Below are 122,209 nucleotides of genomic sequence, written 5' to 3'. Positions count from 1 at the left end.
GGCCCTGTGTTGTAAGCCTGTGTAAAAATCCAGTTTTAATATATTTTTTCAGCAGATTTTCTGCTGATGTGGTGCATTTTCCAAGAGGAATTTATGTGTAATTAAATTAATTAAATTACCACAAACAAACACTTCAGACCTGTGGCAGGATAATAGTCCATCAGAGGAATTCTGAGTTAAGTTCATTCTTGACCTTGGAACAGTTGACAAAACAATCACACCACATGGTCCATTTAGTAGCTGTTCTGGAGCTTGCTTCCGGTTGTGTTACACAATCTTCCTCTTTGTCATTGAATTTAATATTTTAAACTTCCAACGTGGACGAGGAGTCCTTAAAGTACAATTACATGACAACTGGGCGAACTCCATCTGCTGAGGAAGATCATGTAATGTGATGGAAAGCTCCAGAACAGCTACTACATGGACCTTGTGATGAGAATGTTTTGTCAGCTGAGTTCTGAGTTGGTTCATGGGGCTCTGGACAAAATATAATGACATCGCCATTTGTAGTCTGCCATATTCACTGTACCTGATGGATACTTAAAGATCACCTCCAGTCCTTTTTAAAAAAAAAAAAAAAAAAAAAAAATATTCTGCTTTGAATAATTTGTCTGATAATGTTTTTCTTCCTAACAAAAGTTCAATTAGCTCGTTAAAATTTCTTAAAATTGCATCTAATTCTTCTTCTCCTCATTGAAAAATCCAGAATGTAAGAATATGCAAATGTTGTTTTTGAAAAACTCCAGTATCTCTAGGGAAACGAGCTGTTGTTGACCTTATAACTACAAGCAGGCTAAACTTAACGTTGGTGGTTACATACATTTCAACAGAATAAGTTTTGTAATGGTATCAGTTTTTGGTTCACTATTTTATTTCAGTATTGTAAAATTTCCACAATAGCAGCAGGTATCGGAGGTGTTTTTATGTTACCAGGGTAACGCACAGAGGAAGTGATGTCTGCGTTGGTGACGTTGCAGGGTGTTCTGAATTTTTTATTTTTTTTTGTCTTCAGTCAACTTTTATTGACCCTGATTATCTTTTTGCAGTTTCAGAGGAAACGACTCATTGTGGGGTTTATACTGTAGTAGTCTGTTACTGCACACATCCCAATAAATCTGTCATTTCAAATATGCAAGATGTCATGACCTAGGTTTTCCAGTTCCAAAGATGTGCCAATATTCTATGATTTCTTCTTTAATTTTTTCTATTATATAGTATTACCAGCCTTTCTTAATTACACATTAGTCCACATTTCACTACCACTGCTAAAGTATTCAGAATAGAGGAAACAAAGTGGTGTGACAGACCCATAGTGGCCCATATGTGATGACTTAATTTCACAACTGATTTCTCAACAGCATCATGTAAAAAAGTGTTACTTTCATATGCAGCAGGATGACAATTATGTGATTTAAGACATTGCCGGTGGAAATGCAGGGTGTTCCGAATGTAGGAATTTTGTCGAGGGAACCGAAGTTCCCAAAACAGGAAGCAGGGATTACTGTTTATCTAGCACTGGAGGCTTCAAGTTCCCACATCACATGTTCACGTCTTAAACTCAGATTTAAGGGTGAACACAGAGAACCTTTCCCCCTTCAGCAGATGAATGTGAAAACAGTCTTCTAGTGTCAAACTCTGCACACACACATCATTCTGTACAGTGAAGCTCAAACATCCAAGTGAAGTAACAACAAGCAAAAGTCATTTATAAGTGGAATTTCTCCAGGCTCAAGTCAAGGTACCTGGGTGGTGACACTTTTTTAGTATTTTTCTCAGAGTCCACCAAGGCCACAGAACATAAATCTCTATGACAACTGAGCATACACCATCATCTGCTGAGGAAGAACACGAGACGTGGCAGAAAGGTCTGGAAAAAGCTAGTGGTGTAGACCTTGAGTAAAGATGCATATTTTTTGGGGTCAAACCAGTGTTTTCATTGACTGTGTACTAAACTGATCTTTAGGTGCATAATCAGTGAAATTGCCCTTTAACAGCTGGACTGGAATCAGCGTCATCTCTGGAGTCCAACCTCCGTCTGCAATCGATTGTATTGGTCTTTTAATCACGTGACTTTAATTTTCTCCTCACTTCCGCAAATAAGCGTCAGAGCAGCTGAGTGTGGCAACTTCAGCAGAAAGTGGAAACACACACAGAGAGACAGACAGCCCGCCACCTACTGACCGAGTGGCATGAAACCGTCAGCCAGAACCGTTAACGACACCAGAAACAGACCTAATTGACAGGTGGGTTTAACGGAAATGTTAATATTATTCTTCTGTCGCTTTGAAAGCTGTTTTCGTCCAGGCTAAATAGCTAACCGTAGCCAGTTGGAAAACAAGTTAGCTCCGATTAGAGTGACTTTCCAAACGGATCCGTCTAGTAGCAGCTCCGCTCACTTTGCTGTGTTGTGTCAGCTGCACAGTTTGCTGAATAATGCGTTTGTAACAATGGCCAACATTAGCCAGCTAGCTAGCTATCTGTTTTCATTTAACAGTGAAGTGGTCCAAGTTTGCTGGGTGTTTAATATAACACATTACACAGGTGGAGAGGGTATTACGAGTTGCTCTGGATTTAGCAACGTTGTTACAACACATAAAACCTCTTTGACCCAGACTTCAAGTCAATTTCATAAGAAATTCTTAAGCCATCTGCGTTCATACGCTGTTTTCACCAATTACAGTGTCAGTGAGACAGGCAAAACAGCATGGTTTGAACAAGAAGTAGAAAATCCACCCTAAAGCAGATGTTACATTGTTTACATCTGACTGTAAAGTAAGACAGTTATGCTACAAAGACAACTGTCGGCCTAAGCTGGGAGTCAGAGCATCAAGATTTAAACTGATTAAGTTATCAGGTGACACTTTTCAGAGCTGACAATGTGACTTCCTCACATTTAAAACTCCTAGTTTGTGTTTGGGAAATGACATCAAGTGAGTTTTATTTGACTGTTGGGAAGAGCAATGACCTACATATTTGGTAGTTAAAAAATGTTGATAACTACTGTATATATTGGCCAATATTTGTTATTATATATGAACTATGATGAACATTTAAGGCAGACAAATAATCAATATAACAATATATTGTGAAAAGTTTCTCTTCCAGTACATTATTAGTACTAGCATCAACATTAGTATCACAATTTACTCTCATGTAATACTAGGCCATAGTTGTACCCTTTCTTTAACACAGACCACTACAGGTATTGTTTAAAAATGATTCAATGTAGGCTACGTTTCCCATTATTAGTGTAAACAGTTGAGGTTGAAGTATTCAGATCCTTTTAAAAAGGGAAAGTAGCAATACCACAATGTTAAAATATACAACAAGTAAAAGTCCTACATTCACAATCTTAAGTAAAAAACAACTCAAAAGTATTATCAGCAAAATGTACTTGAGTATCAGTGTAAAAGTCTTTATGCAGTAGTATAGCCCCTGTCAGTGTTGTATTATTTTATATTATTTGATTATTATTACTTTTTTAGCATTTATACTGTATCTAAGCAGCATTTTAACATCATAGCTGGTCAAGAGGGACCTAATTTCTACTAATTGATATACTGTTGGGTAGTTTACTCTATAACTTTTTATCATATTTTTGTGTGTAAGATCTTTATTAACAAAGCATGTATTAAATATAGCTTTTTTTATAGTGGAGTAAAAAGTACAATATTTTCCTCTTTAAATGTATGGATGTAGAAATATAAAGTAGCATAAAATGGACATTATGCTGTCAAAGTGTGTGCACCATCTTTGGAGCCATTCCAGGATTAAATTTGCAAACTACTACTGAGTTGCGCAATATTATATAGATATAAACTATTTTAAGGACCCTTTTTTTCTTGAAAGTCCAGATAGGAGGAGAGTCCTGCTGGTCTCACTGCTTCGACATGGTCTTATGAATGGTCCTAAACATTGTACTATGATTTAAAAACTTTTCCTCTGCCTCTGTACATGTAACTCAGCCATCTGCTGGTGCCTCCTAACTGGGTTAGGAAACCTCTAGAGCGCTCTTAAATAATTTGGGAGCTGGGACCAAGTGTCACTGTAACTCTTAGGAATGTTAATGAATGGCACATATTGTTAATTATAAGACTGAGAAAAAAAATAATAGAATTTTGACGCACTTATTACTAAACTTGTACTCTAAAGAGCTTTATACATACCGGCCCTGATCTGTTTGAGCTAATATTACACCACATGACCCAACTGCTCTCTAATCTCCTCGGTGAGATCGAGTGTGGGTTCAGCATTATTTCTTATAATAAACATCACTGTATGTATGTGAAGTCTGTTTGTCCCAAAGTATTTAAACATTAAACAGTTTTAAAAAGACAGAATGCTTTGACTTTGCTGTAAAATGCTTTTTTTGTCAGTGTGTAAATATTAAGTTCTTCTTTTTCCAACTCAGATTAGTGTGTTTTAAGTTCATTGAGTTAAAGAATGTTTAAATAGGTTGACAAATGTCTTTGATGCTCCCTGACTGTATATTTTTCATACCCACTCACAACAGCGAGTGCAGCACTGGCAACTTTGCCTACCCCCACCCTCCCCCCGCCACCCTCCCCTGCCCTGCCTTTGGTTTGAGGTTCATCCCTTCAACCCGCCGCCCCCACCACAGACCCACAGTGAGTGCATCATGGTGGATGTAACCAAATGGCCCCTTTTCAGCCTGATGGGGCCCCAGGAGCTCTCCACAATACGGAAAGCATGCGTGTTTGGACCGTCTGCTAATGAGGCCATCTACATCACCAATGACGATGAGGTGAGAGGTCAGAGGGAAAACAGGGTTGTGGAGTTATTCTTGCAAGGGAAGTTAACTGGTGCGTAACTAATAGTTAGAGGACCTGTTGGTTTTGCATGTTTTATCCAATAAACTACAAATCATGTGTACTTTACATTATGTTTTCAGATTGTCTGTCAGTCCCATTGTTGTGAATGAGATATCTCAGGAACCCCTTGACGGAATTTCTTCAAATTTGGCACAAATGTCCACTTGGATTCAAGGATGAACTGATTAGAATTTGGTTGTCAAAGGTCAAGGTCACTGTGACCTCACAAAACACGTTTTAAAAATGCCAGGAGAAAACAAAAGCACCACATTTTGTGTAGCTACACTCAATAAGAATCCGTCTTTACATAGTAATCACTACATGTGTATATGTATATGTGCCAATACATCTATGATAATCCTTCATTAATCAGTTCATCAATGACAAATTCACTGAAATCATACAAAAGTGTCGTCGTAGTGACAAACCTAAAGAGATTTATCACACAACCCTGCAGTTCCCCTTAACTCCACTGAGCTCAATGTTTTGGTTTTACCACCCACAACTTTACTGTTTTGCTTCACTCTCACTGCTTTCATCAACCTTGTTTTTAGCCACAGCAGGTAACTTTTTTCAGCAAAAAAGCTCTTATAAACCCTCTGTACACTACCAGCCCAGAACCAAACAGCAGACAGACAAAGTTAGCAACACACTGGTGAACATAGTGGAGCATATTGCAGCTAAAGAGCCAGATATTTCCCTCAGGAGTTGGTGGAGACATAACAGAGCTAAAAGGAAGTGAATATTGAACATACATGCATCAGGTAGCCAGGAACATGGCTGCTCTGTGTCTGCTGCATGTATTAATTGGCAACCCACATTCTGATTGCTTACACCTTGTCATAACAACTTTACAAGGCAAAAATAAGTCAATGTTATGTTTACAGCTTGTACATTTTGAAAAGCATAATGTAAATTCAAAAGTTTCTTGCTTTAAAAAGGTTGCCGTTTAGCAGCCATATGTTTAATCTTGAATGTAAAGCTTGCCTTGAATAATGGTCATGATCAGCAGCTATGTGTATGCAACTTGTAGTTAGTTGGCTGAAACATGCAAAACCTTTGGTTTGGTTCTTTAATAACTAATGTTAAAATAAATATCAAAAAAACAGTAGGCCAGTGCCCATGTCCTTGCTTGTCCCCTCTCTGTATCAGTGCTGTTGTTCTATACTGAGTTGTGTGTGAAGGGAGGGAAAGTTGGCGGCACCAGACCTACACCTGCAGCTTTTATCAGCGCTGCCTACTGGTGTTGATATTTGTGTGCCTGGAATGTGACCAGTTACCTACTCAGCCGACTGGGGCTGTCTCTGCTTAGCCCTGCTTTTCACTGATCCACATTACATGTTCTCTCTTTTGTCCCTTCTCTCTCCACACTCAGGTGTATGTGTTTGGGTTGAACTGCAGTAACTGCCTGGGAACAGGGGACAGCCAGAGCACCATTATACCCAAGAAGCTGGACTTCCTGAGTGGGAGGAAGGTGGTCAGCCTGAGCTACGGCAGTGGACCCCACATCCTGCTGGCCACAGAGGGTAGCTGCACAAAACGTTTAATCCTCCTCTTCACAGTTGGATTAAAAAGTGCTGCAGAATGACTAATCTTTTGGTGTTTCAGATGGAGCGCTATTTGCCTGGGGCCATAATGGTTACAGCCAACTTGGAAATGGGACAACCAACCAAGGAGTAGCTCCAGTGCTCATGTCTGCCAACCTGCTCAATAAGAAGGTCACAGAGGTGGCCTGTGGCTCTCACCACTCAATGGCTCTGACTGACTCAGGAGAAGTGAGTGTCTGGTGAAAGAAATGTTGCTTTTACAGCAGAATTACACTTGCAGCAGAATGGAAACCAGTTGAAAGCCTTTCTAATGGCACAGGTGATTCAGCTTTGGTCAAAGGCAGTGCTTAGTCATACAGACCATCTCAGGGCCTAAGTCTAGTCACAGCAGTAGTTGATCCCCTGAGCTGAAAACTTAGAAAACTAAACTCAGCCTTAAGGAAACTATCGTGCTTCATACTGTAGCACATTGTGTTTTCCTGCTGGTTCCCAGATACAACAATATTTTGTATTTACTGTGGTTAAAATTCACAAAAGAGGATCTTGAATAGTTTAATTGAGATGTGTTAGTTCGACATTCTGGGAAATACACCTTTCCGCGAGTTAGAGGAGAAGATTGATACCACTTGTACACCACATACATGTCTGTATGGTAAATATGAAGCCACCACCAGCAGCCGGCTAACTTAGCTAACCGTCCCACTGACTGTTTCTCGGCCGGGACCTGTAATTTCTTGGAGTCTCCACTGGTTGCCTGGCAATCGATGCTGGCTTAATCTAATGAGATACTGGTAGATGGATTTTATTACCTTCAGACAGAGCCAGGCTAGCTTTTTCCTCCTGTTTTCAGTCTTTATGCTAAGCTAAGTTAGCCTGCTGCTGGCAGTAGCTTCATATTTAGCGCACAGACATGAGTAGTATCAATCTCCTCATCTAACTCTTGGCAAGACTGCTAATAAGTGTGTTTCCCAAAATGTCGAATTTTTCCTTTAAGCTGCAGTGTATTATGATCAACACGATAAACTACAATACACCATACTGTCCTCTAGTTAATTTGTCTAGGACTATCAGTACAGCTGATACTATAATTACAGTTAGAATATAATAAAAATGTCCTTATTAAGAACTACATATATTAGTGTCACATTGCATCTGGCTGCTGTACACATGAAGGAATGTTTGTAGCAGTGCAGCTTCATCTAAGGGGACCTAAAAGCTGGAATGCAGAGCATAGGGTTGGGATAGATAATATTTTTTGTTACGTCATAACAACAGTCTTCTCTTAAATTAATAGAAGAGACAGGGGTTATGTAAGTCTTCATCATTTAGAAAAATCCGGAGACGTTATAAAATGCCCTGCTTTAAAAGAGCTCTCTCGCCATCATTTGAACGTGTTGTCTCACTTCTCACCTTTAACTTCCTGTCTGCGAGGTGTATGCATGGGGCTACAACAACTGTGGTCAGGTGGGTTCAGGCTCCACATCGAACCAGCCTACACCCCGCAGAGTGTCCAGCTGCCTGCAGAACAAAGTGGCTGTTAGTATCGTCTGTGGTCAGACCTCATCTCTGGCTGTAGTGGACAATGGAGAGGTGACTGTTTCATTTATACTGGAGCTATAAACACTGTGTTATCCATCTTGGTCCACCACAATACTAATGTTCTCTTCATGTCTCTGCAGGTGTACGGTTGGGGCTACAATGGGAATGGACAACTTGGACTTGGAAATAATGGGAACCAGCTCACTCCTTGTCGCCTTGTAGCTTTGCAGGGTTTATGTGTGCAACAGGTGTGAGATTACACACTCACAAAAACATATACTTGGATGAAACTTTCAGTAAACATGTGCACTAAGGGTATGCATCTCACCTAGTGAGATTTGATATCATTAAATTATATAAATATGCAATCAACAATACAGTACACTAAAGTCTGGTTCGGCCCTGTGAACGTTTCCATGTAGTTCTGTGAGTGGTTGCAAGAAGAAATCCTGATATTCACCAATTAATGTCATTGTGTGTATGCGTGTATGTATGTATGTATGTATGTATAATTATTATTATTTTATTTATTTTCACATTTGTGAATCTGCCATGAAGCTGAAGAAGGGTGACATTGTGATTTACTTGAGATATTTGTTAGACTGTCACCTTTTTCCGACTGAGCCCTCTCCCCTTAAAACAAGTGAGAAGAGCACAGACAATAATCTCTTATGAGAAAAAACCGAAACTGTTCTAACTTAAGCAGAAAATTGTGTGATATTGTAGGACTGCATCTCTCATAGTAAGAAGCAGATTGAGAAAGCAGGTTTTCAGGGCCTTTAAACAGGAAGATGGGCACATTGGTTTGTAATCTGTGCTGAAGCAGAGTTTGTTTCTAGGTCCACTTTGTTTACATTGCAAACCATTTGAGATTACTGTCAATTTTACTGTATTAGTGCAGTGTGAACCCAAGTCTACCTTGTTCACTTTTTGTTCACTCCTTTCTTGGTTGTAAATCTTTGCTTAAAATACTTGCTCTTATCGTAGCATTCTTCGAGACTGGGGCGAAAACAGAATTTTCAAATTTTACCTCCTCCAGCATATTAGTAATAGACTAATATTCAAAAAGGAACCGAAAGAGCCGTACTAAATTTACAATACGAAACAGAGCAAGTCCCCACATTTGAGAAGCTATACCCAGCAAATCTGTGGCACATTTATCTACCAATCAGTATTGGGACTTTAAAGGAACCAAAATTGATGATTCTTTATTATTTTTATTCAGGTAGACTTTGCTTGTTTTGCTTAAAAAATGTGAAAACTTTTTATGTGTATTAGATTTGGCATGTTAAAATTACTTGCATGTCTTACATCTAAAGTTTTGTTTTGTTTTTTTCCTCTCCAGATTGTCTCAGGCTATGCCCACTCCCTGGCACTAACAGACGAAGGGTTGCTTTACGCTTGGGGTGCCAACACGTATGGACAACTGGGCACCGGCAACAAGAGCAACCAACTGAGCCCAGTTCAGATCATGACTGAGAAAGAGAGGTGAGCGAGACTATCACCACAGATATGATAAACCCTCTTCTCGGTGTCTTATGCGCTACTCAATTTTTTCCTATGGGTTCTTTGACAGAATTGTGGAGATTGCTGCCTGTCACTCCACACATACATCGGCTGCTAAGACTCAGAGTGGTCAGGTGTACATGTGGGGTCAGTGCAGGGGCCAGTCTATAGTACTGCCTCACCTCACGCACTTTACCTGCACCGACGATGTCTTCGCATGCTTCGCCACTCCGTCAGTTATGTGGAGGCTTCTTTCCATGGGTAAGACAAGTGGCTCATGTGCCCAATGGTGTTGTAGTAATTAAAAGGACTGCACTAGTAGTTTCACATGTTTGATTCCATTCCATGAAGCTTATTCTCCAGGAAGTGATTAGGTTTTAGTTCATGCATGTACGTTTGCTATATACTTATGTACTAATGCAGTTGCAAACATAAACTGTTTACGTTGTGTACACCAACATTTCAGATGTTCGAATTTTCAAAACAGTTTTGTGTTCATAACGGAAGTTATGTAGGTAACTATGGTTGTGTGAATTCCTGCATTCCTGGATGACTGCCAGCGGCAGTAAACAAAGCGGACATGTGTCCTTGGTTGAGATCTCATGAACAAAGTTTATATGAGACGTGTAGGCTACCTGCACATCCCAGCTACTGTATAAATATCATGTGGTAGCTGACATTCGACCTCTCAAAATCTTCTCGCCCAGCTCATGAAATAATGCCAATGATATAATTGGAATCATTAAATGGCAGTGAGCAATTTGATCAATTTGACCTATAATTTGTGCCAAATTATGTAGTTCTTTTCAGGAAACTGGCATGGAAATTATTAGGAACATGTAAATAAGGCCTCATCAAAAAGACCTAAGAAAACTGTGGTCTTTCCTGTTTCAGTTGTAAAAGAAAAGTGATTCAAATCACTGTGTTTTCTCCCTCCAGAGCATGATGACTTCTTAACCGTGGCTCAGTCTCTGAAGAAAGAGTTTGACAACCCAGAGACAGCTGACCTAAAGTTCTGCATTGACGGCAAATACATCTATGTCCACAAAGCAGTTCTCAAAATCAGGTCAGGGATTTCACCTCACAGCTGTCAGTTCAAGTCATGATACTGCAAAATATAAATAATTCAAAAATAAACAACATCTGTATCTATTCTGAAACAAACTGTTGTGCAGGTGTGAACACTTCAGATCCATGTTCCAGTCCCACTGGAATGAAGACATGAAGGAGGTGATTGAAATAGACCAGTTCTCCTACCCAGTGTACCGCTCCTTCCTAGAGTTCCTTTACACAGACAATGTGGAGTTGCCTCCTGAGGATGCTATTGGTCAGAACCACACACACACACACACACACACACACACACGTCACAGCCTGATCTTTACTGACATTTGTCTGTTAGTTGTTAATACTTAGTGTTACTGTCTATGTCAGGGCTGCTGGACCTGGCCACATCGTATTGTGAGAACCGCCTGAAACGTCTGTGTCAACATATTATAAAGAGGGGAATCAGCATTGAAAACGCCTTCTCCCTGCTGGCTGCTGCTGTACGCTATGATGCAGAGGTCAGTCTTCACCGTCAGCCTACCAGCTGTCATCTGTTTGTATGTATTTCAATAAAGAGAGATCAATTGGAAGTGTCTTAAAACAATAGTCCGGTGCTCATATGTACATTGAAAGCCCCTTGAGGCAAATTTTGATTTGTGATATTGGGCTATATAAATAAAATTAACTTGACATTGAAACAGGTTAAACAGACAAAATCCAGTCTGTGTTCACTGCAAAAATCTATTCCAAAGTTTATCTGACACTAATATATCAAGTAGTCTTGAATTAGCTTGTAGTCTGAGCTAAATCAAGTGGATATCTTCCAAAGTCTACAGTCTTTTAAGTACCAAATTCCCTTCTTGTTACTTTCCTTCCACAACGCAGCTCAACAAAAAAAACGCTGGCGTGGAATTTTAAAATAAAAAAAGACTAACTTTGAATGATATCCACTTCATTTGTCTAACTTGACTAATTTGACTACTGCAGCCTCATATTATCCTCAGATAAACTTTGGAATACATTTTTGCACAGAACAAGGACTCTGGATTTTGTCCCCTATCACTTACATTGGAAGCACATTAGAAAGGGATTTCTTAATGGCCAGTATGAACAGGAGGAATGATTAAAGTAAGCAGAACTAGTTTCAATGTACATATGGGCAGCTGACTATTGTTTTAATACAGAAAAACTGTGCAAAACCTATATGAAAATAGGACAGAATCCCCCAGAGTCTAGATGCTTGTGGTGGTGGAGTAAAGCCAGCCGGTGGTTGATAAAAACTTTCAGCCAAATCTTCCTGAACATCCTTGAGGTCATGGTAGTGATGGGGAGGTGGTGAATTACACAATAGTAGGTCTGAGCAACATAAAAAAATGGCATCTAGGGACTGATTGGTTCAAGGACTGCGGGCAGAAAGGTGATTGGCCAGATACGATGAGTTGTGACTGTAGCATTCTGAACACTGACAGCGCTCGAAAGTGGAACTGACGGAGAAGTTTAGAGCAGGAAGCAATAACAAAGAAAGAAAAGGCAAAACATGAAAAAAAAAGATCTTCCTTATTGAAATTTATTACTTTCTTGAAGAAAATCTGACCAAAATAAAAAGCCATTTACTAATTTGTGCTCTTACCTTTTGTCATTCAGGACCTAGAAGAGTTCTGCTTTAAGTTCTGTGTGAATCACCTGACCGAGGTGACCCAGACCGCTGCTTTCTGGCAGATTGACGGCAACCTGCTTAAAGATTTCATATGTCGAGCCAGCCGCTGTGGAGCCTTCAAAAACTGACCTCAGCCCAAAATGATTATAGACACACATGCAGAGGATGCTGTGGTGACTCCGGGAGTGACTTCTCAAAAGGACTTCTTCACTCCCAGTCTCCTCCACGTGCCTTCATTGACCGGTGGTTACACATTGGAAATCTTGAGATTATCACCATCGCTGGCAAATGTAATTGTCGCTGTAATTCATCTCATTCCAGACTAAAACCAGTGTGTCCATTACGTGAGCTGTACATCCTGAATTTACAAGGCTGAGCTGACAGGCAGCAGCATCATTACACAGCAGTTGTTTGCCATGGTGCCTGACTGCCTATTCATTTACACATATTGTGTAAAAGCAGGAGCTGAAATGCATTGAGAGGCATACTATCGCTTGATCAAGTTGTTTCCATTTAACTTGAAAGATTCTTGCCAGTCGCCTGATATCACATTACTTTTTCTATTATTCTGTTTAACTGACCAAGTTACTTCTTCAGTGTTTGCACTTGTTTGAAACATTTTAAATATGATTTTGTTCCTCTTTACTAGAAGACTGCATCATAGTTTGGATGTGCTATCTGGAATCATGGTTTTCAGGTTGAAGTATGAGGCTGTTTGCACTTGTAGATGTCAGCATAGAACAAGTATTTTGAAGACTGGATACTGACATAGCAAGAATACAGATTCAAGCCTTTATTAAGTCTGTTTAGGTCGAACTCCAGTCAGCGATTATTAGTCCTAGAGGCATCCACCGGCACAACGCTGAGGTGTGATCTTCTGTCTAGGTTGTAAGGCGACCCAAAAAGGGGAACTCAGGTCACAAGTGAGATTCAGTCTTAAACTGTTACGTTTGTGAAAATGATCCTTTGTGCGCTACACTTGTGGATTCCATAAGTTGGAAAATATTTTGTGCAGCTACAATTCCATAACATTGAGAAAAAAAAAAAAGAGCTTCTTTAGTTTGTGTATTTTTATTGCACAAAACAATTTGGCTGGTGTGAACTGGCAGTTAAACTTGCCTGGTTGCCAGCTGAAACAAAAGAATGGAGCCATTAAAAATCAGTTTACAGTAAGGCATGCGGCCTTACAGAAGCTTAAGTCCTTAAATTTTTAAGGACAATTTTTCATCCACTTGACATATCTACTGAAAACAATATTTTACAGTATTAACATTTATAAAAAGTTGTTTAGTGACATATGCACTACTGCTGTGAGTATTTTGAAGAGCATATTTGCTCATTTCTATGCAGGACATTTCTACTTCAATAATTACAGCTATTGATTGATACTAAGTATTATGAAGTGCCAGTTACATTTTGTGACCACTGCAAACAAATTAATATTAAAAAAAAAAAAAAAGGACTCTTGACTCTTGTGTTTTCTGTAAACAAGCATTTGAGTATTCAAAAACATATCTCAATTAACCTAATTGAAAAAACATGGGGGTTTTCATGTATCAGTAATATTAGAGGAAGTACAATAGTTGAGTTTGACAGGTGATTAACACAATAGACAGATCTGTCTCTTTTGTGCATATAAATCATCAATAAACCATGAGATGCAAATCTTTGTACAGAATATATACTGAGTCCACCTAGGGGTGGGTGATATGGCCCTAAAATAATCATTTCTGGGATAATGTTACTTGTGTACTTGATATGACAAAATACTGAAAAATATTTTTGGTTTAGTACTCACAATAGTTGTTGAGTTCTCTTCTCCGCAGGATTTTTGTCTCTCCTCGGGTGCTTCTGCTTGAAGTGGTGAAATAAGTTTGTTGTACTGCCCCCTTTTGTTGTTGCAACCTTCTTGCACTTCTTACATATTATTGTGGTTTGTTGTACATCTGATCTTTTGTAACCAAACCACTTCCACACTACTGACGTTGCGCCCCTTTTTGGAGTTAACTCCCCCACTGTGGAGCCATGCTTGTTGTTGCTGTGCGTAACGGTATGATGTCATGTCAACAAGTTGAAATATCACCATTATCACGATATGATTTTTTTTTTTTTTTTTTTTTTTTTTAATATGAATACAAAATAAGACGGTGTAGTCCCTCATTCATCCAGGAGTATTCCATCATAGAAAAGGTTTCAGTCGTAGTCATCTGGACACTGTTTTCAGAATCTAGACGTTTTGGCTCCCATCACAATTGAGAATGACTTCCGGATGGGAGCCGAAACGTCTTGATTCTGAAAACAGTGTCCAGATGACCACGACTGAAACCTTTTCTACAATATGGATACAGATGTAATTCTGTATTGTTAAGAAGTTCAGTTGAGATACTGGTCTTGAGATGGTGTGGTCACTTTATAGAAATGCTTCTCTAAAGCTTGAAATTTTCATTAAATTTAAAGCATTACTGATAATGCATAGAAGGCCATATTTCATCAATAACTGGTATTAATAGTTCAAAGATTGGAGCAATTCACTGTGTATTAGGGGCATGTGTTATTTGAATGAGAGATATGTGACAACTTGAGCAAACCTTTATATATTTAAAAAAAAAAAAAAAAAGGTTCAACAACAAGAAACATTCACCAACATATTTAAGCTTCATATGATTATTTATCAGTCGTACTCTGTAACAGGTATAAAAATGTATTTCTGACAAAAGGCTGGAGGTATGTAAATACTCAGTTTGAAGAAGGATCTTGCAAGACATTCATGAATACACATTTTAAAACATAGTAGCAAAGTGTTTTCTACTGTAGGTCTACAATAAAATATCTTCTATTTTAAAGTAACTGAAGAAAGTCCTAATGGTGTACAACAGCTCAGCATGATTACAATACTTTTCAGTACAAAAATAAATTAACAATTTCAACATCTAAAAAAAAAATAAAATAAAAAAATTGGCAAACTTGGTTCAGTTCGTAGGGTTGGATATGGAACATTTTCAAAACAAATACATATTCTTTCTAATTCTTCATGTTCAGTACAGGTTTTGAAATGAAACCCCTTTTTTCATTCAATGAAAATGTATTTCATAATATGACATTCCTATGTGGCATTTTTTCTAAATGGAACGGCACCATTTACAACTAATCTCTAAAAGCATCACGATCAGAGGCTGAAATTTGAGACGATGTTGTAATAATTTGACATTTTAAAGTATTTTGGAATTATCAATGCCAAATATTGGTACAGTGTTGTATTTCCACATCCAGCCCTTTCCACTGTCTTAAATATTAAGGCATAATCAATTTAAAAATAAAAAATGAAATATACTGTTTGTATGAAATGTTAAAAATGTCAGTGTAAGCAATTTGACAAAAAAAAGAAGAAACAGTTAACAGATATCCATGTTCTTACAGTAGCTGCTGATGGACTCATCTCAGTGCTGAGACGACGTCCTTCATAGCTGCTGCTGCCTTTCGCAGCTCCGTTTGTTTCCTTTGTAACTCTGTGAACACAATACATTATCGTTTTAAAAAAATCATTAAAATTTAATTATGATGAAAATGGCAATGTTGAATTTGCACATCTTAAAACAAGGTTAAGTATATTAAAAACTGAAGTTGTACTTTATGGAGCTCCAAAGTGTTCAATATTAAATGAATAAAGAAGTAATTCTGGAATAAATAATCACATGAATAAATTGTGGAAAATATATAAATGAAACAATAATTTGAGAAATAATTTAAGATTAAAACTCAAATTATAACATCCTTACTTTCATAACAACTGAATTTTACAGGGCTTTATTTTTATTTCAAAAGTCTGCTTTTATTTCATAATGGCATTTTCCCCAATAGCACTTATTTCATGCTACTTTTTATTTCATGATGGTAGTGATGACAGTGATTTTGTCACGTCCTCTCAGCTTTCAGCCAATCACATAACCCCTGCCTCTCTTAAGCTAGCAAGCTCAACAACAGTTAGCTAATTCTGAATCAACTATCTGGCTGCTGATGTAAATAATGAAATGAATATTCTATCCAATAATACTATTGTTATTATAAAAACAAATGATAAAATAAAATTTCATAATAAAAAGAATTAGTTTTAAAAGAGTAGAGTTTTAGTAATTTCTTACTTAATAAATTGGTTCATTTATATATTTTACACAATTTATTCATATAATTCATATTTTTATATATTTAATATTGAACATTTTGGGGTTCCATAGTACTTGGGCCATTCAATTACTTAGATAGGTAAATGTCAGTTTCAAAAAGATCAGTGATTAGATTAAAATGTTTTTAACTCCTTTGACTAAATTAGATTCAATAATCAATGCTCGGTGGCCATTTCTACATAATTGATAGGAATTTGCTTTGATGAGCTCACACAAAACAAAACAGAAACTTTACAACATCACATAACCACAGTGAAGACATTAAACAAGTGGCAAAAACATAAAATAACCATAGTCAAACAATAAAACGTAAAAGTAAGGAAAAATACTGTAGATATTCGAGCAGGGGGTTCGAAAAGCAGAAAGGTAAAATATCTGTTTCTTGCATTGCTGTTCTTTTTTCCTCCGGTAAAGCTCCTGTAAAGTGACTTCATATACATCTTTTATTTTGCTGCATATCTTTCCTGCTGTTAAGTGTTTTAATTGTCTGAACTACCACTGAAGATGGACCAAAGCTGTATAACTGTTTCTCCCTCTTTCAACCCCGACTCTCTCTCGCTGTGTGTTTTTCCAATGAAACAGTGGTGCAGATTTTATGGCTTCTTTTCACATTGTACATTAGATTTCAAATGCAATTTCCTCTGTCGCAGTGGTCAGTCAGCAATGATAACCATATTTCCTCTAAAAAGGGAAGGCTTAAAATACGTATTGCATGACCCCAAACAACAAATATTTTCAGCCGTGCCGCTTTTCTTTTAATTTGCCAGCACAAAACCTCTGTGCAATCCATTAGTAAATAGGGACAAACTTAATTTGACAGTTTGAGCTTAAAGAAGAGCCACATACCTCAGTAAATATCCCCCTAAAAGTATATAGCCACACTAGCAGCACTATGAGATTGTAACGAAAATGACCTACCAAACAAGATCCTTGTTGGAAGGATGAAAAAAACCCAACACGTGGCACTGTTAAATTACTCTAGTCAAAAAAGTGTAACCAAGGGAACAACCAACATTGCCATCCCTGGAGCCACACCCTTAAGAGTTTACTTCACCTTTTTGCTGTTTGGTCACAAGCTCTGCCAGTTTCCCAGAAGCCAACATCACTGTTAGTGCACAATCATAATCTGGGGAAAGAAGAGAGAGAGCTTTATATTCCAGTGTTTAAAAATAAATAAGGGCGAAACAGAGATGCTGTCAGAGTAACTTGTGAGTATCTTGTATCCTCCCTCACCCTCCTGGCTGGCCTGGTCTGACTGAATTCTGCTGGAGATACCGTTCATCTCAGTAATGAAATCAGTGAAGATGGCCTGTGTGCATCTTGCCGCATTGCAGCTTTTCCAGAAGCTGGTGGAGTCGATGCTGGGCTCTGGGTCTGAGGGACATAGGAGAGGAGGAGAGCAGGGATACACAGATGGTTTCAGGTGGAGCTGGGGAAATGGCCGAGATGGCGCACCGAGGTGAGCCAGTATCACCGCAGGGTTTGGAGTAGTCAGTAGAGGGAGGGGGCCCAGTGCATTTTCTTAGCTTGACGTGAAACTTGACTTGTGTGAAAATGGAAGAAGTCAAAAATGTTTTTGCTAATCTGAAACATGTTAACACCAACATATAGACCTATCTGGGAACCGATACGACGACGAAAAAACAATTTCAGTCGTCAGGAGAGCAAGAGCTCGTCAAATGGGCTGCTGTAATGTCAGCTACAGCAGTGGTTCTCAAACTTTTTCTTTCACACCCCCATTCAGAAGCCGAAAAAAGTTCATGCCCCCCCAGCAAAAGGGCAATCGAAATTAACAAAAGACTCAGGTAAGCAAAAAAGCCTTGCAAGCATCAGAGCACTTTTGTTTATTTATGTCACCACATGAACCATATTCATGTAACTTTAGGTCTGCTCAACATCCACACCCCCAGCAGTAGTTTTATGCCCCCAACAGGGGGGCCTGCCCCCAGTTTGAGAACCACTGAGCAACAGGCAGGTACTGTCCATGTCTATTACAGACATCCTGTAATTTCACCATGGTTAAAATGATGAACATTAAATTACAGACGAGCACAGTAAATATTTTATTCCCCACCTCCCCCTGTAATGTTAATCCTGTCCGAATGGGGCTAGACAGGGATAGAGAGGCAGGATCACACGATTAAGAATATGATACAATACGAGCATGAGGAATGAGGCCCTAACTGGCCCCTAAGGCCTATGGCTCCAACACAAGCAGCTGTTGGGCTCACAGCACTGCGTGGTTCCTTTTTTTCACCCATCTTTTCTCAGCATAGAAGCTTTTGTTTCAGCATAAAAAAGGAGGCATGTGCTCATGATTTGGCCTCGCTGCTCGTTAACATGCAGTAAGTTGCGCTGATGCTCGTGTTGCACCATAAGTAAAAAGTGGTGATTAAAATCCATTCTATACTGGGGCAAAAATTTCTGCCAAATCTATATCATGGTGCATGTCTCTGACAATGTGACATTTATTCCAGCTATACTGCCCAATGCTAGGTAGCCTGTAGCACAAAGGAAGAACCTGGTTTCAAGCCAGTGTGTCAAGAAACAGTGATTCTGAGCAAAAAAAAACGAAGCAGAGGTGCTCTGTAGTTGACGATGTTCAATTGTTGCATATGTAGTATTGTTGCTAAAAATTAAGAAGCCTAAGATTTCTTTCTAGCTTATACATGCACTGTATAACCACGATAAAGACGTAGTATGTAAAGTCTTGATCATGGTTATATTTATATATTACATTTGGATTTACTTTTTCCAATTTCCTTTACCTTTTCTCTGTACCACCTCTACTGACTCCACTCTGGGATCTGCAGTTGATACAGTCAGAGTTGAGTCTGTAGCACTTGTCGCTGAAAGTGACTGAGACAAGCAGATCTCCACAGGAAGCAGCAGACTCTCTGATTCAGCATCCTGAGAGGAAGTAAATATGTCAGATGAGTTAATACTGTTCTGTCAGTGGTGATGATATACCATATATGAATCACATAAAAAGGTATATAGATTCTGGGATTAAGTATCCTTCTGAAGTAGAAAGAATCTACTCCAGGACTAAAGGAGAAATTACTGCTCAAATGTTCAATAGAGGATCATGAAAAGATGATAATTTATAGCTGTTAAGCACAAACAGACATACACAATGAAGGTAAGACATATGTTCAACAATAATGATGCAATATGGAATAACTCACTGAATCTATGATTGTTTCATCATTATCTTTATTTCCATCTCTGCTCTCATCCTCCAGTTGATTTCCTGTGGGAGACAGCAGGAGTTTGCAAACCATTTGTATATTATGTCTTGGCTACATAGTCTTTATACACTGAATCTGCTGTGACAGCCTACCTGAGGTGGACGCAGTGGGACTATCAGTGTCTTTTCTGAGAGTGGAGAACAAAACAATTATCCTCTACTGTTATTTTTACACTGAGTGACCACACAAAAGCGAAACTGTACATCTTAATGCAATCCAATACAACAGTCCTGTTATAAAAACTAACATTTAATTTTAATATTTCAGAGGTGATAATTAAACTCTGTGCTCATGTTTGAGGATGTAGTTTGTGGTGGTGTTCGCATTTTAATGTAACATGTAGGACTGCAACGATGATAATTTGCATTGCCAATTACTAAGTTAAATTATTAAGTTTTTTGATCAGTAGATTAGTCTGTGTTTTAAAAAAAGAAAAGAAAAATACCCATCAGAAGTTCTGAGAGTCTAAGATGAGTCTTTAGATTGCTTGTTTTGTCCAACCAAGAGTATAAATCCCAAAGAAACAAACAAACAAAAAAAAACAAACAAAAAAAACCCCACAGCAAATGCTGAAAAACAGCAAAGAACTGTCATTTTTACATTAAATGACTTAAACAATTAAACCATTGTCAAAAAATTTGCCAATTAATTTTGGACAATTGACTAATCAATAAATCAACTAACTGTCACTAGTGAGGTGTTTGATATTTTTGTTCTTTGTAATATGTACAGTTACTTACAGAAAGTTTTTTGTGTAAACAAAAAATTAGCAACATCTTTCAATATAATGCAATACAACACAACCACCACAAACTACTAAAGTAGTAGCTTCAACAAAACCTGAAGATTTTCAGTATTGTACTGGAACTATTTTATTGCATTGGATTACACAGGTGTTTCTTTTTTTAAAGGTCAGACAGTGTATAATGCAAAAAACTAAAAACACATGGTAAATATGCTAAAAATGAATTTATTCCACTATTATCTCACCTGATCAACTGACGCACAGTCGAGGGAGGCGGGAGAGGAAACAACGAAAGAGAAGAAAAATTAAGATTATTGAACATCACTGATGATGTTACTGAGGAATAATGAAAGATTAGACTTACTTGAGACTCTGGATCAGAGTTTGCACTGTCATCTAAATCCATCTCTAAAGGGGCGAATACTGCCATTTCATCAATAGGTTCATTCTCATCTGTAGAAGAACAGAAATCAAATAAATCTGCGTGTTAACTGCTTCATACTGTGCTAAACCCACATAAGTTACATTTTCTCATGTACTGTAAGTGGGTTAACCTGAATTTGAAGAATTATCTGATATTTTCTTTTTCCAGCTTTCAGATTTACGTTTAGAGGGGGTCTCTTCCTGTCTGTGACAGAGGAGAGAGATGAGGCATTATAACAATTGTCACTGTTACACTTTATAAAAAGTTTATGGAAAGCAAAGTGATGGGCCAAGTGATAGGCCTGCATGAAACAAAAGCAAGGTTGTAATTGTAAAGAGAGAGAGAGAGAGAAAAAAAAAAGAAGGTACTGTATGCGACATTTACTGCCACTAAATGTCACACTAGAGCACCAGCATCTCAGACCAAAACAAACAAACAGACAGACAGACACTAAGGCCCACCAGACTCCATTGAGTAAAACAGTAATTTTACCTCACAGATTGTCATAAAACACACTTCATTCAAACTGGACAGAAACAAAATAAAACTCACCAAAACCGTCTTTGTTAAATCAGTTAGAAATATTCTGGCTCTACGCCTCAACCAGCAGTCGCAAAACGGGCTGCCATGGCTGCAAGTAATCCTTGGGGACAAATGCGTCCCAGCTCTCCTTAAAACCAACAGTTTCACTGGGAGGAACTCACATGCACTAACATGCACTCGCGGCCAGACCGGCTGTATAAACAAAAGCACAGAGTTGCTCTGATAACACACAGTGTTGGAGTATTGTGATTATTAGGCTTTTTTTCCATTTTAGATTGCCTTTAGTGTCTTTTACACTTATCTAATGTCCCTAGAGGGCCTTATTATGTGATGAGAACCTACTTTCTATAAAATTGGTAAATTTAATATGTTTACAATTGGCAGTGCTCAGTACCATGTTTTTTTTATTTGAAGGGCTCTTTGACCTGAATTTGTATGCATACCGAAAGGTGTTTCTGGCGTCCTCTGATTGGCGGATTTTAACCGGGGAAAGAGCCTATAGCCTATATATCTACTGTATGTATGGAGCCGTTTGTCTATATACTGTAAATGTTGCCTGATGAAGGTCTGGAGGACCGAAAGTGAATACAAGCGATGGACAGTGTGCAGATTTTGTTTTCTTTCAAAGTCAAAAGTTTTTAATCCTACGCACCTGTCGGTAAGACTTTATGGTGTGCAAGAACTTTTTTGAAATTGCGACCTGAATGTGTAAAGGTGCCAGAAGTGCAATATAATACATTTGTAATATACATGCATCATCAGATGCTAATAACATTGAAGGAAACATTGCTAAAACTTAAACAACAGCCTAGTCTAGCATGCAAATTACACTTACTTGTCGTTGAAACTCAACGGTCTCTGTTTCAAAAGCAAAAGCAGAATGATTAAAATCACTGAATCACTTTGAAAAGAAATGAAATAGTATGAATGAATGAAAAAGCTTCATTTAAAGTGACTATGAATAATATGTGTACCTTGGATAAACGTGTCGCACTGCTGGATGAGTTTGAGTCACTGCTGTACACAGGCGGTCCTCCAGCTGTAGAATCACCTGTCAAGAAGAAAGACATTTAATATGTAATACTAAGAAGAAAAACAACTTAAAACGGCACACGTGAGACACACACGCTCTGAGCAGGACTTACCAGTGGTGTTCCTCTTATGTGATGGAAGAGCATGTTTGTCACAATATAGCCTAAAAACACACATGCCTGGTTGTTACAGCGTGATCAGATATTGATGTTAAGAGCAGATTAGAAACATAGAAATATTTAGTTATAGACTTATAAAGAAAGATGTTTGTGAAATGTGAACGTACTTACATAATAATGCTATTAGTCAAACTTTTCAAGCTGATTGTCTTCTCACAGGCAAGGCAATATACCTCATGAAGATAAAACATGGATATTTAAACTTTAAAAATTTGGGCTACAGAAAAATTTAATTACATTTACTTACAGAAATAAATACAAAAATAAAATAAAAATACATCCTAAGAAAAAAAACAAAAAAAAAAAAAACAACCAATAATTAATTGCTCCTATTAACAAATATTGTGTATCCAAACCCTGATATAAATTATTCATCTGTGCCATAGGCCTCCATTGTTGTCCAAAAATTTTTTTTAAAGCCCCCCCTACATAAATTTGAGTCCCACATAAATTGTCATGCTGCCATAAAGACTCACTAGGGCACAAAATGTGTATTAATCCGCACCTGAAAATAGTCCCAACAAATGCACTATTTCTTCCTGCTTGAGTGACGTTTGCTGAAAACTACAGTGCCCAACTGTTTTAGGAAATTACTGAGCCTTTTTTTTTTATTTTATTTTATTATTTTTTTTTAAGATTTTCAGTTTTCAGTGATTTGCCTTAAGTCTAAGTAGTAGATTGTTCCAGCAGTCAAACCTCAGATGATCCAGCTTCATTGGGAATTCCAGAAGTTCCGGGCTTCGTGAAGGAAGAGACACGTCCATTTACAGAACCGTTATCTGAAAATGAAAAGGAAAAATTCATAATATGTTATACATTGAAAAAATTGTTTACAGGAAGACAGGTAGAAGGGCAAACATTCAGAGACACCCCCTCCCCCCACTTACTTTGTAATTGTTGATGGTGTTTGAAGCAGTACAGCCTGAAGCATGAAAACACAAGAGATAAGACAAGATAGTTTTACAATCAAACCAAAATAAATGAAACTAAATCAAATATTTCGATGAATTCATTTTCAACTGCAATTGAATATAGATGTTTCTTCCAACAAATAAACATTCTGCAGTACAGGATGTTGTAGTAGAATGCAAGACTATTCTCTAGACATACAGGCTAACTAAGACTAACCCATAATTCCCCTTGTCTTCATCCTCAACGATCTCAGCTCCATCTTGAACAGCACAGGGGTAGTGGTAGGACTTCTGGCAGCGTTTGACTTCACACCCAGCAGTGGCACCCTTTTTCTGACATTTTTTACATATCTAATGAAAACAAATGAGTAACAACTAAAAACAGCATCCAGCACACAATTAATGGATTAGGCCTATTCATATCTGAAAACCACTTTACCAGTTTGCTTCCTCGTTTCACCTCAGTCATCACATCCTCCACAGAGAAACCAAACAGATCGTCAAACTCTGGAGAATTCCGGCAATAAATACCTGAGGAAAATAACTGTAAAACAGAAACAACATGAGTGAGGACAAAATGTCTTGGACAATAACACTGTAATTCAAAAGATAAACATTCAAGTGTTTCACTGTAGAAACAGGAATAAACATCAGTTGTAAGTGAAGGCCTGATTGGACTTATATACATTAAAAGTGTCACACCAGCCTGATTCTTGTGCCACATTTATTATCTGCTCTCTGTTTCCACTTCCTCATAGCCTTGCAGTATACTGTATATACCGTCCACTCCCATTCATTCTGTCAGGTCGTCTTATATGCTTGTTACTTAGTGGTCCAGCCTTTCCCCCTGCCTGTCTGATTCCTGCCTGTTTTGACCCCTGCCTGCCTTTTGGCCTCTATGTTTGCTCCCTATCTGGATAAGTTTACCCTTTCTTTCAAGTCTGCCTGGTTTTGATCCTTGCCTGTTTCTGACAACAAGTAAAGCATCTGAACATTTCACTTTACCTGCTTGGTCTCCGAGTTGTGCTTTTGGGTCCAAACTTGGTTTTACCGAGTCATTACAAAAAGCATAAATGAAGGGCAGTACCATTTTAATTCAATATGACATAGAAATCTAGCAAATTTGAAAACATGAGCTTTGTCCTTGACCAAGTAAACAAAGATGTGTAATGTTATCCAGATATGAAATCTCAAGCTGCCGTAATATAGGCCGATAAATGGGCCAGGCCGATATATAGGCTGAATATCAGTATCAGCGAATGTAGCTGATACTAACAAGAAACTGCAGCACAGAAATGCTAAAAATATATCTGAGGTCATTTAGAAACCGTGTATTCATTAGGGCTGCAAATAATGATTATCATCATTATTGATTAATCTGCTGATTATTTTCTTGATTAATTAGTTAGGTCTATAAAATATCAGCAAAAAGCAAAGTATGCACATCAAAAGTTCCCAGGGTGACGTCTACAGTTAGCCAAACAGTCCAAATCTGTTTTCTTATCGGCCGCCATCTTTTCAAATGAAGATGTCAAACATGTCAATAAAATAAAAATGGTTTTATCATTCACTTTCTGCCTCTGTCTCCTTTTAGCACGAGGAGGGTCTCCTCATAAGTCGAGCGCCAATCATCAACCATAACAGCTGAGTTAACCTAGCTTGCTGACTTTAGCTCACTAGCTACTCGTCCGAAACGAATAAAAAATAAAAGGACAAAAAATGCTAATATATACCAAACAGTTCTGATGAGCCGTGACTTCATCTTTAGTCGATAACGCTCCGGTCAACTTCGTCTCTTCGGACCGCTGACAAAGTACGCAGGATACTTTGTGGCCATGACGCATTTCTATCAACTACTAGCAGATTTGTCTAAAAGAAAGACAACTAAAAGCCCAGTTTTACTCTGCTTCTTTTCTAACTACTTCCGCATCTGTTTGCCGCTCATTCCTTTGGGCGACGGTTGCCAGATTTTATCCGAAATATCCCCCGTCGACCTCCCAAAAGCCCAAAGGTGAGTTTAATCTCATGAGAGCTAAGTTATTTGAGGAAGCTAAAGTCGTGCCCTAACCATGCATAACTATATTATGTTTTCCTCACAAGATAATCAGGACTGTAGGCAGAGTTTTAGAAATACTGAGGTTATAAATGTAACGTTAATTCCCCTGGCAGAACTCCACCCACTAAACACATTTCTGGCTAGCCACCAACCAAAATCCATAGTATTTAAAAGAAACATTTTAAAATTTAATTTAACTGTTCAATTATATTCTCTGTAATATGTATCGAGGATCTGGTGCCAGTGGTGAAATACAAAGTTGCTTTTATTTTATTTTAATTTATTTCGTTTTTTGCCCCAAAACAGTCTAAATGCACATCTTGTTTTTATTCTAATATCATTGATTATCATTTTTCATTGCCACATAAGATTCTTTATATGTTAATTTATATTCATTAATTTCTAACACAAATGTTTGTATTAATTTCATAGTAATTTTCTTCCACAGAAGAGAGTTGCTGTAGTCAACTTTGTTCTGTTGCTGAGATTTTTGGCTTTATAAACACATTTTCTGGATAATAATAATCTAATGATATAATATACAATAGTATAACAGGGGCCACTTTTCTGCATTGAGTACTTTTACATTTTACTTACATAATTTTACTTAAGTAACATTTTCAAAGCAAGACTTTTACTTGTAACAGTATTTTTACAATGTGGTATTAGTACTTTTACTTAAGTAAAGGATCTGAATACTTCCTCCACCACTGCTTATTTCACTCTGTCTACAAATGAAAAGAAAAAGAATGCGAAAGTATTTAGTCTGCAAATTGTAGATAGAGGTATAAATGGTGGGTTTTAACAAACTTGACAACCCAGTTGGACAGTTTCACTTTCATTTCTGGTACCAGGGATTTTTCCCTTCTAAACTATCTGAGGCCATGTCTGCCTTTGTGCCCGATATCTGCACCCACAAATGCTCCAGATGTTTCAGAAATGCATAATTGACTTTAGCCACAGAAAAACGGATCAGTATTGAGCAATAAAGAGACAAGACATAAGAGTACCTCGAAGTGCAATCAGGTATCAAGCCATCATTTATAGACACACCCAAGACAAAGGAAGAGACAGTGACTGAATTATCACAAGTCGTTTATGTAAAAAAAATTAGACAATCACCATACTTAATGTACAATATAGCATCTCAAATAAACATTTGATGAGAGAGATATTAATGAACAATATCTACATTCAGAACATGATCCCTCCACAGGGAATAAGTTAGCGCTATACAGTGATCTCTGATTATTCATATGGAGAAACATTTTTAAACTGCAGCGTACATGAAAGCCCACAGAGTTTGACCATGAGGCCGTCAGAGACCGGAAAAGACATTAGCTCATACACATAAGTCTGGGCAGCTGGTGGCAGAACAGGTTTCTATTGATGGGCTAACAACACAGACACAAATGACAGACAGGAAGAGAATAAAAAGACAGTAAGAAATGAAGAGATGAGAAGCAAATTAAAAAGTGACTACATATGTGTGAGCTTTTTGTTTCTTACAAATAAATAAACACATTTAAAGGGGGAAAAAAAGCAGAGGACAAAGGGTGATTAGGCTCTGAGAAAACATTCATTAAGGTTAACAAGCCATACGTATTTATTTCGCTCCCTCTTTTTTATTTACAGTAACAGTGGAATTATAAACTCCCGGGTGAATTAGTGCAGATGAACACAACCGTCATCCACATATGATCACAAATCTTTATCCGCTTTCAATGTGAACACAAATAGATGCATTGATTGAGATCAGTCCCGCTGGCCCATTCATACATCTGTTACATTATAATCACAGGGATTCCTCTGTTCTTCATAAAAAAATATACAGATAAGTGTATGGCTAGAGGAAGATCACTTTACTATACTGTGAAATTACTGTCTGATGTATTTATTTTCACCGCACAATTGCACCACAATGAAATCTATAACATGTGCACATGTATAACATTATCGTAATAACTGGTGCATGTGAATGATTTTAAAAACTGAAAAATACAGCTTTCTGTGGAAACCTGACAAAATTCTTATGAGTACCGATGTTGGCAATACAGCACAGATAGCCACATGATGCTAGCATTTGTGAGGGCAGTTTGGTGATGGAAGAAGTGCTGAAGAGTTCAGGGTTTGATGTCAGAGAAGCTTGTGTAGGTCTCACTGCAGCTGGACGATGTGCTGAGGTTTCCAGAGCCACTGCCTTCTGTTAGAAACACACACACACACACACACACACACACATATAGGAAGGTTAATGTCAGATGTAGTACTCTTCCTTAACAGCTATTGTTTATGTGTCAAACACTTTATTTGGGATTGTTTGTTTGATTACCTGAGCTGGTGAGAGACTGGCAAGACTTGGACTTTCCAATGAGCATGATAAGGTTAGCAGCTGTGATCCAGCCCTCGACAGAAGTGCTCAGGTTACGTACAAGCCTGCATGACCACACACACACACACACACACACAAAAGTACTATTATAGAAGTGCTGCTATAATATATAATATTTTTATTTGTCATTAGCATCAATAAGGCTGTATTCCCACCACTGTCCATCATCCTCCTCCTTGACCAGCTGCACCATTTCTCCGCTCTTCACTGAGAGCTCTTGAGCGCCGCCCTTCTCATAGTCAGCCATCACTGTATATTTGCCGGCACACTGTTCAAAGTCGAGATAAGGAAACGGAAAAGGATACATACTAAAATTAGAAAATGAGCACTTTGCCAGAATTTACACGAGTCAACACAAATCAAGAGTTACAGTAACATGTTTTGTGCTATGGATGGACAAACCAAACACGTGTCATCTTTAAAGATGCATGAATCAATATTTTTCTATTTAAAACGGGTCAAATAACTATATGTAATGTGAAAGGGGTTGCCCAGCACCAAACAAAAGACAGACAAAGTTAGCGACTAGCTGGAGAACACATTTTTATAAACACACATTTAGCAGCTAAAGAGCCAGATATTTCCCTCAGGAGTTGGTGGAGACCAAACCTGACAAATGTCATGTGGCCAGAAACATGACTCCTAATGAATGCTAATGTGTCTGCTCGAAGTGTAAATAAAAAACAGTTTTTTTTGTGACATGAAACAACAACTTAATAAGGTGACAATATGTTATTAAACATTTATTAAAACTGGAAAGTTAGCTGTGTAGAATGTCATATGTGGTACATGACATGTGGTTTACTCTTATCTACCATGATGGAAAGAAATACATACTTGAAAAATTAGAAATGTTAATAAAAAAAGAAACATACAGTAATTGCTTTAGGAGGGTAGTTTCAAATCCCCCAGTATGATGCATGTGTAATCTAGACAGTGTTTTATATTTGATTAAATGTTAAAATCTACAGAACAAAGGCATGCCACAGTAGTTACTTAACATTAACCTTAATTACAGTATATTATATGGGCAAAAAGGACAAATCAGTAAAATGGATCATTATATCATCATTTTACTAATCCAGCTGCTAATAATTACATGTGTAATAATATACATGTAGCAACAGACCTTTCAGTTTCATGTCTTGTTAAGGTCTTTAAAGTAAAAATCTGTGCATACACTTATGCACTACTTATGCACACACAAACAGACTTGTTTTTGTCCCATTGGGGGACATATTTAATCCCTACTTTAACCTTAATCATAAGCACTGCATGTCTAAGCCCAAGCCTACCCTAAATTTAACAAAAAAGCACAACATTTACCTTGTGGGATCCACCTCCCATTTAGGGAAAATAGTAGGTGAGTAGGTGAATTTGATCGTGTAAATATATTTAGTCTCCACAATGTGATTAATACAAGAACAGACAGGTTGACACATGTTTGTCACAAACGGTGACTCACCAGCTTCTTGCTGTTGTCGTCCTCTGGGTCAGAGTTAAGAGGATCCTCGGCACTGGAATAGCCGTCATGCTCCTCTGAGGCATCCAGTGACAGGGAGGCCTTTTTCCAGCCTGAGGGGAAGAGGAAGAACACAGGTGTTTAGTTTACAGCAACATTCAGCTTCAGCTGCTGTCTAACATGTGTGTGACCTGCAGTGAGAGATCTACAAGTGTGAAAGAGTGAGAGGAAGAACCACAAAAAGCTCTTTTGAACAGAGAAGGAAAAACAGCTAATCCCAGGAACCCACAACTATTTCCAAAAAACTAAGAATGGGGAGACGGGCATGCACCTTCATATTTTAAACTGACTCAACACAAAGGAATAGTAGCAGGCAGAAATCCCTCCATATCAGTGTGTATTTCTATGATTTTCACTGAGCCTGAAAGGAACGTGGAGATGTGGGGCAGCAAAGCAAAAACTAGAGAGATAGACGGTCTATAAAAGGCTTTATAGTAGTGAAACAGTGGGCCCGACACACAGCCAGCGTGAGCCGGCTGGTGCCAGTGTACCTCTCCACTTTGTCTGTAAGAGACTAGAGGTGCTGAACCACCTGGCCCTGCTCAGGTAGAGGGGGGGAGGACCTGCATCTGAGGGACAGGAGGCAATAGAAACACAGCTAGTCACTCACCCTGCAGCAGTTACAGCCGATTAAACTAATCATTGTTAGAGACCAAGGCTGTGCTCAGGCATCATGGATGAACAACTAACCAGACAGGGAGGAGTATGCAGTTGTTGTTGAATAGACTAACTACCTTTGAAGCCGAATGGTGTGGGATCGCTCTGGCGTTTCGTCTTGTGATCAGGGCTTGAGGGGGATCCTATGATCAAGCAAGAAAAAAGAGGGACAAGCATGGTTGTTGAGGCAAGAAAGAAATCACGACCAAAATATTGACATTCAAAAGGCAAATTTTGATGAGACAAGGTCACATGGTAAACAGTTCATTTTCAGCTTTGACTAAAATGAGACAGACGCATGGTGAACTAACAGCTGGATCAGAAAGGTTGAGGAAGGACAACTAATAGAGGTAGAAAACAAATTCTAACAAGCAATTAGTTTCACAAACAACCTGCAAAATGCAGCTCAATGTTATGATGCTTTTAGAATCGAAGAGTTATCAGCAACAGGGCTTTTTCAGAGAACACATTTTGACATGTCACAGTAGGAAAAGCCCAGGTGTAAATAAAATTAATGATGGCTGGATTACATTTAGCTGCTTCAGATAAAGGGTCCTGGTATAGTGCATGCTGTCTCATACTGTCATGGCTTACTGGGACACCTGAATGGAATGAAGCCTTAGTTAAATGTTATTAGTAACACCTTAGCTTTTCCTGCTATGAAAAGGGCATTGTGCTGGACTGAATAAAACCAGGGTCTAGAGCTGTGCGATACCTGGTGACGGGAGGATCATCATGGGTAATGTAAAACTTTTATCATCAGTAGTTGAGGGCTCTGTGAAGGGAAGCATGCAGTATTTGACATACTGACAAAACATCTTTAAAATATATTACTTCTACTACCAATAAATAGTTCAACATTTAGGGAATACACTCATTCACTTAACCTACTTGTCTAGAGTTAAATGAGAGGATCGACATCACTTTCTGTAAAGTAAAAATTAAGCTACTGCCAGCAGCTGGTTAGCTTAGCTTAGCTTAGCTTAGCATAAAGAATGGAAAGAGGGGGACACAGCTAGCCTGGCTCTGTCCAAAATGTTAATAAAATTATCTGTTTGTTTAATCTGTACAAAAACCAAAGTGTAAAAATGACAAATTGTGGTTTTATGGGGAGGTATGAGCCAGACTAATTCTTTAACTTTCGAGTCTTGTCGTCACTGTACAGACATGGTAGTGTTATCTAACTTCTCACCTAATTCTTGGCAAGAAAGCCAAAATGTCTATTCTTTAAATGACTCAACAAAATTCTTTGATTTTGACTAAATGGAAATACACTTTGTCATTTCACAAATGCAGAAGATGATGTGATATGTTGGATGTGAAATTGACAATGGCTTGCAGTTACCTTTCTGAACTTTGAGGTTACTGAATCCCTGTAAAGTAAAGCGCTTTTTAGCCACAGCAGCTCTGTCTGAGGTAGGGCTTGTCACAGCCTCATCTGACCCGGAGGAAAAGCAAGAAAACGGGTCAGACAAAAAGAACGAAGGAAGAAAGTAAGTTAAGCAAATGTTATATGTTATGTTATAAAGTTATATGATTCAGTGGAAAAGACAGAAGTTAAGACATGGGTTAATCACAAAGAGGTACACAATAAGTGTAGTTTGTGCAATACATGCACTACAAATGCTAAAGTTAGATTTGTTAAAAAAAAAAGGGCTTCATCTGTCTAACTGGATGTCTCTTAGTCTCTCTACTCACCTTTTCCTGTGGGCTTTGGTACAGAAGAGGAGTTGGCATCAGGGCTGCAGGGCTCAGCTTTCTTCTCCTCTCCCCTTTTAAAGCTCTTCTGACCGGACTTGAATGGACTGTGGGTAGACAAAAGTGGAGCATAAGAAGCTTCAACAGCCTCTGCAAAATTTGTTCCTGATTATCCACAGATTAATTTAAAGAGGCTGCCACAAATCTCACTGTTCATTTTAAAAGGTGGGGTATGCAATTCTGGAGAAATCAAATACCATAATACAGAGCGAACAACGACACAGCAGGTAATGTAACCAATAACGTTAGCTAGGTTGTGGTTCAAACTGTCTCTACAGTTGCTGCTGCGAAGCTAACAGCCAGAGAGGACGAGACGGTTTCCCAGAGCCAGCAAACCAGCTCCAGACAGCGATACTCACAACTCTCCTGCTGCTATAACAAACATCACAACAGCAGCACATCTTGGCAAACTAGAAAGTAAGCTGAATGTCTGCGGGCACGTAATTTAACTTTACCTGATACACAAATCATGGCTGGAATAGTGTTGTGTGGCTCGGCCTGAGCCACTTTGATTGTTTCCCATTTACAGAGCCAGGGCTGTGTACAAACATCAGATTTTTGTTCAGCGCACACGCAGAGCGGACTGTGAAGAGATATTCGTTGAATTTGACAAAGACGTGTATTGGATTGGAATCGCATACCCCACCTTTTTAAAGTGTGTGAGAGAATAAATGAGGTGGGGAATACAGACTTACCTGAGACTCACTGATCCACTGAGCACAGGAGGGAACTGGAAAACCTGGTCTGGTGCCCTCTGCTGGCTGGCTTTTGAAACACAGAGGGCGAACGACCACTTCAAAACACCCATGTTGGAACATTTGCAAAGATTTTTCTTTCATAATCAATACTGATCAAATATTAGTGTTTCAGTTTCTGGATAAACATGGATGTTAGTGTGAATATTACATTTAGAAATGGGTTTTAGAGTACATCCTCTCTCTGTACCTCTGCACGCTTCCAGCTGGGTTGTCAGAACCTTCCTGATCTCATTTACCCAAGTGGTTTTCACTTCAGCCGTTGGCGCCTGAAATAGAGACACAAATATAAAAAAGGCTCAGTGTAAACTGTACAACGCTTACCACTGTTACCTGGAGGTAGACATCCATATGCACACCCACATTGTAGTTTAAGGATAAGCCCTGTCGTTATTTTGTATTTTTCTTATTGTCAACAAATTCCATAGCCTCAGATTAATAAAAGCAAGTGAGAATGTACAGCACCAGGACGTAGATGAGGGATTGACTGAGCACAGAGGATTTAAAGACAATACTTATTAGTCAGATCAATTAATTGTTGATTTTGGTCATTTCATGGGATTTGCTGACAGTAAGAATAAATGTAAAAGATCAACAGACTAATGTACCTGAACAATATAGACCTCTTCTCTGGAGTTGCACCAGATTTCAAACTTCTTGTTGTCTCCCTTTGCATTCTCAGTAATGCCAACAGCACTCATCTGTTAAAAAAAGATAGCAAGATAAAATTATAAAACATTTTATGAATACAAATAGATGGAAGTATAAGAGACAAATGCAGCAACATTTACAACTGTAGAAGTGCTCACATTCAGAGATTGTTTGAAGCTGTATGAGGGAGCTTTCTCGTAGCCTTCCCCGTTCTCCTCCCTCCTCTTGCAGAAGAGCAGTGCCTTCTCATGGAGGAAGAGGTGCCTCTGCATGGGCTTGAAACGGGCCAGATCCTTAACCTTGGCATGACCTTTCTTGTGCTCTGTCCACACGCTGAATGACCCCTGCATCAGCAGCTTACCCAGCTCACTCAGATTACCCTGCGAAAGGAGAGAGTTAAAGATGCTGTTAGATAGAGCTGATCGACCGCATACTGCATATGTTCTAAAATACTGTATAGCGGCCATAATTTGATATTTAAACAACTCAATCTCTGCTCCATTTGATGTTTCTATTTTCTGTCTAGTTTGTGTTCTGTGCCAGTGTCCATCTGGAGTGTCTGTCCACTGAATAATGTGTCCATATTTTCATGGAAGCAGCTGCCCCAAGTATATGTGTTCCTCCTAATATAATATTAAGACTGTCTCATATAGACAGGCACTTCCTTTTGCCCAGCACAAAACCTGTCTAATTTGTCGCACTTTCATAGTCCTTACATCACTTCCCTCCTTTATCTTCATCCAACCTTCATGAAAGAAGTGACAGTGAAATTCCAAGGGAGTCACAGATTTCTGGATCTACATGTCTCAGTCTATTTAAACCGATACAGCAGATTAGGACTGCAACTAATGATTATTTTCATTATCGATTAGTCCGCCAATTATTTTCTCTATTATAATATTTTCTCTGCTATAAAATGTCAGAAAATAGAGAAAAATGGCCTGTATAATTTCCCACAGCCCAAGGTGACGTCTTCAAATGTGTTTTCTTTGTTGTACTTGATGGTAAACTGAATAGCTTTGGATTTTACAACTTTTGGTCAAAGAAAAGTACCACATTCTCACAAGAAGCTGGAATCAGTAAGTGTTTGCTTTAAAAAATGACTAAAACGATGATTCGATTATCAAAATACCAATCGACTAATCGATTAATCCACCAATACGGGCCACAATTATTTGCCTGATTTGCCAAAACATCTCTCTGTTGTCAGGTGTGGTAACCTCTTTATCATTCATGAAGTGACAAATTGAAAGAAGAAAGATGATATCAGATACTCTTTTATCCCTTTGGACTCATTCGGTACATAATGTGATCACAGAGTGAAATTCTGAATTTAACATAAAAACTACACACAGCCCTGTTCCAACAATTGCCTCTAGCTGCAAACTGCACCGACAAACATGCAGCTTTGTTTATTCATTCATTGTTTTTAACCACTTATGTAATATATCATTGTACTAATTATGCATGCTGAATCTATATAAATTCTTAGATTTAGGCAATAGAACAACTGCAGTGGTTAATGTGAAATAGACAATAGGCCAACTGGTGAGCCAGCAGATGTGCTTACTTGATTTCACCTGTAAACACCAAAGGAACTGTATTATTATTATTGTATTTAATTTGGTTTTGTATTTTTATATATTTTTTACTTTATTTGAATTCTTGGTTTATTAATGTGTGACCTGTTTATACTTTGTTTCTTCTTCCTTTTTACTGTAATAGTATTCCTGTCTCCCTTTTTGTATCCCCTCTTCTTTGTTGGTCTTTAAATGACTGAGACGACCATGCAAGAAATCCAATTTGCTTGGTGCTATCCCAGGACATCACACTACACCACAGATTAGTGTGGCTTTTGCACAATATCATATTCAAACGCTGTGACCTATATAAAGCATCTGTTCTGTGATTGATAGGCCTGCGTCCTGTTTAATGTCTCACCTCATATCCTGTAATAGCGATGAGGTGCATGGAGTCATTGACAGCCTTGAGGATGCCTAAGATGGACGTCAGTGCCTCCTGGAGGTCATTGGTCCCTGCACAGCTCTTACTGTACTTGAGCATTTCCTGTAGCCAGAAACACAATAAAGATGCAGCTCAATGACTGAACAGAAATCTCACTGAAAAGACAGTTTAATGGTCCAGTTGATTTGCGGCCAACAGATAGTATCATACCTTCAGTAGCAGCTGATATTTGGTAATCCTCTGAACAGGCTTCAGCAGATACGAATCTAAACCTAGTTTATGCTCCAGCTTTTTCTGACACTCCTGAAGGAAATAAAAAAGAAAAGAATTGTGTCAAATAAAACACAGTAAAGAACATTTAATTAAAAACTTGGAGGTGCAGACTGTTCACCTGGAAGAAGGCGCAGTCTGAGCACTGCCTCCAAAGGCTTTCAGAGCGAGGCTTGTTGTGACAGTACTTCTCATAGATCTGCAGGTCTGTCATCTAGAGGAAGACAGTGAAAACAGTTTGACAATTTGTATTTAAGAAACCTTTGTGCTGAAAATCTCATTAAAAAAAAATCTCACGTGGTAATTCACGCACCCTCTCTAAAAAACACCTTCCAACTAACTCTGGGCAGTCGGTGTACTGCTCCAACTCCCTCAGAAATGTCCTGGAAACAACGAAATTATGTTATTGATGAAAGAGTTAAAATGATGAAGAATGACAGAAAAGATTAAGATAAAAAGTTAAGTGTTGATTAGCTTTGATGGCCAACAACATGTCAAGCTACAGTGCATTGATATCATCAATGACAGACAGATGGCGCTCCTTCACCTCTTGTGGAAGTGGTAGATTTCTGGCATGTTGCCAAACAGAACCTCCTTTTTGTTCTGCAAAGGAGCGGGGATGAGGTGAACCATTGCTGGATTATCCATCTCAGAGGCATATCCCTGTAACGCACAAAAACACAACCTGAAATTCTAGCCACAAGTAAAAGACAGAAGAATAAACATTTTGTGGAGTGAATAAACACCTGTAATACACAGAGCAGCTCCTCCACATAGGCTCTCTCAGTTTCCAGCAGCTCGTTCATAACGTGCCTGCAGACAGAGAGAATAGAGAGGCAAAAAGAGAGACCAAATAAAGGATTTGGTGCAGGCACACACAGAAAAGATGCACAGCTCTATAGATAATGAGATAGCTGTTTTCACACAGTCCATCTGCCGTGTAATTTGATTACAGATGAAAGAGCGACGGCTGATCCCTCACCTCCTGAGCACTGCCAGGTTCTCCTCCTCCTCTGATAGAGAGGCATGTCTGCTGTTACTGTCTCCGTTCTGCAGTTGGCCGTTTCCCTGGGAAAAATCAACATCAGATCTCCATGATAAGCGACAGACAATAGAAACTTTAGAGAACAACTGGACAGACAGCGTATAGACACAAACAGAATCATGACAATACTCCACTCACTTTCTCACAGTTGTTCCCAGGGTCTGTCTCTGAGCAGTTTTTCTCCTGCTGGTCTCTGTGTGCTGAGGCAGGGGATGAGGAAAAAGAATCAGAATAATTAATAATAATACTTGAGGCATCACATGCTTGGTAGTATACATATGGTAGTATATTTTGGTTAAATCTCAAGTATTGTAATTTTAAATTAATTAAATTAAATACCCTAGAATTAGAACATACGAGTAAGGAAACAGGTATAAGTGAATTAAGAAATGATTGTACCTATATTTTTTTTTTTATTAGAAATTACCTAGATCTAGACCTTGATGACTCTAATTAGGCACCTGTACAACAACATAGTGTTTATTTATCTTTTTCCTGTTGTTGATTGATGCTGGCACGGTTTATGTATTTTTTTTTACCTTAAACAACACTGTAAATACACCTTGAGATTTAAGACCATTTGTTACTACTACACTAGTATTGTTTAATACTTTTAAAATATAATGGGTTTGGAGTTTTAATAGTCTGACATATGTCTGACATATACAATGTTTTCTATTAGAGGAAATTTTAATTTTAAAGAATATTTAAGAAAAACTATGAATGAAGAGTAGAATGTGCAAAATTAAGTATTGGCTAATAGAGAACTATTTAATCAAAATTTCAGAACTTAGGCTAATCACATCTCATTTTCATGTTGCAGCTACAAATTCCAGACATTAAAAGTAATTCTGCCCCCTTTTTAACCAGCAAGCACAACAGATCTAGACGAATTTTAGTATGTGGGATAAATGTATCTATAGAGAAAAGCGCGGAAAGAGTACCCCTTATTGGGTTATGGTCTTGAAGATAAAACATTTGTATATAATGCTGCCCTTACATTATCTGTAAATGCAAAGGGTGCTATGAAAAAAGTCTAATATGCAAAGAATTTCACAATGAAATAGAAATTAAAGGATTTTCATGTCTCATTCGAGGATTGCTAGTACTGGGTTTGTTGATACCAACTTTTCACTGAGGGTAATTTCACTGGGAGTTTATCTTCTCAGATACTGGAAAGAAAGACTATAATAAAAGTCATCATGAATGCTTTGTGTTCTCTTTTAAAACTATAAGACACAAACCGAAAGACATCCTTGAGTGTCTGCTTATGGACGCTAAGAAGTCACACTAACATTTCTAAATTAAATCCCTCACTTGCAATTTCTGGGTCACTTGTTTCTACAATGAAAGTTTCTAAAATGTAGCTTTCAATAATGTTTGACAGGCAATGTACAGTATAAGTCATATGCAAGATCCATATTATCCATCCACTCTATCAAGTGCTCAAGGGCTGTGGAAAATAGAGTCTAAATGAGATAGAGTCTGATAATGTGCGTTTACGGGCTCTACATAATGTGAAGAGCATTAGAGTCGAGCAAAGAATGAAGAGCATAAAAGCCTCTAAAGACATCTGAAGAGGGTCTGCATTGTATGATATAAATGGTCCAGGTGTGGATGTGTGGAGACTGACCAGGCGAGCTGAGAGGGGATTTGATGAAGGCTTCGGGTCTGGGAGCCACCGGCTGCACCGGCCTGGTCTGTTTGGCTGCTAGCTTCTTCAGGCTGACTCTCCTCTTGTCAAACATCTCCTGCATGGACGCCTGCTTCTGGAAAACCTTGTCCACTTGGTCCTGATACGCAGGAAGTTATCAGAGGAGTGTCAGTCGACATGTACTGTAATACCTGATGCTTATTTAAATATTTTGTCAGCATATCATTTAAAATTAACATAAATGTGTTACGTCTAGTATTTTATTTTCATTTTGAGACATTAAGATGATTACTATAAAACAAACTTGGCTTGCTTGATTGCTGAGAATATTGGCAGCTTTTACATCTGACACTGTGTGCTGCAGGCTTGGATTTTGTAGTACATTTTTAGGATATCTTTACAGTATTAAAAAAATCATCTTGGTTGAGCCAAGCCACTAAAAGCAAAATAACTCCCGCAACATGTTCATTCTCTTCTGTGTAGCAAAAGATAAAACTAAAAATATGACATCTTTTTCGTGAAACAAAACTGCGTTTTTGAGAAAAATGCTCAAAATTTTGATTGACTCTGGCACAAATTATGCCCCCCCCCAGTGTGAGACAGATGTTACAATAATCTGGACATTGGTCACATCTGATTTCAATAATTGCACCAAATTGTCACAATCCATCTGACAATGACAGTGATGTTTAAAACTGCAACACATTTATTCTTTGGTTGGTCGTCTTACCCTGAAATGCTGGTTGAGCACTGCCTCATATTCGCTCCAGATGGTACTGAGGTCTGTCAGTTGGTTCTGGCCTGCGTTATCCAGGTAACGCTCCAGCTCCTGCAGGGCTAACTCCGCCCCCTCATGTGATTGACACTTGTCTACTGGCTGAGACGCCAGCAGGTATATACCATCATCAACCCATTTAGAAGCCTGAGGAGGACAGCAGAGGAAGAAGAATTAGTAAAAAAAAACAACAACAACAAACTAGACAAGTCAACTACACTGGGAGTGTGAGGCGGGTGTGTTGTCTTCTTACCCTCTCCAAACAATGGTGCAGCTCTATGGCTTTGAGGAAGTGGTCCCTCTTGGCCCTCAGGTTGCTGCACACATTCTCACTGATCGCTCTGAGCTCGCTGCATTTGGGCTGAATGGAGTCCTCAGCATAGTGGGAGTTCTGGATCAGTTCATCACCCTCACGGGCCAACGACAAGGCTTTGTCCAGCACCTCCTGTGGACCAGTGTGGAGTGATAGTTATTAACGCCACCTGTCTTTTCACAGTTTCTTCTTCCTTGAAACTATTAATTTTTTACCAAATTGTTCATATCTGGATGAGCCTGAATTCTGAACCCTGTTTCTTTTTGTATATATTTCATACTGGTTGTGATTATGTAGCCAAAACCTATTTGACATAAATTTGTCATAATTATTGAATGCACTGTCCAATTGCAACCAAAATGTAAGGAAATATACACCTGTTAACTCAGAGATCCTGCAAAATGTGATGGCATTTTGCCCATAGGTGGGGCTATACGGCAACACGATACATATAAATAGCCATATTGTAGTTGTTGTGTGACTTTTTATGTAATTTCTCTGAACAAAGCCCGAATATTCCCAGACAGGATTTAAGTATTACCCCAAAATAATGGCAACCTGCAGTACTGACTGGCTCACTGCAGTTCGTTTTATCCCACTCATTGCACAACATCACCAAGCACATTAATTATTTTGAACAAAATGTAAAGCGATATTATTACAAGCTAAATTTAATTCATGTATTATTGTTTATTATTATTATTATATAAAAAAGAGTCTACCGGGACTGTCAGCATTATTGGAGTGATAAGATTAGATGTAAAACAGCACTCTGTTACTGTATATAACAGTGATTTGTTATTCCAAAACAATCAGAAATGAGAATACAACAAACCCACATTATAAAAGATATTATTCATCTATTCATGCCATGGTTAGACAAAGCTTTAATTGTGAGGGGTTGGGTATTACTTACACAGACTCTCTCCTCATAGGTGGTGAGTTCACAGAAGATATGGTCAACATGGGCTGGGCTGATTCCCACCTCAGAGAAGGTTGCAAGTTTCTCAGACACCTGATCCAGCAGAGCCCTCACCTGCAGCAGAAATACCACAGGCAGTTTTCAAGTTTAAAAGGGATCATGTGGTTGAAGTCTAGTATGGAGGATTTCCAGGCTCCAGCTCACCTCTCTGTAGTTGTGCTCAAAGTGGCGCAATTGGAGACACTGCTCCAGTTTGGTCTGATGCCTCACCCAGAACTCATCGAAAGCCCTTTCTGTCTCATCCAGCTGAGACAGCAGTCTGAAAGAGCAGCAGAGAAAGAGATGGGGACAGCATGAGATGGACATGGACTGTTAAAAAACAGGCAGTTCAGTAGACCAAAAGCAGTGGGGGGAGAAATGAATCGAGCAGAAAAAGCAGTGGGGATGCTGACTGAGATAATTTGGCTATTTTTTCTGTGTTTGCGTGTGTGCATGTTATGTAGAGCTAATGCCCGTTGACATGGGAATCAGTGCACTCAGTGTTGCTTAAAATACCGTACTGACTGACCTCAAAGTACACTGCCTTGCCAACTATTATTCCAACTATACTAAAGGCAGAGCTGAGACAGCCATGAACAAATCACCTGCCATCAACAACAACAAACAAACAAAAAAAGTCTACTGGCTTTAATCTTTGTTACATGGATCAATCAGAGTAAATTGAGAGGCAGTGAAATGTCATACACAACAATGATAGCTCTATATCTTTAGTCCAGCGTTGATACTCAACTTGCTATGTATAAAATTAAAATTACACACTGTAAATTAATACAGTGTGTATCTCAAATGTCTAGTTATGTTATGTAAATGTTAGAGGTAGAGGAGATGTATTAATTAAAGCTTGTTTTTTGGAGTACAAAAGTATTAAAATCACACAAGTTTTCCTAACCTATATTGAAAAAAACCAAAGCTATTAAATTTTTATATGTAATGGAGAAAAGTAACCAACCATTCACGTTGAGAATCGGTAAACTGAAAATGTTTGGTACATTTGCTTAATACATGGTTGAAATGATACTTAACTAACTTATGACAATTTTCTCTCTCTTATGAGAGAAATAAAATTATTTCTTTATCTTTCTTTTATTATCTTACAAGATAAAATATTTCTTTATCTTATGATCATAAAAAGCATGCTTTATATTCAGTTTCTGTAGTAGTTTTGACACCTAATGTGTGATTGTAACCATAATAATTTTCAGTGGATGATATATATGCTAATGTTTGATGGTTGGAACCTGGGCTATTTGTGAGAAATGACAAAACCAGACATGTTACACATCTGAAACATTATCACTTACTTTTTTTAAAAAAATAAATTAATTTTTTTCCTAGAGAGTTAGAACACAGCATCTGGGCTTTAGTAGCCATCCTGCAGCTATATCAGCTCTAGTGGTTCTAACCGTTGCACTGTAGCCATGTTCTCCAGTTCATCCTGGTTCATGTTGTGGTCGGGGTCTCGCACTACAGGCTCATTGATGCTCTCCAGCAGCTTGCTGCCCTGACCCAGAGCCACCAGCAGATCGTCCTGTAGACATACACAGACATATGGAGTGATATAATCCAAATTCATAACTAATATACAGTATACAAAGATATACAGAGAAATAATGTATGTAATGTATGTTAATGGTGGTACCTTCATTTTGGCTTTCTTGTTGGTGTGTGTGCTCATCAGGATGGTTGTGGCCTGGATATCATTGGGGAGTTCAGTTTCAGCCAGCTCAGTCCCAAACGACTGCAGGGTCTGTGCTGTTTTCTTTACCATCAATGCAAAGCCTTCAATAGCCTGATGAATACAAGACACAGCAAAGATAGTCAGCATGCACGCTCATGATGAGAATCAAGAAAATGCCACATTTGCAGTGGCTTCATTTTTTAGACTGATACAGTATTCTGTGTAGTACTTTTTACAGTAGTTTCTATTGGCTGCATATTTTATTGCTGTTGTGCTTTTCTTGATTTTACTAAACACTTTTAATGGCGGGTTTCAGCCTCAAGTAGCGGCCGTGTTTTGACGATGTTATTACTTATTATTAACTTGCATTAAACTGTGTTGTCATATATGCATGTATTTGCATCTCTCTATGACACAAGAGAATTAATTTGAGGTGCTCAAGCTACCCTTAGTTGGCTGTCTCTGGTTATATTTTATTTGTCTTTACCTTTTAGATGTACTTATTTCACTGTACGTATTCATGTATCTTCCTCATAAAGTGCCTTGTACATACAGTGCGGTGAGAGATCCACTTCTCATGGCAGTACTCCTGCGCTCCCCCGAGTTCCTGGGTCAGCTGAGTGCGGTTGATGTAGGAGTGCAGCTCAGTTATCGAGCTCAGCATGATCACCTGAAACACAGACATCTGAAACTATTACACTCTTGATAATAATCATATTAAGTAGCATGTTATGTACTGTGAGCATTCTATTCAAATCTTCTTTCTTCAATATGAATTTATGAAGGGAGAGATTTATGAGGGAAGAACACAAGTCACTGACAGTGTTTCCAGAGGTAAGAGGGACTGTACGCACCGGCACCTTCATCTTGAACTCATCCTTGTTGAACTTGAAGAGGATGTCTGAGAGTGTACGCTGCAGGAGGGTGGTGGGCCTCAGGACCAGAACCAGCTGGAGGTTCCCTGGGAAGGAGCCCTGAAATGACAGAGTAGATGGAGACTGTCACTTACTCAACAGAGCAGACAGGATCCTCCTCCACGCTGAGTCAATTATACCACACTTCAGCAGCACATGTTCTGTTCTTTCTGCTGACAGCCTGCACTTCCTATATATTATTCCCTCCCTTTGTCTGTCCCTCTGCGTCCCTGCGAAAGCTCTTGCTCAAACACATTTGAGTATGTGCGTGAAGTATGTAGAAAACAAGAGAATGGGAAAGATGTGGGGGATGTAGTGCACCGTCCTGTGGCAGGGACATTAATCATCATGTCCCCGAGATGCTTCAGCATTTATAATGTCACCACCAACTCATACATGTGTGCAGGCATATGTATTCAGGATTTTCTGAATTGACTGAATATGAAATAATATACATCAATCCATATTATTTCATATTCAGTCTCAGCAATGGAAAGGAAGGAAAGGAAGTTTTCCTCACTAACAGGCATACTCAGCATAAAGCAAAGATGTCCTAACTAAGCAAATACATTTTTTGCTAGATGCTTTCGGAGCATCCATATTAATCCTCCATATATTTATCATGCTATGTAGCTACAACACACTCAGCTCAGCCAACAGAACCAATCAAATGGCAATTAAAATGTCATGATTGACACCCACTGACAGACTAAGTACTTCTGTGAAAGCAGTTGGATGACAGTTGAGGGTGGACACTGATCTCCACTCCTGAGGCAATGCAATTGTTAACGCAACTTTAATTAGCTAATGACCTAAACGGCTGGTTCACCTGATTGGCTGGGGAATGCTGGTCTAAGCAGAAATGACATAAAAACCACTTGGGATGGGCACTGCTAATGGAATTAATAAATCAAGCCAGTGTTTGTCCTTACTGACCTGCCAAAACCAAGAGGAGCACTGTGAAAATGGGTCACTCACCATCTGGAGAAATGAAACTTATCATGGGACATACTACTGTTTTTATAAACATTGTAACATGTTGTGCACACTCAGAAACTGGCATCCTCAGAAACTGGCATCCTAAAGGATAGGTCTGGCAAGAGTCTATATTTTCCTTATTTTCAACAAATCCCATTTAAAGATAAAAAAAAAAAATTGATCCTAATTGATCCTACTAACAAGTATTTCCTGTGGAGCCAAAGCCTGATATATCTTATTCCTCTGTGCTCTGTTGTTGTCCAAAAACTATTAAAAACACATTAATGAGCCACACCATTGCACTGTGTGATATGTTCCTTTATTACGATGAACATGGTCACTGCAGGTTATTTTGACTCAATCCCACATGCACCACTGGTATAAATCCTCACTAGTACACCAAATTTGCAGCTGAAAATCCCAGACTAATACACTATTTGAGTAATTTGAGTATATGAGTAATGTTTCCTGAAAACTACAGTGCCATGCTGTTTTTAAAGATATATATTCATGACCAAAGATTTACATCTTCAGTAAGAATGAACAGGCTTAGGGGCTACAGGCCAAAGACAGGGTAGAGATGTCAAAGTATTGAGAGATGCACTAAGGCATTGTTGGTTTTGGTCTGTTCATGAGCATTGTTGACAACAGCAACACTATAGAATATCTCCAGCCTTACCCTTTAAATGTATATTGTAGCTTCTAACCATTCAACCGTGCTGCTTGGATCTGTGGTCGCTGGCAGTCATGGTCATGGTCTACTTGTTCTTTGTTCTTTGTCAATGGTAGGCTGACAGATAAACGCACACACACACACACACACACACACACACACAAAGCCTCAAAGAAGAGCCTGATAAATGACAAGGGAGGAGGGTATGCTTTAGGGACTGACAGTAACTCTGTAGACTTAATTAGGACCGGTCTATAAACACACTTTCTGTCTGTCATCAGATCAAACTCAGCCATGCACGGCAATGGGTAGCTTTCCTTGAAACACACTGACCCACATTCACACAAGCACATGTATACACAAGTGCGCTCATATACATACACACAAAAGACAAAAGGGAATCATTCGACAGCGTAAACATTTAACATTCTCTCTCTCTCTCTCACACACAGACACATACATGTACACACTGACTGAATAACTTCGCTGAGTGAATACATCACAGTACAGTATGCTCTGAATACAATGTGATTTAGCCCACAAACTAGTCTCCACTACAAATATTTAGTATCAGCTTGAAAAGTGTCAGCTTTCATCATCCATTTAGCATCCTGGCTGAATCACCCCAAACAGGACATTATTGCAGGGTTGACTGAATGCCCCCTATTACCAGCCTGTCAGCCTGTAAAAGTCCCCCTTGTGGGATTAATAAAGCTTGATTTAATTTGAAATGAGTGACGTTGCCTCCCATGTCTCTCGAGACCGTGTATGGTGATATTCATCTCTCAGTCTCTCTCTCTCTCTCTCTCACACACACAGACATTTCATCTTTTCCTATACAATGCGTTATTATTTTGCTGCTCTCAGCATTAATGACATGTGAGGATCTGTCCAACCTAAAACAGTGCAATTAAGAAAATTGTCTTATTCAATTACTTTATCATTTTTATACTCTACAAGATATCTGAAAAACACAAACATTCTCCTGTTTCCTGTATATCAACAACAATAAACAGTTCTGTACTACACTGGTAGGGAATAGAAGATGATGATATTAATGAAGCTGGTAAAGCTGTAAAAAAAATTGAATACCTACTATTAGAGCATGAATCATGGTGCTAGTCAACTGCCCATTATTTTAGCCCAAAAGAACAATATGCTGAGAAATTGTGGGATGGGGGTGATTATCCCCCACGCACACATGCTTCATCACCTCCCTACAGACAACATGAAACACAGATGAACAGATAGGCATTACAGCTCAGCACCCAGAAGGGGAGACTGGAGCAAATGAAATGAGTCAAAAGAAAAATCAAAAAGGAAAAAGAGCAGAGCCCTGATGCTCTACCACTGCATTCCCTTTATTCAGCAACATAAATGACATGACTAGTATCAGTTCTCAGTCTCAAAAAAAGGTGCGATTGATCATTAAGTAGCAATGAAGAAGGTGTTAGGCCAATAAATGATGCGCTAAAAACAAGGGAGACAGTTTATACAACTGTTTCCCTTCCTGCAGGAGCACGCAGCAACTGATTACAGTGCAAAAAATATAAAATATGACTCAAACTAAGTAGGCTTGTAGGCTGCACCTCCTGAAACACAGCAAGGGAGTCCTTAAACCAGTCTGAGTATTAGTTATCCATTCATTAAGCAGACTCAGTATCTTACTTTCGTTTTGGCCTTTTGTTATGTGGAAATACATTTGTTGTTCTCAATAGTAAACAATATGATGCAGAGATGATAAGTGAGACATTTAAATGAATGAGTGAACAAAAGAAACGTCATCTCCTTCTGTCTTTTTTGGGCATATTTATTTGTCCCTGTAGCTATGGAAACATATGGCAGGCTGTGATGTTGATAGGAGAGAGTTCAAGGATGGGGTTGGCGCATATCAACCCCCCAGGGTGGTGGTGATATTAGTGGTGGAGCTGTGAGACAGAGATGGGGATGATCCAACACCTCTCTCTGGCCTGACAAACATCCTCCCCCAGTGGTGAGGGTGCAAAGCCAGTGCCTCTCAAAACTGGGTCCTCCTATTTCAGCAGCTGATTGAAAGGGCTGTTTCTCTCCCACACAGAAAGACATTAACACAGACAATGCAGACAGAAAGTAAGTGCATAGTCACATGTACATACACAAAGACCAACTTACTGCGATACGAAGCAGGGTCCCTTTGACAGCCGCCCATCGGTCTTGCCGGCGATCAATCACCAAGATGAAACCCACGTCTGTCGAAGACAAACTGGAACACACAGGGAAGCAACATGTTCAACACAAATTAAACAGTGGTCTGTTATACACAGCTAGATGGTTCCAGGGTGAGTAGAGCTTGATTTAACAGCACAGTGAATGGTGAGAGGAGATTGCATCAACTTTTACCTCACACTGACAAAAAATATAAAAATCACACTGCAGCCACAGTCAGACTGCAGAAAGTCTGTACTACAATGTAATGATTCCTAATGGCCACTTTTAAAAAAGGATAGAAAAGTAACAAAGCCCTCAGAAAATGCAAGAGCTCAAAGAGGGAAAAACACAAAAAGATGTGTAGTTTTCTTTCGCTGTGTTCACAATGAGACAGTAGAGAACCTAACCTCGTTGTTTTGTTATGCTGCTCTTTATCTTCTTAGGACAGCTGGTGCAGTCCATAAAAGGAGATGCTGTGAAGCACCTCCAGATTTCTTGGCCTCCAGCCCTCCAGTTCTCTCACTGCACCCCCTTCCCCTGCTGTCCTCTCTGGTCCCAGGAGAGAGGAGGGCTATATGGTTTACACACCACTGACAATCAATGACAACTGTATGTGCAGTTCACCAGCAGACTCCCATATGAATACTTGAAAACATGATGCAACTACAGAATAGGTGCACATGAACACCTAAGCACTGTCAGAACCTTTCATGCAGAAATATCCCAGTAATCCTCAAGTATTTGCTTTTGTGTCCACCATTTTGCAACTAGTAACTGCACAAACAGGGTGGCAGCAGATTTAAGGAGCAGTCCTTGGGACAATAAAGGCAAAATGAAAAAACACAGGAGATGAGGATGTGTCTCAGAAGTAGATCCAAGTGTGCTGTGCTGTTTGAAAAAGAGGGAGTGAAATGCTTCAGACCATCACAGCATCCAGCCTGTCCCCCCTGCACTGCATCTATCAGCCATCCAATGAGACAGTGGGAGCTACTGAGACACGAGCCTATCGCAGCATGGCTGCAGAGTGATGAGCAGCTCTAGTAGCCAGTCAGCAGATCTTTACAGATGTGGGGGAGGGGACAGGCTCAAAGAGGATGCCACTGTACACATGAGGGCTTCAATTATTAGGGAAAATACAGAATATTTATCCATGTCTGCCTCTCTACTTTCTCTCACTGTAACATTTACATTCATAGCGGCCTCTCTCATCCTTTTTTTCTGCACTTTCCCTCCCCTTTCATCTTCTCCTATTCTCTTCCTTCATCATCCCCACTTCTCGGCTCTGTGCTCAATCATCTACACAGACTCTCACTGCCACTCGGGCTTTCAAAGCACAAACTGCTTTACATCTCAGCGACAGAAGAAGAGGAGGAGGAGGAGGAGGAGGAGAGCGGAAGAGTAGGACAAGAGCTCTTTCTGCCTCTAAGACATTTATGGCTGCTGAGATGAGAGGATGGTTTATGATGAACATCTTTTTTTCAGCCTCAGGTGCTGGCTGAAAAAAGAAAATCAGAAGAACACGATGAAATGGCCCTCTGCTGCCGCTGCTAAAAGACAATGGCCCAAACTATGTGTTGTGTGTGTCAAATGACTAGCTATTGCTTGTGTCCCATCTGATTTTCAATAATATGTAAATTATACAATAGTTTTTATTTGTTTTGTCTGTTTTTACACTGATGCTTTCAAAATGTCAATGTTGATTAAGTGCACTATACCCTATAAACAAATAAATAATAAACAATCAGCATAATATGTGGATTCAGATTTTGCATCAATTTTGTATCTATATTCAAAAATAAACAATTTAGAATTTTGGTTCCAAAAAGGAAGGTTATTTTGAATTTATATACATGTAAATGGGCACATGGACATTGTAAATTACATGTTTTGTATAGTTATCATATTGTAAACAGACACAGTCTCTTTAACATAAAACCAATCGGCAAAACTAGATCCATGCGTGCATGGATTTGCAAAGCCAAGGAGGGATAAAAAGATAGAAGGGAGAGAGATGGGAACATGGTCTGACAAAGGGCATAGCTATTAATTCATTTACTGAGTCTGTTTATAGATGTAAAGCTTAAAGTAAATGAATAAGATCCAGAAAAATCATGTGACAAGACTGAAATTAATTCAACCCATAACACATTAAAGCAGTCAGCCTTGGCTTTAATAAAAATATTTACAGTTAATATATAATATGATAACAAGCATGCACACATATGGTATGATAGAACATTAGCCATTAGTATTGATCCAGAGGTATTTGTTTCAAACTAGCAGCAGCTGTTGAAGGTCATAATACACAGTTATAGGACTGTGTGTGCCCTGTAGGGGGGTGTCGGTCCCTCAGGTAGCTCGAGCCATCTGCCTCTGTATTCACAACAGCTTGAGATGCAACACCATCTCACCCCTGTGGATGACCCTCCTTCAGATGACAGGGAACCTCAGTCAGTCCATGAAGGAGGTGAATTTAGATGGATGCAAATTGTATCTGCCTGTTAGCTGGTTTTCAGCTTGGATTTGGAAAAAATATCCTCATTGAAGTTGAACAGTAATACAGTTGACAGGAGAACATTTTGAAAAAAGTTAAATCCAGAAATGTGTCTTGGTCTTGCTGAAATAGGCTGGACATTTGATAATACTGTTTGTAGTACGTATTGATTAGAATGGATTATAGTTTCAGTATATTCAGTATTACTAAAGTAAGTGACATGAAAAAGACTATATTGACAAATCATTTAAAAGCGTACAAACACAAATATGCCTTCATACAGATACTTACTTTGGGACACAACTCTGCTCAGCTGTCTGTATGCATTATTCAGATTAAAAACAGTCAGAGTCACTGCAGTTTCTATTTTTACGCACTTTGCCAGTCCAGGAATGATGAAGGAAGGGTGGGACAGCCAGGGGAAGAGCTAAATCAGGAAAACGCAAGGCTAAATTGAGAGGAATCATATCAGTATCAAAGAAAAAAATAAAATGTACAGAAAAGTGGGACAGGAGATGGTTTTCTGGAGGAGAAGACAATCTGCAGAAGACTGATAAAGACCCTGGACTATTAATTGGCCATCTTATTAATATAGGGATCACACCACTCTTCCCTTACAGATATCTGTACAATACACTGACTGTTTCATCCACTGCACAAATCCTCTGCAGCAATAAATTCTTTATGCAGTGAAACTGTGTTTAAGTATCCACTGCCACCTACTGGCAGACTTCATACACAAAAGGAGTGAGGCATCTTAAACAAAATGTTCACCTCTTTTGCCTCTTTTACTTCATTCCCCCATTCATCTTTTTTCAGTTCACTTGAGCTGAGCTAAGTCTTTGGACTGCGGAAGAAAACCCAAGAACATGCAAACTCCACACAGTAAAGCCTCAGTCGGTCGTGTTCAAACCCGGAACCACTCCCGCTTTATCGCATGAAGTCTGAAATAGTCATGACAGTGGCTCTCACAGGTTGATCAGCAGTGTTGTGCTGCAGCATCAAGAGGTAGAAAACAAGTTGATGGTGACACCAGGAGAGTGGATGGTGTTAAAAACGTGAGAGCTGATAAACAAGGGAGGATAGGAAATAAGGTAGGTGAAAAATCAGTGGTGATATAAGAGGTAAGAAAGGATTTGTGTGTGCTCGTTTGTATGCGTGACAATCAGCCAGTGAAGGACTTTACCTGGGCACGCTAGTCAGGTAGGTCAGCACGTTGTGAAACTCTCTGTCTGTGATCTCTCCAAACGCAGGGAATTCTGGGAACACAATGATGGGGCTGCCATTATCTCCTCTACCTCCTAGAAAATAGAAAACAAAGAGGAACATTGATACTTTCTACATGAATATATAGGAATTACATACGAATGCTTTGTGCATATCTTTTTGATGAGGTTTCATAACAGTATAGCACTCAAAATACAGGACAGTATAATATATGAGGCAAAGACAAAACCATTTAAACATATCATAGCTTTTATGCTGTTAGTCGCTGTGTTGGGGGCTCTGTCAATCAACCTGACAAAAATGTCTTTAAGTTACAAGTTACAAGTTTAGTTACAATAAATAAAGAAAGCACTGAGGAAGAGGAAACTGTGGCCACATGGGGGCACTGATATTAAAGCTGTACCTGTGATGACTGGAGGCTGTACAGAAAAAAACTGCAGTATCATTCATAATAAATGATAGTCTCATACCCTTCCATTTTAAAAACAAAAAAAAAAAGTTTTTGACAAAATGTATTTTTTTCCAATACAGATAAATTGCTTATTTTAAAATAAGAAATGTGTCAATATATGATAAAGGGAAGAATAAGGCACCTCACAAGTGTCAACAGTTGATTTAAAAATGAATGTTAAAAATAAACTGGTTTGTACTGAAAAAGTGACATCTCATTATCTTACCCCTTTACCATCTTACCATGAATATTTACCTTGAAGCCCCTGGTTTCAAATCTTAAGCATCTCTTTAATTCATGATTAATAAGCAACAATCAAAGATAACGTTTCCTCTGGACTGTGTGGGAGTGGTTTGATCAGATTTGAATGACAGTGGCCTCATTGTCATTATATTTTGATTTAAATATTGTTAAAATCCTGATTGGTGCACGGAAGTATGTGACATCACCTTTTTCAAACAGAGCTCCGCCCACCTCAAACCAGTGAGAAGAGCACAGAGAAAAACACAAATACAGAAAATCTCTCATGGTTTGAAATGACCAAAAACTATTCTAATGCTGGCAGAAAGTTGTGTGTTAATGTAGGACGACATCGCTCATAGTAAGAAGCTGATTGAGAAAATATGTTTTGAGGGCCTATAAAAGGAATTTTAGACTCAATAGTGGATTACACAACTATTCAAGATGGAATAAAAAAGTGAAATTAAAAAATGATGTGAGAAAAGGAGGTGAAACACATCACTGCTGCTATGTTTGTACACAATGATTGGTGTTGATGCCAACACATTCAGTCTCACCTCTTTCATACACACACTCACACTCCCTGCGTTGAACAGCTGCTCTGTCAGCGCATGTGACTGGAATATCAATCTATCTGCCTTTTCTTCTCTCATCGCTATAGCAACAGCAAGTGCATGGTCATGGTTTCAGGGTCTGCTTAGATCTTTATCTACAAAATGGTTCCAGACTCTGCTGCAGCCACAAGGTCACCTCTGACACACACACACACACAAACGGACAGCTTTTACAGTACTGTAGGAATGGATATAAACAGTTGTCAATTTGTGAAAGATGCCTAAAATATCTTGAAAAGACACTTGTGGAGATGACAATAAGTTTAACATAAACTGGACATTCAGAGGCAGAAAGTGAAATATAGATTAGAAATACAGCATCAACAAGGCAGTGGGTGTCTGCACCAAAACCTGACAAACAGTGAAGAGGAAAAGGAGGGAGGTGACATTTGAATAGCAAATCATAACTGCCGGGAGAAAACTGTTCACATTAACTATGCAAATATCAAGTGGAGTAGTTCAAATATAAGTGATTGCTCAGAAGGCAGAGATAAGAAAGACAATTAGTGGCGTGCTAATGAAGAAATAAACCGTGAAACACATCCCCATACCTCCAAACAGAGAGACAGAAAGAGAAAGATTTAGAAGTGTCACCTGAAAGGAAGGCAAACTGCTTCTTGAGGTCAGGGGTGATGTCAGCAGCACAGAGGGGACTGCTGTCCAGCTGCATGATCTCATCTGTAGAAAAGAGAGAAATGTAAATCTTAGTGACATTTCTCAGGTCTGTTTAATTGCCAGGTTAATTAAAATTTCATCTGGCACTTTCCACGCATAACCAACTAATATAGGCAATATAAAGAGCTGCTTTATCATACATACTATATAGAGGTGGAATTAAAACTAACACATTTTCCAAGAAATATAACTATGGCAGTAATATTTCAACTGCATTAAGGTTAGTGGTGATCACTGGACCACTGGAGACTTGCTGTTAGATCCCATAGATCTGTTCTGTTGTAGATAACATACAGTATTGATAAATTAACATGCTTCAGTTGTCCCCTCACACCACCTTCAACAACACTCCATCCCCCATGGACTCCCTTCATAAGGATTAAAATAATCAGATTTAAGGTTTATAGTGGGAGATGGAGATTCTGGTTAGACCAGGGATCAAACTGGAGGTTGGGCAGTAGAAACTCATAAGGCATGGGGGGGCTTTAGTAGTGTAGCCTGTGACTTTTTGGGCAAGTGACAGACTCTATACCATTGTATATGATCAAAATATCATCACATGTTGGAAACTGTTAAGTGAAAACAGGAAAATACAGTATATTTCCACTGAGGTCTAAGTAAATTTATGGGGAAAAGAAGTAGGTTACACTGAGAAACCACTCTGCCAGCTGCTAGGCCTCATGAATATGCATTAAACAAAAACAAGTCTCCCTACAATATACAGCGTATTCATTGATTTGTATTCAAGAAACCTTTCAATATTGCCTGTTAAATAAAAACTGGCCACAGTTCAACTTGAAACAGAGCTGTGCAACAAAGGCCAAAACAGATCAATACAGGAAAATTGGCAAAGTGCTTTGCTACAGGATTATAATGCTACTGCTTTGCTCACACACTCTGTTTACACAAGCTAAAGAAAAAACAAAAAACACATCCTTTTATTTTACATTTTACAGTACAATTTAAGATTCACGTCATGGTTTGCTGTTGTTAAAATGCGTCTGTTTACATCTGTGGCATCTATATAGGTTATTCATCAAAACATAAAATAAACATTCAAAATCACTCACATTTATTTCAGTGGATTCATGCAGCCACCCCCAACATAAATAAACACAACACACACATCAACCCCTTCTTATATCTGAAAACAAGCTGTTTCATCATCATGATGTCTCATTGAACTAAACAGCCGTCTGTTATCAGTGTTAAATGAAGAAGACGTCATCACGAGAGGCCTGAGGGAAATAAAAGTAATCAGGTGCATTGTAGTTAGATACTGATGTGAGAAACTACTGTAAGGTAAATACATTTTCAGTATCGGTCCTTGGGACATTTTGCTATGCAAACATTTGTGTTAAGATGCCTCCTACCAGGGCAACTCAACAGTACTGGTGACAATCAGAACCTCAAAAAACAGTTACTAGCCACATCTGCCAAGTGGACGTTTAAAGATCGGTGCATATTTAATATCTAGTTCCAACCAAATGGAGCTCTGTAGGCATCTATGTCATTAAAGCTAAGATACCACATCAAGACAGAACTAATATACTTCAGAGTCATGAAAAACATGAAGCACTGGCCCCTTCATCTCTTCATTACTTTTCCATTTTCCGTGTAAAAGCACTTCTAGCCCATCAACATGCCCAGGGCTAGAGAGCTGTAGTTCCTCTGCATGCAAAATAATAATTATGCTATTCTAAAAATCCACGAGAGCTTCTCTAGCATCCACAAAACTGAATTATAATACTGTACTTGAGTTAAAATAGGCTGGAAGTATGAATATACAGGAGGAAAAGGATGGGGAAAATGACAAGAAGGGGCATTTAGGGACCAGAAAAGACAGGAGTTTACAGGAAGGGAGTGTTTCACAGTGACAGACACAATCCTGTAAGCGTGGTTTCAAACATAGACTAGTAAGTGAAAGTAACAGTGAAGAGCAATACTGAATTTTCATCTTAGTATGACTTTGTTTGCTCTCTTTTCCTGAGGAAAATCAGACAGAATCACCACGTCATTGTCACACTGTCAGGTCAATGTCTATTTGGATCAAAAATTGTATTTTATTTTATCATTGGTAATGCTCATAACCATTATGGATTTAAAAAAAATTACATATATATAATTTTTGTATATAAGTTTAGGAGCAAGCACTCTCCCTTGCATTTTTATATTACCATTAGAAATGGTCCCCTTACATACAGAGATGTTTCTGTCCCCTCTTGCTAAGGAAGGTGAAGCCTGAAAAATGTAAGAAGAACATTTGTTAGTGCTCACCCTATACTTACATGTGAATTCAGTGGACTTTTGCTCTGGGCTACAGGTAACAAGTAGAGTCTCTCCCTTCTTTTATTTTGTCTGATTATTGAGTTTGTGCTATCTTGGTAAACAACTCGCCAAATTCAATGATCGATTATACACAAAACACACATAGTCCCGAAGAAACAAGGGTATCAACAACTATACTGACATACATAGATGAATACACAGTCTGTCCCAACAACTTTCCCTGTATGGTACCATACCAGTCCTGTCACATCTGAGAGAGTTAGACTCAGAGCCAAAACACGTCCAACTATTCTGGCTTCATACTCATTGGAGCTCAGTCCATCCCGGAGTATCACAAAATAACCATCACTGTGGATGTCAGTCCCCTCTTTATCCTGTATATGATCCTGACTGTCTGTCTCTTTACAGGCACAGCCCTTTGACTTTAAGCCCTCCTCTAACCCTAGTTTAAACAAACCAAGGAGTCTTGTTGATACTCTTTGTTTGGCAATGAGACCTATCAGGTGACTTGGCCTTAGGGTAGCCCCCCCCCACAGGATTTATTCAAGTGTGTCTTCGTGTTATGGCATTTTCAGTCTCCTTCCTCCTTTAAACTTTTTTCCTGTGAGACCAGCTGGTGCCATGCCTGTTGTGTCAAAACAACATCAAAAGGGTTTAGCTAATCAGGTGACATACCAGTGTTTTTGCATGCGCGAGCCCAATGACTACTGTACATTACAAATCTCTTATACTTTCATACACATTGCTGTTGTCCATTTTACAAAGCATACCATACGATTTTAGATTAGTTTCCTACCTACCAGTAAACATTTCAAAACACCTTTATGTACCACCTTAAGTAGTATGATAATTATATTAAATTACATTACAGTCACTTGGCCGACGCTTTTGTCCAAAGCGACTTATAATAAGTACATCTAGAGGAACAAGAGCTAAATGTCATCCAAAATACGAAGTGCATCCCTCCCAAACAAACAACTAAAAATGTGGAAAGTGGTACAGTCACACAAAATTGTGAGTAGTTACGAAGGAACAAGCGAGGATAGAGGACTCTATAGCAGATAACAATGAGTTACTACAGAGCAGACTGGGAGATGCCATATTAACGAATCATTAAGTAATGATTAGTTCATAAACATCTATGAATCGACATACTGCCCACTTCTTTTGAGTTTGTGTGGGTGTGGTTTAGATTTGATTTACAGTGGTGGCAACATAACCAAACCACCCCTAAAACTGTCATCAGACTTTGATTCAAATGTTGCTAAATCCTGATTGCTGCACAGAAGTACGTGACATCATCTTTTCCCAACAGAGCTCTACCCACCTCAAATCAGTGAGAAGAGCACAGAGAAAACAGCATTGATAGAAATCTTGTGTAAAATAACCAAAACTGTTCCAACTTTGGCAAGATTATTTTGTGTTCATGTAAAAGCCCATCGCTCATAGTAAGAAGCTGATCAAGAAAATAGGTTTTCAGGACCTTTAAGTTTATGATATCACTATGAGAAGAAGGGCAGACTATCCCTGACAGAATGGAGCTCAGTGACATCACAACACCTTTGCCAAGTTCATGATGTCACAGATGCTTCTGTCCAGCTTCTGTTCAGTGAAGCAGGTGGTTGTAAATCTTGCATGACAGCAGGAGACCTCAGAGGTTGACGCATAGAGTACACTATTCTACCAAGTCCAAGACACACACACAAGTATATAAGGTTTTGTAAATTGTAAATATCACATACAGGCTGATAATCAATTAATACCTTGTTAATCCATCGTGACCTAAGGTGCTGTTTGTGATATGGCAAAGGTTGCACTAGTTCATATATTATAAATTAAACACCTATCTGTAGCTGGACAAACATTATTGATCGTGCAACCTCATGGACTGTGCCAGTTTTTGTTACAATTTTTTGCCTTTGTATTTATTTTTACCAGACCTATAGGGAATAGAGCACTCTGTATCAGCCTTCTCCTCTATTGATTGGATACTATTTCCACTGACATCTGTAGTTAACAGATATTGATTAGGGACAACTAACTGACTGATATCTACAGGTGTTATTTGAGACATAGCTTTCTTTTCCTCTTTTCTTTCATTTTAACTTCAAGCAAGGGTGTGTGCACCAAAACGGCCCCTTACCAGAAGTCAGGCAAGTGGAAATTTGACTAGATAAATGACCACGTCTTTGATGTTTGCAACTTGGTAAAGCAGTGTTGCCATCTTGGTAATGGCCACTCACTGCCTGAGGACACAAAACTGCAACTGTCTAGCCATCTGCAGAGCGCTCACAGGCACTCACACGCACCTCGTGGAATCAAGTTCACACAGAAACCTCCATCAGTTTCCACTTTCTGGCCCAGCCTCACTTTCTCAGCCACACCTTGCCCCCAGCAACTCCCACACATATCAAATCAAAACCAACCCCCCACCCAGGTCAGCAATAGCTGTAGGCTATTATGTTACTGAAAAATCCCCTCCTGGAAGATACCAGATTTGAGTTTCAGCAACTTTTTAGTCACTTTTTGGTCAAATATTCCTTTACTGTCTCTCCTCCTTTCTTCCTACTACTTTCATTACTTCCTTCTAAACGTCCACTCACTGTTCACACAGTACTATACGATTGTTAACAACCCCTTTGGCCATTAGCATGGGAGAGGACGAGCCAATTTCAGATACTACTGTACTTCTCACAAAAGAGGACAGACAGTGAAACCACTCAAGTGTCTTTTCTGATCTGTTTTTCTTTGTATGGTCACTCATCAGCAAGTATCGATGATGTCACAAGGATCTTATAAAAGACAGGAAAGTGTATGTTTAAAAAAAGATATATTATTAACGTATTATTGTCCCAGAGGCAGTCTAAATGAAACTCAGTCTGTGTTTATAGACACACACAGGCCACATCCTCCAACAGGAAAACAAGAATCATGAAGCTCACTGAAAATAAAAGCTATACAAACTACGAATTAAAGCACTTTTTACGTTCTTTACTGACTAAGCAACTCAGCTAATGAGAAAATACACACCCTGAACAAACATAACATTATTCCAACGTTCTCTACATACACACACATAAAACACACACACACACACACACACACACACACACACGCATACATACCAGCTGCTAGTTGAGGCGCTAATGTTCTTTAAAAGGCTTAACGATGGGGATTAGCGTCCACTCACGCTCACGTTTCTGGGTGGCGAGTCAAACATTAGTGGGTCACAGTCACACACCTGGACTGCCTGCCCCTACTGACACAGATTAAACAGGACTAGAGCAGAAGCCTGAAACCCTGGTTCATCAGGCCAGAGAGAGCAAACCAAAAAAAAAAAATAAAATAAAAATTGTTATTAGCTTGTTAATGATTTAGAAATAACTCCTTCACCCAAAGTTTCTTTCCTGTCCTAAGCTGCCCTCTTACAAGAAGAAACCTGAAATTATTCTGAAAATATTTTATGGGGCAGGGAACAAGATGGACACCCACAAACAGAGAGATGGGGGAGGGCGACAAGTGGGAATAAGGGGCTTGTAGTCATGGTTGTGGGGGAGAGAGAGAGAGAGAAAAAGCAATGCACTAAATAGGGCTGAGCAGTGACAGATGAGTCCGTATTATATGAAGAAAGCGGAGGGGTTAGAAGGTTAAAACAGGTAATGTTTAAGGTGATAGTTGTGGTTAACAATTGTGCTGATCCGCCGGGTCTTATAAGGATATGGTGTGTGAACAGAAAAGTTGGAAAACAGTAATCATCCTGCAGAAATGAATGAAAATTGCATGACCATAAAACCTGAATCCCCCCCAAAAGATATATCTAAAAGACCAAACACAGTTGCAGTCTCTTCTGTACTGCCTCAGCTCATCAAAACCTATTCAAGAACATTAATACATTTACCCATGGTTCTGTCTAAATATAGTGCAGTAATGCATCACTGTTGATCATAATCACAATGTTAACTATACCAGATCACACCTACACAACAGGACACAGATGGACACAGAGCATCTAATTCCTCTGTGATTTACAGAGTTTATATTTTCTTCTTCTACTTGTTGTAGACATCAGGTGAAACATAAGTTGAAGCAAAGGGACTCAAGATTTCAATGACAACAAAGAAAAAATTAGTAAATGCTGTGTTTTCCCAAACCTAACGCTAGGTGAGAGTGAAGGTAGAGGGCAGGTGAACTCAAACAGAAGAGGACAGGTGGAAGATGTGGTGTTATGATAACAGAACCAAATTGTGGTCAGTATAACACAGGGGTGAACTGCCCACAAAAACAAATATAGTACGGTGAAAGAAAGACTGACAAGGGAAGAATTATTTTGTGATACAATACACAAAACAGATTTGAGAAAACGATAAAACATCTGACACCTACCACACAGCCAGTGGCAGCAGCGGGAAAATCTGTAGTATCTTTCCACCTCCTCCAGAGAGATCCGAACATTACGCCCACTCTCCTCTACTGGCCACAAACACACATCCAATGCTCCCTCTATCTCTTCCTTTTTGACCTCCTCAGTTTGATCATCCATCTCTACTCCTCTCTCTGCTTCAGTCTCTTCATTCTCCATTGACCCTGAATCAGCCTCCATCTCATCTTTCTCTTGAGTCTGACTCCCTCCATTTCCTCCTGGACATCCCTGTCTTTGCTCATTACTAGTAAACCCAGAATCCGTGTCTCTTGTAATCACAAACCCGTCCAACTCCTCTCTATCTTTGTGTTCATCTGAGCCTACACTCACCTGTCCTGCTAAACTCAGCTCCAAGTCCACTTCCATGCAAAACCCAGAGTCTAACGCGACCTCAACATCCTCCTCCACCAAGAAGCCTGAATCTTCCATCTCCTCTCCTCCCATCTTACTGTCCCAGTCTACTTCTTGTTCACTCTTCTCCTCTTGTTCCATGCAGCTTTGCAAAAGGTATCACAATAACAATTTCCTCCTCATTCTGACCCCACCTTTCACCAGATTCCACATTCAGCCTCTCACTCTGTCAGGCTGCAGGTGCTCTACAGCCTGCAGGACATCACTCAGTAACTGTGAGGACTTCCTATTGCAACCTCAGGTTACCTTCCCTGTAGACAAAAGCTACAGTGTAGCACTCTACTCCACCCTCGCTGCTTCCCCAGCTACCCTTATCCCTCCCCTAAAAAGGACAATTACCTGACCCCTCCCAGTTGAATAGAAATGCCTCCAACTTGCTAATGTAGGACTTAGTCTGACCTCAAAGGGACACAGTTATGACTCTGTAAGACCAGTCAGAAACAGAAGAAAGTATAGCATGCTAAGTTAGGTCATGCCATGTTGTGTCACAGTGGTTAGGTAGGAACTGCAGCTCCTAGCCCTTTGCCCAGTGCTCATTTACCTAGGCCAACAAAACTCAGGCTCCTAGTCTGCCTTATCTTAGGAGATGTGGACTAAAAATACAAAGCCTCCATTCTGACCAGCCCATTCAAACACTGCCTGCATCTCCGTTTAACCATTCACAGGCTGTATCCATTCAAAGCCCCTATTCTTGTTTACACCACTCAAAAGACCCCATTCTTACAAACTTACTGAAAGACTTAATTCTAATGAGACCTCTCAAAGAAAGACACTGTTTCTTAACAGAATGTGGGAATTTAGATTCCATTTCAGTGAGTTGTATAAAAGATATAATTCAGCCAAAACGAGCTAATAGACACCATTCTGTCTCCCAAGTCAGCCATTATCTACTAATACAAGTTCAGTGTGCTAAAAAGGTTCGGGCAAGAGATGTTGATTGTGTTAAGTGTGTGTACATGTATGCTTCCGTGTGTGTGCGCATGGGTATGAAAGATGGCATCTGCATGTTTGCGTTGTGTGTGGGTGCGGCTTTGTGTTTAACACGTGTTTGCTCTGTGACCAAGAGCATTCACAAGGTTATCAGTGTCATAAACCTTGAGATAAGCACTGGAGACATTAGGTTGCAGAAGCGCACAATTCAAAGTGAACGAGGGTCAAACAAAGGGACAGATCGCTGATCAACTTGCAGTCTGAGTTGAATTTAGACACTGATTCATTGAGTTTTCACATAAAGCCAATGAGAGAGTACCAAGACTGAAAGCAACTGCCGTATCAAATATACTTTTCTTCTAACTCAAAGATGTATCAGTCACCACAAAATGCCAGAAAAATGTGTTTAACATAAAAAAATAAAAGGTAACGCTTGCACACTTACTCCACAACGTTGTCATTATTATTACTTTTGTGGCATGGAATAAGTGTGCAGGCCTTGCACCTATGGGATGTGCGTATAATTACTCTCCTTTAAACATAAAATAATCCCAAAAGAAATCACTCATTGCAAGACATGGCCCTTTTATTGTTTTCCTTGTTTTTCTGCGCAGTTAAAAAAGGAGAAATCCACCAATTTTACTCAGCAAAGTGTGTTTACAGGTCTTTGGGAGCACAACTGCATATGTGAAAAAAGTTGTATGAAACCTTTCGTGCCTCAGAGGCAGCTGCGCAAATGCTGATAAATTGTCTCAAGTGATGTCACTTGAGGTAGCGTCGGTTGGGGCTGAAGACTACAAGTTTGTAAATGAAAGAAATCTGGGGATGTGGAGTTAGAAAGAAGTGAGCTTTCCAGACCTCTGTAGCCCGCTCCTCATCTCTGCTTGAGGCTAGCGGCTCAAGGCTACATTAGCTGCTACTAGTATAACACACTCATAAGTGAATGGTCGGCAGTCGATTTGCATTGTGGGCAATTTAGGCGCCAGGTTTTGACGACGACGACAACGACAATGATAGCAGCTCTGGTTCTGCTGCTTCGATTTTGATCCTTTTTTTTTTTAACTGTCCATCATGAGTTCGATAATGTTATAGTAGTACAATGCTAAATTGGTGGAGTACTCTTAAGTGTGGCCAATTCCCTCAAGGCCGATTTAAACAAAAAATGTCTGCAGACACATCAAAGGCAGCCTTGTCAGTGTGGCTGCTGTGGAACAATGTTAGCGCTCCCCCTTATGTCAATTTTGCCATTCTACGGGCAGACGTCAGTGAGTGGTGTAAAACAGTGGGAAACGTGCCAATGCTGGATGTAACTTTACCTGAGAGAAAACGGTAAGACTTAAATTCCTAGCTTTTAGTGAGAAAATGCGAATAACGTTAGTTGGGAATTTTAACGGCAGCAAGCGTTCAACCAGTTAAGCTAGCTTACAGGGCTCGAAAAACTATTGTATGGGCGTCCCCAGCCCCCACTCCTACTCCCGACGAGCCGGGGTTGTAAAACATTCATTATATTTACATATATACATATATACATTTGGGATAGTTGTGGACAGTCAGCAAGTGTAACTGTGAAGCCTTTCATTGTTGGTGAGCCTATGGTCTGCTGTTAAGCACATTACATAAATACATTTTCTTTATCAATGGCGCTCATATAAATGATCATGCCAGTGCAAAGTTTGCCAGCAGCAGAGTAACATTAATAGCCAGCTAGCAGAACTATTCTCAAGTGGACAAAGCCAGCAGCACCATGCTGTCAGCTGAGGCAGAGTATGAAGACATGATCGATGAAGCTCTCCTCTTGTCAAATCTACAATTTGCTATCGTAAGTGATTGATTTGATAGTTATAAGATACCCAACATTAGTTACAGTTGGTTGCATTTGCTAATGGGCTAGACATAGCCTTGATTCAACAAGTGGGCTTGCGTTAACAGGAGTCCAAAAGCTAGCATTAACGTTATCAACTTGGCAACAACGTTTTGGGGAACGAATGTTACAGGCTTCTAGCTAAAATAACATTTCTGCACTTGTGTGCATGTCTCTCTCCCTCTGCACGTGTGTGTGTCTATGCCACAGTGTTTAATGAAAGATAGTAGTGGATTCATGGGACATAATCTCCACTCCATCACATTGTTGTCACGTCTTGTCACTTAGTAGATGATATGAACAGGCTGTGCAATGTGAGTGAACAATTATTTTTATGTGTTTTATCGCTTAGATTGGCTATTTGGCTTGTAACTGAATCTGTCAACAAACAAACAAACATACATACATACAAAAATATGCTTTATGTTTTGGGAAGGTGGGGAAAAAGTTAGTTTCGAGCCCTGTACTCATGCACCCTGCTATAAATGTTTGCCTAAATTTTCTCAGTCACCATCATCTTTTCTAAATGTTAACATGTTTCTCCCATCCTAAATGACAGCAAATGTAATGATGGGTAGACAGAAATCTAGTCCCTTATGGCAGTATTTCACTGAGTCAACAACCCCCCCGCCAAAAAAACAACATCATCATGATATCGGGATTATATATCGGCCAGTGGTTGCTCTGCTCTCTAAATGTCGGCATCTGCATTGGCCATTGAAAAACCCATATCGGTCAACCACTATTCTGTTAGATCAACAACATGATTCAGCTCTTGTATGAATTCACCTCATGGCTAATGACTTAAACAGCGCTGGGAAGAAACAGAAACTTTCCCTGAAACCACACAGCTTGAGGAACAGACAAACAAAGCAGACAAGAACAACATGCACATACTGTGCATATATGCAGACACACAAAAGTGCCAGGCAGGTAAGGACATACAGTACATTGTGTCAGCAAGCTATAGGAAAATAGCTTACACATACAGACACTGTCAGATTTTTCTAGACAAAAATACACAGACACAAAAATACCATCCATAAGTCTCCGGACTCACGTGGCTTCAGCGAGACCATCGGCATCCCACTATCCCATTGAGAAGCACTCCTCTTGGCTTTCCTCACCATGCTTTTCTTTCTGCGTGTTAGTGGGATCTGGGAAGGTCCCTTTCTATGCAGTGGCAAAAACCAAGGTCCCAAAGTGGCAACACTCTGGCTGACAGCACACCCAACTTCAAAACTCAGCAGCTTTAATCAGCAGTTTCCACTCCTTTGCACCAGCTTGTCTGCTGGAGCTGTGTGCTGCAATTTCTGCATTTGCTGAAGAATCTGAGACTGCTACGGAAAAATATCAGTGCAGCTGCAGAGATCTGTATGTTGGAAACTGAAGGGACTGTTTAAGCTGCGCAGTCACAGACAGACACAAACTGTTATAAAGACAAAGACACAGAAACAGTCCAGTGGGGAGCAAGGGAAGCCCACAGGAAACACTGTGTGAGGCTCTGGGCGTGATGCCCTGCAGAACTCTGGCCAGAGCTTCAGTCAGGAATATATTAAACACACACACACACACACACACACACACACAGGCATGTAGGTTTATGAACACCGGAAAGTTGCACATAAGCATGTTGAGTGCACACAGAAATACACACACACACCGTTTCCCCTTTCCCTTTTGGTCTTACCATCCCAGTCTCTCCAGGAGTTCTTGCGACTGGCAGGGCTGAAAGGGAAAGCAGAGCCCACTCCAGAGATGTCCAGGTTCTGGATCAGATGACTGAGCCGGTTCATGATCCGGTGCGATGTCTCACCACCCTCCCGCAGAAACTCATGCAGAGACATGAGAGCCGGCTGCTGGTCTCACACACTCAAACAAACTCGGTCATCCAGAGAGACCACTCGTTGCACCTGCAAAGCTCCGCTGCACACTCTAATAGACTCCAAATCACAGCCCCCAAATGCAGGCATGGGAAGGACCTTCTTTGTTTTAATGTGCTGGGTCACTCGGAATCAAGCCAACATGGTCTCACGTGCGTCCTGTGAGGAGATGTCTGCAGTGGCTACATACAAGACAAGCCCGGTGTCCTCTGCAGAGCCACATTGGGGACTCGAGGAAACAGCACAGTGCAAAGCCGGCAGAACCAAAAAGAGCTGAGTCACTGTCTGCACAACCTCTGAAACAAACACTGGAGGTGAGATTGGGCCCAGCTCTGCTCACACACACACACACACACACACACACTCTGATGCACACGCATACCTTGTCGCAAGTGTAACTATTGACAGCTCAGAGTAGCATAGGTTTCCAAGGAAGGACGAGAGGGGAGGAGGGTGGAGGGCAGCCGGTGAAGCACAAATCCCCTTCTGCTGCTCAGGCTAATTATATTCCTCCACTCCTTAACTAATCTGCCTTTTCTTTCCCTCTTTCTATCTCCCCAGATTCTTCCATGCATTCATTCCTGATGAACCGGGAAAGAATGCAAAAAGCAGAAAACCACAAAACTTAAAAACCCTTAAAAACACTGAAACTTTGTGGTGGACATAGACAGCTGGGTCTGTTGTTGCTCATTATGTGGTCAGTAACTGAGGTGGAGGAGCAAACAGAGGGTCCTCTTTGATGGGAGAGAGAACAAGGTTGCTGGCAGGCTTTTAAGTGTGTGTTTGGTTAAAGCTGGCAAGCAAAAGGCAGCTTACAGTTTTTAGGCTTAGAATAGAGATGAGAGAGGAGCTGCACTCACACATACTGATGAGGTGACTGCAGGACGAGACACAAAACATCAGCCTTCTACCCATAACCCTCCATCTCTCTGCTCCCACCCTCCTGTTCCCCTGTTAATCAGGTCTGATCCCTCCTTTATGGCATCACCCACCTCCTGTGTGTTACTTATCTATAGCCCTTCATCACTGTTTGCTCCCGCAATGACTTCTCACTTCGATGTACCTGCATGTGTGGACACGAACATATACACACACACCTGTCTTCTCCTCCCCACAATTTACCATTATGACCAAAGTTGTTGAAATCCACAAAGAAAGAAAAGAAAATAACAAGATTAGAGTCTATAGCTATGTTAGTGACGCTGTGAGGCTTTCCTTCGCCACAGAGGTGCTTTGAGCTAAATATTATCAGCATAATAACATCCTTACAATGACAATGCTAACGTGCTGATGTTTAGCATATATAATGTCCACCATGTTCACTTTAGTAGTGTGTTAGCATGCTAACATTTGCTAATTAAATTAAACGTAAACGTAAAGTTCAGCTGAGGCTGATGGGAATGTCACAAATGTCAACCTCATGGTGGTGCTAGAGCAAAAATCAGGGGATCACCAAAGTAAATAAGATTCATCCTCTGGGCACCATGGATATCAATAATAAATTACATGGCAATTCACCAAGTAGAGATATATTTAATATATATAACAGACTAATATTGACTCCATTAACGTAGCTAAAAATCAGATTTTATTAATTTATTAATATTGCCACTACATAAAACACATTGTTTCTGTTGGCAAACATGATATAGAAGATAAGAAAGTGAAATCAAATATTTTGTTTCATAGGAAAAATCCAATACATTGTGATTAGTAAAATGCAATGAAATACATTGAGAATGCTATATTATTGGAGCACTATCCCTGGCTCTGGCCACTTGCATCTTTCTGGCCACACCTGACTAGCTGGAGACTAATAGTGACCTGCTGATCCATCTGGCTATACACCTGCTCTGCCTTTAGGGATGAACAGCACAACTCACTTCGGCAGGATGAATGAACCCTTGACCTCAAGCTAAAAAAGGAACATAACACTCACATTATGTTAAAGTCTTACATATATCTGATTTATAAGCAGCCTTCCTTGTTGTGCTTTCCATCCAAACAATGCAACAGAGGAGCTCAGACACTTTCATAAACCTCAGCTCCTGCCTGGCTCAGCTGCAAAATACACCACTAGACAGTCTCTCTCTCTCTCTCTCTCTCTCTCTCTCTCTCTCACACACACACGCAGAGAGGCGTGAATACATACTAGCCATACTCAGCACACAAAAAGCTCCAACCACAACATATGTCATTATTATTGCACGATAAATAAAAAACAGTCCCCCAAGCATCACCGGCTGCAAATGAACACATTGCTGCTGGAAAAGCTGAGACCTGTGACTCACTGAACTGGATGTTCCCTTTAAAAAAAAAAAAAAAAAAATCAACTGGAAGTAGGTCAAATGCCCAGTTAGAGAGTCAAGGAGAGGCTGCCTGTAATTAGGCTTGCAAACTTAATTATTTTTGTAACTGATTAATCTACTGTTGTTTTTTCTTACTAGAGCTTAAATTAAACCGTATTTTTTAGCCAGGCTAATGGTGTGGCAATGTTAGACGGTCAGTCGGCCACTTTGGTCCTGGCTGAAATATCTCAGCAACTATTCCATTGATTGCCATGACATTTTGTACAGATATTCATGGTTCCCAGCGGATGAAGCATACAGACATTTGTGATCCCCTGACATTCCCTGTAGCGCCACCAGCAGGCCAAAGTTTTCAATTATGCAGGGAAGTATTTTAACATCTACTGGATGGATTGGCACAACATTTTGTACAGACAATATATCCTAATGACTTTGGTGATCATCTGACTTTTCCTTTAGTGCCACAATGAGGTTGATATTTGTGGATTTGAGTGAAATATATCAACAATTTGATTGATTGCCATGAAATTTGGTGCATACATTCATGTTACCTAAGGATGAATAGTTGGGCATCCTGGTAGCTCACCTGGTAGAGAGCGCGCACCATGTACTAAGGCTGAGTCCCAGGTTCGATCCTAGCCCAGGCCCTTTCCTGCATGTCATCCCCCCCCCGTTTCCTCACCCTCTTCAGCTGTTCTTATCCAATAAAGGCAACCACCCCCCATTAAGGATGAATTGTAAAAACATTTGTGACCCCTTAAAAAGGTGAGGTATGAGATTCTATTCCAATACACATCTTAGTCAAATTCAGCAAATATCTCCTCACTGTCTGCTAGCTATCCGTTCTGTGTGCATACTGAAACAAAAATCTAAGATGGTAAACATGGTAAATATTATACTTGCTGTTCTGACCAGCAGTTAAGATGGATGTGCTAAACAGCTCCACCCACTCACTGATGACTGAATGACAAACACTGATGGATGGATTGGATAACTGCCAACTATATTCATCAAAAAAAAAAGGGAAAATACAGTCAGCCACAGTGTTGGACGCTCATTGATCTTCCTGATTTCTATCAGTTTGAGTATATTTAATATGCAGTCATGTTCATAGCACAGCAGAGACAGTCAGAAAGCAGGAGCTAATACAGAGAGAAGGTTTGTAACTTGTTCCCTGGAAAACAAAAACGACAGGGGTTCTGTTTTCTGCATTTTATAAACACACTTCCTTTTCAGCTCAGGAGAAGCGAGCAGTTTGATAAATTAGACAATGCAAAATCCTTTTCATCCTCAGTTGACTTTGTTTCCCTGAATCTCTCTTTTCCTCACTCTCCCTTCCTCTCTGCTGTCTTCTGTGATCAGTGTTAGAGTCTCTTCTCTGAGCCGATTACTGCTCTCATCCTCCTGCCACTACACATTTCTGTCACATTTCCCTAAACAAGAGTGCTACCAATGACTGCATATCTGCAAATGTTTAGCATAATGTCACGCACAGAATGCCTGTACATGTAGTAAGAAAAATCTGATAATTTTTTCACCTCATTATTTTATTTCAATCATGTCTAAGTAGAGTGACACAGCTCATAATTCTCCTTCAACGCTGTAGTTTGTTCAGTTTTATTCCTATAGCTTGGGCATAACCATGCCCCCTCCTCTCTCAAGTCCACCCACTCACTACTTTAACCATTTCTGGTGCTAAGGAAGAGAAGATGCAACTACAGTCCACTGTACTGCAGCAAGAGCCTCACCATCATGGAAGATGTAAAAATCATGCAAAGTAAAAAGGGAGTGTGATGACAGTATAAGCATATACTAGACATCATTCATCTTCTTTCCACATACATACTGTAGCTGTACATAAACAGTTGATACAAATACAGCTAAAAAGAATCATGAAAACTACAATACAATTAGGCCTGTCACAATGACTACTTTTGTTAGATGATGATATAGTCCCAGAAAAAATTGCGATAAACGATATTGTCATTTTAAGACCATTTTATGCCACTGATAATAACATAAGGCATATTAATGCAAGTACACCTTTTCAAAAGAGCAATGAACTTTTAAGCTGCCTGAGTCCCGTCCCATGGCAAAACTCAGACAGAGAGCAGACGACAAGAGGACAGAAGCAGCATGACCAGAAATGACATCAAAACGTGTCTCAGGCTCAGCGTAGTTTTTTTCTGTTACATTCGGCTTAGGCACTGTGAAACCCCCCCCCCCCAAAAAAAATGCTCAGCCGTTGTACCCAAGTCTTATAATGTAGGGATAACCCTGCTGTTTATTCTGGCATCATGTTGATGACATTCTTATCCAAATAAACATGCAAGTAAACTGGCAATATCGTACAATTTATGGACATAACCTCGATAAGTTGACTATCGTGACAGCCCAAAATACAATATGACTCATATCATTAAATGAGCAGCTGTGGCTTCTATAAATGAGACCAGCATCACTGACCTCCAATGAAACAATATCATGAAATGAAAGGTGTACTGTGCAAGAGACTGTGCTGTGTGTGTGCGTGTGCATTCATGCTCGTGAGAGTGCTAGCAGTGAGTGGATTAAGGGAGATTTCTATAAATGAATCAAAACAATCACTCATATTTGTGGCATTAGTTTAATAAAGGAGAAAAATCTGTCCTTCAGTCAAGGATGATGAATCATGAGACTGCAGAGCAACATCAGGACATCACATCTACAGTCTGGAAAAAGGCTTCTCATGTCGACTAAAAAGGCTCTGAAATAGCTTTCTTTTCCATGACTGCATGCGTAATGAATTTGCACTGCAATCAGAAATGAAGGGCCTAAAATGTTTCCTTGCAGCAGCTCTGACTATTCAGAGCAAATATGAAAGGCCATGAACATTCACAGTGGAGCAATGCACAAAACACAATAGGACGGACCTGACAGCAAAATCTAAGAAGTGATGCGACTACCTGAAGTGGCAAGTCCATGTTAAGTAATCAGTCCAGGGTTATAGTGGGATAGGTCCGTCTAATATATATATATATATATATATATATATATATATATATATATATATATATATATATATATATATATATATATATATATATATATATATATATATATATATATATATATATATATATATATATATATATATATATATATATATATATATATATATATATATATATATATATATATATATGCACTGTGTCTCCCATTTCTGCCCTCAACACCTCTTCCAATCAAACAAATGCAAATGAATAGGGTGAAGTACTGAGGAAATAGGCCAGTGAGGTACGTTACTGTACTGTAACACAAATCAACCTGTCTGCAGCCTGTGTTTTTGCAAATTTTCCAGACAAATGTACATAAATTACACGTAAGATAAAATTATAATAGAGGAAGCTTTGCATGTGATAACTGGATTCTCTTACTGCATTACGCTATCTGACCGTTGTGTCACAACACCATGCACTACTACTTACTTATTGTCTCCTACTGGATCAAATAATATGAGAAAATATCACATTTTCCACTGCAAGTGTAAACTGTATATGCAGGTCTTGTAACAAACACACAGCTTACTGGCCAAACACCTGCCTAGCTTGAGGCAAAGATAGATAGTCCTTTGTAATCAAGAATACAATGACCAGGCACTATAGTTGGTGTTAAGTGTGTTGTTGTCACCCACCTATGCTTTGGCTGACTGTCCTTAGTCTCTCCAGCAGCTCCCCCAGGGCCATCTCCTCTGTCTTCATCCACAGGATCATCCTCCAGAGGGACAGTGGAAGACCAGCTGCCCAGCCAACAGACACTTTTGCAGGAAGAAGAGACAGCTTGCCTTCTTTTTCCTGAACGGTGCTTCGGAGAGCGGATGATGGTGAAGAGGATGGGAGAGGGGGACTGTTGCAGTGGGAAGCTCAGACGAGCCGAAGGGAAGAGGGCGATGCAGAAGGGTAATTTAGCCCAGGATGTGACTGCCTGGCTGCTGTTGTGTGCGACACACAGATGCTGGAGGAAAGAGATCTTAGAGAGAGGGGGCGTGTGCAGCTCGGAAGCGCTGGGCTGCTTGTGAGAAATGGATGCTTTCGAGGATGGAGAGGATGCTGCAGAGACGGATGAGGGGATGATGCTGAAGCTGCTATGGCAGCTGCACTGACAAGTCCTCCGCAGAGGGATGCAGAGCACAGGACGCCGGTGATGGAGATGGCGAGGAGGTGGCGCAGGAGGCAGCCTCATTCGCACATGCATGCCTCAGCCTTAGCACACATGATGGTGCAAACCTGTGCAGATCTGGCAAACAAGGAGGGGGAGGGGAAGTGAAGGTCAGCATTGCAGTTTCACCCAAACAGCTGATCCAACAGTGACATCCAGTGTGGAGGAATGGCATAACAGCTTTGTCATGGAACATTCTCATCGCAGAAACATACACAGCACTACTGGTCATGCGCCACTGGTTATGCTGCATTGCCACCATGTGACAACACTTGGTTATGACAAAAATGGTTGGGTTACTTTACAAAAAGTGTACATTCCAGTTGCAATTTCACAAGACTGCAACACTTTGGTCTTTTTAAACGAGTAAAGGTTTATGGTCCTTTTGGTAACCCTCATCGCTGTTTATATATAAGGTTTAAACCGTGAACTCAACTGACATTACTAAACATATTAGAGCTTCACTTGCATTGATGCATCCTTGCAAGACCATTATGTCTAAAACACACAACTTAACACAGACCAACAAATTCCAGCAGGTAATATAGACAGAAGAAGATATTCCACACAGGTGTGGGAACCTAAAAAAAATGTCCAGGACATTGTTAAGGATGCTAATCACATGGTATAGAACATTTTTTTTAAGTTGCACCATTTCACATAGTTGGACACTAAGCTACTTGACCCACCAAATGACAGTAGTAAAGTTAAACTATGCAAGATGCTAATTACTATAGCCTATAATCAAATAATGTTTGATTGGCTGCGATGACTGTGTCATCAAAAAATATATACAATTGTTTGATTGCTGCTTTGTCTTGATAAAAGGGATGATAAAAGTGAGGTTTACTTAGTCTATATTCAGAACTGAGGTCAGCAAGAGGCAGTCAGTCCAAAAGGGAGCAGGCTGGAAAAACAGGTGCAGATAGCTGGAGCACAACAGGCCTTTTTCACAGCAGACATTTTGACTTATCTTAGTAGGAAAAGCACAGGTGTTACTAATAACATTAAGAATGGCTCTGTTTTATTCTAGTGTCCCAGACAGTAAGAAATGCCTGTGTGACAGTGAGCCAGCATGCACAATTACCCTGAAACTGAGCAGCTAAAATGAATTCAGCCATGTTAATTTTATTACTTGCACCCGTGTTTTTCCTGCTGTAGGGCTGCCAGTGACAAACTGCATGGACAGAAATGTCAGCGTTTAGAAAATAATAAATTCAACTAATAGAAAGATTTTGTCAATAAAACAGACAGCATATTTAAGGTGATGTATATGAATTATTTGAGGTATTATTGTTCACCCAAACTATTACTAAAATTACTATATTTCTCAATAACCTCTGGTGGTAGTATTTTTTTGTCCACGTTTTGTAGGTTTGTAGATGAATGGAATTTAATTTGTGGTGCTCACAGCATTAAAAAAAAACAACTTAAAATTCAACAGAATCAGTGCCTAAATGGAGCTAAATAAATAATCCACATAACTGATCGTCTACAATTTTCATGTCACGTCTACAATATTCTATTGACGAAACAGTCCATATGAAACAGTGAGGTCAGTTAAAAGTTACCCCGCCAGAGTAACTTACTGGGAAAAATCTGCCTCAAAAAACGTCACTCGAGTCAGCGTCGGTTGGGGCTGAAGAGGTTTAAAAAATGAATAAAATCTCGGGGTGTGGCGTTAGAAAGAAGTGAGTTTACCAGACTGTATGCTCCCCGTCTCTGCTGGAGGCTACATTAGCCGCTTCTAGCACAACACACCTGAATCTCCTAAGCGAACGGTCGGCGGTCGAGTTGCATTGTGGGTAATGTAGGCGCCAGGTTTTGACAAGACGAAAGAATGCATAGAATAAAAAGAAAAATCTCTGGTTCTTGTGCAGAGTTTGAGGTTTGATACTTTTGTTTTTAAACTGTCCATCTTGACAATGTTATACGAGTGCGATGCTAAATCTCTGGAGTAAATTAGACAATCTGACATATTATTTGTGGACCGGTATAGCTACTGAGTGATAAGGGTGATCCATACTACAGATACTACGTCTCGTTTTGAAGATCGATTCAAGGGCAAGTGATCAGGTGACTGGGGAATGGTGGAAACTGACAGACCACTACTGCTGGACAGGCAGGGAATCATAGGGTCTGAAATGACAGGAGAGGTTAGAACTGGCAGTGATGAAATGTAACTAAGTACATTTAGTCATGTACTTTAAGTACAAATTCAAGGTACTTAAGTATTTCTATATTATGCAACTTTATACTTCTACTCCACTAGGCTACATCTCAGAGGCGAATATTGTACTTTTTACTCCACTACATGTGTCTGACAGCTTTATCTACTAGTTATCTTTCAGATTACACATTTTCATACCCTTCCTGTCCAGTGGAAACCATGTATCTCCAAATTTGGTGATTGCGAATTTGAATGTTTCTGAAAAACTGAAGGATAAATGTACTGAAGGATGACTTTATGGTAGTTAGCTCAACCTTAAACAACTACAGCAGTAAAATGCAACATTATCACATTAATTCACCAGTAATAATAATCCAAAAACATTCTATATAATAGTAAAACACTGACAGGGACCATTTTTCTGCAGAATGAGTACTTTCATTTTTGATATTTTAAGTAAATTTTGCTGATAATACTTACATTTCAGTAAGGTTTTGAATGCAGGACTTTTACATGTAGTGGAGTATTTTCATAGTGTGGCATTGATACTTAAGTAAAGGATCTGAATACTTCTTCCACCACTGTGAAAACTGGCAGGCATGGATCATGGCAGAAAGAAGTATAGAAATTATATGATTAATACATTAACATTAACATAGAGGACAAGTGTTTTCACTCTTTATTACAAGCAGAATGACAATACAGTGCTTTGTCCTCATTTGCTACAGACAGGCTGGCAAAAAGTCAACAGGTGAACTTTTTAAAATCTTTATCCAAAAAAAGAAGTAAATTCTCAAAACCTGTTTAGTAATACAAACAGTGCTGTACTGAAGGTATGATATGAAGCGTGCTGCTCAGAGCACAGAAGTCGACGTTTCAGATCTTTGCCAAGCTCAGGAATGACAGGATGAGCACCTGCTGTTCTGCTGATGGACTTAGAAAAAGCAGTTTGACATTCTGATCAGCAGTAGAAGGCTGGTGCGATAAACCCATTAGAGACAGAGGCTGACACCTACAGACAGTCCATTCCTAGTCAAGTTATTTGGTCACTTTTTTTTCTCACCCACTACAATCTTAGAAAAATAACTTGTGAGGAAGAGTGAACACTTATAAACCCCAGTCGACAGACAATATAGACCTTTTTTTTTAAGGGGAAAAACGTATCTGTTGTAGAACAAAGTGCAGTGTGTAGACCTATTGGTAAATCTCTACTGAATCATATAATGTATATGTTGCTCTCATTTTGGTTACAAACTTGAACACACATTCTAACAGAGTTAAAATATAGTATTCTCTCTGGGATACAAAAGTAACAAATATTCATAATGGACAACACAAAAATGACAAGTAGTTGTGAAAAATTGAGCTGTGGAAGGCTCAGCTACCGAACTGTGTTTGAAGAATGACTACAAAGAATTCCCCATTACATCATTAAAGTAAAATAGACCTTACAGCATTATTGTGGTTGTTGTAGGATTGGTATGTGACATGTAGAATATGTCTTGATACAGTATGGCAACAGTACAGTGAGGTGAGACACTGCATAACAAGCACCAAGGCCCTTCTATTAATCTACTGAGGTCAGGATGTTGAGCCCCCAAATCCAAACACTTGAGGAGGCTTGTGGGCTTTGAGTGAAAACTGAAAGAGACAAATCCAGACCTCCAACCAGACTGATAAATCATCTGTGCCCCAGTAAAAAAAATACTGAACACCTGTTATTAAATACATGTTGGCAGATGGTGATGTATATGAAAATAAACTGTATAAACATACAAAAATGCTTCAGAATCTGACATTCAAGACTTCCCGAGTCAGTCACTTGCTGTGCAATACGACAGATATGCTTTGGACAAAGAGGACTTCAGATGTTAGAAATGCAGAAAAGAGGTTCATCCATAATGAGCTACAATCTTCAGCTGGAGGACATGATGGACAAATCAGTTCAACATTCTATTGATTTGATTGTGACATCGCCGATTCAAGTCTCCCGCCTACTTACAACAGACTATATAACACCCCTTCTCACTACAATATATATCAAAAGTTTTTAAGTTACATCCATACATCAACAGTGACTGCCATCAATAATTTTTAGAATACAGAAAAACTCATGGATTAATGCAGCACAGAGAAAAAAACCTTATAATGTGACATGACATTAGCATTCTTACATTAACTTTTGCATAACAGAGCATGGCAGCAAACACACAAGCACAATTCAACAGTGAGGAATAGCAAGTCATTTAGGACATCCATAAATAAAAGACTCCATCGGTCTCAGGCTGTTGCTGTTACCCTACACGGCCACATGGAGGCAGGAGTGGGCACAGTGTGCTCATTGTTAGGAGGAGGAAAAGGTGTCATGATATGGTTCATGATGAATGATGTCTGGGACGAAGGAGGATAAGGAAGAACCGAGAGAGGAACAGATCAGCATGCAGCAGAGAGATCCGACATGCTACACTGGCAGATAAGAAAAACAAATGTCGACATAATCGTGAGGGTAAAAGAAGAGGAAGAAAGAGGAATAATAGACACTGTACCAGACGTGTATGCCCTCTGAACCTCGCTGTTCACTCACTAACATGTTAAACTGACCTAGAAATATAATCCACTAAAAATCTATGAATTAAGGCAGGGTGGCTAGAATACTGCACATCCCTCTTCAGTTTTTCCCCGTTTCTCTCCTTCAGCTGATGGGTGTGTGTGTGTGTGTAAGGCTTTGTAATACACCACTTCTTTATTTTATTTTTTTTTACACCTTTCTCCTTTGGCTCCTAGCCTGCTGCTGTGTGGGTACCTGTAAGGCAAAGGTGTGTCTCATACAAACATACAATAACAGGCAAATTCATGCATACACTCGCACACATGCACACGCACACCTAAAGGGCTGAGCTTGACGGCTGCCCCTTACTTGGCCAGACCACATACTGTACATAAATGTTTTCAACAGACATTTACAAAGAAGCAAAAAGGACATAAAAGTGGAGGAACAGGCAAGAACGTGAGACTGAAAATGAGGACAAGGAATACAAAAAGACTGGACTGTTGACATGTTGAAAGAGGACAGTTCCATAGTGCATGAAACAATGCACCTTCGCACATGGTTCCCCTTTTGTTCTTAGACTTTTTTAAGTAAGACTTTGGGTAGGAACTTTGATAGGACTACACTGAAACAAAAAGATGTTACCAAAGTATGAAGATGAGGCGTGAGGGCTATATTATCTAAAGGGTTTAGTCCACTCAGGTGTAGCCCAAAAAATGCACATGGTGAACTCAGCATGGAGGTTGATGTGTGTGAACATCTTTTGTTTGTATTTTGCTCTATAAATCCTTGATCCTTGAGATGCAGATCTTGGTCGCAGATCGTGGGATGTACTTGAGATTTCAGCCCACGAGATTCACATACAAATAGTTTCAGAGTCTGCGTTTGTGTTCACACGGAGGTCTCCGGCCCTGGAGCGTAGTAGGCAAATCCCGCCCCCGAGAGACGGAGCATGTAAGGGCTGAGAGAGCACAAGTCTGCCCCTGCCGCCAAGTGAGCCAGTAGTTTCTGGGGAAGGGGATCAGACCTGCGGAGCGACAGCGTCTCCACGGCGCCAAGATGGAGGTGAGAGGAGTCCGTACTCGTGCCTATGTAGGATCGACGAGAGGACAGTGGAGTTGACTCGGCCACGCCACCTCGCAACAGCTTCTCATGATCCTACAGAGAGATGGAGGACGCATCATCACAAGAAAATCCAAAACACGGATGTAGAAAAGGAAATCAAAAGAATTGCACCATGCAGATCAAATCACAGAACTTGTGAATGAGAACGGATGTGAGACAGCTTGATGCATAAGATCAAACAGCAGGGTTATATTCAGAAGGTTTAATAGGTTTGTTTTAGATATCCAGATGTTTAGTTTGAATGATTAATGACTGGACCCCTGGATCAAATTCACTGAACAAATTGGACAAAGAAATCCATTAAGTGTGGATACTGGACAGAATTTACTGATCAAAATTCCCATTATGATTAATAGTCATGTTAGATTAAGCATGCTTATGAAATGAAGACAAAATTCACACTTGCTATTCCACCTTCCAACACCAGATGTCATCAGTACTCCTGGCCAAGCTGCCTGGGCAACCTGGATTTTTCCAGATCAGTTTTGTCTGTGACATCAATAATGGACTAGGTAACCTACTAGGGACCTTGCCTAATAAAATATGACCTTGGTTACTAACTACATGTTAATCAAATCTGTATGAACCACTAAAACCTGACAGTCATCTCATATTTCACAACTAAACCTCCTCTGACCCAGAACCTTCAGTTTGAGCCCCCTCAACATTACTTAAAACATCTATCTTAAGCTACAGTCCAGGACCAAAAAGGGAGTCACAACAAGCCTAATACTTGTTGGAGCACACATGACAAGTGGCAATGGATTTTAAGTAGCCTGGGTCTAATAAAGAGAGGATAAAATTTCTCATTTGGCCGCTACCCAGATCAATTTAATTCCCATTCCACATGTGGTGAGAAGCACAGCATACTTTGGAATCAGCACTGCATAGTTAATTGGAGATTGTGATTCCTGAAGTAGGTTTGACAGTTATATAGCCCCCCCAGCCTGAGATATAGCACGCCAGCATGCCCCATGCAGTGCACAGCAGCAGGAAGCATCATAGCAGCAGCATTAAGAATCCGACTCCCCACAGTCAACGCCTTCTGTGTGCTGTTACCATGGTGACCCTAGCCCACCTAGGGGGTGGGGGTGCACTCTAGGGTTTGCTGAGCGGGGTGCTGTGGCTGTTTGACATCATGGAGTCATAGGTCCTAGCAGCTTTTTCCCCAGTGTCTCCCTCAAAGGTCCCATCAGGGTGGAGTGGGTCCCTCTCACTGCTTCCCCCTCTACCAGCAGTGCCAGGAGCCACACAGCCCTCCAGGGCCCCCGCTGTCCTTACCTTCTGTGGATGACGTTAAAGGAAAAGTGGTGATAATGGAATATGTTCAGACCTTGTGTCTTGTATCCTGATATACTCAGTTGCCAGTTTATTAGGCACACCTAGCTAAAACTAGTGCAGTCTAATATAACGGTCCTGCAATAAATCCTCCCTTCATAAAGGTTATAATGTTCAGTTTTTGTGAAACTTTTAGAGAGCTGTTCATCCAAAATGATCATAAAGTTGAATCAGCACCTCTGTAAAACAGTTTCAACAAAAACTGAACATTATAACCTTTATGAAGGTAGGATTTTTTTCAGGACTGTTGTACTAGATTGCAGTAGTTTTAGCTAGGTGTACCTAATAAACTGGCAGCTGAATGTATATCCTACCTGTGTCTAGATTAAGTTGAAGCTGACTATGGTTCACACCTGGCACCTGAATGCAGCTCAAAATTGGTTTCAAGTGACCACTTTTGATAAGATGTCACCTCCCAGCTTACATTGTGAGTGGAAAACTGTGACCACTGCTAAACTGAAAAATGACACATTTTTACTCATCCGTGCAGCTACAGAATAGGATTGGTGTCACTTTTTGGTATCTTACTAAGGATATGGACTTCAATACATTGTTCTGGTTGTTTAGCTTAAACCAATAAACTGTAGCAAATTTTGCACCGGAGCTTTGTCGTTCTCTTTACAATAAGAATTTGACAAGGCAGGCTTTCAGTGCAGTGATGACACATTTACATTTAGTATAGTATATATCTGGTCACTCACATCCCTGACAAACTCTGAATGTGACTTCAGATTAGATCCCAGTGTGGCCTCAGTGCACTCTGGGTTAGGCACAGCTGTATTTACCACTGTCCAATCGTGATCTGATCACCAAGGATGCATTTTAGAGCTAAATTTGCACAGTTCCACAGATCTTTCACAAAATTAGGTTTCCAACTCCACTTTTGGGATTGCAAACGATTTCTGTAAATCAAATTTATCTGTTAGCTAATATGTGGTCTGGAATGGTTTAGTGATGACAACCAATTGGGGAAGAAAGTAAAGATTATTTTCTGGATTCATTGTTTAGTCTATGAAATCTCAGAAAATAGAGAAAATTGCACCTCAATTTTCCCAGAGCCCAAGGTAACGTCTTCAAACGTCTTGTTTTGTCCAACCAAAGTCCAAAACCCAAAACATTAAATTTACAATGATATAAAACAGAAAACAAAAACAGCAAATCCATAGAAGCTGGAGCATTTGGATTTTTGCTTTAAAAATGACTTGAACAACTAATCATTTATCAAAACAGTTGAGACATTTTTGGTCGATTAACTTATCGATTAACTGACTATTCCTTTCAGCTCTACAATAAATAAGAAACATCGAACTGGTGTTTTACATGGAAGAAATTCTGCAAATCCAACTGTTAGCCTAATCTGTTTCTTACAAACATCCATCCAATACATGACAAGGTGACAACATGAAAGACATAATATAAACACGGTATAGTGCATGCAATTTAAATTTCTCAAACAGTAAATATAAAGGACACAAAACACAATAGAAGAGGTGACTTCAAAAATGGCAGAAATAATGTTTAGAAGAAAATGTACATTTCTAACCTGGCTTGCAAACCAAACACTGCGTCACTATTGTCATCAATGCGGCCTAGTAGTTAGTTTCACATTAAGCGAGGTGTTGTGACAGTGATAAGTGGTTTACACTGGGACATGCCACCATGCATACAGGGATGAGGGCTAAAAAGAGAGAGTCACCTCCTCTTCCTGCTCCTCTCTCGTCTCTCTGGGCCAATCAGAAACTCATTCTGCTGGAGGACTGAGAAAGCATGAAGATGGTGGACGGCTCCACAGTAAGGCACGGGCGAGTGGACTGCAGCCCCGAAAGAGCGAGCAAGTGCAGAGTGCAGAGTCACAGGCACACAGGAGCAGTGGGGGGAAACAGGAGAGGAGAGGAGACAGTAAAGAAGAAGGAGGAAAAAGGAGGATAAGGCAGGTGAATAAAAGGAAAAAGGAGAAAGCAACGATGGAGTATGGCGTGAATTTTGATTGTGGTGGTCCATTAGGGTGCAGAGAGAAGGGAGACAAGAGAAGAAAGAGCACAGCAGGAAGAAATCTGTCAGACCTTTCATTCATTTTTGCATTCATGGTGAAGCGTGTTTTACAGGAAGGTGAGGCTAAGCCATAGGGAACAGGAAATCATTCTAAATCACGTTGTTGCTCAAAGCTATTAGGGATGCTAATGGTCTTCCTGGATGATTAATAGAGTGGAATAGATTTCCCGCTTACTCATATGGTTTATTACAGTCAACATATTAAGTATCAGCTAGGATTTGAGAGAATTCTACTTACTATATCAGGTAATTTCAGTTTGTGAACTGAAATGTACTGCAAAAAGGCACAATTTTAATTTTCTTAAAAATGGGAAAGCATTAATTAGTCATTGGTTAATGGTTTTAGCAAAGCATTTAGTTAACACAATCAGAAGTTACTACAGGAAAACAAGAACAAGACAATTTAAAAGCTTCAGTTTCACTGAGTTGGTGCCAAGACCTTACCTGTGCACGTTCGGTGGCTGTGGGACATATGGTCCTGCAGAGGACCTTCTTGATGACATCTGGCAGCAAGCTGACCGTAATAAGCAGGATGATGCTGAGCCAGGCAGGACCACTAGACAGCATCTGCATGAACACGTAGTACATCCTCTGGTAGTTCAGGAAGGGCCTGAGCAGCATCCGGAAAGACAGAAAACAGTCTGTTTTTCAGAAATGTCCTAATCAACATAAAGGTTACAGATTCTAGAAAAAACAAAACATATTATACCAAATGATGCCTCCCCAGAGAAGAGAGAAAATAATGTAGAAAAGTAGTGAGCCCCAGATGACAAAGTGATTAATCCAGGTCCAGTGGTGTGTGTCCAAGGCAAGCTGAAACAAACAGAATATATACATAGTCAACACTCCACCAGTCAATGAAGTCAATGTCTTTTCCTTTAGGGTTTACTGATGTGCACACTGAGTGGCCAGTGTAGCCAGTCATTTATGTGACATGCTAGTTAACATGTGTGCTGCAAGCTTGTCCATGCATATGATTAGGCACACAAGCAATGGTAATGAACTAATTTAAATGGAGGGATTATGCAATACAATAGACACGAGTGTTTCTTATCCCCCCCCCGCGCATTTAATTTCTGGAGACATGTGCTCACACACCTTGAGCGTCACAGTGAACACCAGCACAGTAAAGACGAGAGTCCCGAAGGTCCAGTTCCCAAACATCTGCGAGGGAAGAGAGGAAGAAGAGGGTTAATGGCCACATCAATCACACACCCCTACCATGGATTAGTGAACATCCTGTGGTTTTACAGTGCATTTATGGAGCACAAAAAACAGACACCATCACATCATATCTGATGGGGTGACAGGTGATCTGTTTGGAAAAGAGTATTGGGGCCAATAAGCTAAGAATAGTTTCACTTCACCTTTTAGCATCCACATTTTTCTAGCTGCTGAAATCCTAGAAAGGTTTCGGCAGAAAGGTTTAAACAGATGGAATGAGAGTTGGGAGGGAGAGACTGAAAGAGGGAGGAGGGTGGAGGGAGAGAGCGATCAAGACGAAGAAACTGGGGAATTTATGTAATAACCACAGCAGGAACCAGTGCACCTATCTTTGGTAGAATTCTTTCATTTATTAATCCTTTCCTTTGTGGATGAGAAAAATCGGGAGAACTTTCATTTTAAACCCTTTTTAAAACCTGTTTGTTTGTCAACAGTAGGCAAAGAGTACAGGATGAAAATAGTCCAGCCACCCCCTGGATGCTGGAGCAGTGAAATTAAAAACCAACCAACCCCAAGAACTGCTACCAAAAATACATGGACATACAAATACACACACACACGAATGTACAAACACATTAGACAAAACAACAAACAGATGTTTGGAACTTAAAGGGACAGTTCACCCCAAAATCAAAAACACATATTTTCCTCTTACCTGTAGTGCTATTTATCCATCTAGATTTGTTGTGAGCAGTTTCATGTAGGAACTATTTTCTTTCTACCGATAGTTCCTACATGAAGCTGCTCACAACAAGGTCTGTTGATTATCTTGAGTAACTGGGTCATGATTTCTGGAAAGAGACAATGCTGTTGTTGTTTTTCAAATGTATTTCTTTGGCGCTTTGAGCACCACAAGCCGAGTGCCATTTAGTTCCATTTTATTTAAAAAATGCAGACATCTCTACGGCCGATATCGCCAAAACTCAGCAACTCACACCAAAACAATCTTGATGGATAAATAGCACTACAAATAAGAGTAAAAATATGTATTTTTGATTTTGGAGTGAAGTGTCCCTTTAATCTATAGCACATACTAGCATTACTCTATTTACTACCACAAGGAAACACAAGGATAATGTGGGGGAGCAACTAAGGTTTCTACTATGTCAGTGGAGTTGTTAAGATCAGGTACTGTGTAGGATTCAGGGCTTTACCGAGTTAGGGGAATAATGGAGCACTAGAAAGCTACACATCCAAATGAAAGTGCATGGATGATGTGACGGATGAAACTGGATGAAACTGGATGAAACGGTCAAACTGAAAGCTTAAACGGTACGACAGGAACTAAAAAAGCGTGAAAGACAGAGAGAGCTGACAGGGAGGGAGACAGGCTTACCATCTGTGTGTTGGTGGTCATAAGCTGAGGAGGAAGAAGAAGAAGAAGATAAAGAAGAGGAGCAAAATAAAGAGAGGAAGCAGAGAGAAGGAGGGGGAAGAAAAGAGAAAGGAATCAGGACAAAGGGTAAAATGAATTTCAGGATGTTTCAACTTAAAAAACAGGACCAAAGGCAATCGAAAACAGTTGACATGATACAAATTAACAATACAGAGAAAGATGCTATTGCGTTGTCGATATGAATGGATATCCAATGTTGCTGACCAATTAGGGGGGCCTGGGACAGAAACCTTACTGTTACAGATCCATAATAACAAAAACATGACCACAAAGTCATCCTGTAACACTTAACTCCTCTTTCATGAGAATCCAATGGAGATGGATGAGTGTTCATAAAGAAAGCACTAACTTTGTGTCCATTATCCTCTTTTAATTTCCCTAACACCCCGAACACCCCACAACGTGCCATTACTGTTCGATTTCTACTCGTTTCACAAAATGACTGATCTCACTGCCTCTGTTGACATAGAGACAGAGGCTCACCTGGCCATTGCTGGTGAAGGTGGTGTTGTCAAACAGGAAGTAGGCACCAAAGAAGAAGATAACAGCATCAAACACACCCAGGCATGTCCAATACAGGAAGACAGGCCAGCGAAGGAGGGAGTTCTTTGCTATGTCCCTAAGAAAGACGGCAGAAAAAAAGAACAGTTGAGCAAAAGCAACAAACACTGTATCATTAAAGTAATCGATACAAATAATTTTTTTTCAGCAGAACTGCTCCGACATTTTCTTCGACCTCACCTGTACAAAGAGGGCTCTTTCTTGAGTGTCTCCATGGTGACGTGCTGCTCAAATAGGCTGTAGAGTAGGATGGGGAGTGAGGTGAAGCTGATGTTGTACAACGTCAAATAGGCGGTGTCGTACAGAGGCTGCAGAGGGAAAAAGACAATACAGACGGCATCAGACATCTGGAACTGAAAGACCATCTTTTTTGGCCATATGGGGGCAACAGAACAAGAACAATCATGAACAAGTTTGCAAATACAGCAGACATTGGTGCAATATTAGCTGTCATTTAGAATTATGGTTGTGGCTATTTGGCCATTGTTTGTCCAAAATTCAGTCTCCTTTTAGCTCTTTTTTGGTCTCCACCAACTTCTGAGAAAAATCTCTGGTCCTTCAGCTGCTAGATGTTCTGCTTTGTGACCAGCTAGTTGCTAACTAACACCCATTAGGTGCTGGGCAGGTACCGTGAAGTGGGTTTATTAGAGCGATCTGCTCCAACTGGAAGCAAGATTGATGAGAATGGAGTTTGCGGGCTATAAAATCAAAATTATGAGCTAAAAGAGGTGAAAATGCTCAGTAGAGCTGAGATGCAGAGTAACGTGATGACTATCTGTGGGTTCATCTCTACGAGCAACACCTTTCACATTACACATAGTCATTTGATCCATTGTTAACATGAAAATATTAATGAATGCAGCATTAAAAGTAAACATTAAAAAGCATTTATTACTATATGAAGCTAATTTAGTGCATAACACTGAGGATATGTAATGACAATGTACATCCTACACTGTGTGATTGCAGACTGTAGCCCCAAAACAGTAAAAACTATTTACCTGCTGGGAAAACCCACAGAAGAACTGATACAGGAACTGAGGGAAGATGAAGCATACATTCTGGAAAGATTTAAGAGGAAAAAAAAAACAACAAATGGAGAAAGTGATAAGCTTGTGACAAGTAAATGTGAAGAGATTTGAAGAATCTAAAAATGCTACTATCTACACATTTCTGTTTATGCAGACATTGTGTGCTATAAGCTCACTGAGTGGGCCGCAAAGAGATGGCCTGCCAAAAGGAAAAAATGAATCAATTGGCAGGGCACTGCTTGCTGTGGATGCCGCCCACACTGATCATCGTAGCCATGAATCCAGGAGAGAATGTTGCAACAGGGATTCATGAATCTGGTAATCTGTCAGAGTAGCTGCAAAATCTGGTTTTTTGGATCTCAGTGTTTCACTGGGAATTACGATAAAGTAATTAAAATGTGTGAGCCAGTGGAGTACACAAGGCATTTGTCTTGTACCTTGTAGAAGAAGTACTGAACAAGTTCAGCGATCCGGATGTAATAGTAGTGGCCATGAACAAGTAGCATCTTCTTCAGGTGTTTGAACTTCGGGATGGCATAGTCACTGTTCCTTGCTGCCTGTCGGCCTTCTTTACCCATGATGCCTTTAGGGAAAAAAAAAAGAGGTTGGTTACATATAATCTGATTAGAAATGTAACACAGCCATGTGTGTAACACAAGAAGGGGGTTTTCACCCCTAAATATAGCGACTAGAACCCAACTAATATACAGTATATAGGTGAGCCTGTATTGGCTTATCACAAACATATTGGATCGCTTTAATTGTTCACAGATACACAAAAAGAAATCTAGTGTATACATGTTTTATTGGCGGAGTTTGTAGGTATATGTGACATTTATTAAAATCAAGTTTAATATTTATCAGTTATAATTATTTAATTTAAAGTTAGGTTTTCTTTTCAAACTGAACAAATATATTATATTTACTGTTGCTATGATCTTTGATAATAAAAGTTTACTGACAAATGTTAAACATCATGCCTCAGTACATATCTGTCACAACTGATCACCAAATTTGAGGGATTTTTGCCAAAAATGTTTGTATACATTATGTTTGTGTAAAAAAACAAACAAACATTGACCCATACATCTTCATCAGATTTGTTTTACTCTCAAATATCAATATCAGTATAGGCTTTAAAAATCAACTTGGGCTGTAATAGAAACAGTGTCTTTCATATTTTAATGGATGATTTAGCAAATTAGCCACAAACTACAGTGGTGAAATGAGCTCACCAATGCCCACATGTGCTTCCAAGATCATGCTGACATCGTTGGCTCCATCGCCGATGGCGAGGGTTATGGGGTGCTCCTTGGAAGCTTTAATTAGCTTCACAATCTGCAGAAACAAAAATCCAATTTCCGTCACTACCACCGTTTGTCATTTAAGAATGTGCCTGCAGTATATTTGTAAAGTCAAGTGCAGTTCTCTCACCTGTGCTTTCTGCAGTGGTGCCATGCGACAGCAGAGCACAGCGCTACAGTTGCGACAGATCTCTAGAAAGATCTCTCTGTAGTTGCTGGGCCCGGCACGCTCCTGGTTGGGCTTTAGTACTGCGGACAGAGTGGCCCCGTCGATGATCAGACCAAAATCGAGGCAGTCTACTGACAACCTGGAACAAAATATCACAGACTGATCAACAAGGAGCTTTTCATGCAACCACGCAAGCATGCTTTTTCTTGTCTTACATTTTAGTAAATTGTATATTTGTGGGTTTTGGTCTGCTGGTTGGACAAAACGAGACATTTGAGGATGTCACCTTGGATTCTAAGAAATTGTGAGGGACATTTCTTTTTACTGTTTTCTGATGTTGTGTAAACCAAATGATTAATTAAGAATATAATCTGCAGATAAATCGATAATGAAAATAAACGTTAGTTGCAGTCCTAAAATACTGTAGATATACACGTGCATTATCTCATACCCAGAAATAGAGCGTTGTCTGAGAACGGTCCTGTTTAGTTCAAACAGAACATCATGCAGACTCTGCTCTTCTGTGCGTTTCTTGGTCAGCTCCAGGATCTGGGTGCTGCGACGGAACAGCTTACTGGCATAGCAGGTAGCCGCTGCCGTCTCCATCTTGTCCCCTGTCAGGACCCAAACTTTCATTCCAGCCTTGTGCAGTGACTCAATGGTGTCTGCAGCTTTCTCCTGGAGCCTGCACATCAATAAGTCGATAAGTGTTTCAGCCTCCAGTGGGGTAGGTAAAAGCATCCATCAAAACTTCATCAATCAATTACCAACTGGTGATAACTTATCAATGCATGACCACCCCTGTCCCTGCCCGTCACCATTTTATCTACTAGGAAGTCAAACTGTCAGGCAGCTGATTGATCAGTTAGGGAAAACTACCTTTGCAGGTCAATACTGAAGTCTACCTTGTTGGAGCACAAAACATCTCATATTGTGACAGAGCAGAAAATAAAATGGAAAAAGGAAACAAATATCACAGCAGTAATCAGTATTAATGGTAAGTCACCTATAAGAGCTCAGACTGAATATTTTATGCCCTCATGAGTCATTACAATACTTTGAAGACGACTTCATGACTCATTAATCTTCGAAGGGAAGGGAAGGGAATCTTTCCCTTCTGCTCTCTATCTCCATGACAACCAACCTGTCCTCCACTGCCGTAGCGCCCAAAAGCACAAAGTCCCTCTCAATGATGTCATAGGCCTGCGCCAGCCTCTGCTCCCTGTCCTGCAGGGCCAGCTTGGCTTCGTTCAGGTGATGACACGCCTCCTCATATTCGGACTCTGACAGCCTTCGATAGGCAACACACAGAGTCCGCAGCCCCTCCTGTGTTAAAGTGAAGAAGAGAGAGGTGGAGAGGGATTGGAGTTGTGATTTTAATATGTAGCTATCGTAGATGTTATCTGATGTCATGTGATCCAATGTGAGTTTGCTTAAGTGCGAACAAGGTCAAACAAGGTTTGGAAAGGACAATACCAATACTTTTCGACTTAACTGATTTTTGTTTGACTACTTAAGAGCAGCAAACAAGCTTTTATAGTGAACGTGTACACATCCAGCAGACACACAGCAACATTAGTATTCATTTGGAGTCGTGTTTCCGTCCAAATGACACATTTTAAGTCCAACTTTTATTCTCCTTTTAGCTCTACTTTGGTTTCCAAAACTCCTGAGAGAAATATCTGGCTTTTTAGATGCTAAATGCTCCACTATGTTCACCAACAAGTCGCTAACTTTCTCTGTCTGTCGTTTGGTGCTGGGCCAAAACAGAAAAGTTGTGGCTAGTAAAACCAAATCAATGAGCTGAAAGATGCTAAATGCTGCGTAGAGCTGAGGGGAACTGCAGAGTTGGGTGTTAATTATCTACAGACAAAACAAATTGCCCCTTTTCACATTACACATAAGTAATTTATCTATTGTTAATATAAAAATACAGATTTCTATATTAAGCATCTGTTAAGAGACATTTTGATCTGATTGGAAAATTCAAATTTAACATAACTTTAAATTGAACTTTTTACGTACTCAGTGTTTTGCTAAATTTAATTCTTGGCAGGATCATTTAAGCCATCATGGGTCACGGAACCTCTTTTATGAACCTTGTATTTATGAAATTCTTTTACATGAGATAGAAGCTTATAAGGATACATTACTGTCCTTTCACTGAATGATATTTATGCCAAAACTGGCCTGATACAATGTCTCAACCTATTATATACCTGTACTGGTAATACTGTGCACTTACTACGGCATTCTGCTCCACCCGGGCTTTCACCTGCTCCACCTTCCCAGACACCACCCTAGGAAAAATGGACGAGTCTGCCCCCTTACAAAACAGTAGGTACTCTCCTGAGATTCCACAAACACACAAAGACAAAAAAACATTTCAGACAAACTGCAAGAACAATCTAGTGTATGATCATGGATTTATAAAATGTATTAACATAGCACTGATAACTGTTTCACTTCTGTGTATGAGTACATCTTACCTGAGCTTGACTTGACTATGACGCTCATTCTCCTCCTGACAGAGTCAAAGTTCAGTACATGGAGCAGCTCAAACCTGAAGGAGAGACATGAAGGGCTTGGCATAAAGGGGGTTCTCTTTGTTAACTTTCTAATTTCTGTTCAGATTTTCATTAATCTTCTTTAGTGGGTTTTTCCACTCTTGCAAGTCTTGCAAATTAAGTAAAATTACTCCACTTCAGACCAACTCAGTTCTCTTTGCACATTATCTTTTTTTTTTTGTTTTTTTTTTGACCAAGATCTTTTTTTAACTGTTCATACATTTTTGGTGAGTACCCACTCTGCATTTTGTTCATGCTTCTGTCTATTTAAAGGTCTGTACTGTAACTGTTACAGACCCTGATGTGTTAATGTGACAAAGAAGGTAATATTAAAACAGAAAGTAAAACAGGTAATTCCAGGGTTTGATCAGGCTTTTCAAGGGTGCCTTGGCAAATAGTGACTTCAAGAGACACCTTCATTATTAATCTGCATACAATGATAATTAGTAATTTTATACTATAATTCCTACAGTCACTTCAAGTGCCTCTTGCAGTGCCACCACACCCACTTCTAACTGAATGATCCCCTTTTATATTTCTAGTTGTGAGAATTGTAGGTGATCCTTAAACTTCTTAATATGCAAAATGTAATTCAAATGAAGTGAATCTCAGACTGAGGTTTGAGATTAGTGTTGAGCACATTTTAGACTAGCTGTGTAGTCTGTTAAAAAGGCCCAAAACATTCAGATTCCCTATAAATGGTATAAAAAAACATCAAGTGTGAGAAAACTCAAACATTTTGCCTTCCTATTCCCTCCATAGTCTTCATATCTGCTGGATGCATCCCCCTCCCCCACCCCCCTCCCCCTCCCCTGCTTCCTTAAAATAGCTCACTATTGACAGGCCACTGCAGAGAGTGATGGAGAGAAAGGATGGTTACATGAACACTTCCAACAGATGAAAACATTAGAAACTTTCCACAAAACCACTCTTTAATAGAATCTTGCTGCCTTTCATTCTTACAGATTGGTTGGAGCATTTTGATCTGATTGAGAAGTTTCTAAAAACAAGCTTCTGCCCACTCTTTTGTGGTTGTAGTTGTTTGCAACCTCTGTTGAACATGACATATGTCAACACAATCCCAGAGCCATATCTCTCCAGGCAGCTGACGTATGACCACAACTCCATCAACTGAATTACTCCTATTTTATCTCCTGTGGTGTAACCACAACAGAGCAGTTAACAGACCAACCTTTCAATCTCATCATCTTTGTTGAGGATCTCCATGTAGCTGTCTTTCAGTCTCAGATAGGTGTAACCCAGCCTGGCAACGAGAGTGAGGGAAAGGATTCATTTAAGTCTGACAGAAAGTATCCATATACACTATGCAATATTACTCACTTGTATCACATTTAGAAAGGCTAAAGGTGTTGTGACGCATTAAGCGCAACCTGACCTTACACATACACTTTCTACAGTCTACTACATCTGTGAAAGCAATATATGAGAGCAACACCCTGTGATTTGGCATGTTGGACCATGTGTCTTACATATGTGTAAGGCCATGTGCAGACCAAAAATAGCAATGTGTTAAAAAAAAAGTCTTTGTTGGTGTGGGCATGTTGCTCCAGGTACCAGTGAGAAGCTGAAATACAAGCCAGGAAGTCTAGTTTGAATACTACAGCCATGAAGTTTACAGCACATGTGATGCCAAAACACTACACAATGGTTTATAATGCTATGAGACAGCATTTTACAACTGTGGAGAGTTTTCCCAGCAGCAATCATTTGCTTTGTGTTGCCAGGTGATGTTGCATTGCTTTGCAGGAAAAGTTGAGCCTGGTTCTTTTGTTGGCTGACCCTGTGTTTTTTTGGCAGGATCTCTTTGCAATGGGCCAACCAACGTAATGGTTGGCACAGCAGCAGAACATCACCAGGGAAGACACCAAGTTTTTGCTAATGTGTGTGTTTGTGCGTGAGACTTCAGACAGTGATTGACTGCAGAGGACTTCTAACCAAATATCTATCCATGTCCCCTTAAATTGGGGGGACTATGAATATAAAGGGCTGCAGTTCTGATGCAAATGTAAACACCCACAAATTGAAGCTGAAAGTCAGAGCTCTTTGTATTTCAAATCCATTGTGTGAGAGTGCAGAGCCAACACAACAAAAAGAGACGCTGCCCTATTACTTAAGGACTGCAAAGTAATTTGAAAAATTGTGTTACCTTTTCATTCCCTCCACCAAAGCCACCTCATCTGGCGAGGAGGAGATGTAGAAGGAGGTGGGCCGGCCCTGGTGGATGCCCCTCTTGATGCCATCCACCGTCTCCTCCTCCTTCACCTGCACCGTGTGACACAGACACAGCGCCCGGAAAAACAGATCCTCGTGTTCCTACAGACACAAAGCCATACATTATAATCCTTTGTCCTTTGTATCCTTTTTTTTTTTTTTTTAAATGAATGCAACAGTTATGTTGATTTCAAAAGGTGCATCATTGAAATTAAATACAAAAGCTCAGAACTTCTTTAGAGGCACAAATGTGGTTTTCCCAACATTTTCCATTAAAAAAAATAGTAATCCTGAAGTTCCTCACCATTTTACAGACATGTTTGGTGCTACTTAGTCATTGCTGAATTATTTTTGAACTACATTTTCCAGAATTACATAGCAGTAAAGCTGCATATCCCTGAAATCTTTTTTCTAAAGTTTTCTGCACATTTAAGTTTTAGCAGGGAGTGCTCTTCTGGTTATCTGTGGTGGCTATCACTGCTCATGCTGACTACACAATTTTTCTTCTATTAAATCTAAACAAATCACTGTTGCCACTGCCAGAAATGCAAGGCTCATCACTTTTCTGTGTACCACATGGGACTTTTTTTCCCCATGTAAGACACAGCAAACACTTAGGGGTTACAAAGAAAATGTGAAAGTTTTCATGAACTGGATACAGACTGTATCATTACTGTGTTTATCAGAAATGGAAATGAGCAAAATAGACATTTGTTTATATCACAATTTAATAGTCCTTTTGCCTGAAAACGTAACACGTTTTCTTTACTCTTGTCTCCATCACTATTCAGTAGCAGAGTTATCACAGCCAAGAGTCTATTCAGGCTAGATTTAGATACTTACTCTCCTGTATCCTCCAGGTGAGGAATCAATCATGTCTATACTGGAGGCAGCGCTGAGGATTTGGCCATTGCAGATGGCATGCGGGATGTAGACGTTCCCATCGACACAGCATTCAATAAATTCCATGTTGTTCTCAGTCAGAGTGCCTGTCTTATCAGTAAACACATACTCCACCTGGGAGGGAAGGAAGAGAAAGGGGTAAGGGCACGTTTGCAAATAGTTTAACTGCAGATACTGTATGCAAATGTCTGTGAGTGTGTGTGTGTGTGTGTGCGCGCTCATGTACCTGCCCCAGCTCTTCATTCAGGTCGGAGGTGTTGACCTGAGCCCCCTCTCCCAGCTCTTCGTCGAACATTTCCTCATCCCAGGTGATGAAATAGGAGCCCAGGAATTTCTGCATCTCCACCGTCACGTACATAGACACTGGGATGATGTAATTAAATAAGACCATGAAGGCCAGGAAGTCTGTGAATGCGCGGATCACCTGAAGTAGGGAGGAAGAAAAACAACAGCTATGAAGTTTTAGGTAAATGAGATTTGGGACTGGGTGTCAAGTTTTTAAGTTAGAGGTTGATGAACAGACCACATGGCGCTGACGCTCGTTTTCAGTCCTGTGGTTGTACCAGGGCTCGTCTCGGTCAGGAGACCACTGCCAAGCGTATTTTAGAACAGTGTTGATCACCGCTTTACTGATCAAGATGCACAGATACACTACTAGAAATGCATTCATTGACCTGCAGGGAGACAAGAGTAAAAGATCAGGAAGAGGAAACAGGTACCAATCCTCACAAAACGATTCTTAAATCTAAATCATGCAGTGAAAGGAGTAGGGAATCATACTTTTCTACAGCGGAGCGTTTTTGTGATTTAGACTGGTAATTAAGTGCCATCTTGGTGTCCATACCAGTGTAGACTGCAACAGCTGAGGGGAGAGAAAACACTAAGTTATCAAGACAGTAATGCCTTTCCTCTAACTTTTCTCAAACATGACACCATTCAAGAGACACTAAACAGAGTGAATCCGCATGTTTCTACCGTAAATATGTTGTGTGTTCTTCAGTGTGGCTCCTCTAAGGAGCAAGTTCTCAGCCCCAAGTGGTCTGCAAGAATGAAACAGATTCCTTGAATGTCTTTATTTCAGGAACACCATTAAAGACATTTGATTAAATAAGAAAAAGGAGTTGGCCTTGTCAATAAACGATATACCCCAAACACTAAAGGTATCAAAAATGTACCTGCCTGCAAAGAAACACTACACTCACCTAGCCACAGGCTCCTCATTGTCCTTGTAAATATTGATGCGTCCCACAAATCTGCAAAAATAGTCATGGCAAAATAAATCAAGAGAAACAACAAGGGAAGATCTACTACTAAAAGGTTGTAGCTGATAATATATGTACAAAGATGTATCAGTGAGCGTCTGTCACACTCACTTGTAGAGGTCAGGCTGTGGCTGTTCACATTCAATAGTGGCATGTAGCGAATCCACCTCCCGCTCTGTTCTAAAGGCCATGGTATCTTGTACAGCATAATAGGTCTGAGATAGAAAGGTGGAGGAAGGGGGAAGACGAAGAAGAAGACAACAGAGGAAAATGTCACCCACAGTCACTAATGAGAGCAGGGTTCATTTGACTCTTCAGCCTGGCTTTCAGCAGATATTCTAAATGACTGGGAGAGCCAGGGAGGTGAGCTGTTATAGACCGCTCCCTGGGTTAGCAGACGACAGCATGCTGGGATGGTAGGCACATCAGGGGGTCACCCCGCGGGCATGTATGAGGAGGGTGGGTGGGTGGAGTACTCTATGCTACGCTGTGGGATGTGTGTGTGTGATTTTGTGTGGTCAGCCATGCATATGGTCGTGTGAGTGACATCAATGAACATCAGAGAAGAATGAGGTCACCTTCATCATTATGCATTTGTGTGTCTGTGCTGATTGATAAGTATATGGCTGCAACTAACAATTATTTTCATTACTGATTAATCTGCTGATTATTTTCTCGATTAATCGTTGCTGTAGCACAGTTTACTTAAGCCTTAGGTGACGTCTTCAAATTGTCTTGTCTGAATAACAGTCTAAAACCAAAGATATTCAGTTTCCTATCACATTTGACAAAGAAAAGCACCCGATTCTCACATTTGAGAAGGTGGAACTAGGAAATGTTTGATATTTTTGCTTAAAAAAAGGACCTAAATGATGAATAAATTTAGAGCTGAAAAAATTTGTTGATTAATTAATTACTTAATTTTTCAAGTAAAAATGCCTTTCTAGCTTCTAGCTTTGCTTGGTTTTTCAAGCTTATATGATAGAAAATTAAATATCTTTTGGTAAAACAAGCAACTTAATTTATTAATTTGGGCTATAAGAAATAGTGATGGATATGTTTCAAGATTTTAAAACATTTTATAGACCAAACAATTAATTGAGAAAATAATCAGCAGATTAACAGATAATGAAAACAACCTAAATCAATTATCAAAATATGATCACCGAAACAAATCGACAATTAATTATCTGTCGATTTGTTTCAGCTTTGTAAGCCTTTTTAATTACTATGTGTAATATTATTTCAAACCAATTAAAACGCTGTAACAAACAGCACACATTTAAATCTGAAGCTTTAAATGGGTAAAATAAGAAAAAAGCACACTGACATTAATTGCCAAGAGGCATACTATAAATTCCAGTTTTGTTTAGAAAAAACAGGTATACCCAGCATGGTTCTGTATTAATCCAGAACTGGACATTCTGTGTTAATATTTGATGAAAAAATAGCACTATATAGAACACTTTAAAAAAGGCCTTAAATTTAGCTGATTCATTTTTTCAAGTATTTAAAGACCTACTGACTCATAAAGCTTTCCTGTTTTGGGATCAAAGATGGTAAAAATCAAGTCAAGTAAAAAATATGTCGAATCAAAATCATGCACTAGTCCTGGCACCTTGTGACTAGACTCCCCGTCCAGGCTGGCGGTGGTAACGTAGCAGGTCCCATCATGGCGGCTGGAGGAGAGCAAGATGAGGTCACAGGGGAAAGTCTCGTCCTCCCTCACCATGACGATGTCCCCCACCTGACAGAGCAAGACAGACACATCACATCAATAATAAATGACGAGAGGTTCACGTAAACACAGAGTAAAAGACAAACAGAGGGACCTGCGGCTAATCGTCTGCTCACCCTTTACCATTCCCCCCCCACCCAAAGGATTGAGAAGTTGCATAACGGATTATGTGAGCGGAGCAGCTTAAGCACTGATAAATCCCATCTCCACGGTGACCATACACATGACACACACTCTTTGATTTTGCATGATTAATATATTCATCATTATTCCTGCTCCCAATTCACACTCTAATCCTCTCTGTTTGATCTACGGTACTGAGAAATCTTGGTACAGAAAACGCTGGAAGACAGACAGGGAAAGAGGCAGAAAGAAAGGACTAAGAGAGAGAGAGGGGCAGGGACAGCAACAGACAAAGGGAGACAGAAAAAGACAGAACGAGAGTTTCTGTGCATGCCGATTGCAAAATGTCTTTCTCGACCCATGAAATTCGGTGAAAACTACTGCTATGGCAACACAAACTGTAAGACTCTGTAACCTTTAAGGCTTGGCAGCTGTATTGAAACCTTATTCTAAGCTAACCCTCAACATACCACACAGTCTTTGCACACTGGACAGGAGCAGCAGATGCAGCAGAAATGACATGTACCTGCACCCATTATATACCACCCAACACAATGGTGAACAAGACTGAAATATATCGTTTCTATACATCTACATAGGAGGAGCTGAGCTAGACACTCACACGCTGGCATGATATAAGATACAGAGTAACATGGCAGCTCAGTGAAGCTGGTTCATGTTTTTCCAAAGAAATCTTCACCCCTACATCTGCTAACCGGAACAGGACGACTGAATAAAACAAAACAATATTAATTTACTCTACTCTATCATCTCGCAACCATTCTTGCTGTTGTATTGTGCTAAGCACTTTGGAAATGAATGACTAACAGTGTTAATTTCCACGACAGATTGCATTGTAGAATGCAGTGTTAGGTTTCTGCAGTGTTCACCAAATTAAATTCAAGACTTTTCAAGACCTTTTCATACCACATAGAATGCAGATCTTTTTCACAGTCATACCAGTCAAAGAATCAAGTAGGGACAATAAGGCTTACAACACAAAAAACTATAACTAATGTTAATGTTTACAATGGGCAAGAAAATTTTAGACTATTATATAAAGATAATATTAACATTAATATAGACTATAATAATAAGACTTCTTAATATTGAGGGAACTGTATTCAAAACTTGCAAATACCCTGAGAATCATTTATATAGACCAGTAGTGACAAACAATTTCAACTTCTGATATATTTAATATTTGGTTAATATTTGGAGTACTGTAAGTTACATCTGTGCTCATTAGTCAATTTAGATGACGTTATCGAACCTTGAGTGTACAGTAGCATTTTGATGGTGTTTAGTATATTTACCCTGCTTTCCATGTTCCATTTTGTGTTATTACATTTTTACATGATTTCTAATAAGATGGCTGAAATGAAGAACATCACATTGTCAACAAACCCCATAAAAGACCAAAACTGACAATGAAATCCAACTAACAAGTATCATCTGTGTTGCCTGATATAGATTATTCTTCTGTGCCATAGAGCTCCATCGTGGTCCAAAAACTATTCTAAACCTATAAATGAGCCACACAGCTGCACTGGGTGACATGTTAATTCATTACAATGAACATGGGCACTGTAGTTTATTTTGAGTCGAACCCACATACACTGCCCTGCTGTCGTAAACGCTAAAAATAGTCCCCAGCAAGCACCGCTAAGATTTCAGTACTGGTTGATTTGGCGACACCTGTGGTTACTAGTGGTAACTGCAAGTGTGCGTTAATAATACAGGTACCAGAGCATGTGGCATGTGAATCGACCACTGGGGGCAGCAAACATGCCTTGAGCAGCTGAGTCAGAAATGCAACAGAAGAAGAGCAATTTGTATATTGGTTTACAAGGCAGCAAAACAAAATGTGGGCTAAGATGACTTTAATAAAGAACATTAAACAGGGCATTCAACAGTGTCGTATGAAATGGTAATACCGAGCTCATGATCAAATCTCTGCGTTACATGAAATCCCTTGTGATTGGGTACAAAATTTAAATTCAACACGGGAAAGGCAGACTCCATCGGTAACAATAAAAGTGACTATACAGAAAGGCAGTTACAGAATACAAATAACTTTTGATTAAATATTATTGCTAAAAAAATGCCACCCATAAATAGAATCAAAAATGGGCCACACTACCAAACAGTGATCTGCAGTTGCATCAGAATGACATAAGATAACATCAGTGGATGATGACAGGAATATCCTAATATATGAAATACATCAGTCCTGTTCATTTTCACTTGCATGGTGCACCAGGGGACACTGTAATTGTTCCTCAACTACAGTTTCAGGGCAAATATTTGGTGGGAAAGACAACAGAGGAAGGAAAGTTAGAGAGGACTGCAGTGAGAAAGAGAAGGGGGGAGTGTGAGAGACAGTTATAGAAAAAGTGAGCTATGCAGCAGTACTGTAGTGTTGCTTTGTGGCCTCAGGTGCTATATTGCTCTAATGAGGCCATTCTTACCCGTAGCTTGTGACTCTGTGTCCTCACCACCTTCCCCTGCTGCACCACGTCCACCGGACACTCGTTTATAGAGCAGTCAGCCTTGTGTCTGAGCCAGTCCTCATAGCCCTGAGAGGGATGCAGCAAGAGGGATGCAGGGGAATATAGATTATTGTGCAAAGAGAATCGGGGCCAGAGCACAGCATGAGATCAAGAGAGACGGAGGGGGAGAGGTCAAAGTCATACACTGTAATTAATTAGCATTGTGCTCCCTGAGCTTAGTGACCTGTTTCCTGGATTTCTAGCCAACATGTCATGTTTCAGATTTATGTCCCAGTAAAGCTTAGGGCTTCCTTAGCAAGAACAGCTCCATCTATCACTGATAGTACTCCATCCCTCACTGGGACGCAGTAGAGAGGATGCGTCTCCCAGGGGCATGGGATCCTCAGCTAGAGTGATTAACAGAGGAGACCATTCATTATCATATTTCTCACATCAGCAGACATATTCAATGGGATGTCCTTTCACTGAGAGAGGAATGTGTATATACAGATAACAGAGCAGCCGCTTGGTAGAGTGTGTGTGTGTATTTGAGGCCGGGAGTTGGTGTGTGAGGGGGGATCGTTGCGGGCAGTATTTCACAGAAATGTGAGCATGTTTGTGTGTGTCCTACCTGTTTTATGGCGGTGACAGTGATAACAAAGAAGAGGGGCAGGCCGCTAGTAACTGGGCTGGTGGGGGTGTCGATGATAAGCTGCAAGGGAGAGGAACAGTGGGAGGAAGTTGCAGGGGGGAGGATGAAGGGGGGACAACAGAAAGGAGAGGGGAGAAGATGCCAAGTAATGCAACGCTGAGTAAGGAAGTGCAGCAGAGCAAAGCTTCTGTAATAAGGAGTCAAGCACCATTCTAAAAAAGTTAAAGTATCTAAGTAATCAAACCTTTTTGATTTCCTCCATCTGCACTTACATGACCATACAAGATCCATTCTGGGATAGTTAACTTATGTTTGCTATATTTTTTTAGAGACAGTACATGCAGATGTAGAAAGTAATAACAGCAAAGTAGGACCTTTTCAGTCGACAAAAAGAAAGATGAGTACAAACATTGCTGGTGTGTGCCATACCCAGTTTGTCCCATTAAGAGGGTGTAGTATCTCACATGCTACTGTTAAAAACATACAGCACACAAAGACCCAAGCTGTGGCTATGTTGCATTCTGGTCTACTAAGGCAATGGCTGGTAAAGAAATTGCTGTATCCTCCTCCTCTTCTATGATGAGTTTGTCCTTGTGCAATACAGTGGCTCATGGAAAAAGCTTTGATTCTGATTTAGACAGACAGACACTCATTATTTCAGGATAATATGTTAGCAAATTCAAATTATATTGGTAATCCTCATCCAGGTACAAGACAAAGGGGTGTATGGTATGCACATCCAAAAGACATTTACAGGTGCTGGATCAAAAAACAAACTAAAGAGAAGAATCAAACAGAAGATCCGCACACTGTACTAATAGCTCCCGTCAGGATTTATTGATCGTTTTGATCTAACAGAGATCTTTTGGCAGGCATTATCAAATCATCATCGCAAAGCAGGGCAGACAATATATAGGCACAAACATATTCATCACACAGGTGATTGTGATCAGCATGATTGATAGTCAGTCTACTCCAGCTGGACAACAATGTCTGATACTCCCATATGGGGGACACAGCATGCCTCAAAGAAGCAAGATCAATTAATTTTTTATTTTTTCTATGTATTACTTTATATTTTAGTCTTTATGTATTTTTATTTGATTTATGTGGTTTATGAAATACGTTTGCCACTTTAATGTGTTGGGGTGAGGAATATCACTTTCTTCTATGGATTTTCCTATGTGGTAACTTTTATGATTGTTTTCTCCGGGATGGTTTTTGTGTGATTTGTGATGTGTTTTTGAATCAGCGTTTGGTGTGTTGGATGTGTGCCCGTGTGGTGTTAATCCTCCTGTTTGTGGTTGTTCTTTCCCTCTTTCAGATCAATCATGCTGATCACAACCACCTGTGTGATGAATATGTTTGTGCCTATATATTGTCTGCTCTGCTTTGTGATGTTGATTTGATAATGCCTGTCACAGATCTCTGTTAGATCAAAACGTTCCTCAATAAATACTGACGGGAGCTACTGATACAGTGTGCAGATCTTCTGTTTGATTCTAATCCTCATCGAGATAACCTCAAACTCAGATGCAGGATTCAACTGTTAAGCTTGGATAACTGCTCTTATTTTGAAATCAGGGAACAATGAGGGCAGGGTCTAAACTGTCATCAGCATTCACATGATAATTTAAGTTAATGAGGAAAATTTAAGGCCATGAGGATAAAAAAAAATGTCTGAAAATGCTAAATGTAATGTACAGCATCTTAACTATAAAATAGGTTGAACGTGGTTGCATGTGTAGCTCATATAGACTCACTGAAAGTAACAAAACCCCAAAACATTTTCTTCTGTTTCCAAGGTTTATGCATTTAAATTCTATGACAAACTATAAGAAAAGTTAATCAAGTAAATTTACTGACTTCTGAAATGTAACAACTATTGAATGAAATACCATGAGTTTTGGCACAGTTGATGTTTGAAGTAAAGTCAAGTAAACACCAAATTATCTGCTGTGTTCAAATGTTTTGACCAGGTTTTCTGGTTCCACAGATTCAATAACAAGTCAGACACTCTGCATCAGCAACATGTTTGCAGATTTGTGCCTATGAACTTGTTACTTCGACAACTGCGCCACATACATTTTAAAAATACATTTAAAAAAATCCAGCATCTTGGAAAATCGTCAGCAATCTAATCTACACTACTTGTATGTATGAAACATGGGGCAGTGTTCAGCTGTCAAACCTCTCCAGCTGCCCTGAAAATACCTTGATACAAAGCCATGCTCTTTATGTAAAACTAAGCCACTGTAGGAATTTTAAAAATAAAGCACAAAATGGACCCAGAAATGTAATGTTTGTTAGCTGCTTGTGAGATGTAGGAGTTTTTTTGTTTGTTGTTTTTTTTGTTTTAACAAATGGACAGCTGGTAGAGTATTTCCTTACAGCTTCAGTGTTGTATTTTCAGATTAAACAAAGACAGGTGAAAAAATTATAACTCCTTATGGTTTTTCATGAAAATCTCACCTGGACCAGAAATATGACCAAGAAGTAGAAGTTAGCGATTCTTCTGAACTGCTCAAACAAATTCTTGGGAATGAAGTTCCAGAAGGTATACTGTGGGACAGAGTGACAGCAGAATTACTATCACACACACAAAAACAGAAAGGGAAACAATGGTACATCATCATCCAGTCCTTCTGGCAAGACAAATGGTGATGCATAGCTTGACGAACACAAGAAAAGTGAAATGTGTCATCCTTTAACATGGCCACAAAAGAGATTACATGGTTGTCTAAATGTAAAACAAAAGAATAGCGCAATGATAAATGTTATGGCACTGACTCATGGGCTGTGGCTCGCTCACCTTGGAGGAGACAATGCGGTTGTCGGGGTAACGCTGAGGGATGTAGGCCTCAGCTCCCGGAGGGGGTTCTTTATGCCCTATGTACACCGTCCGACTGTCCACCCAGATCTCCTCCCCCACACACTGACAGAGAGATAAAATAAATAAATAAATAAATAAATAAATAGCAATACAGGTAGAGAGAAAAATGGGGTTAAATCACACTGTTCAGCCTTGTTAATGTTTTTGCTTACAGCTCATAGGCTTACTATTATTAGGCTTATTGTATTATAACCACATTGATTCAATTAAATATTACACTATGAACTATACATGATCCACTGCGAATACACATCTAAAGTTTAGAGTTCATTATTTGATGTTGCTTCTCTTGCAAGCCAAGTATGCAAAAATGTACTGGATGTATAATTTTGTTTTTTGTTCACACACTAATGCTGAAATAATTAGTCAATGAATTGATTAGTTGATTGGCAGAAAATCAATCGCAAAGTAGTTTGATAAACCATTAATCGTTTAAGTAATTTATCAAGCAAAACTGCCAAAGATTCACTAGCTTCTGAAATATGGTGATTTGCTGCGCTTCTCTGTTTTATATCATTGTAAATTGAATATCTTTGGGTTTTTGGACTGTTGGTCAAACAAAACAAGCAATCTGAAGATGTCATAATTGGAAACTGAGATGGACATTTGTCATTTTTTGTGACGATAAATAGACTACCAATGAAAAAAAAAATCCACAGATTATTTTAATAATGAAAGTTGTAGCCCTAAACAACACAAAATCTAATTCCTCAAATGTAATGAATTATAATTATTATTTTTTTGTTTTTAAAGAAGCCTGCCTGTCCTGGTTTTAACAGAAACAGAATATTACACAAGACTTACACAACTTTAGTCACTTCCTTTAACAAACAACCTCACAGATAAGACAGGGCGAACTGAAGTATGAGTATGAGTATGTTTGTTGATGTGTGTAGGTGGGATCAGCGCTGAGTCACACAAGTCAGGTTTTGTCATTCATCTTTTCACTTCTTCCTGCAGGACCTCTCTGCAGTCTGCACGACCTTTTTCTTCTACACAGATCATTAACAACACTTATTCTGTTGGTTTTACACATTGGATCGTGTGTATGCAAACCTCCTCAGTTAATTTCTCATCTATATTACATCTAAATAGCCCCCCCGAGGGACTAACAAAGTGCATTCTGGGAGTTTAGCGCAGCACATATTTTTCCAAGGTGTCCTTCATTAAACACTATTGTGGGACGAGAGCTCTCCAAGAGAAAACAAGAGTCACAAGACCACAGCATTCAGCTGTTTGTTTCCATCTGGCTTCATACATGGTTCCCAATGCTTTGGCCTGAGTGGGCAGTGTGAGTGTAGCCTTTGGCAAAGCTTCCTGCCTGACACAGCTCAAAGCAGAAGTGTTGACCACTGGCAGAAAAGTTCTGGAACAAGCACTTCAGTGGAAGCAGCGCTTCACTGCTTAAAATGTCCTCAACATTTTGGCAGAGATGTAGCTCATCATTGCCAATGACCAAATCTTTTAATGTTCAGATGTCTTCTCAGTAACCTTGGAATACTACTATAAACTTACATTATCATCACCTCATTAAGTTTGGACACAAGATCAAATGAAGGCTAATCTAACTTTTCCTAGTGAAATCTGCAATAACAAAATCTGTGTCAAAATAGCGAATCGCAATAGTGAAAAGTTCACAGATCTAAACTTATCCACAGTGATCAACAGGCGCTTGGCAGTGGGATAAAAATAGACATGGAGGCAACAATGTTAGCCGACTTGAGACCCCTCCAAAACATTAGGGGGGCAACATGACCCAGAGAGATACAGTGAAATGGAAAGAGAGAGAGAAAGTGAGGCGGAAAAAGAGTAGCAGACTGAAGGGGAGCGAGCAGCAGGAGGAGGAGATTGAGGGACAAAAGAATGAAATGACGACGTGATGACAGAATGAAACAGTAAAAAAAAAGGAGAAAGGAAAAGTGTTGATTACAAATCAAACATGTTTACGACTGAGGAGACTGAATTAAGAAAAGTGCATTATATAATGTATGTTGATAATAAACCTAAAAACCCCACATACAAGGAAAACCATATCTGTACATACAGTTATCATTGAATATTACTGTTTATCGACGTTAAGTTGAATCATATCATGTGGATATGATCATATTGTGTTCCACCATTGTCTCATTCAGAGTAATGTACGATCAAAAACTAAATTAGCTCAATGAAGTTTTTGTTTTATACATGTGACAAGTTTAGTCACATGTAATGTATTACAGTGGAACACCGTTCATTGTCTTTAACATCATTTTGATTATTTTACATTGTGTGATTTTTGCCTACATTCATTATATCATGATTTACATCTAACAGATAATGTCCTTATTAGGGCAGCAACTAACAATTATTTTACTCATTGATTAATCTGCCAATTATTTTTTTCAATTAAGTGATTAATAATTTACTCTATAAAATGTCCAAAACTGCCCATCACAACTTCCTAAAGTCCAAGTCTTCCACCCAACTGTCCAAAACCAAAGATTTTTGATTTACAATGATAAAACTGAGAAAAGCAACTCCTGACATACGAGACGCTGGAACCAGATACTTTTTGGCATTTTTTGTCTGATAAATGACTGAAATATGACTGAAAGATTAATTTTCTTTACACTAATTGTTGATCCACTAATTGATAAAGTTCATGTTCAGAACTGGTCCTTATTAATATCATGATAATGATTTCAAACATATCACCCAACCCTGTCTGTACAGCACATCCACTACCTTCCACTTCTACTTCTATTCAAACATTTTCCTCCTAAATCCACAATTCTCTGATTCCATCATTTGCCTCCTCATATTTCTATCTGCACTGTTTTCTCTCTTTGTTCCCTCCATCTCCTGGCAGAGTGTGTCACACTCTTGACAGTGTGACTGTTGGAGAGGGATGGAGACAGACACAGAGAGATTGCATTGTGGTTTGTAGATCTGATCATTAATCCTCACTGATCCGTATCAACCCCCGGCCCACTGTTCCCTCTTCACTCTACTGCTCCATCAGACAAAGTGGCTGGCTGGTTGGCTGCAGGACATGGAGGCTTTGTCTTTATTAACAACACTGAAACAGCCTCCTAGCTGAGAGGCTGGTCTTACATCACCATCAATCATCAACAATGACAAGATAGATTTGATAGCAGCAAACATCCCACCACTGCAACTTCTCCTTTCATGTTTTCTAACTGTACAGTGGCGGTCTCTCTTGAGCTGATGGTTTTAAACTGTTTTTAAAATCTGGGTTCAAAATTAGAGAACAGAAGCAGGTATTTTTTAAGCTATTTTAATATTTAAAATGTTGCTTTAAAAAGCCAAGACAGCCTCTCTAGTTGTGGCCTTTTCTACCATAGCACTTGACTATACAGACTATGGATGTGTATTTTTTTTAATTGTGAAAAAGCAACCCCTGACCCTGGCAGTGCCATGATCTATCCGTGCTGTCCCCATGATGTAGCTCCTTTCTACCACAGAGGTGTAATATAAGGTATACACCATTAACTGACCTGATTAAATGGTCGTGTCTCATCTCTCCTCCACTGTCCCGCCATGCTGCGCTGCAGAAGCACACAGCATGTTGAGCAGGTATACCTCATTAACTTACAGATCAAATTCCTCTGACTGAGCTCCTCCTTAATGAACTGCTCATGTTAACTGGACAGAGGATGTAGAAACATACAAAACATGATTACACAACACCCATATACAGGATGTGGTAGATTTTAGCCCATAGAGTATCAATTTAACAGTCAATGTTATAGGAAAATATAAAATAAAAAAATAATAATTGAAAAAAAAAACTGTAAACTCAGCCTAGATATAAGTGTTTATTAAGTGGACATTTACACAGCACTAAATTAAAATGGGTTACACCACACAAACTAGTTCTTACGTAGAAATTTGTTGTTAATTATATATTTACACCTACGAACCGCCAGGTGTAACTGACAAAGCTAACGTTAGCTCGCTAATATACAGTATAACTGGTTTAAATTAGAGGGTGAAATATGTAGCTTATCTTAAATATAGTGGACATAGCTGCCCTGACACTTAATAAAATATTTAATAATGATTTTAAATTACATTTAAGAAAGATAATACAAATATACCTCAAATAACAAAACATTATGCTAATAATATCAGGCTAAATTACCTACTAAACAGCATTGGTTAGGTTAGCATAATTGGGTATTTCCCACTCATTCTAAACATGCATAAATACTGCCAACTCTGAAATACAGATTTCTCCATGTATACATATACAAATAAAACAAAGGGGCAGTCAAATTTAACATATAACGTTATCGCTAGCTCTCCTTGTTATTTAGTAACCGTTATTTTTGGCAGTTATGTTGCTTGTGATGCTACAGTGACTTCCAGTTTACATAATTAATCGCTTTTCATTTACACATTAGTAAAGTCTTTACTAGCTGAGACATTTCTTACGTTTAACTGGTGCAATTCAATTTAATAAATCACTTTTTTGCTAGCTACAAAGCAAGTTTTACTGATCTAACAGACAGTGTTTCTTTTACACTACATTCAAATGAAAGAAAGTAGCACAGCTGCTAAGAAAATCTTCTCTGGGTAAATTTAGGATAAGAATATTCAATTACTTTAATATTCCCATTCCCCATAGAATGGCATAAGAATATTAAATTATTTTAATATTCTTAAATTACAGAAGCTGTGAAGTTTGTCGTAGCATTGAGCATAGACAAAAGTAAGTACAGTATGCAGCAATAGACAGGTACGCTATGTCTACAAGTTCATAATACAAAGAAACAGGACCACACAGAGGCTTCATTATGTATAGATTGAAGATCATAAGTGTAGGATTTCATCATTAATTTAATGCTGTGAAACTGGATTTGACAAAAGATTATTAGGCTTTAAGAAAAATAAGAAGTTTTACTGTTCCAGACAATATCCTCAAGATCTTCTTCGTGCTTTTATTTGGTTCAACTAGGACTTCTTAGACTGTTTTCTCTGTGGGCAATCCTTTTTTGGAACAAAGCAGAATGAAAGAGTAAACATCAAAAGCAGCAGTGAGGAAGAAGCTAATGAAATAAGGAGAGGGAACGTAGCTCCCAGTATTTTGGTTGGTAAGAAAATAGTGACCTTAAGCCTGCACATACGGTCTTCACCACTGACACTGATGATGCAAATAACTATATACCTGCAACAAAATCAAAGGATAGTTATGAGAAGATTTCTTTAAATTTGTATTCTGTTGTTGCCATAGCCTCCTCTCCCACTTGACTTGCTGTGATCCAACTGTTACATAAGTCTTTAATCCAGCTGTGCCACTTCTCCTCTCCCCTCCCTCTCTTCTCTCCTTTTCTCCCACCACCGTAATCTGAATCCTCAAAAAACCCTCTCTCTCATTTTCTCTGCATTTAACACCGACAACATCCTAATACAGCCTTGAAACTGTGTCTATTATGAAACCTCTGTCTCCAGGGCACGCCGTGGGAGACAAAATAATTCTTATGAGCCAGCACACGGATGCATGGCTGTTTTCTCTGATACACATGCAGGACAGCGGCCAAAGCTTTGCCCAAACACAAATCTTGTGTGTTTCTGTCACCTACAGCCTCTGTCGCTCCGTCAGGGCCCCATCTCTGAGGGGGGCAGCGTACAGGAATAGACTGCCCTTAACTGTTTGTAGCAGTGAGAGCTAATGTGGCAAACAGTAATCTAGCAGGTTGTGTTCTGCCTTTCAACACTCGCCAGAGGACTCAGACAGCTGTAAAGTTGCTAGAAACCGTTCTAAAGCCTTTCAGCTCTCTGGGACCTGCTGGCACCCTTTTGATCAAAGGGAGGCCTGTCTCTTTTATCTGCTGAGATTGTGAGAGGTCTCCGCAAGACCTACATTCATAGATAAGATGTAAAGGAAGGTGAGGATAGAGGGGGAAAATGAAGCGGAGGACAGGAGAAAGCAGCGGGCTGATATAAATCAAAATGATGTTATCACAAGAGGCTGTTTTGTGAAAGTGAAAAGGTAAGCTTTACAAATATGAGAACATATTTAAGCCCCTATAAAAAAAGGTATCATGTATCTTTAATATGACCGCCACTCACACATACCAGCATCCTTATCCAGATCATGACCTCATGCAGTTCTCACTCTTTGCTCCATGTCTGAGGCATCACGCCATCGCTATTTTTATTACCAGATGACAAAAAGAATAGAAGAGAAGAGAAGGGAGTGGAGACAGTGGACACATATAACACATGCACAGACCCACCAACACACACACACACACAGGATCTGTTCAAACCATAGGAAGTAATTTTACAGATAAATCTCATTATAAATACAATCTCTTCCTGTCATGTCCTGTCCTAGGGTCTGCTGGGATACCAGAACAAGAGTGCACACACACACACACACACCTATTATACTGTATATTTTATTGCATGTAGGTTTAGCCATTCTTTTACGCTAACAGAGTGAAAAAAGTGAAAGATTTAGGTTATTACGCAACAAAATGTCCCATTTAAACTTCATGCACTGCAAAACACCATGACTCCATTTTTTCTTTTCAGAAACTATTTACTGTACTGTACCCGCTCAATTCACCAGAATGTTTTCTTGAGTCAGAAAACAAGCTTATAAGCAGGACAGAATGCACTGCCTTCAGAAAATTACATTTCCCTCTCATTATAGAGTGCTGTACTGGATATATCTGAATAACTGTCTACAGTTACTAATAAAGTACATCATGCAACACAGTTTACACTCACTTCACAGTGACAGCTTATGCACCAACGGTCAAGATGAAGGTTTAGGAATCAGCCAAATAATGTAATTATCTCAAATAATAAACAAAATTCTTGTTTGAACAGAGGTCCTAGCAAAGCATCTCATCAACTATGTCATACAACCATTCTTTTTTGGATATCTACAATAATTTTTAACTTAACCGCTTCCTTAAAAAATGTATGTTTCGAGTTTAAACTTTTTTAAACACTGAATGCCTGTCTCCGTCTTCATAATGGTTGTTGGGCTGTGTAAACACCACAGACAACAATGGACATAAGTCCAGGACTTTATCATTTTATCCCCAACAAAGTCTAATATGTTGTATTTTTAAAAGATATTACAATGTTGTCAATAAACTAATACCAAAAACAAGCAGAGTTGGCCTGACATGTACGACATCATTGAAAAACCCTCCTTTCCAATCAAGGGGCGAGTCACAAGTCAATGACAGGGTGATAATAAGGGAAAAAGATATAAAGTGAAAGGTTCATAAACCAGTGGAGTAAAGTGGACTAAATCAGAAGTACATCCTTTCATGGCTGGAGAGGCTTTACTAATTCAGCATTTTCTTTTTAATAGCAAAATTATGAATGTATGGGAGGCTGGCGACATTAGGGCAGTGACCTTGATGGGAGTTTACTGCTCTCCCTGTCCAGAGAAAAGGTTTGGACGACTTGCTTAACACATCTTAATCACCTTGCATGATGTAATGTTTGTTCTTCTATGTATCCTCATTAAGGGAGCAGCTGTTCAGAATATGGCAGGGTTAACAGAGGATGATACACAAGTAATAGAGGACCAGATATACATCAACCATCCCTCCAATTCTAAATCAAGATCTGGATAATTGAATCAATGATTAATTCCTTGTCTACTTCATAATGTTGCAGAGTGAGGATGCAAAGGGGACAGGGTGAGAGATGAGGGGCATGTTCGATGACCCCATCCCCTCCCTCCTCCTCACTCGTGGATCTGATTTCCCCTGATATTAGCCCTGCTGGAGCATCCGTCAAGCTCCCTACACACTGTCACCTGCCTGGTGCGTGCACACACACACACACACACACACACACTCCTCATTGGTGCAAGCCTGACAGACCACAAACATACATAAATAAGCACACAAAAGCATGAACGCACATGCACACACACGCTCACACTGATAGTTCACAGCACCTGAGCTGGTTTTAAAGTCAGGTGAAAGGGTCACAGACTGTATAGCAGATGTGAAGATACTCCAGATGTGCCAAGTCTGATGAACATCACCAGACCTGTCAGAGCTGCTTCCTATTATACACTTTTTTCTGTAATTCAGCCACTCACCCACCAGCTGCTTCCTGTTCTGGCTGATAAGCAGAGACCGCTGATGGCACCCGCCTGTCCAGACCTGACCAACCAGTAATATGGTTACAGCTCACCATCATCTACTTTGCTATTATGTAGACATTTCCAGCTAACACACACATCACTGATTACAGATAATGATGAGGCCTTGCTGGATTCTCTCTTAAAGTGTAGTTCTACTAAGATTGACAACTTCTTTCAAAGCCCTCTAGTTTGACCTGCACAACTTATCACTTCATCAGGCTAGACATGAGTACAGTCAGTGTACAATTCACAAATGAGTGCTGCAGAGTGAGTCCCTACAAGGCCTTTCAAGTCTGTGAGTGCTGATCGGGATTTATTTCCTCTGCAGACCAGGGCAACAGCAGCCATAAGATAGTTTAGTGTGCATGCACGCTGTAACTCACTAAAGCAACCTCACTGGGCCAGCCAAGTTCATTTCTATTCTACACATTCACCAGCCATCACTGCATCTGTAGCCACTGGCACATTCCCCATTCAGCTCCACAAAAAAGCATTGTAAAGCCCCACAGTCAATGGCCTGCCAAAGCAGCTCGAGTGAAATGTTTATTATTGCAGATGAGTAAAGTGTTTATCATCCTGAGCGTCCACGCTGAAGGCAGTGGTGTGCAGTTTAATTTCCCACACATAGGCTACTGTATGGTAGATGTAAAGGCATAGCTACAAATGAAATATGTAACATGCATTATATATTGATGCACTTGCAGACAGAGAGCTACAGTTGTGACAGTGTTGACAGATGGGGGGGCCTTACGTATCTGCTGATGATATTCCGGAGCAGGGTGAAATCCATTCTCTAAAAAGCCCCGGCGGCGACTTAACTGTGGAACAGAGACGTTCAGCTCTCCTTGGATCTTCGTGAACGCTACCTAATGTGGATCTTTCCACCAGTATCCATCGCTCTCCACCACCGCCGCCGCCACCGCCGTGTCTGTGATAGCGAGGAGCAGCGGTCTCTCAGTCGGCTGTTCTGATTTTCATGGCATCCCCGGGAAGAGCCATGCAGCGACCGAGCGATTACAACAACCCACACTCACGCTGCTGGCTACATTTCAGAGGACATTTTACCGCATGCAATCCCCCAAACCTCCGGATGGTCTTCCTGGTTACTCCTCGTCTGTTGAAGTGTTTTATTCTTGCAGCAGACGCTCCCTCATGGAGGATGACTGTGTCCCGCTCTGTGCTACAGCGAGCGGTGGCCCTCGATGTAGCGTTGAACGCGAACCGTCCACAGCGCTCACCCGTCAGATGACTACGCTGCGCAGGCGCACTGTTAGAAATAATCACTACACCACATGCAGAAGCCCCTGACTAAAGAAAGCCGAGATCAATCAAAACTCATAATCATGTCCAAAACTACAGAAGCCACAACAATATAAAATGAACCCCACTGCGATTGTGGTTTGCTAGTGTTATGAGGAATTTGAAAAGTTTGGAGTCATTTTAAATACCTACCCAATAAGTATTCAGATCATTTAAATTAGCAACACCACAGTGTAAAATACTCTATCACAGGTAAAAGACCTGCATTAAATATTGTAGTTACTGATAAGTACAGAGGTATTATCAGCCAAATTTACATAAAGTAAAGTTAAAGTAGGCCTACCCACTATGCAGGCAAACAGGCCTTAGTAACATTATTGGATTGCATTAACATGTAAGCAGCATTTTAATGCCATGGCTGGCCGAGGTGGAGGTGATTCTGGCTATTTTATATACTGTTGGTGGTTTCATTTACTGTATAACAATGCAACATGTTATATGCTGATTATAGGTTTTTAAAATCTCAATCTGAAAAGTAACTAGTAACTATAGCTGTCAGGTAAATATAGTGGAGTAAAAATTACATGATTTCCCTCTTAAATGTATTTGAGTATAAAGTAGCATCAAATTAAAATACTCTAGTAAAGTATAGCATATTTAACCTCTGAGTATATTTAGGCCCTTAATGCCAGCCACTTGTTTCCACAAAACACTTTGTGTCATGGTTTTGGGTCTCGGGTTTTGTTGTTTCCTGTTTTATTTTGTAGTGTGCTGCCTCATGTGTCTCTTTTACTTCCTGTATTTGTTTGCTTTTCCCTCCAGTTTTGATTCTTTGTCCACCCTAATTAGTGTCACCTGTGTCTAGCTATCATGCCCTCACTTGTGTATATAGTATGTGTGCTTGCGTGGTTCTGTGTCAGTTCATCTTGGTTTGTGTGCCTTGAGGTCCAGCCCTTTTTTCCAGTGTGTCTCATGTTTGGGCTGCCTATCTCGATTATTTGGACTTTGGATTTTTCTGCCTGCTCCTCGTAGAATTCGTTGCCTGTGTTTGGATTGCTGTTTCCTGATTTTGATCTCTGCCTGCCTGACCGTCCCTTTGTTCTTGACCGCCTTTGTTCACTGACTTTATTAAACCATTGGATTGCACCAGTTCTGCCTCAGCCTCCGGTGTCTGCAATTGGGTCCACTCCCTCTTTTTCTCTGTTGCCCTGTCTTGGCACTGAACTTGATACTCTGACTACACATGCACACACTCTTTTTCATGCACTAACAGTAATAGTAATAATCCTACAAGACATGTATCTGTGCTCAGCAGTGAGCTTGTGGGAACCTTACAGTGTTGTAATGTTCCTTGGTACCACTTTCTATTAAGGCATTTGCCTTTACAACCTAGTAACTATATTTAATAGTTAATGAATCATTTAATAATGATTTACAGATAGGTTATAAGCCATCAATAGGAACAAATTTTGAGTTGTCAGGTTCTGAAAAATCCCTTTTGCTGGTGTTTAGCCTTTCTATGTGGTAATATCCATCCATCCATCCATCTTCTTCCGCTTATCCGGGGCCGGGTCGCGGGGGCAGCAGTCTAAGCAGAGACTCCCAGACTTCCTTCGCCCCAGACACTTCCTCCAGCTCCTCCGGGGGGATCCCGAGGCGTTCCCAGGCCAGCCGAGAGACATAGTCCCTCCAGCGTGTCCTGGGTCTTCCCCGGGGCCGCCTCCCGGTGGGACATGCCCAGAACACCTCCCGAGGGAGGCGTCCAGGAGGCATCCGGATCAGATGCCCTAGCCACCTCAGCTGGCTCCTCTCGACGTGGAGGAGCAGCGGCTCTACTCGAGCTCCCCGTGTGACTGAGCTCCTCACCCTATCTCTAAGGGAGCGCCCAGCCACTCGGGCGGAGGAAGCCCATTTCGGCCGCTTGTATCCGCGATCTTGTCCTTTCGGTCACTACCCAAAGCTCATGACCATAGGTGAGGGCAGGAGCGTAGATTGACCGGTAAATCGAGAGCTTTGTCTTTCGACTCAGCTCCTTCTTTACCACAACGGTCCGATACAGCGCCCGCATCACTGCAGACGCTGCACCGATCCGCCTGTCAATCTCACGCTCCATCCGTCCCTCACTCGTGAACAAGACCCCGAGCAAACCACCCACGCGAAGAGAGCAAACCACCTTTCCGGTCAAGAACCATGGCCTCAGATTTGGAAGAGCTGATTCTCATCCCAGCTGCTTCACACTCGGCTGCAAACCGTCCCAGTGCATGCTGCAGGTCCTGGTTTGAAGAAGCCATCAGAACGACATCATCTGCAAACAGCAGAGATGAGATCCTGTGGTTCCCAAACCGACACCCTCCGGCCCCTGACTGCGCCTAGAAATTCTGTCCATATAAATTATGAACAGAACCGTGACAAAGGGCAGCCCTGGCGGAGTCCAACATGCACCGGGAACAGGTCTGACTTACTGCCGGCAATGCGAACACAGCTCCTGCTCGGTTATACAGGGACCGGACAGCCCTTAGCAAAGGGCCCCGGACCCCATACTCCCAGAGCACTCCCCCAAAGCGCCCGGGGCACACGGTCGAATGCCTTCTCAAGATCCACAAAGCACATGTGGACTGGTTGGGCAAACTCCCATGAACCCTCGAGCACCCGATGGAGAGTATAGAGCTGGTCCAGTGTTCCACGACCGGGACGAAAACCACTCTGCTCCTCCTGAATCCGAGGTTCGACTATCGGACGAATTCTCCTCTCCAGTACCCTGGAATAGACCTTACCGGGAGGCTGAGAAGTGTGATCCCTCTGTGATTGGAACACACCCTCCGGTCCCCTTTCTTATACAGAGGGACCACCACCCCGGTCTGCCAGTCCAGAGGCACTGTCCCAGACCGCCACGCGATGTTGCAGAGACGTGTCAGCCAAGACAGTCCCACAACATCCAGAGACTTAAGATACTCAGGACGGATCTCATCCACCCCGAAGCCTTGCCACCAAGGAGCTTGCCAACAACCTCAGTGACTTCGGCCAGGGTGATGGATGAGTCCGCCTCCGGGTCCCCAGCCTCCACTTCCTCTTCGGAAGACGTGACAGCGGGATTGAGGAGATCCTCAAAGTATTCCTTCCACCGTCCGACAACATCCCCAGTCGAGGTCAACAGCTCTCCACCCGCACCGCACAAGGTGTTGGTGAAGCACTGCTTCCCCTCCTGAGCCGTCGGACGGTTTGCCAGAATTTCTTTGAGGCCGACCGATAGTCCTCCTCCATGGCCTCTCGAACCTCTCCCAGTCCTGAGTTTTTGCCTCTGTGACCGCACGGGCTGCAGCACGCTTAGCCTGCCGGTACCTGTCAGCTGCCTCGGGAGTCCCACGAGCCAACAAGGCCCGATAGGACTCCCTCTCTTCAGCCTGACGGCATCCCTTACTTCCGCGCCCACCACCGTGTTCGGGATTGCCGCCGCGACAGGCACCAGAAACCTTGCGACCACAGCTACGAGCCGCCGCATCGACAATGGAGGTGGAAAACATGGTCCACTCGGACTCAATGTCCCCAACCTCCCGGGATCTGGGAGAAGCTCTCCCGGAGGTGTGAGTTGTAGACCCTGCTGACAGAGGGCTCCGCCAGACGCTCCCAGCAGACCCTCACGATACGCTTGGGCCTGCCAAGTCTGTCTGGCTTCCTCCCCGCCAGCGGATCCAACTCACCACCAGGTGGTGATCGGTTGACAGCTCCGCCCCTCTCTTCACCCGAGTGTCCAAGACACGCGGCGGAGGTCAGATGATACGACAACAAAGTCGATCATCGACCTCCGCCTAGGTGTCCTGGTGCCACGCGCACTGATGGACACCCTTGTGCTTGAACATGGTGTTAGTTATGGACAAACTGTAACTAGCACAGAAGTCCAACAACTGAACACCGCTCGGGTTCAGATCAGGGGCCGTTCCTTCCGATTACCCCTCTCCAGGTGTCACTGTCGCTGCCCACGTGGGCGCTTGAAGTCCCCAGTAGAACAACGGAGTCCCCGGGTGGTGCACTGTCTAGTACCCCTCCCAGGGACTCCAAGAAGGCCTGGTACTCTGCACTGCTGTTCGGCCCGTGAGGCCGCCACAACAGTGAGAGACCTGTCCCCACCCGGAGGCGGAGGGACGCGACCCTCTCGCTCACTGGGGTAAACTCCAACACGTGACGGCTGAGCTGTGGGGCTATGAGCAGGCCCACACCAGCCCGCCGCCTCTCCCCGCCGGCAACGCCAGAGAAATGGAGCGCCCAGCCCTCTCGAGGAGACGGGTTCCAGAGCCCAGGCTGTGCGTGGAGGCGAGGCCGACTATATCTAGCCGGTAACGCTCAACCTCCCGCACAAGCTCAGGCTCCTTCCCCCCCAGCGAGTGACATTCCATGTCCCTAGAGCCAGTTTCTGTGTCCGGAGATCTGGTCGCCGAAGCCCCTGCCTCGACTGCCGCCCAGATCTCTCTGCACCGGCCCCTTACGGATCCTCCTGCGGGTGGTGGGTCCACGGGAGGACGGCCCCACGCCGCTCCTTCGGGCTGTGCCCGGCCGGGCCCCGTGGGGAAAGGCCCGGCCACCAGGCGCTGCCGTCGGGCACCCACCCCAGGCCTGGCTCCAGGGTGGGGCCCCGGTAGCGCCAATCCGGGCGACGTAACTGGCCTTGATTTTAAATAATCCATAAGGGTCTTCTGAACCGCTCTTGGTCTGACCCGTCACCCTGGACCTGTTTGCCATGGGTGACCCTACCAGGGGCATACAGCCCCAGGCAACATAGCTCCCAGGGTCATTCGGGTACTCAAACCCCTCCACCACATTAAGGTGGCGGTTCAAGGAGGGGTAATAATGCAGTTATAATCCATTAAATGCTCATGGGTCTCTCACTTTCTAATAAGCTGTCACCTGTTTTAAATGTTAATAAGGACTTTTAATCATCAAGTCTGCAGCTGTAAGTGTTGAGAGGTTAATAATTAGATTTTGGTCCAGATCATCTCATCATCTTTACAGAAATAAGTCATCAAACTGTCTATCCAGTCAAAATGAGTTTTCACAATGTGACAACCCAAAAGTTGTTAATTAATTGCTTTTAATGGATATATAAAGAATTGGTAAATGGTTTATTAACCATTGCTTAAGCCATTAGATACAACCTATACATAATTATGTTATGTTGCCACACCTTTCCATGCATGCTGTTTATGTATATTGATCAGATGTTTTGTTTAGCTAAGTTTATTTGACATTATGAGAAAGAACTACATAATGTCAAAGATGACACAATAAAGTCTTAGACTTGTTTCCATTGAGGTCCTTGATGTAAAGACAGCCAAGGTGCAGGAGTCCAGGTGACTTGTTAACATCATATTACCAATACACCAATAGAAGAAAATATCAAATGAAAATATGTATGTTGAAAATGTTAAAAGACACAAAATAATAGGTTTATAGATAGAAATAATAAATTAATAGATTAAGCAAACATTGAAGTCAAAGCTTTCTGTCTATATTATGTAACAGAGCTCATGTTTACTGCAGCTACACAACAGCAATCCTGCCATTGTTTGGCTTGTTGTCACAGTGTACCTCACAAAAACCTTAAAAAACCCAACTGCATTTATGAGCAAAGGGAAAATCTAAAATTAGCAGCGTCTCCATCTAGGGGGATCCTTTGGCGGCAGAGCGTGATGTCTGCCCCAGACGTTTCATTTGCGGAGTTATGACTTTCAATTAGCACAGACACTATTAATAATGCATAGGGATCCAGCACTCTTAGCTCTGACCTACTAATGCTTGATGCTGCTGTTTACCTCCCTCAAGACCCCAGGGCACTAAGTGTCTAATGATGAGTCTGTCTCAGTGGACAGATTACAACAAGCTCTTTGTTTATGGACTGTGACAATTATATGCATGTTGTGTTTTATGTCATTGTGATGTTGTGGAGATAGGAGTGCCCCATATTCCCTTTTTACTTATTCATCACACCTACAAAAAGCACAATAAAAAATTAGGATAGCTTATGCAGTGCCACCACAGTAGATATAAAAATACCACAATGTGCGCCATAATAAGACTACCAGAAAAGTTGGTAAAATAACTTTTTCACTTCACTTTGAATTCTGAAGAGACTGAATGATGAACTCACAGTGATGACTTCCACATCCTGAAAATTAACCATCCAGTCTGTAACTCTTTCTCATTGTCTCAATCTAAATTTCTAAAAAAAAAAAAAAACTGATCATGCACTGATCAGAAATTTCTGATTGTATCTGATTTTTTCCCCCTCTGAGAGCAGCTGGCCTAGATTTCCAAATGAAATGGGCCAAAATTGCTGCTCAGTTTGAAGCATAGGTTGATGTTTCCACTGCTGTTGCTATGATTATCACATAACTGAATAACTGTTACTGTTCCATCTGAGTGGAGGAACTGGGTCATTGCTCATTCCTTCCTTCTGTCTTCTGTGTGGGCGAGGGAGAGCTACATATGGGCCAGTGGGTTACTTTCTTCATGTTGCCATCAGTCCTATGTGGGCAGAATCTGCAATCTACATATCTGGACACTATTTCCAGTTATTTTTTACATTAATAAGACATGATAATGAAAGTTATGCTAGTAAGAAAGACATGTCAAATTACTTTACAAATAGATTTAGCTGCTTACATTCTCTGCAGACACTGGGGCACGCTCATGACACATCATGCAGATGTGGTGGATTATGGCAAAATGAGGCATGTTACTATACTACCTACTATAATATTTAATATTTGTCATGTCAGGTTTTAGTGCTCATTGTTGGTGCAGCAAAGCGTAAACTTCTACCCATTTTTTAGACATATGGATATATTCCCAAGAGCTCCAAAAGCCCCAGGTTCACTGCATGCCAGTTGTATTTGGTAATTTGATTAACTACAAGATTGTTAGGAAATTTGCACCATTAAAGTAAAATATCAACAAAGGATGGATTATTAGCGAATCATGTGGCTCTGTCTTGTTGAAGGGCCCTGTATCAAAGTCTAGTTATAAAACCTTTATTATCTTAGTTTATGTAGGGCTCACATGGTGCATATTCTTTTAATCAAATGACCACAAACCGTGACACACAGAGCTGCTGGGGGCAGGTCATATTATTTGAACATAGGAGGACTGGTTGGATTTTAAATGTTAAGGGCATATAAAGTTCCATGTATAGTCTGCTGTGTACACTGTTTATACTGGGAACTTTGGTACATACACAATGCACATAGGGTGGCAGGTGGGGGGTCAATAGGGGCCCAACAATACATTTTTGTCTGGGGCCATACAGTCTACTTTGTGCAATATACAGTTAATATACATTATGTGATCAGAAATTAGTATGATTAAAGTGCAAAAATGTTTAGGTATTAGGTAATGTTAAGGTATTTCAATTTCATAAAACATATGTGCTGACTTAAAGATTACTAGTTGACTGAAAAATACTCAATACGTTGTTCAAAGATTTTTAATTGTTGTAATATTGTTAAAAAAAGGGGGGGATTGAACTTACTACAATTTCATTCAACCAATGTCTATATGCTGACATGTTGTCTATTAGCTGAAACCTTAAAACTGCTTTCCAGTGATGTTTTTTCAGTGGTGAACAGGTTTTTAGTATAATTTTTTCATGTGTAGTTTAATCATTACACCTCTTGTTGTAGTGCGAGCAGCTGACTCTGTGCCATTGTCAGCACAAACAGTGGATCCTCTAATGCTGTAGATGTGAATTATCGCTGTATCAACTCCCTGACTGTGGAAAATAAACAATATGCGGCTCCTTACAAACCTATGGGATGAGGTTTGTGAGGAACAACTGCATTTACTGTATTTTGGATAGGCAGCTATTGCTGCGAGTCATGGGTTCTATAGATAATCTCCAAAAGCCAGAGGAGTGAATACATTGACAACAATATCCTGGATCATTATTTATCACCCATCAAGTATAAAAGCTTTGAGTACAAAAGACTCCCACTACAAAGAGTTGACTACAATTACATCATTAGAGTTTAGAAATGCAAACAGAGCTTCTTCTGCTTGTGGTGCCTGACTTGAAAACAAAATTGATGTCCATGAATGCATTGGGAATTTGCTTGTTTAATATTAGTGCAAATTGGCCATACATTAGTTGTTTGGTACAAAAAATAATATTTTTTATATAACCCACTGAACATTCCCACTATGTTTTGTAGCAATAGTTGCAAACCAAAGTATAAACTAAAACATGAATGAATGAATTCTGACCAAAGTGCCAAGTTTCGTGAGTTTGTGGTGGCTGATGGCTGCTGCATGACCCCTAGATAAGGATAATAGAAGGAAAAAAAGACAAAGATGAAGGAGATATTATGATCATAAAGTAGCTGATTTATTATCTGTTGTTCCCTAACACCTTTACCTCCTCCTGACGATGGTTTTAAAGTAAAACCGAAAGCAGATATGTCCTTTTTTGGAGTAACTTTATTCTTATAAATTCTAATTCATTGGATCCCCGGGTAGTCAAGTCTTTCAAAGTCTTGCACTTTATAGGTGTTTTCTGTATCTCAGCAGAGTCTTACCAGCCCTGTTTATTTTGTCTGATGTTACTTTCATGGTGAAGATATCTACAAGGGTCTGAATCCAGTTGTTTATTGAATTGGAATTAGGACTGGCTCCGTTGATTTGCATAATGAGCTTTGGAAGAGAATTGAAGCGTTTATCACTGATCGACTAAGGGTAAGAGTGTATTATATTATTTAGGAAAATTATGATGGCTGTTCATGTGCAACAGAAAAGTAAACTCAGGTATTTGGTGCCATCTAGTGTCTGTTACACAAAAACACATTAGTTGCCTCATAAATGCAACATGCTCATATTTACTCCCTGGCTCTGTTGGTGTAGATTCAGGTAATTTGTCAGCTAATTAATTGCTTTGATTAGTTGTAATTGGAGTACTGTTAAAGCATGAGTTTACCCTGTATCATGGGAGGACAAATTTTACAGAAGGTGACAATTAGGCCTATAGTGTTTTGTCTACTGTTTATTAATTCATGAAGCTTCAGCAGACTAATTTGATGTTACTTGACTGAATGAGTTTTTGATTGTGTTTGGTGTGTGAGTGATTGTTGGAGTGATTCAGCTGACGAATGAGTGAACGTGCATTTGAGTGAACCAGCATACATAACCAGGTTAATGTGTGACCTCTCGACTCATGTCTCAGGTTACTTACTGAATGTAGCTAAAACAGCTTGTGAGATTAAGATTGTGTGAGTAAGCACTGCAGACGCGGCAAGATGCTGGCCCCTCTCTGAGCAAAGATAATAGGTGTGTTTGTGTCTCTGGCGGTGCTGATGTGCGTCACATGCCTTCTCTCTCTCTGCCCAGTCTGGGTGCCAAGAGAGGGGCTTAAACCTGCGTCTGGAGATGGGAGCTGTGGAGATCCCAGGGAGCGGATGCTTGGCACCATGAAATAGGATTTGGGGAGGACCGAAGCAATGAAGCGAGAGGGAGAGGAGCAACTGCCAAGTCCTCTCTACGGATTTGATGCCCCCCTCCTCACCCCTTAAACATATTCAGCCTGTGCACACACACACACACACACACACACACACACACACACACACACACACACACACACACACACACGTGCAGAGAGGGAGAAAAAGAGAGGGGGATTGTGGATAGAAAGGGAGAGAAAAGCAAAGCAAAGAGAGGAGTATAATAAGAAGAACAGTGTTTGGAGCAATAACATAGTGCAGTCAGAGAGACAGTGACCTGAACATGTGTTCCTCACCGTAACCAACTCATACAACTCACTAATCCTACCAGGGCTTTCACCAGGTGCCTCGTGCCTGCGTATATGTGTGTGTGTATGTATGTGTGCGCATGCTTTTATGGGCTATGACATGTGTGTGCATATATCTGTGTTTATGGTTTCCAGCATGCACGTTGATCATCCTCAAAGTGACAGACAGAGGTTGACAAGAAACAGAGAGAAACAAGAGGGAGGAGAGGGGAAATAAAGGGGCGGGACTACTCACATGGCTGTCAAAGGAGGTGATTGATTTTCCGCCCCCTGTTATCGAGGCCTGCAGCCATGAGGACCCCTAATACCCCCTGTCTGACACACACTATCAGCAGTGCAATGCCCAGAAATAGGCCTATCAAGTATCATTTGTTTCCCTCCCTCTCTCTCTCTCTCACGTGGTCATAACAAATATCTAATCAGCATAGTTGGCTCTGTCTGCATGGAGCAGAGAGAGTAGAAGAAAGGGAAAACGTAGTTGGCTTGGTTTGCCTGTAGCTGACAGAACACAAGAAAGAGACAAAAAAATCAGTTACGAACCCGAGCATGGTTGATCGAGGAGCCGAGATGATTCAGAAAAGCAAGATGGATGCATCTAAATGGATGCCTCTGGGCATTTCTATTTCATCTCACATCTTTCTGTTTATCTCAGACTGTGCTGAATTCTGATCTGAGGAAAGAATCAAACCCCAGAGTTGATAGCCTCTGAGTTAGACTGCTGTAAATGAGGGGACGAGGGGAAATTAATAGTGGAAGTGTGGTAACAAAAGGCAAAACCGTGAAACCCCTGCATCGCTCTCTTCCTCACACTTCCTCTTTCTCTCCCTGCCTTCACCTCGCTTTCCTTTTCTTGCCTCTTGTTCCATGCCTTCTTTAACCCCCTCTTGAATGATTTCTTTTTTTCCCCTAAATTTTCTACAAAGGACTTGTGTAATTTTGCCATTACTCATATTATTGCTGGTGGCTGCAAACTGAGTCTTGGCTCGATTCCTCAGGGGTAATTGGAAACTGCAGGTGTGAGAGGGCACATTAGCATACACAAGCCTTGCACAGCACACTGCTTCAGTCCTAATGGCAGCATGAAAATACATCTATCAAGCTAATGCCGAAGAGATGGATGTGTACTGTAGTTACACCACTGAGACCAGCCATAAAAATGTGACATCCTGTGGTGTTAGTGAGCTTGTGCACTCTTTTCCCAAAGTATGGCTCCGTATGTTTGTGTGTTCCTGAGACACAGAAAGAGCAAATTGATACTGAGCATCTGATGCGATCTTTTAATATAAAGAAAATGCACATGTTGATCATATGACATGTGGACTGTGGACTGGATTTGTTTAGCTCAGAACAGCAGAGGAATTAATGTTTTATGGATTCAATTAACAGCTACAGGTTTCTAGTGAGACAATATTAATTTCAAGTTGCAGATCTTGTGAGGGGTCCCTAGGTCACCAGCTTCGGTTCTGACACAAACTATCTCTGGTCCGAAGTATGCCAGTGCTACTCTGACATATATGATATGGAATTCACTCCAGATCCAGAAATTGCAACCATAGGTTGGTTGACTGAACATAGTAATATCCTGCATACGGAACAAATTAGATATGATTTTGCTGGAAAAGTTTATTAGATATATCACCTACTTGACTGGATGGCCTGGGAACATTTCTGGAGACCTGAGTGTTTACTATTTTTTTCTAATGTTTATTTCTTATACTGTTTTGCGCTAAAATGTGTATATGTGTGGGTGTATATTACATTTTTTACTTTACACATGATTATTGCTGTCTGAATCCGGCTTTTACCTAACCATGGAATACTGTGAGAGGGATAGTGATTGCCCACAGGCTCTTATTTGAATTATGCTATACAGGGTGCTCTGTCAAGACAGTCTATAGACATTACAATCGGCTGATGTGTGAAATGAAACAATGAGATGTATGGGATAACTTTTAATTTAATAACTTGTTATCTAAGACTGCTGCAGTAACCTGTCTTCCTTTTGTTTTTTAATTTCATAGCTATTTTTTTCTTTCTTTGTGTATTGTATATATATATATATATATATATATATATATATATATATATATATATATATATATATATATATATGGGAATGCACTGACAGTAACCAATAAAGGCCATCAGACTAGTCTAGTTAGAACAAATTGTGATGATATTTCAGTATTTTAAGAACATGTGATGGAAAAGGAACAGCTGAACACATTAGAGGCCTATTCTATCCATTCAAAGAGGGAAATGGATTAAAAATTCTCAATTCAGGCTCAAAGTATTTGTATTAAAGAAGTATTGTGGCTAAATTACATCTCTACTGATGTAGTTTTGGATTGAATTTGAACTGTCTGTCATGTAATGAAAAATGCCAACAATCTTATCTTTAGCAAATGTTTCACAGTATGAAGGTGAAAAGAGTATTCACAACTGTCCATCATGTTAAATGGGATGTTAATTATACTGTAGTCTTGTACTTTTTTGGCATTTCTAAATCTGAATTCTTTATTAATTCATCATTTAGTAATCGCTCCACTCCACACATGGTTTTCATAAAGCCTGAAGGACATGTCAAAAGTTTGTTTTGCAGAAAATCTGATATGTAGTATTGCGTAGCAC

At 40.1% G+C, this 122,209-nt stretch overlaps 4 protein-coding genes across 31 annotated transcripts; 1 reads left to right on the top strand and 3 right to left on the bottom strand.

The window, feature by feature from the left end:
- The first annotated feature begins 2,085 nt into the window (after window positions 1–2,085).
- On the top strand, window positions 2,086–13,590 carry LOC122885910 (RCC1 and BTB domain-containing protein 1-like). Its single transcript, XM_044217676.1, has 12 exons — window positions 2,086–2,243; window positions 4,514–4,765; window positions 6,208–6,358; window positions 6,441–6,607; window positions 7,811–7,969; window positions 8,059–8,166; window positions 9,264–9,406; window positions 9,495–9,685; window positions 10,364–10,490; window positions 10,600–10,751; window positions 10,859–10,989; window positions 12,116–13,590. The coding sequence occupies exons 2-12, from the start codon at window positions 4,640–4,642 to the stop codon at window positions 12,254–12,256; spliced, it is 1,596 nt and encodes a 531-aa protein (XP_044073611.1). The 5' UTR covers window positions 2,086–2,243; window positions 4,514–4,639; the 3' UTR covers window positions 12,257–13,590.
- A 1,111-nt stretch (window positions 13,591–14,701) lies between these two features.
- On the bottom strand, window positions 14,702–25,497 carry phf11 (PHD finger protein 11). Of its 4 annotated transcripts, XM_044217360.1 has the most exons (18): window positions 25,128–25,492; window positions 23,834–23,938; window positions 23,612–23,745; window positions 23,371–23,405; window positions 23,180–23,262; window positions 22,595–22,656; window positions 22,418–22,467; window positions 22,247–22,323; window positions 22,108–22,130; window positions 20,860–20,933; window positions 20,670–20,758; window positions 20,551–20,558; window positions 19,653–19,687; window positions 19,498–19,562; window positions 19,078–19,219; window positions 17,543–17,683; window positions 17,364–17,435; window positions 14,702–15,634 (listed from the first exon to the last, which is right to left on the bottom strand). In XM_044217360.1, exons 1-18 carry the CDS (start codon window positions 25,236–25,238, stop codon window positions 15,561–15,563), a joined length of 1,380 nt encoding a protein of 459 aa, XP_044073295.1. In that variant the 5' UTR covers window positions 25,239–25,492; the 3' UTR covers window positions 14,702–15,560. The 4 variants fall into 4 exon arrangements, with proteins under 4 accessions (XP_044073295.1, XP_044073293.1, XP_044073296.1 ...); XM_044217358.1 differs by having other exon boundaries at window positions 20,551–20,758; window positions 25,128–25,497; XM_044217361.1 differs by lacking the exon at window positions 25,128–25,492 and adding an exon at window positions 24,400–25,069 and having other exon boundaries at window positions 20,551–20,758.
- A 1,031-nt stretch (window positions 25,498–26,528) lies between these two features.
- mcf2lb (mcf.2 cell line derived transforming sequence-like b) lies at window positions 26,529–72,392 on the bottom strand. Of its 18 annotated transcripts, none has more exons than XM_044217394.1 (35): window positions 72,210–72,392; window positions 70,097–70,698; window positions 52,240–52,323; window positions 50,300–50,414; window positions 46,584–46,674; window positions 42,722–42,841; window positions 42,421–42,537; window positions 41,829–41,978; window positions 41,593–41,717; window positions 40,334–40,448; window positions 40,124–40,243; window positions 39,148–39,339; window positions 38,850–39,041; window positions 38,099–38,258; window positions 36,604–36,665; window positions 36,403–36,488; window positions 36,167–36,233; window positions 35,968–36,083; window positions 35,734–35,803; window positions 35,542–35,634; window positions 35,361–35,453; window positions 35,127–35,252; window positions 33,344–33,565; window positions 33,143–33,235; window positions 32,725–32,803; window positions 32,475–32,544; window positions 31,720–31,826; window positions 31,367–31,459; window positions 30,737–30,796; window positions 30,099–30,164; window positions 29,856–29,933; window positions 29,308–29,417; window positions 27,998–28,110; window positions 27,783–27,886; window positions 26,529–27,653 (listed from the first exon to the last, which is right to left on the bottom strand). In XM_044217394.1, exons 2-35 carry the CDS (start codon window positions 70,173–70,175, stop codon window positions 27,574–27,576), a joined length of 3,648 nt encoding a protein of 1,215 aa, XP_044073329.1. In that variant the 5' UTR covers window positions 70,176–70,698; window positions 72,210–72,392; the 3' UTR covers window positions 26,529–27,573. The 18 variants fall into 18 exon arrangements, with proteins under 18 accessions (XP_044073329.1, XP_044073331.1, XP_044073330.1 ...); XM_044217396.1 differs by having other exon boundaries at window positions 72,322–72,389; XM_044217395.1 differs by lacking the exon at window positions 72,210–72,392 and adding an exon at window positions 71,471–71,881.
- A 1,054-nt stretch (window positions 72,393–73,446) lies between these two features.
- On the bottom strand, window positions 73,447–109,795 carry LOC122885743 (phospholipid-transporting ATPase IH-like). Of its 8 annotated transcripts, none has more exons than XM_044217295.1 (32): window positions 109,283–109,795; window positions 103,901–103,951; window positions 100,320–100,442; window positions 99,980–100,069; window positions 97,487–97,567; window positions 96,835–96,942; window positions 94,121–94,249; window positions 92,614–92,717; window positions 92,443–92,493; window positions 92,216–92,280; window positions 92,021–92,102; window positions 91,764–91,914; window positions 91,467–91,664; window positions 91,181–91,354; window positions 90,273–90,439; window positions 89,298–89,369; window positions 88,028–88,101; window positions 87,784–87,887; window positions 86,683–86,864; window positions 85,990–86,223; window positions 85,500–85,677; window positions 85,301–85,403; window positions 84,503–84,648; window positions 84,036–84,095; window positions 83,215–83,342; window positions 82,957–83,092; window positions 82,414–82,437; window positions 80,952–81,017; window positions 80,563–80,666; window positions 80,298–80,463; window positions 77,523–77,747; window positions 76,359–76,496 (listed from the first exon to the last, which is right to left on the bottom strand). In XM_044217295.1, exons 1-31 carry the CDS (start codon window positions 109,319–109,321, stop codon window positions 77,562–77,564), a joined length of 3,576 nt encoding a protein of 1,191 aa, XP_044073230.1. In that variant the 5' UTR covers window positions 109,322–109,795; the 3' UTR covers window positions 76,359–76,496; window positions 77,523–77,561. The 8 variants fall into 8 exon arrangements, with proteins under 8 accessions (XP_044073226.1, XP_044073227.1, XP_044073228.1 ...); XM_044217296.1 differs by lacking the exon at window positions 77,523–77,747 and adding an exon at window positions 79,498–79,612 and having other exon boundaries at window positions 76,360–76,496; XM_044217297.1 differs by lacking the exon at window positions 76,359–76,496 and adding an exon at window positions 79,498–79,612 and having other exon boundaries at window positions 77,611–77,747.
- Between the last annotated feature and the right edge of the window lie 12,414 nt (window positions 109,796–122,209).

This window comes from Siniperca chuatsi, linkage group LG12 (assembly GCF_020085105.1).
Source record: "Siniperca chuatsi isolate FFG_IHB_CAS linkage group LG12, ASM2008510v1, whole genome shotgun sequence".
Lineage (NCBI taxonomy): Eukaryota > Metazoa > Chordata > Actinopteri > Centrarchiformes > Sinipercidae > Siniperca > Siniperca chuatsi.
The sequence above is the reverse complement of the archived record's forward strand: the minus strand, read 5'-3'. Positions and strand labels throughout refer to the sequence as shown.

Coding starts and splice junctions, on each gene's coding strand:
- LOC122885910 (XM_044217676.1), top strand. CDS start 4,640: ATGGTGGATGTAACCAAATGGCCCCTTTTCAGCCTGATGGGGCCCCAG. Junction 9,407..9,494: donor ATCATGACTGAGAAAGAGAG/GTGAGCGAGACT, acceptor GTTCTTTGACAG/AATTGTGGAGATTGCTGCCT. Junction 9,686..10,363: donor GTGGAGGCTTCTTTCCATGG/GTAAGACAAGTG, acceptor TTCTCCCTCCAG/AGCATGATGACTTCTTAACC.
- phf11 (XM_044217358.1), bottom strand. CDS start 25,238: ATGCGTCATGGCCACAAAGTATCCTGCGTACTTTGTCAGCGGTCCGAA. Junction 23,263..23,370: donor ACACCATCAACAATTACAAA/GTAAGTGGGGGG, acceptor TTTCATTTTCAG/ATAACGGTTCTGTAAATGGA. Junction 17,684..19,077: donor AGAGGTGGTACAGAGAAAAG/GTAAAGGAAATT, acceptor TATGTCCCTCAG/ACCCAGAGCCCAGCATCGAC.
- mcf2lb (XM_044217385.1), bottom strand. CDS start 59,521: ATGGAACAAGAGGAGAAGAGTGAACAAGAAGTAGACTGGGACAGTAAG. Junction 40,449..41,592: donor AACATGGCTACAGTGCAACG/GTTAGAACCACT, acceptor CTGCTCTTTCAG/ACTGCTGTCTCAGCTGGATG. Junction 30,165..30,736: donor GATGATCCTCCCGTCACCAG/GTATCGCACAGC, acceptor GCTTGATCATAG/GATCCCCCTCAAGCCCTGAT.
- LOC122885743 (XM_044217291.1), bottom strand. CDS start 109,321: ATGGATTTCACCCTGCTCCGGAATATCATCAGCAGATAC. Junction 90,440..91,180: donor CACCTGGAGGATACAGGAGA/GTAAGTATCTAA, acceptor TTGTGTCTGTAG/GAACACGAGGATCTGTTTTT. Junction 85,404..85,499: donor CACCACTGCAGAAAGCACAG/GTGAGAGAACTG, acceptor TTGTTTCTGCAG/ATTGTGAAGCTAATTAAAGC.